Raw genomic sequence first — 144,179 nt, forward strand, 5'->3', positions numbered from 1 at the left:
TTACTGCCCTGAATGTCTCTGCTGATCCTACAGCTATTGTATGTAATAATCATATGCTTATGAACCAGAGTTGTACTATTAGCACTGAGGCGGTGTGCCCTAGCAGGAAGTCCACTGTGTGCAGCTCACCCTGCACTAACATAAATAAGCAGAGCATGTCTACCTCGGCTAAGCTTCCCAGTAAAGCAAGAAAAATAATCAAGCATCCGAAGAAAGTGTTAAAAATACGTTAACATACAGTTGAAGTCGGAAGTTTACATACGCTTAGGTTGGAGTATTTAAAACTCATTTTTCAACCACTCGACAAATTTCTTGTTCACAAACTATAGTTTTGGCAAGTGGGTTAAGATATCTACTTTGTGCCTGACACAAGTCATTTTTCCAACAATTGTTTACAGACAGATTATTTCACTTCTAATTCACTGTATCACAATTCCAGTGGGTCAGAAGTTTACATACACTAAGTTGACTGTGCCTTTAAACAGCTTGGAAAATTCCAGAAAATTATGTCATGGCTTTAGAAGCTTCTGATAGGCTAATTGACATCATTTGAGTCAATTGGAGGTGTACCTGTGGATGTATTTCAAGACCTACCTTCAAGCTCAGTGCCTCTTTGCTTGACATCATGGGAAAATCAAAAGAAATCAGCCAAGACCTCAGAAAGAAAATTGTAGACCTCCACAAGTCTGGTTCATCCTTGGGAGCAAGGAAGGTACCACGTTCATCTGTACAAACAATAGTACGCAAGTATAAACACCATGGGACCACGCAGCCGTCATACCGCTCAGGATGTAGACATGTTCTGTCTCCTAGAGATGAACGTACTTTGGTGCGAAAAGTGCAAATCAATCCCAGAACAACAGCAAAGGACCATGTGAAGATGCTGGAGGAAACAGGTACATAAGTATCTATATCCACAGTAAAACGAGCCCTATATCAACATAACCTGAAGGGCCGCTCAGCAAGGAAAAAGCCACTGCTCCAAAACCGCCATAAAAAGGCCAGACTACGGTTTGCAACTGCACATGGGGACAAAGATCATACTTTTTGGAGAAATGTCCTCTGGTCTGATGAAACAAAAATAGAACTGTTTGGCCATAATGACCACCGTTATGTTTGGAGGGAAAAGGGGGAGGCTTGCAAGCCGAAGAACACCATCCCAACCGTGAAGTATGGGGGTGGCAGCATCATGTTGTGGGGGTGTGCGTTGCTGCAGGAGGGACTGGTGCACTTCACAAAATAGATGGCATCATGAGGATGGAAAATTATGTGGATATATTGAAGCACCATCTCAAGACATCAGTCAGGAAGTTAAAGTTTGGTCGCAAATGGGTCTTCCAAATGGACAATGACCCCAAGCATACTTCCAAAGTTGTGGCAAAATGGCTTAAGGACAACAATGTCAAGGTATTGGAGTGGCCATCACAAAGCCCTGACCTCAAGCCTATAGAACATTTGTGGGCAGAACTGAAAAAGCATGTGCGAGCAAGGAGGCCTACAACCCTGACTCAGTTACACCAGCTCTGTCAGGAGGAATGGGCCAAAATTCACCCAACTTATTGTGGGAAGCTTGTGGAAGGCTACCTGAAACGTTTGACCCAAGTTAAACAATTTAACGGCAATGCTACCAAATACTAATTGAGTGTATATAAACTTCTGACCCACTGGGAATGTGATGAAAGAAATAAAAGCTGAAATAAATCATTCTCTCTACTATTATTCTGACATTTCACATTCTTAAAATAAAGTGGTGATCCTAACTGACCTAAGACAGGGAATTTTTATAGGATGAAATGTCAGGAATTGTGAAAAACTGAGTTTAAATGTATTTGGCTAAGGTGTATGTAAACTTCCGACTTCAACTGTATGTAGCTTAAGAAACAAGGTTCATGAAATCAATAATTTGCTAGTAACAGATGACATTCATGTTCTGACAATCTCTGAAACTCACTTAGATAATACCTTTGATGACACAGTGGTAGCAATACATGGTTATAAGATCTGCAGAAAATGCAGAAATGACAAATGTAGAGATGTGGCTGTTTATATTCAGAACCACATTTCTGTAAAGCTTAGAGAGGATCTCATGTTAAATACTGTTGAAGTAATATGGCTACAGATTCATCTGCCTCACCTAAAGCCCATTCTTGTGGGACGCTGCTATAGACCACCAAATGCTAACAGTCAGTACCTGGATAACATGTGTGAAATGCTTGATAATGTATGTGATATCAATAGAAAGGTATATTTTCTGGAAGATTTAAATATTGACTGGCTTTCATAATGAACACCCCCTGAGTTAATACTTGATGGAACCACCTTTTGCTTGAATTACAGCCATGAGTCTCTTTGAATACGTCTCTACTAACTTTGCACACCTAGACTGTGCAATACTTGCCCATTCTTCCTTGCTGAATTGTTCAAGCTCAGTCAAATTGCATGGTGACCGCTCATGGACTGCACTCAAGTCATTCCACAGATTCTCGATGGGATTTAGGTCGGGCTCTGACTAGGCCACTCAAGGACATTCACCTTCTTGCTTTCAGCTACTGTACGGTTGCTTTGGCATTGTGCTTTGGGTTGTAGGTTCTCCTCAAGAATCTGTCAGTATTTTGCACTGTCCATTTCCCCTTCTATCCTGACAAGTGCCCCAGTCCCTGCTGAAGAGAAACACCCCCACAACAGGATGCTGCCACCGCCGTGCTTTATTGTAGGCATGGTGTTCTTTGGGTGAAAAGATGTATTGGGTTTTTGCCAGACATATCGTTTTACATTCAGGCCAAAAAGTTCTCATCTGACGACAACACTCTTTGCCACTTGGCCTCGGAATCTACAATGTGCTTTTGGCAAAGCTCAAACGAGACTTGATGTGGCTTTTTTTGAGGAGTGGTGTTTTTCTTGCCACCCTCCCATAGAGGCCATATTTGTGGAGCGGTTGTGATATTGTGGCCACATGCACACATTGACAAGTCTTTGCCATAAAGGCCTTCCACTTCATAATAATGGTCTTAACTGTGGGATAAGCTTTGTCTATCCGAGGGATAGACAAAGCTTTTGAAATCGTTTTATATCCATCCCCTGACTTGTGCCTTTCCACAACTTTATTTCGTAGATCTTTTGAAAGTACCTTTCCTCCCATTGTGAATTCTTTGCTTTGAATTGCATTACTAAGCAGAGTCCTCTATGAACAACTGCTTTTATTCTAAACTAATCAAAGTCACTACAATTGATAACAGATGGAAGCTAATTAGCATGGTTTGTTATTTGGAAGGTGGTTGGTTATACCTCAGCAAGTTAGCAATTGCAATTCTAAGGGGGGGGGGGGGGTTATTGTTTTAGTTTTAATACACTACCGGTCAAAAGTTTTAGAATGAAAATGAAAATGAAAAATGAAAAAAATCATTAAAGTAGTTGGAAATATCAGAGGGTTTTGTGATGAATGATCAAATCAAATCAAATCAAATCAAATTTTATTAGTCACATACACATGGTTAGCAGATGTTAATGCGAGTGTAGCGAAATGCTTGTGCTTCTAGTTCCGACAATGCAGTAATAACAACAAGTAATCTAACCTAACAATTCCACAACTACTACCTTATACACACAAGTGTAAAGGGATAAAGAATATGTACATAAAGATATATGAATGAGTGATGGTACAGAACGGCATAGGCAAGATGCAGTAGATGGTATAGAGTACGGTATATACATATGAGATGAGTACTGTAGGGTATGTAAACATAAAGTGGCATAGTTTAAAGTGGCTAGTGGTACATGTATTACATAAAGATGGCAAGATGCAGTAGATGATATAGAGTACAGTATATACATATACATATGAGATGGGTAATGTAGGGTATGTAAACATTATATTAAGTGGCATTGTTTAAAGTGGCTAGTGGTACATTTTTACATAATTTCCATCAATTCCCATTTTTAAAGTGGCTGGAGTTGAGTCAGTATGTTGGCAGCGGCCGCTAAATGTTAGTGGTGGCTGTTTAACAGTCTGATGGCCTTGAGATAGAAGCTGTTTTTCAGTCTCTCGGTCCCTGCTTTGATGCACCTGTACTGACCTCGCCTTCTGGATGATAGCGGGGTGAACAGGCAGTGGCTTGGGTGGTTGTTGTCCTTGATGATCTTTATGGCCTTCCTGTGACATCGGGTGGTGTAGGTGTCCTGGAGGGCAGGTAGTTTGCCCCCGGTGATGCGTTCTGCAGACCTCACTACCCTCTGGAGAGCCTTACGGTTGTGGGCGGAGCAGTTGCCGTACCAGGCGGTGATACAGCCCGACAGGATGCTCTCGATTGTGCATCTGTAGAAGTTTGTGAGTGCTTTTGGTGACAAGCCGAATTTCTTCAGCCTCCTGAGGTTGAAGAGGCGCTGCTGCGCCTTCTTCACAACGCTGTCTGTGTGGGTGGACCAATTCAGTTTGTCCGTGATGTGTACACCGAGGAACTTAAAACTTTCCACCTTCTCCACTACTGACCCGTCGATGTGGATAGGGGGGTGCTCCCTCTGCTGTTTCCTGAAGTCCACAATCATCTCCTTTGTTTTGTTGACGTTGAGTGTGAGGTTATTTTCCTGACACCACACTCCGAGGGCCCTCACCTCCTCCCTGTAGGCCGTCTCGTCGTTGTTGGTAATCAAGCCTACCACTGTAGTGTCATCCGCAAACTTGATGATTGAGTTGGAGGCGTGCATGGCCACGCAGTCATGGGTGAACAGGGAGTACAGGAGAGGGCTCAGAACGCACCCTTGTGGGGCCCCAGTGTTGAGGATCAGCGGGGTGGAGATGTTGTTACCTACCCTCACCACCTGGGGGCGGCCCGTCAGGAAGTCCAGGACCCAGTTGCACAGGGCGGGGTCGAGACCCAGGGTCTCGAGCTTGATGACGAGTTTGGAGGGTACTATGGTGTTAAATGCTGAGCTGTAATCGATGAACAGCATTCTCACATAGGTATTCCTCTTGTCCAGATGGGTTAGGGCAGTGTGCAGTGTGGTTGCGATTGCGTCGTCTGTGGACCTATTGGGTCGGTAAGCAAATTGGAGTGGGTCTAGGGTGTCCGGTAGGGTGGAGGTGATATGGTCCTTGACTAGTCTCTCAAAGCACTTCATGATGACGGAAGTGAGTGCTACGGGGCGGTAGTCGTTTAGCTCAGTTACCTTAGCTTTCTTGGGAACAGGAACAATGGTGGCCCTCTTGAAGCATGTGGGAACAGCAGACTGGGATAAGGATTGATTGAATATGTCCGTAAACACACCAGCCAGCTGGTCTGCGCATGCTCTGAGGACGCGGCTGGGAATGCCGTCTGGGCCTGCAGCCTTGCGAGGGTTAACACGTTTAAATGTTTTACTCACCTCGGCTGCAGTGAAGGAGAGCCCGCAGGTTTTGGTAGCGGGCCGTGTCAGTGGCACTGTATTGTCCTCAAAGCGGGCAAAAAAGTTATTTAGCCTGTCTGGGAGCAAGACATCCTGGTCCGCGACGGGGCTGGTTTTCTTTTTGTAATCCGTGATAGACTGTAGACCCTGCCACATACCTCTTGTGTCTGAGCTGTTGAATTGCGACTCTATTTTGTCTCTGTACTGGGACTTAGCCTGTTTGATAGCCTTGCGGAGAGAATAGCTACACTGTTTGTATTCGGTCATGTTTCCGGTCACCTTGCCCTGGTTAAAAGCAGTGGTTCGCGCTTTCAGTTTCACGCGAATGCTGCCGTCAATCCACGGTTTCTGGTTTGGGAATGTTTTAATCGTTGCTGTGGGTACGACATCGTCAATGCACTTCCTAATGAACTCGCTCACCGAATCAGCATATTCGTCCATGTTGTTGTTGGACGCAATGCGGAACATATTCCAATCCGCGTGATCGAAGCAGTCTTGAAGCGTGGAATCAGATTGGTCGGACCAGCGTTGAACAGACCTGAGCGCCGGAGCTTGTTGTTTTAGTTTCTGTTTGTAGGCTGGAATCAACAAAATGGAGGTGTGGTCAGCTTTTCCGAAAGGAGGGCGGGGGAGGGCCTTATATGCGTCGCGGAAGTTAGTATAACAATGATCCAGGGTTTTACCAGCCCTGGTAGCACAATCGATATGCTGATAGAATTTAGGGAGTTTTGTTTTTAGATTAGCCTTGTTAAAATCCCCAGCTACGATGAATGCAGCCTCAGGGTGTGTGGTTTCCAGTTTACAAAGAGTCAGATAAAGTTCGTTCAGGGCCATCGATGTGTCTGCTTGGGGGGGAATATATACGGCTGTGATTATGATCGAGGAGAATTCCCTTGGTAGATAATGCGGTCGACATTTGATTGTGAGGAGTTCTAGATCAGGTGAACAGAATGACTTGAGTTCCTGTGTGTTGTTATGATGATCACACCACGTCTCGTTAATCATAAGGCATACCCCCCCGCCCCTCTTCTTACCAGAAAGATGTATGTTTCTGTCGGCGCGATGCGTGAAGAAACCAGCTGGCTGCACCGACTCCGTTAGCGTCTCTTGAGTTAGCCATGTTTCCGTGAAGCAGAGCACGTTGCAATCCCTGATGTCTCTCTGGAATGTTACCCGTGCTCGGATTTCATCAACCTTATTGTCAAGAGACTGGACATTGGCGAGTAGTATGCTAGGGAGTGGAGCGCGATGTGCCCGTCTCCGAAGCCTGACCAAGAGACCGCTACGTTTGCCCCTTTTACGACGTCGCATAGGGTCCCCGGCTGGGATCAGATCCATTGTATTGGGTGGAAGGCAAAACACTGGATCCGTTTCGGGAAAGTCATATTCCTGGTTATAACGATGGTGAGTTGACGTTAATCGTATATTCAGTAGTTCCTCCCGACTGTATGTAATGAAACCTAAGATTACCTGGGGTACCGATGTAAGAAATAACACATAAAAAAACAAAATACTGCATATTTTCCAAGGAACGCGAAGCGAGGCGGCCATCTCGGTCGGCGCCATCTTACATGCCATCTGATTCAATGAATGATGGAGCAGAGTTTTCCTTTTTGCCCAAAATTTCATTTAAGGTGCTCCAAAGCTTTTAACTATCATTCTTTATGTAATTTATCTTTGTTTCATGGTGTAGTTTCTTCTTCTTTTAATTCATGGTGTAGTTTCTTCTGCTTTTAATTCAGTTTAGTCACATGATTTCTCAATTTGCAGTATGTTAGCCAATCGGTTGTAAAGCCAGATCTATTTGCCATTTATTTTTAATTCAAAGGTTTTTCTTTATTTTTTACTATTTTCTACATTGTAGAATAATAGTGAAGACATCAAAACTATGAAATAACACATAAGGAATCATGTAGTAACCTAAAAAGTGTTTTAGATTTGAGATTCTTCAAATAGCGTGTATGAAGCCGGAAAAAGTCAAATTTGATGTGTTTTCATTTCAGACAGTAAGGCAACAAAAGGTGAACATTTTGAAAGGGGTGGTAACATTTTGTACCCACTGTATGTATTATGGGTTTACACTTCCTGCTATATTGTGGATAAAGAGTTACATGTCTAACAGAACACAGAGGGTGTTCTTTAATGGAAGCCTCTCCAACAAAAACCAGGTAGAATCAGGAATTCCCCAGGGCAGCTGTCTAGGCCCCTTTCTTTTTTCAATCTTTACTAACGACATGCCACTGGCTTTGAATAAAGGCAGTGTGTCTATGTATGCGGATGACTCAACACTATACACATCAGCTACCAAAACGACTGAAATGACTGCAACACTTAACAAAGAGCTGCAGTTAGTTTCAGAATGGGTGGCAAGGAATAAGTTAGTCTTAAATATTTCTAAAACTAAAAGCATTGTATTTGGGACAAATCATTCACTAAACCCTAAACCTCAACTAAATATTGAAATGAATAATGTGGTAATTGAGCAAGTTGAGGAGAGTAAACTGTTTGGAGTAACCCTGGATTGTAAACTGTCATGGTCAAAACATATTGATACAACAGTAGCTAGGATGGGGAGAAGTCATTCCATAATACAGTGCTGCTCTGCATTCTTAAAAGCACTATCAACAGGGAAGGTCCTACAGTCCCTAGTTTTGTCACACCTGGACTACTGTTCAGTCCTGTGGTCAGGTGCCACAAAGAAGGACTTAAGAAAATTGCAATTTTTTCAGAACAGAGCAGCAAGGCTGGCCCTTGAATGTACACAGAGAGCTAACATTAATAATATGCATGTCAATCTCTCCTCGCTCAAGGAGAGATTGAATTCATCACTACTTGTATTTGTGAGCGGTATTGACATGTTGAATGCACTGAGCTGTCTGTTTGGGCTACTGGGGCACAGCTCGGACACCCATGCATACCCCACAAGACATGCCACCAGAGGTCTATTCACCGTCCCCGAGTCCAGAACAGACTATGGGAGGTGCATAGTACTACATAGAGCCATGACTACATGTAAGATTAGATTTAAAAAACAGATAAAATACACACTGTGAAGCAGCAAACACACAATAACATACGCACTATACACACACGTACACATGGATTTTGTGTTGTAGATATGTGGTAGTAGAGTAGGGGCCTGAGGGCACACATTTAATATGTTGTGAAATCTGTTTCAAGTATATTGTAATGTTTAAAAAAAATTATAACTGCCTTAATTTTGCTGGACCCCAGGAAGAGAAGCTGCTACCTGATGCAGAAGTTAATGGGGATCCATAATAAATACAAATACAAATATAATTAGAAGTTTACCCTATTCATCTATGGTAAAGATACTGTACTAATCTGCTTCCCCTTTCATCTGTGTCTGGTGTTAGCTAGTTACTGGCTAGCTAGGTCTTCAGCCATCATAGAACAAAAGGGGAGGAAGGGTCGTTCCAAACTCCCACGCAGTTATCAAGTCAACACATCCATTGGTGTTGCTGTGAACTGCATCATAAGAGACATGCCAAATGGGAGATGTACACTACCGTTCAAAAGTTTGGGTCACTTAGAAATGTCCTTGTTTTTGAAAGAAAAGCAAATTTTTTGTCCATTAAAATAAAATAGATCAGAAGTACAGTGTAGACATTGTTAATGTTGTAAATGTCTATTGTAGCTGGAAATGGCAGATTTTTTATGGAATGCCTACACAGGCGTACAGAGGCTCATTGTCAGCAACCATCACTCCTGTGATCCAATGGCACGTTGTGTTTGCTAATCCAAGTTTATCATTTTAAAAGGCTAATTGATCATTAGAATATCCTTTTGCAATTATGTTAGCACAGCTGAAAACTGTTGTTCTGATTAAAGAAGCAATGACACTGGCCTTCTTTAGACTAGTTGAGTATCTGGAGCATCAGCATTTGTGGGTTCGATTACAGGCTCAAAATGGCCAGAAACAAAGAACTTTCTTCTGAAACTCGTCAGTCTATTCTTGTTCTGAGAAATTAAGGCTATTCCATGCGAGAAATTGCCAAGAAACTGAAGATCTCGTACAACGCTGTGCACCATACCCTTCACAGAACAGCACAAACTGGCTCTAACCAGAATAGAAAGAGGAGTGGGAGGACCCGGTGCACAACTGAGCAAGAGGACAAGTACATTAGAGTGTCTAGTTTGAGAAACAGATGCCTCACAAGTCCTCAACTGGCAGCTTCATTAAATAGCACCTGCAAAACACCAGTCTCAACGTCAACAGTGAAGAGGCGACTCAGGGATGCTGGCCTTCTAGGTAGAGATGCAAAGAAAAAGCCATATCTAAGACTGGCCAATAAAAACAAAAGATTAAGATGGGCAAAAGAATACAGACACTGGACAGAGGAACTCTGCCTAGAAGGCCAGCATCCCGGAGTCACTGAATATATATATTCATACCCCTTGACTTATTCCACAGTTTGTTGTGTTACAGCCTGAATTCTAAACGGATAACTTTTAAAAAAATCTAACCCATCTCCACACAATACCCCATAATGACAAAGTGAAAACATGTTTTTAGAAATATTTTGGGTATGTCTGTATCAGCTTTACCCATCTGGATTTGGGGATTTTCTCCCATTCTTCCTTGAAGATTTTCTCAAGCTCTGTGTGTGTTTTGTATGTGTGTGTGTGTGTGCATGCTTGCCGTCTCTCGTCTCTCTGCTCCGCTGCACCAGCTCTATTTCTCATCCTCAGCGTCTTGGACAGGGCCAGGCTAGAGGGAAGTTAGGAAGTCAGGATGAGGTCTCACTGTGCGAGGAGACAGCCGATGTCCTGAGACAACGAGAAGAGACGCTGGCTGTGTCTGAAATGACACCCTATCCCCTATATAGTGCACTACTTTTGACCAGAACCCTAAGGGCCTTAGTCTAAAGTAGTGCAGTATAGGGAATTTGGTTCCATTTATGATAATAACTTGCATTATAATTTGCAAAATTGTACATTTGCTTTATGAGCAGTGCGTGACCCTAGGGTTTGATTTAACCTTTATTTAACTAGGCAAGTCAGTTAAGAACAAATTCTTATTTACAATGAAGGCCTACACCAGCCAAACTCAGACGACGCTGGGCCAATTGTGCGACGCCCTATGGGACTCCCAATCACGGCCGGTTGTGATACAGTCTTGATTCGAACCAGGTTGTCTGTAGTGACGCCTCTTGCTGAGATGTAGTGCCTTAGACCACTGCGCCACTTGGGAGTGCGGCAACACAAACATTCTAAAGCCGGGTGGAGACTACACGACTAAAAGAATCCTAACATCGCTGAGCCTTTCACATTAAACAACGTCTTTCCTGTAGTTGTTTTGTGTGTTGCCATTGTAGTGGTGCGCACACGACACGATGTGACACACATGGTGGTCACACACTGAGGAGTCTTTGCCTTGATGACAGCATTGCGCACTCTTGGCATTCTCTCAACCAGCTTCACCTGGAATAATTTTCCAACAGTCTTGAAGGAGTTCCCACATATGCTGAGCACTTGTTGGCTGATTTTCCTTCACTCTGCAGTCCAACTCATCCCAAACCATCTCAATTGGGTTGAGGTTGGGTGATTGTGGAGGCCAGGTCATCTGATGCAGCACTCCATCACTCTCCTTCTTGGTCAAATAGCCCTTACACAGCCTGGAGGTGTGTTGGGTCATTGTCCTGTTGAAAAACAAATGATAGTCCCGATAAGCGCAAACCAGATGGGATGGCGTATCGCTGCAGAATGCTGTGGTAGCCATGCTGGTTAAGTGTGCCTTGAATTCTAAATAAATCACTGACAGTGTCACCAGCAAAGCACCCACACACCATCACACCTCCTCCTCCATGCTGTGCGATGGGAACCACACATGCAGAGATCATCCATTCACCTACTCTGCGTCTCAGAAAGACACAGCGATTGGAACCAAAAATCTCAAATTTGGACTCATCAGACCAAAGGACAGATTTCCACCAGTCTATTGTCCATTGCTCGTGTTTCTTTCCCAAGCAAGTCTCTTCTTATTATTGCTGTCCTTTGGTAGTAGTTTCTTTGCAGCAATTCAACCATGAAGGCCTGATTCACACAGTCTCTTCCGAACAGTTGATGTTGAGATGTGTCTGTTACTTGAACTCTGTGAAACATTTATTTGGGCTGCAATCTGAGGTGCAGTTAACTCTTTTACCAAATAGGGCTTTCTTCTGTATACCACCCCTACAACTGATTGGCTCAAACGCATTAAGAAGGAAAGAAATTCCACAAATTAACTTTTAAAAAGGCTACCTCATGAATCTGGTTGAGAGAATGCTAAGCGTGTGCAAAGCTGTCATCAAGATAAAGGGTGGCTACTTTGAAGAATCTCAAAAATAAAATATATGTTTATTTGTTTAACAGACTTTTGGTTTCTACATGATTCCATATGTGTTATTTCATAGTTTTTGATGTCTTCACTATTATTCTACAATGTAGAAAATAGTAATAATAAAGAAAAACCCTTGAATGAGTAAGTGTGTCCAAACCTTTGACTGGTATTGTATCTTTTTAAAATATATTGTCCTTCATTATTTTCCACTAACCCTACCCTAATTTGATTAAACTAATGGACAACAACACTTAGGCTTAGGCTTCTACTTCTAGTTTACGGACACAGTATATTTTACATTAGTTATCTTTAGTTTGTTTTTAGTCCTATCCTTCAGCTACCCTCAACCCCTCCCATCTATCTCTGAAGACCATCTAGTTTTGATTTCTATTTGTCATATATTTTTCAACTGTGCTGTGCTGTTTCACAAAAGTTCTGAACCTATATACATTTTACGGACACAGTATATGATGTGATTAGATTTAAAGTAGCTACTAGCTGTGGCTCAAAGCAGCCTCATCAACGTTCAGTTAGACATTCACACTTGCCATACAGAATTTAAATATCTAGCCAACATTTTGAATTTAATAACATTACCTTGTGAACTTAAGAGCTGTAACGACTTGACACTTTGACTTTGGATAAAGGTAAGTACAATCGCATACTAGTAGTAGTCATCGCTCCTGCTCGAGTCTACACATTCTGGGTGACGCAAACAACGTCATCATCTCACTGGCTTCTTCTCTGGCGAGCTCTCATTGGCTATTGCTGATCACGTTCTCAAAATGTGTTGTTGCACATCTCACACTACAAGAGCAGTACAGATTTTGTGGCGATAAAATCAAACATGTTTGAAAATATCGAGATGTATTGGACAGCTCAAAGAGGAGATCAGTAGCCCTCAGATTGCGTCTTTTGACCCGCTCACATTAAATGAGCATCAGTGATGACCACATCAGCCCCAAGTAAGCAACGACATGAGGATTTTGTCTCTGATCTCATAAACGTGTCTGGGACAGCTAAATTATGGCCAAAATCGTGTATTGTACACCCAGCTTAAGTGATTTCAATGAGTCTTTCTCCATTCTGATTGTTTTATACTGTTCAATTAAACCAAAAACAATTTTCAGCATTTTCATCCATTTCTGAATTTCAAACACTCATTTGAGATCATTTCCACACTGCCACGTATGTCTGCACTATATGGGCAAACAATCTAAGCCTTTTTTTTTTTTAAGTGTTGCAAATGCGATTTGATTTGCAATTTAGAGAAAAACGAGACACTTGGGTTAACTGTTGGAATCATGGAAATAGATTGATTCTTCTATTGCTATAGTTCGAATATAATAGTGGGCACTTTGAATACAGTGTTGTTTGACATGACATCGAATGAAAATGCCAGGGAGCAGTTATTGTGACCGTGTTTCCTAGGGGACCCTACAATCTTTGGCTAAATTGAATGTTTTACCTTAGCTACTTCATGTAGCTAACATATTCATGCTTCTTTGATTTAGAAGATACTGTTGCACAAACCACATGCTGATTTAGGTCTATACCCTCACTGGTATTATCAGTCTGTATAGCTAGTTACGTTTGCTTTGACTCAGTGCATTTATTAGCTAGCTAGCTATCAAGCTAACAAGCCATTATCATTAGTGGCTAACACGATTTAGGCCCAACTTGCTAAGAAAAGACAAACTAGCCATTTGCAGATGTAAGAAACAAATGAAGTGTAATTATTGAACGCTAGTGGATTTATACTAAGAAGCAAAGTAAAAACAGCATCGTTGTCCTCAACATTGTTGCCTGTGCTTCATTGACCATGCAGACTAAATGCAAGTGTCTCGTGGTCAAGCAACAACAAATGTGCTCCTTGAGTGACAGGTGGACGTCTAGGTCTGTGTGGAAAGCGACATGGAGAGAGAGAAAGAAAGAGAGAGAGAGTGGCAGGAGATTACTTATTACTATAGAAGGAAAAGTAAAAACCCAAACCGGTCCGCGGATCAATACCGGTGCGTCGTAAAATATGGTATACAGCCCAGCCCTAACTGTTCGGATGCTGGCTTCCTGTTATGCTGGTGAATGAGGACCCAAAAGCGACGTAATAGTAACAGAGTCTTTATTCCAGTATTAAACAAATAATGATTCTCCTGGATATTATCAATGGTAAATCCAAAACAGGAAACTGAAATCCTCTCGTCAATAGAGAGGAACGACTGGAGACGCGACCACAGACTGCAGGTCGCTTCAGGAAGGCACTGGCCGTAGCTGACATAGACACCTGCTCACACGCAGCATCTGAAGAAGGCAAAAAACACGACAGGGCGGAACAAGGACACAGGACAGCAAACATCAAACAAGAATCCGACAAGGACAGAAGCGGAAAACAGAGGGAGAAATAGGGACTCTAATCAGAGGGCAAAATAGGGGACAGGTGTGAAAGAGTAAATGAGGTCGTTAGGAGAATGAGAAACAGCTGGGAGCAGGAACGGAACGATAGAGAGAGAGAGCGGGAGAGGGAGAGAGGGAGGAGGAGAGAGAGAGAGAGAAAGAGGGAAAGAACCTAATAAGACCAGCAGAGGGAAGCACAGGGACAAGACATGATGATCAAAGACAAAACATGACAGTACCCCCCCACTCACCGAGCGCCTCCTGGCGCACTCGAGGAGGAACCCTGGCGGCAACGAAGGAAATCATCAATCAACGAACGGTCCAGCACGTCCCGAGATGGAACCCAACTCCTCTCCTCAGGACCGTAACCCTCCCAATCCACTAAGTACTGGTGACCACGTCCCCGAGAACGCATGTCCATGATCTTCCGTACCTTGTAAATAGGAGCGCCCTCGACAAGGACGGGGGGGGGGGAGGGAAGACGAACGGGGGCGCGAAGAAAAGGCTTGACACAAGAGACATGGAAGACAGGGTGGACGCGACGAAGATGTTGCGGAAGAAGCAGTCGCACAGCGACAGGATTGACGACCTGAGAGACACGGAACGGACCAATGAACCGCGGAGTCAACTTGCGAGAAGCTGTCGTAAGGGGAAGGTTACGAGTGGAAAGCCACACTCTCTGACCGCGACAATACCTAGGACTCTTAATCCTACGTTTATTGGCGGCTCTCACAGTCTGCGCCCTGTAACGGCAAAGTGCAGACCTGACCCTCCTCCAGGTGCGCTCACAACGTTGGACAAAAGCCTGAGCGGAGGGAACGCTGGACTCGGCGAGCTGGGACGAGAACAGAGGAGGCTGGTACCCAAGACTACTCTGAAACGGAGATAGACCGGTAGCAGACGAAGGAAGCGAGTTGTGAGCGTACTCAGCCCAGGGGAGCTGTTCTGCCCAAGACGCAGGGTTTCGAAACGAAAGGCTGCGTAATATGCGACCAATCGACTGATTGGCCCTTTCTGCTTGACCGTTAGACTGGGGATGAAACCCGGAAGAGAGACTGACGGAAGCACCAATCAAACGACAGAACTCCCTCCAAAACTGTGACGTGAATTGCGGACCTCTGTCTGAAACGGCGTCTAACGGGAGGCCATGAATTCTGAACACATTCTCAATGATGATTTGTGCCGTCTCCTTAGCGGAAGGAAGCTTAGCGAGGGGAATGAAATGTGCCGCCTTAGAGAACCTATCGATAACCGTAAGAATCACAGTCTTCCCCGCAGACGAAGGCAGACCGGTAATAAAGTCTAAGGCGATGTGAGACCATGGTCGAGAAGGAATGGGAAGCGGTCTGAGACGACCGGCAGGAGGAGAGTTACCTGACTTAGTCTGCGCGCAGTCCGAACAAGCAGCCACGAAACGACGCGTGTCCCGCTCCTGAGTAGGCCACCAAAACCGCTGGCGAATAGAAGCAAGCGTACCCCGAACGCCGGGGTGGCCAGCTAACTTGGCAGAGTGAGCCCACTGAAGAACAGCCAGACGAGTAGAGACAGGAACGAACAGAAGGTTACTAGGACAAGCGCGCGGCGACGCAGTGTGAGTGAGTGCTTGCTTTACCTGTCTCTCAATTCCCCAGACAGTCAACCCGACAACACGCCCTTCAGGGAGAATCCCCTCGGGGTCGGTAGAAGCCACAGAAGAACTAAAGAGACGGGATAAGGCATCAGGCTTGGTGTTCTTATTTCCCGGGCGATAGGAAATCACGAACTCGAAACGAGCGAAAAACAACGCCCAACGAGCTTGACGTGCATTAAGTCGTTTGGCAGAACGGATGTACTCAAGGTTCTTATGGTCAGTCCAAACGACAAAAGGGACGGTCGCCCCCTCCAACCACTGTCGCCATTCGCCTATGGCTAAGCGGATGGCGAGCAGTTCGCGGTTACCCACATCATAGTTGCGCTCCGATGGCGACAGGCGATGAGAAAAGTAAGCGCAAGGATGGACCTTATCGTCAGAATGGAAGCGCTGAGACAGAATGGCTCCCACGCCCACCTCTGAAGCGTCAACCTCGACAATGAATTGTTTAGTGATGTCAGGAGTAACAAGGATAGGGGCGGATGTAAAACGCTTCTTGAGGAGATCAAAAGCTCCCTGGGCGGAACCGGACCACTTAAAGCAAGTCTTGACAGAAGTCAGAGCTGTGAGAGGGACAGCCACTTGACCGAAATTACGAATGAAACGCCGATAGAAATTAGCGAAACCGAGAAAGCGCTGCAACTCGACACGTGACTTAGGGACGGGCCAATCGCTGACAGCCTGGACCTTAGCGGGATCCATCTGAATGCCTTCAGCGGAAATAACAGAACCGAGAAATGTGACAGAGGAGACATGAAAGGCGCACTTCTCAGCCTTCACGTAGAGACAATTCTCTAAAAGGCGCTGGAGTACACGTCGAACGTGCTGAACATGAATCTCGAGTGACGGTGAAAAAATCAGGATATCGTCAAGGTAAACGAAAACAAAAATGTTCAGCATGTCTCTCAGTACATCATTAACTAATGCCTGAAAGACAGCTGGAGCATTAGCGAGACCGAACGGCAGAACCCGGTATTCAAAATGCCCTAACGGAGTGTTAAACGCCGTTTTCCACTCGTCCCCCTCTCTGATGCGTACGAGATGGTAAGCGTTACGAAGGTCCAACTTAGTAAAGCACCTGGCTCCCTGCAAAATCTCGAAGGCTGACGACATAAGGGGAAGCGGATAACGATTCTTAACCGTTATGTCATTCAGCCCTCGATAATCCACGCAGGGGCGCAGAGTACCGTCCTTCTTCTTAACAAAGAAAAATCCCGCTCCGGCGGGAGAGGAAGAAGGCACCACGGTACCGGCGTCGAGAGAAACAGACAGATAATCCTCGAGAGCCTTACGTTCGGGAGCCGACAGAGAGTATAGTCTACCCCGAGGGGGAGTGGTCCCCGGAAGGAGATCAATACAACAATCATACGACCGGTGAGGAGGAAGGGAGCTGGCTCTGGACCGACTGAAGACCGTGCGCAGATCATGATATTCCTCCGGCACTCCTGTCAAATCACCAGGTTCCTCCTGAGTAGAGGGGACAGAAGACACAGGAGGGATAGCAGACATTAAACACTTCACATGACAAGAAACGTTCCAGGATAGGATAGAATTACTAGACCAATTAATAGAAGGATTATGACATACTAGCCAGGGATGACCCAAAACAACAGGTGTAAAAGGTGAACGAAAAATCAAAAAGGAAATGGTCTCACTGTGGTTACCAGATACTGTGAGGGTTAAAGGTAGTGTCTCACATCTGATACTGGGGAGAAGACTACCATCTAAGGCGAACATGGGCGTGGGCTTCCCTAACTGTCTGAGAGGAATGTCATGTTTCCGAGCCCATGCTTCGTCCATAAAACAACCCTCAGCCCCAGAGTCTATCAAGGCACTGCAGGAAGCAGCCGAACCGGTCCAGCGTAGATGGACCGACAAGGTAGTACAGGATCTTGATGGAGAGACCTGAGTAGTAGCGCTCACCAGTAGCCCTCCGCTTACTGATGAGCTCTGGCTTTTACTGGACATGACATGACAAAATGTCCAGCAGAACCGCAATAGAGGCAAAGGCGGTTGGTGATTCTCCGTTCCCTCTCCTTAGTCGAGATGCGAATACCTCCCAGCTGCATGGGCTCAGTCTCTGAGCCGGTGGGAGGAGATGGTTGAGATGCGGAGAGGGGAAACACCGTTAACGCGAGCTCTCTTCCACGAGCTCGGTGACGAAGATCTACCCGTCGTTCTATGCGGATGGCGAGTGCAATCAAAGAGTCCACGCTGGAAGGAACCTCCCGGGAGAGAATCTCATCCTTAACCTCAGCGTGGAGTCCCTCCAGAAAACGAGCGAGCAACGCCGGCTCGTTCCAGTCACTGGATGCAGCAAGAGTGCGAAACTCTATAGAGTAATCCGTTATGGATCGATCACCTTGACATAGGGAAGCCAGGGCCCTGGAAGCCTCCTTCCCAAAAACTGAACGATCAAAAACCCGTATCATCTCCTCTTTAAAGTTCTGATAATCGTTAGAACACTCAGCCCTTGCCTCCCAGATAGCTGTGCCCCACTCCCGAGCCCGACCAGTAAGGAGTGATATGACGTAAGCGATCCGAGCTCTCTCACTTGAGTACGTGTTGGGCTGGAGAGAGAACACAATATCACACTGGGTGAGAAAAGAGCGACACTCAGTGGGCTGCCCAGAGTAACATGGTGGGTTATTAACCCTAGGTTCCGGAGACTCGGAAGACCAGGAAGTAGCTGGTGGCACGAGACGAAGACTCTGAAACTGTCCAGAGAGATCGGAGACCTGAGCGGCCAGGGTCTCAACGGCATGACGAGCAGCAAACAATTCCTGCTCGTGTCTGCCGAGCATTGCTCCCTGGAACTCGACGGCAGTGTTGAGAGAATCCATAGTCGCTGGGTCCATCTTGGTCGGATTCTTCTGTTATGCTGGTGAATGAGGACCCAAAAGCGACGTAATAGTAACAGAGTCTTTATTCCAGTATTAAACAAATAATGATTCTCCTGGATATTATCAATGGTAAATCCAAAACAGGAAACTGAAATCCTCTCGTCAATAGAGAGGAACGACTGGAGACGCGACCACAGACTGCAGGTCGCTTCAGGAAGGCACTGGCCGTAGCTGACATAGACACCTGCTCACACGCAGCATCTGAAGAAGGCAAAAAACACGACAGGGCGGAACAAGGACACAGGACAGCAAACATCAAACAAGAATCCGACAAGGACAGAAGCGGAAAACAGAGGGAGAAATAGGGACTCTAATCAGAGGGCAAAATAGGGGACAGGTGTGAAAGAGTAAATGAGGTCGTTAGGAGAATGAGAAACAGCTGGGAGCAGGAACGGAACGATAGAGAGAGAGAGCGGGAGAGGGAGAGAGGGAGGAGGAGAGAGAGAGAGAGAAAGAGGGAAAGAACCTAATAAGACCAGCAGAGGGAAGCACAGGGACAAGACATGATGATCAAAGACAAAACATGACACTTCCCCTAAAGTAAATTGATGTTTGCCAAAATAATATAATTACTCCTGTCTAAATAAAATCATTCAAATCATAAAATCAACCATGACATAACCACAGAAAAGCATTACTTTAATAGACAAAAAATGTGCTTTTCTTTCAAAAACAAGGACATTCTTAAGTGATCTCAAACTTTTGAACGGTAGTGTATGTTAATGCATGTAAACTCAGCAAAAAAAGAAATGTCCTCTCACTGTCAACTGCGTTTATTTTCAGCAACCTTAACATGTGTAAATATTTGTATGAACATAACAAGATTCAACAACTGAGACATAAACTGAACAAGTTCCACAGACATGTGACTAACAGAAATGGAATAATGTGTCCCTGAACAAAGGGGGGGGGGGTCAAAACCAAAAGTAATAGTCAATATCTGGTGTGGCCACCAGCTGCATTAAGTACTGCAGTGCATCGCCTCCTCAAGGACTGCACCAGATTTGCCAGTTCTTGCTGTGAGATGTTACCCCACTCTTCCACCAAGGCACCTGCAAGTCCCCGGACATTTCTGGGGGGAATGGCCCTAGCCCTCACCCTCCAATCCAAAAGGTTCCAGACGTACTCAATGGGATTCAGATCCACACTCTTTGCTGGCCATGGTAGAACACTGACATTCCTGTCTTGCAGGAAATCACGCACAGAACGAGCAGTATGGCTGGTGGCATTGTCATGCTGGAGGGTCATGTCAGGATGAGCCTGCAGGAAGAGTACCACATGAGGGAGGAGGATGTCTTCCCTGTAACGCACAGCATTGAGATTGCCTGCAATGACAACAAGCTCAGTCCAATGATGCTGTGACACACTACCTCAGACCATGACGGACCCTCCACCTCCAAATCGATCCCGCTCCAGACTACAGACCTCGGTGTATCACTCATTCCTTCGACGATAGACGCGAATCCAGCCATCACCCCTGGTGAGACAAAACCGCGACTCGTCAGTGAAGAGCACTTTTTGCCAGTCCTGTCTGGTCCAGCGATGATGGTTTTGTGCCCATAGGTGACGTTGTTGCCGGTGATGTCTGGTGAGGACCTGCCTTACAACAGGCCTACAAGCCCTCAGTCCGGCCACTCTCAGCCTATTGCGGACAGTCTGAGCACTGATGGAGGGATTGTGCGTTCCTGGTGTATCTTGGGCTGTTGTTGTTGTTGCCATCCTGTACCTGACCCGCAGGTGTAATGTTTGGATGTACCAATCCTGTGCAGGTGTAGTCACTTGTGGTCTTCCACGGCGAGGACGATCAGCTGTCTGTCCCGTCTCCCTGTAGCGCTGTCTTAGGCATCTCACAGTACGGACATTGCAATTTATTGACATGGCAACATCAGCACGTTCACGCAGATGAGCAGGGACCCTGGGCATCTTTCTTTTGGTGTTTTTCAGAGTCAGTAGAAAGGCCTCTTTAGTGTCCTAAGTTTTCATAACTGTGACCTTAATTGCCTACCGTCGGTAAGCTGCTAGTGTCTTAACGACCCTTTACAATGAAGATCTGTGAAGTTATTTTTATTTTTACGAATTATCTTTGAAAGTTTATTAATTACAGTCATTTACCATTCACCTTCCTGGAGTGAAAAGTTGTTTAAAGAGTTTACAACCTGCTATATTTGTGAGAAACAAGTTTTGGTTTATTTCATAACCATCATTTATAAGTTTTGTCAATTGTTTCATTGTCTTTTGTTTGGAGTGCTTCATGTGAGCAATGTGTCTGGTTTCTCTGTCCCGAGGCAGTGCACGCGCCTGTGTACACATAGAAGTACCTGGCCTGCTGCTAGAAAATGTAGGAAAATGCCCATTTTGGAATGTCTGAGTTTTGATCATCTGAACTCACCACATCCACCATTAATAAGCTGAGCTTCTCAGTATTTTTTTTCACCTCACACAGTAAGTAAACATAATCTGTTTTTATAACATCCATTGCGAATGATAATAGTTCCTCATTTGAAAAAAAATTCCAGCACTCTCCCGGTCTCGATAATCACCAAGCCTTGGTGCGAAAGAGCAACATTTTATGATAATATTATTATCTGAGAATCCCATATATTCAGTGGAAACGTCATAAAATACCTGACATTCCTAAAAACAGCTGTCTGTCCCATGTTCACTGGTGCTGTAAACTCTAGACTGTTGATGTTGCAAGTTCGCTAGCGAAAGCTTCAGGCCGGACCCAGTTGATTGATTTGATACAATGTTGCACTTCACTAGCAATAGCTCAAGTAAAGACAGATAGAAAGGGAGGCAGACAGGTGGAGTAGAGAGATGTATGCGATTGAAAGAACCTGAATTTTCATCAGGATATTTTCTACTGTTTTTATTTGTCGGCTTTAGGCCTATGTATTTTACTTAGTTGACAAAGGAAGTTATAGGCCTACTGCTGCATTGGCCTATAGGCTATCTCTGAGTTCCATGCGCTCATTTCTTTAGCTGCCAATGGACCACGGTGTATCAATGTGTCTATATGGCAGAGGCTGCTGCGTGCACACAGGGAAGGTCCTGTGAAAAAAACGTTCCCCCCTATGGAAATCAAATGTCCGTCCAGCTGATTCGTTCTGGCACCGACCCTGGTTGGCTACATTGTTTGATTTCATTTTAAGTCTCTGGGTTTCAGGAATTGGCAGTTACAGGTTTTTCAAAAAAATGCTAAATGCTCCAACTTCCTGAGGGGGAAGTTGACTGACCCCCTCCGGATCTCCTCTCTACCCAACCTTAGGCCTACATCAGCACCACCGGCCTTGTCAGAAAATCCTAGGGAGATCCCTGATTGTACATTTAATAGTATTTCTAGTTAACTACTGAAGAGCAGCCAATTACTAAGTACCCATAACAGTCTATAGTCTACCATGCCTACTGAGGCAGTTTTCTGCCAACATCATCATTATTAGGCATTTGCTTATGATTTGAGCAGTATGGGTGTCGCACGTGTGTGGTCATGGTGTCCATGGGGCCGCCGCCGCTCTAAAGTGGTGCTCATAAAAATAATTTAAGGTTGGCAGGTCTGTGAATGACAAATGGCTTGTTTTCGAACATCAAATAATGTTTATGGAATGCTGTGATTTATCGGCAAATCGTATCATCAAATGCAGCTATCAGATGTTTTCATCATAAGCTGTTAAGCATTGTGTTCCGAGTCATTAAGGCTGTTATTTAAAACTAATAAAAGCAATGTTAAATTTGCCAAAGATTACAGCAGCAGTGCCTCTGAAGTTGAATTTACTGACATGAAATGAACCCTCCTCTCTTATGCCCCCTCTCTCTCGCTGCTAAGGAGCAACGCAACAGTGTCTCTTATATTAATTAGGCTAGGCTGACGGATCATAATGGACTTTGAAGGTGGTTAGTAGAAATGTAAAGGATATGATTATAATATTTGTCCACTGACTCCAAGTGAGGATACAGGATATGTTTACATTGTTGATGATTGATGTTTAGATCTTCACAAAACACCTTTTAAAGCCATCAGTGTCTTCCTCCTAGCTCTCTCTGTGACCCTCCACCACTGTCCTATTCTTCATGGATCAGTCTCATCTCTCATCACTCAGTGTTTGAGGACAGACAGCTCTGAGTCAGTTACACCATCCCCTGACCTTAGCTGTTTCTGCAGACTTTACCTCAGCAAGATCTGTTTGTGCGGTCTTGCCAATAGAAACAGATAATAACACAAACTGATCTGGGACCAGGCTTTGATCTTTCTGTATTGCTAGCTAGGCCAAACAATTCACCAGGGAGGGCAAGAGGGATTATTATAGCCCGGTCCAAGATCTGTTTGTGCTGTCTTGCCAGCTTCTATGGTCATTGTCATGCATTAGCAGCATAAACTTGTGGCAAGCCACACAAACTGATCTGAGACCAGGCTAGGATTCTTAGGCCCAGCAGGGTGTGATTCTCAGAATCCCCACAGGGTAGATAGATGAAGAGGACATGAACAGGGCTGTGTTGCTTCTTACCCACTGGAAGAAACACTTCTGTTCCCTTCCTGCTCGGCCCAAGCCATAGAGCCTAATGTGAGCAGACAGTAATTATTGGATCTGATGGGATTACACTAATTTGTTTGGCCAACCTCTAGCTAAATGAAGACTGTGCCCATATTAGGACACCCTTTGCATCAGTCGTGACTCTGAAGCTGTCCTAATATGGATATCTGTATGGATTAGGTGTAAAACTGGAATCCTTAGTTGATACATCAATGATATATACCCATTGATTCTTGAAGAATGTAACTTATAAATGCCTCATGAGTTTAGTTCAACTGTCGTACTCCATCAGAACCAAAATATAAGGTTGTTTTACTATAATGTTTATAAACAATGTAAATGTAAAGAAACAATGTACATCCTCAAAACATGGTTGCAACTGTAATTATTATATCAAGGATGGTCAGTCCTTTCATCCATAGCTCTATCTATGAATCTGAGAGTGCTTCCATTTCTCCAGGCCCATCCCTCAGCTTTTAACCAAAACATAGTCTGGGTGACGCTTTGTTAATGTTTTAATTAATGATTCTAGATTTAGGGCTCTATTGAATCAGATCCGTATTAGCCGACATCCGTATAGCGGTTGTTTTGACAGTGTCGTAGGTGGAACTGTGTTAGAGCTGTCAAATCCACAAGTGGGTCCTGGCAATATACCTAAAGCAGACATTGCCATTGGCTGCACGGAGTCACATTAAGACATATCACATGCAGCCTTATTTAAATGTTGGAACACTGGAACATGAGATGTAATCTACACCTCCATTAGGAACACTGGAACATGAGATGTAATCTACACCTCCATTAGGAACACTGGAACATGACATGTAATCTACACCTCCATTAGGAACACTGGAACGTGAGATGTAATCTACACCTCTATTAGGAACACGAGATGTAATCTATACCTCCATTAGGAACACTGGAACATGAGATGTAATCTACACCTCCATTAGGAACACTGGAATATGAGATGTAATCTACACCTCCATTAGGAACACTGGAATATGAGATGTAATCTACACCTCCATTAGGAACACTGGAACATGAGATGTAATCTACACCTCCATTAGGAACACTGGAACATGAGATGTAATCTATACCTCCATTAGGAACATTGGAACAAGAGATGTAATCTATACCTCCATTAGGAACATTGGAACATGACATGTAATCTACACCTCCATTAGGAACACTGGAACATGACATGTAATCTACACCTCCATTAGGAACACTGGAACGTGAGATGTAATCTACACCTCTATTAGGAACACTGGAACATGAGATGTAATCTACACCTCCATTAGGAACACTGGAACATGAGATGTAATCTACACCTCCATTAGGAACACTGGAACATGAGATGTAATCTATACCTCCATTAGGAACACTGGAACATGAGATGTAATCTATACCTCCATTAGGAACACTGGAACATGAGATGTAATCTACACCTCCATTAGGAACACTGGAACATGACATGTAATCTACACCTCCATTAGGGAACACTGGAACATGTGATGTAATCTACACCTCCATTAGGAATACTGGACCACGAGATGTAATCTATACCTCCGTTAGGAACACTGGAACATGAGATGTAATCTATACCTCCATTAGGAACACTGGAACATGAGATGTAATCTACACCTCCATTAGGAACACTGGAACATGAGATGTAATCTACACCTCCGTTAGGAACACTGGAACATGAGATGTAATCTACATCTCCGTTAGGAGCACTGGAACATGAGATGTAATCTACACCTCCGTTAGGAACACTGGAACATGAGATGTAATCTACATCTCCGTTAGGAGCACTGGAACATGAGAAGTAATCTACACCTCCATTAGGAACACTGGAACATGAGATGTAATCTACACCTCCGTTAGGAACACTGGAACATGAGATGTAATCTACACCTCCGTTAGGAGCACTGGAACATGAGATGTAATCTACACCTCCATTAGGAACACTGGAACATGAGATGTAATCTACATCTCCATTAGGAACACTGGAACGTGAGATGTAATCTACACCTCCATTAGGAACACTGGAACATGAGATGTAATCTACACCTCCATTAGGAACACTGGAACATGAGATGTAATCTATACCTCCATTAGGAACACTGGAACATGAGATGTAATCTATACCTCCATTAGGAACACTGGAAAATGAGATGTAATCTACACCTCCGTTAGGAGCACTGGAATATGAGATGTAATCTACACCTCCATTAGGAACACTGGAATATGAGATGTAATCTACACCTCCATTAGGAACACTGGAACATGAGATGTAATCTACACCTCCATTAGGAACACTGGAACATGAGATGTAATCTATACCTCCATTAGGAACATTGGAACAAGAGATGTAATCTATACCTCCATTAGGAACATTGGAACATGACATGTAATCTACACCTCCATTAGGAACACTGGAACATGACATGTAATCTACACCTCCATTAGGAACACTGGAACGTGAGATGTAATCTACACCTCCGTTAGGAGCACTGGAACATGAGATGTAATCTACACCTCCATTAGGAACACTGGAACATGAGATGTAATCTACACCTCCATTAGGAACACTGGAACATGAGATGTAATCTATACCTCCATTAGGAACACTGGAACATGAGATGTAATCTATACCTCCATTAGGAACACTGGAACATGAGATGTAATCTACACCTCCATTAGGAACACTGGAACATGAGATGTAATCTACATCTCCGTTAGGAGCACTGGAACATGAGATGTAATCTACACCTCCGTTAGGAACACTGGAACATGAGATGTAATCTACATCTCCGTTAGGAGCACTGGAACATGAGAAGTAATCTACACCTCCATTAGGAACACTGGAACATGAGATGTAATCTACACCTCCGTTAGGAACACTGGAACATGAGATGTAATCTACACCTCCGTTAGGAGCACTGGAACATGAGATGTAATCTACACCTCCATTAGGAACACTGGAACATGAGATGTAATCTACATCTCCATTAGGAACACTGGAACGTGAGATGTAATCTACACCTCCATTAGGAACACTGGAACATGAGATGTAATCTACACCTCCATTAGGAACACTGGAACATGAGATGTAATCTATACCTCCATTAGGAACACTGGAACATGAGATGTAATCTATACCTCCATTAGGAACACTGGAAAATGAGATGTAATCTACACCTCCGTTAGGAGCACTGGAACATGAGATGTAATCTACACCTCCGTTAGGAACACTGGAACATGAGATGTAATCTATACCTCCATTAGGAACATTGGAACAAGAGATGTAATCTATACCTCCATTAGGAACACTGGAACATGACATGTAATCTACACCTCCATTAGGAACACTGGAACATGACATGTAATCTACACCTCCATTAGGAACACTGGAACGTGAGATGTAATCTACACCTCTATTAGGAACACTGGAACATGAGATGTAATCTACACCTCCATTAGGAACACTGGAACATGAGATGTAATCTACACCTCCATTAGGAACACTGGAACATGAGATGTAATCTATACCTCCATTAGGAACACTGGAACATGAGATGTAATCTATACCTCCATTAGGAACACTGGAACATGAGATGTAATCTACACCTCCATTAGGAACACTGGAACATGACATGTAATCTACACCTCCATTAGGGAACACTGGAACATGTGATGTAATCTACACCTCCATTAGGAATACTGGACCACGAGATGTAATCTATACCTCCGTTAGGAACACTGGAACATGAGATGTAATCTATACCTCCATTAGGAACACTGGAACATGAGATGTAATCTACACCTCCATTAGGAACACTGGAACATGAGATGTAATCTACACCTCCGTTAGGAACACTGGAACATGAGATGTAATCTACATCTCCGTTAGGAGCACTGGAACATGAGATGTAATCTACACCTCCGTTAGGAACACTGGAACATGAGATGTAATCTACATCTCCGTTAGGAGCACTGGAACATGAGAAGTAATCTACACCTCCATTAGGAACACTGGAACATGAGATGTAATCTACACCTCCGTTAGGAACACTGGAACATGAGATGTAATCTACACCTCCGTTAGGAGCACTGGAACATGAGATGTAATCTACACCTCCATTAGGAACACTGGAACATGAGATGTAATCTACATCTCCATTAGGAACACTGGAACATGAGATGTAATCTACACCTCCATTAGGAACACTGGAACATGAGATGTAATCTACACCTCCATTAGGAACACTGGAACATGAGATGTAATCTATACCTCCATTAGGAACACTGGAACATGAGATGTAATCTATACCTCCATTAGGAACACTGGAAAATGAGATGTAATCTACACCTCCGTTAGGAGCACTGGAACATGAGATGTAATCTACACCTCCGTTAGGAACACTGGAACATGAGATGTAATCTACACCTCCGTTAGGAGCACTGGAACATGAGATGTAATCTACACCTCCGTTAGGAACACTGGAACATGAGATGTAATCTATACCTCCATTAGGAACACTGGAACATGAGATGTAATCTATACCTCCATTAGGAACACTGGAACATGAGATGTAATCTACACCTCCGTTAGGAACACTGGAACATGAGATGTAATCTACACCTCCATTAGGAACACTGGAACATGAGATGTAATCTACACCTCCGTTAGGAACACTGGAACATGAGATGTAATCTATACCTCCATTAGGAACACTGGAACATGAGATGTAATCTACACCTCCGTTAGGAACACTGGAACATGAGATGTAATCTATACCTCCATTAGGAACACTGGAACATGAGATGTAATCTACACCTCCATTAGGAACACTGGAACATGAGATGTAATCTATACCTCCATTAGGAACACTGGAACATGAGATGTAATCTATACCTCCATTAGGAACACTGGAACATGAGATGTAATCTACACCTCCATTAGGAACACTGGAACATGACATGTAATCTACACCTCCATTAGGGAACACTGGAACATGTGATGTAATCTACACCTCCATTAGGAATACTGGACCACGAGATGTAATCTATACCTCCGTTAGGAACACTGGAACATGAGATGTAATCTATACCTCCATTAGGAACACTGGAACATGAGATGTAATCTACACCTCCATTAGGAACACTGGAACATGAGATGTAATCTACACCTCCGTTAGGAACACTGGAACATGAGATGTAATCTACATCTCCGTTAGGAGCACTGGAACATGAGATGTAATCTACACCTCCGTTAGGAACACTGGAACATGAGAAGTAATCTACACCTCCATTAGGAACACTGGAACATGAGATGTAATCTACACCTCCGTTAGGAACACTGGAACATGAGATGTAATCTACACCTCCGTTAGGAGCACTGGAACATGAGATGTAATCTACACCTCCATTAGGAACACTGGAACATGAGATGTAATCTACATCTCCATTAGGAACACTGGAACGTGAGATGTAATCTACACCTCCATTAGGAACACTGGAACATGAGATGTAATCTACACCTCCATTAGGAACACTGGAACATGAGATGTAATCTATACCTCCATTAGGAACACTGGAACATGAGATGTAATCTACACCTCCATTAGGAACACTGGAAAATGAGATGTAATCTACACCTCCGTTAGGAGCACTGGAACATGAGATGTAATCTACACCTCCGTTAGGAACACTGGAACATGAGATGTAATCTATACCTCCATTAGGAACATTGGAACAAGAGATGTAATCTATACCTCCATTAGGAACACTGGAACATGACATGTAATCTACACCTCCATTAGGAACACTGGAACATGACATGTAATCTACACCTCCATTAGGAACACTGGAACGTGAGATGTAATCTATACCTCTATTAGGAACACTGGAACATGAGATGTAATCTACACCTCCATTAGGAACACTGGAACATGAGATGTAATCTACACCTCCATTAGGAACACTGGAACATGAGATGTAATCTATACCTCCATTAGGAACACTGGAACATGAGATGTAATCTATACCTCCATTAGGAACACTGGAACTTGAGATGTAATCTACACCTCCATTAGGAACACTGGAACATGACATGTAATCTACACCTCCATTAGGGAACACTGGAACATGTGATGTAATCTACACCTCCATTAGGAATACTGGACCACGAGATGTAATCTATACCTCCGTTAGGAACACTGGAACATGAGATGTAATCTATACCTCCATTAGGAACACTGGAACATGAGATGTAATCTACACCTCCATTAGGAACACTGGAACATGAGATGTAATCTACACCTCCGTTAGGAACACTGGAACATGAGATGTAATCTACATCTCCGTTAGGAGCACTGGAACATGAGATGTAATCTACATCTCCGTTAGGAGCACTGGAACATGAGAAGTAATCTACACCTCCATTAGGAACACTGGAACATGAGATGTAATCTACACCTCCGTTAGGAACACTGGAACATGAGATGTAATCTACACCTCCGTTAGGAGCACTGGAACATGAGATGTAATCTACACCTCCATTAGGAACACTGGAACATGAGATGTAATCTACATCTCCATTAGGAACACTGGAACATGAGATGTAATCTACACCTCCATTAGGAACACTGGAACATGAGATGTAATCTACACCTCCATTAGGAACACTGGAACATGAGATGTAATCTATACCTCCATTAGGAACACTGGAACATGAGATGTAATCTATACCTCCATTAGGAACACTGGAAAATGAGATGTAATCTACACCTCCGTTAGGAGCACTGGAACATGAGATGTAATCTACACCTCCGTTAGGAACACTGGAACATGAGATGTAATCTACACCTCCGTTAGGAGCACTGGAACATGAGATGTAATCTACACCTCCGTTAGGAACACTGGAACATGAGATGTAATCTATACCTCCATTAGGAATACTGGACCACGAGATGTAATCTATACCTCCGTTAGGAACACTGGAACATGAGATGTAATCTATACCTCCATTAGGAACACTGGAACATGAGATGTAATCTACACCTCCATTAGGAACACTGGAACATGAGATGTAATCTACACCTCCGTTAGGAACACTGGAACATGAGATGTAATCTACATCTCCGTTAGGAGCACTGGAACATGAGATGTAATCTACACCTCCGTTAGGAACACTGGAACATGAGATGTAATCTACATCTCCGTTAGGAGCACTGGAACATGAGAAGTAATCTACACCTCCATTAGGAACACTGGAACATGAGATGTAATCTACACCTCCGTTAGGAACACTGGAACATGAGATGTAATCTACACCTCCGTTAGGAGCACTGGAACATGAGATGTAATCTACACCTCCATTAGGAACACTGGAACATGAGATGTAATCTACATCTCCATTAGGAACACTGGAACATGAGATGTAATCTACACCTCCATTAGGAACACTGGAACATGAGATGTAATCTACACCTCCATTAGGAACACTGGAACATGAGATGTAATCTATACCTCCATTAGGAACACTGGAACATGAGATGTAATCTATACCTCCATTAGGAACACTGGAAAATGAGATGTAATCTACACCTCCGTTAGGAGCACTGGAACATGAGATGTAATCTACACCTCCGTTAGGAACACTGGAACATGAGATGTAATCTACACCTCCGTTAGGAGCACTGGAACATGAGATGTAATCTACACCTCCGTTAGGAACACTGGAACATGAGATGTAATCTATACCTCCATTAGGAACACTGGAACATGAGATGTAATCTATACCTCCATTAGGAACACTGGAACATGAGATGTAATCTACACCTCCGTTAGGAACACTGGAACATGAGATGTAATCTACACCTCCATTAGGAACACTGGAACATGAGATGTAATCTACACCTCCGTTAGGAACACTGGAACATGAGATGTAATCTATACCTCCATTAGGAACACTGGAAAATGAGATGTAATCTACACCTCCGTTAGGAGCACTGGAACATGAGATGTAATCTACACCTCCGTTAGGAACACTGGAACATGAGATGTAATCTACACCTCCGTTAGGAGCACTGGAACATGAGATGTAATCTACACCTCCGTTAGGAACACTGGAACATGAGATGTAATCTATACCTCCATTAGGAATACTGGACCACGAGATGTAATCTATACCTCCGTTAGGAACACTGGAACATGAGATGTAATCTATACCTCCATTAGGAACACTGGAACATGAGATGTAATCTACACCTCCATTAGGAACACTGGAACATGAGATGTAATCTACACCTCCGTTAGGAACACTGGAACATGAGATGTAATCTACATCTCCGTTAGGAGCACTGGAACATGAGATGTAATCTACACCTCCGTTAGGAACACTGGAACATGAGATGTAATCTACATCTCCGTTAGGAGCACTGGAACATGAGAAGTAATCTACACCTCCATTAGGAACACTGGAACATGAGATGTAATCTACACCTCCGTTAGGAACACTGGAACATGAGATGTAATCTACACCTCCGTTAGGAGCACTGGAACATGAGATGTAATCTACACCTCCATTAGGAACACTGGAACATGAGATGTAATCTACATCTCCATTAGGAACACTGGAACATGAGATGTAATCTACACCTCCATTAGGAACACTGGAACATGAGATGTAATCTACACCTCCATTAGGAACACTGGAACATGAGATGTAATCTATACCTCCATTAGGAACACTGGAACATGAGATGTAATCTATACCTCCATTAGGAACACTGGAAAATGAGATGTAATCTACACCTCCGTTAGGAGCACTGGAACATGAGATGTAATCTACACCTCCGTTAGGAACACTGGAACATGAGATGTAATCTACACCTCCGTTAGGAGCACTGGAACATGAGATGTAATCTACACCTCCGTTAGGAACACTGGAACATGAGATGTAATCTATACCTCCATTAGGAACACTGGAACATGAGATGTAATCTATACCTCCATTAGGAACACTGGAACATGAGATGTAATCTACACCTCCGTTAGGAACACTGGAACATGAGATGTAATCTACACCTCCATTAGGAACACTGGAACATGAGATGTAATCTACACCTCCGTTAGGAACACTGGAACATGAGATGTAATCTATACCTCCATTAGGAACACTGGAACATGAGATGTAATCTACACCTCCGTTAGGAACACTGGAACATGAGATGTAATCTATACCTCCATTAGGAACACTGGAACATGAGATGTAATCTACACCTCCATTAGGAACACTGGAACATGAGATGTAATCTATACCTCCATTAGGAACACTGGAACATGAGATGTAATCTATACCTCCATTAGGAACACTGGAACATGAGATGTAATCTACACCTCCATTAGGAACACTGGAACATGACATGTAATCTACACCTCCATTAGGGAACACTGGAACATGTGATGTAATCTACACCTCCATTAGGAATACTGGACCACGAGATGTAATCTATACCTCCGTTAGGAACACTGGAACATGAGATGTAATCTATACCTCCATTAGGAACACTGGAACATGAGATGTAATCTACACCTCCATTAGGAACACTGGAACATGAGATGTAATCTACACCTCCGTTAGGAACACTGGAACATGAGATGTAATCTACATCTCCGTTAGGAGCACTGGAACATGAGATGTAATCTACACCTCCGTTAGGAACACTGGAACATGAGAAGTAATCTACACCTCCATTAGGAACACTGGAACATGAGATGTAATCTACACCTCCGTTAGGAACACTGGAACATGAGATGTAATCTACACCTCCGTTAGGAGCACTGGAACATGAGATGTAATCTACACCTCCATTAGGAACACTGGAACATGAGATGTAATCTACATCTCCATTAGGAACACTGGAACGTGAGATGTAATCTACACCTCCATTAGGAACACTGGAACATGAGATGTAATCTACACCTCCATTAGGAACACTGGAACATGAGATGTAATCTATACCTCCATTAGGAACACTGGAACATGAGATGTAATCTACACCTCCGTTAGGAGCACTGGAACATGAGATGTAATCTACACCTCCGTTAGGAACACTGGAACATGAGATGTAATCTATACCTCCATTAGGAACATTGGAACAAGAGATGTAATCTATACCTCCATTAGGAACACTGGAACATGACATGTAATCTACACCTCCATTAGGAACACTGGAACATGACATGTAATCTACACCTCCATTAGGAACACTGGAACGTGAGATGTAATCTACACCTCTATTAGGAACACTGGAACATGAGATGTAATCTACACCTCCATTAGGAACACTGGAACATGAGATGTAATCTACACCTCCATTAGGAACACTGGAACATGAGATGTAATCTATACCTCCATTAGGAACACTGGAACATGACATGTAATCTACACCTCCATTAGGGAACACTGGAACATGTGATGTAATCTACACCTCCATTAGGAATACTGGAACATGACATGTAATCTACACCTCCATTAGGGAACACTGGAACATGTGATGTAATCTACACCTCCATTAGGAATACTGGACCACGAGATGTAATCTATACCTCCGTTAGGAACACTGGAACATGAGATGTAATCTATACCTCCATTAGGAACACTGGAACATGAGATGTAATCTACACCTCCATTAGGAACACTGGAACATGAGATGTAATCTACACCTCCGTTAGGAACACTGGAACATGAGATGTAATCTACATCTCCGTTAGGAGCACTGGAACATGAGATGTAATCTACACCTCCGTTAGGAACACTGGAACATGAGATGTAATCTACATCTCCGTTAGGAGCACTGGAACATGAGAAGTAATCTACACCTCCATTAGGAACACTGGAACATGAGATGTAATCTACACCTCCGTTAGGAACACTGGAACATGAGATGTAATCTACACCTCCGTTAGGAGCACTGGAACATGAGATGTAATCTACACCTCCATTAGGAACACTGGAACATGAGATGTAATCTACATCTCCATTAGGAACACTGGAACATGAGATGTAATCTACACCTCCATTAGGAACACTGGAACATGAGATGTAATCTACACCTCCATTAGGAACACTGGAACATGAGATGTAATCTATACCTCCATTAGGAACACTGGAACATGAGATGTAATCTATACCTCCATTAGGAACACTGGAAAATGAGATGTAATCTACACCTCCGTTAGGAGCACTGGAACATGAGATGTAATCTATACCTCCATTAGGAACACTGGAACATGAGATGTAATCTACACCTCCGTTAGGAACACTGGAACATGAGATGTAATCTACACCTCCATTAGGAACACTGGAACATGAGATGTAATCTACACCTCTGTTAGGAACACTGGAACATGAGATGTAATCTATACCTCCATTAGGAACACTGGAACATGAGATGTAATCTACACCTCCATTAGGAACACTGGAACATGAGATGTAATCTATACCTCCATTAGGAACACTGGAACATGAGATGTAATCTATACCTCCATTAGGAACACTGGAACTTGAGATGTAATCTAAACCTCCATTAGGAACACTGGAACATGACATGTAATCTACACCTCCATTAGGGAACACTGGAACATGTGATGTAATCTACACCTCCATTAGGAATACTGGACCACGAGATGTAATCTATACCTCCGTTAGGAACACTGGAACATGAGATGTAATCTATACCTCCATTAGGAACACTGGAACATGAGATGTAATCTACACCTCCATTAGGAACACTGGAACATGAGATGTAATCTACACCTCCGTTAGGAACACTGGAACATGAGATGTAATCTATACCTCCATTAGGAACACTGGAACATGAGATGTAATCTACACCTCCATTAGGAACACTGGAACATGAGATGTAATCTACATCTCCATTAGGAACACTGGAACATGAGATGTAATCTACACCTCCATTAGGAACACTGGAACATGAGATGTAATCTACACCTCCATTAGGAACACTGGAACATGAGATGTAATCTATACCTCCATTAGGAACACTGGAACATGAGATGTAATCTATACCTCCATTAGGAACACTGGAAAATGAGATGTAATCTACACCTCCGTTAGGAGCACTGGAACATGAGATGTAATCTACACCTCCGTTAGGAACACTGGAACATGAGATGTAATCTACACCTCCGTTAGGAGCACTGGAACATGAGATGTAATCTACACCTCCGTTAGGAACACTGGAACATGAGATGTAATCTATACCTCCATTAGGAACACTGGAACATGAGATGTAATCTATACCTCCATTAGGAACACTGGAACATGAGATGTAATCTACACCTCCGTTAGGAACACTGGAACATGAGATGTAATCTACACCTCCATTAGGAACACTGGAACATGAGATGTAATCTACACCTCCGTTAGGAACACTGGAACATGAGATGTAATCTATACCTCCATTAGGAACACTGGAACATGAGATGTAATCTACACCTCCGTTAGGAACACTGGAACATGAGATGTAATCTATACCTCCATTAGGAACACTGGAACATGAGATGTAATCTACACCTCCATTAGGAACACTGGAACATGAGATGTAATCTATACCTCCATTAGGAACACTGGAACATGAGATGTAATCTATACCTCCATTAGGAACACTGGAACATGAGATGTAATCTACACCTCCATTAGGAACACTGGAACATGACATGTAATCTACACCTCCATTAGGGAACACTGGAACATGTGATGTAATCTACACCTCCATTAGGAATACTGGACCACGAGATGTAATCTATACCTCCGTTAGGAACACTGGAACATGAGATGTAATCTATACCTCCATTAGGAACACTGGAACATGAGATGTAATCTACACCTCCATTAGGAACACTGGAACATGAGATGTAATCTACACCTCCGTTAGGAACACTGGAACATGAGATGTAATCTACATCTCCGTTAGGAGCACTGGAACATGAGATGTAATCTACACCTCCGTTAGGAACACTGGAACATGAGAAGTAATCTACACCTCCATTAGGAACACTGGAACATGAGATGTAATCTACACCTCCGTTAGGAACACTGGAACATGAGATGTAATCTACACCTCCGTTAGGAGCACTGGAACATGAGATGTAATCTACACCTCCATTAGGAACACTGGAACATGAGATGTAATCTACATCTCCATTAGGAACACTGGAACGTGAGATGTAATCTACACCTCCATTAGGAACACTGGAACATGAGATGTAATCTACACCTCCATTAGGAACACTGGAACATGAGATGTAATCTATACCTCCATTAGGAACACTGGAACATGAGATGTAATCTACACCTCCATTAGGAACACTGGAAAATGAGATGTAATCTACACCTCCGTTAGGAGCACTGGAACATGAGATGTAATCTACACCTCCGTTAGGAACACTGGAACATGAGATGTAATCTATACCTCCATTAGGAACATTGGAACAAGAGATGTAATCTATACCTCCATTAGGAACACTGGAACATGACATGTAATCTACACCTCCATTAGGAACACTGGAACATGACATGTAATCTACACCTCCATTAGGAACACTGGAACGTGAGATGTAATCTATACCTCTATTAGGAACACTGGAACATGAGATGTAATCTACACCTCCATTAGGAACACTGGAACATGAGATGTAATCTACACCTCCATTAGGAACACTGGAACATGAGATGTAATCTATACCTCCATTAGGAACACTGGAACATGAGATGTAATCTATACCTCCATTAGGAACACTGGAACTTGAGATGTAATCTACACCTCCATTAGGAACACTGGAACATGACATGTAATCTACACCTCCATTAGGGAACACTGGAACATGTGATGTAATCTACACCTCCATTAGGAATACTGGACCACGAGATGTAATCTATACCTCCGTTAGGAACACTGGAACATGAGATGTAATCTATACCTCCATTAGGAACACTGGAACATGAGATGTAATCTACACCTCCATTAGGAACACTGGAACATGAGATGTAATCTACACCTCCGTTAGGAACACTGGAACATGAGATGTAATCTACATCTCCGTTAGGAGCACTGGAACATGAGATGTAATCTACATCTCCGTTAGGAGCACTGGAACATGAGAAGTAATCTACACCTCCATTAGGAACACTGGAACATGAGATGTAATCTACACCTCCGTTAGGAACACTGGAACATGAGATGTAATCTACACCTCCGTTAGGAGCACTGGAACATGAGATGTAATCTACACCTCCATTAGGAACACTGGAACATGAGATGTAATCTACATCTCCATTAGGAACACTGGAACATGAGATGTAATCTACACCTCCGTTAGGAGCACTGGAACATGAGATGTAATCTACACCTCCATTAGGAACACTGGAACATGAGATGTAATCTACATCTCCATTAGGAACACTGGAACATGAGATGTAATCTACACCTCCATTAGGAACACTGGAACATGAGATGTAATCTACACCTCCATTAGGAACACTGGAACATGAGATGTAATCTATACCTCCATTAGGAACACTGGAACATGAGATGTAATCTATACCTCCATTAGGAACACTGGAAAATGAGATGTAATCTACACCTCCGTTAGGAGCACTGGAACATGAGATGTAATCTACACCTCCGTTAGGAACACTGGAACATGAGATGTAATCTACACCTCCGTTAGGAGCACTGGAACATGAGATGTAATCTACACCTCCGTTAGGAACACTGGAACATGAGATGTAATCTATACCTCCATTAGGAATACTGGACCACGAGATGTAATCTATACCTCCGTTAGGAACACTGGAACATGAGATGTAATCTATACCTCCATTAGGAACACTGGAACATGAGATGTAATCTACACCTCCATTAGGAACACTGGAACATGAGATGTAATCTACACCTCCGTTAGGAACACTGGAACATGAGATGTAATCTACATCTCCGTTAGGAGCACTGGAACATGAGATGTAATCTACACCTCCATTAGGAACATGAGATGTAATCTACACCTCCATTAGGAACACTGGAACATGACATGTAATCTACACCTCCATTAGGAACACTGGAACGTGAGATGTAATCTGTACCTCCATTAGGAACACTGGAACATGAGATGTAATCTACACCTCCATTAGGAACACTGGAACATGAGATGTAATCTACACCTCCATTAGGAACACTGGAACATGAGATGTAATCTACACCTCCATTAGGAACACTGGAACATGAGATGTAATCTACACCTCCATTAGGAACACTGGAACATGACATGTAATCTACACCTCCATTAGGAACACTGGAACATGATATGTAATCTACACCTCCATTAGGAACACTGGAACATGAGATGTAATCTACACCTCCATTAGGAACACTGGAATATGAGATGTAATCTACACCTCCATTAGGAACACTGGAACATGAGATGTAATCTACACCTCCATTAGGAACACTGGAACATGAGATGTAATCTATACTTCCATTAGGAACACTGGAACAAGAGATGTAATCTATACCTCCATTAGGAACACTGGAACATGACATGTAATCTACACCTCCATTAGGAACACTGGAACATGAGATGTAATCTACACCTCCATTAGGAACACTGGAGCATGAGATGTAATCTACACCTCTATTAGGAACACTGGAACATGATATGTAATCTACACCTCCATTAGGAACATGAGATGTAATCTACACCTCCATTAGGAACACTGGAACATGACATGTAATCTACACCTCCATTAGGAACACTGGAACGTGAGATGTAATCTGTACCTCCATTAGGAACACTGGAACATGAGATGTAATCTACACCTCCATTAGGAACACTGGAACATGAGATGTAATCTACACCTCCATTAGGAACACTGGAACATGAGATGTAATCTACACCTCCATTAGGAACACTGGAACATGAGATGTAATCTACACCTCCATTAGGAACACTGGAACATGACATGTAATCTACACCTCCATTAGGAACACTGGAACATGATATGTAATCTACACCTCCATTAGGAACACTGGAACATGAGATGTAATCTACACCTCCATTAGGAACACTGGAACATGAGATGTAATCTACACCTCCATTAGGAACACTGGAACATGAGATGTAATCTATACCTCCATTAGGAACACTGGAACATGAGATGTAATCTATACCTCCATTAGGAACACTGGAACATGAGATGTAATCTACACCTCCATTAGGAACACTGGAACATGAGATGTAATCTACACCTCCATTAGGAACACTGGAACATGAGATGTAATCTATACCTCCATTAGGAACACTGGAACATGAGATGTAATCTACACTTCCATTAGGAACACTGGAACATGAGATGTAATCTACACCTCCATTAGGAACACTGGAACACAAGATGTAATCTACACCTCCATTAGGAACACTGGAATATGACATGTAATCTACACCTCCATTAGGAACACTGGAACATGACATGTAATCTACACCTCCATTAGGAACACTGGAACATGAGATGTAATCTCCACCTCCATTAGGAACACTGGAACATGACATGTAATCTACACCTCCATTAGGAACACTGGAACGTGAGATGTAATCTACACCTCCATTAGGAATACTGGACCACGAGATCTAATCTATACCTCCGTTAGGAACACTGGAACATGAGATGTAATGTATACCTCCATTAGGAACACTGGAACATGACATGTATCTTACACCTCCATTAGGAACACTGGAACGTGAGATGCAATCTACACCTCTATTAGGAACACTGGAACATGAGATGTAATCTACACCTCCATTAGGAACACTGGAACGTGAGATGTAATCTACACCTCCATTAGGAACACTGGAACATGAGATGTAATCTACACCTCTATTAGGAACACTGGAACATGAGATGTAATCTACACCTCCATTAGGAACACTGGAACATGACATGTAATCTACACCTCCATTAGGAACACTGGAACGTGAGATGTAATCTACACCTCTATTAGGAACACTGGAACATGAGATGTAATCTACACCTCCATTAGGAACACTGGAACATGACATGTAATCTACACCTCCATTAGGAACACTGGAACATGATATGTAATCTACACCTCCATTAGGAACACTGGAACATGAGATGTAATCTACACCTCCATTAGGAACACTGGAACATGACATGTAATCTACACCTCCATTAGGAACACTGGAACATGACATGTAATCTACACCTCCATTAGGAACACTGGAACGTGAGATGTAATCTATACCTCCATTAGGAACACTGGAACATGAGATGTAATCTACACCTCCATTAGGAACACGAGATGTAATCTACACTTCCATTAGGAACACTGGAACATGAGATGTAATCTACACCTCCATTAGGAACACTGGAACATGACATGTAATCTACACCTCCAATGGGAACACTGGAACATGAGATGTAATCTACACCTCTATTAGGAACACGAGATGTAATCTACACCTCCATTAGGAACACTGGAATATGAGATGTAATCTACACCTCCATTAGGAACACTGGAATATGAGATGTAATCTACACCTCCATTAGGAACACTGGAACATGAGATGTAATCTACACCTCCATTAGGAACACTGGAACATGAGATGTAATCTATACTTCCATTAGGAACACTGGAACAAGAGATGTAATCTATACCTCCATTAGGAACACTGGAACATGACATGTAATCTACACCTCCATTAGGAACACTGGAACATGAGATGTAATCTACACCTCCATTAGGAACACTGGAGCATGAGATGTAATCTACACCTCTATTAGGAACACTGGAACATGATATGTAATCTACACCTCCATTAGGAACATGAGATGTAATCTACACCTCCATTAGGAACACTGGAACATGACATGTAATCTACACCTCCATTAGGAACACTGGAACGTGAGATGTAATCTGTACCTCCATTAGGAACACTGGAACATGAGATGTAATCTACACCTCCATTAGGAACACTGGAACATGAGATGTAATCTACACCTCCATTAGGAACACTGGAACATGAGATGTAATCTACACCTCCATTAGGAACACTGGAACATGAGATGTAATCTACACCTCCATTAGGAACACTGGAACATGACATGTAATCTACACCTCCATTAGGAACACTGGAACATGATATGTAATCTACACCTCCATTAGGAACACTGGAACATGAGATGTAATCTACACCTCCATTAGGAACACTGGAACATGACATGTAATCTACACCTCCATTAGGAACACTGGAACATGAGATGTAATCTACACCTCCATTAGGAACACTGGAACATGAGATGTAATCTACACCTCCATTAGGAACACTGGAACATGACATGTAATCTACATCTCCATTAGGAACACTGGAAAATGAGATGTAATCTACACCTCCGTTAGGAACACTGGAACATGAGATGTAATCTACACCTCCGTTAGGAACACTGGAACATGAGATGTAATCTACACCTCCGTTAGGAACACTGGAACATGAGATGTAATCTACACCTCCGTTAGGAACACTGGAACATGAGATGTAATCTACACCTCAATTAGGAACACTGGAACATGAGATGTAATCTATACCTCCATTAGGAACACTGGAACATGAGATGTAATCTATACCTCCATTAGGAACACTGGAACATGAGATGTAATCTACACCTCCATTAGGAACACTGGAACATGAGATGTAATCTACACCTCCATTAGGAACACTGGAACATGAGATGTAATCTATACCTCCATTAGGAACACTGGAACATGAGATGTAATCTACACTTCCATTAGGAACACTGGAACATGAGATGTAATCTACACCTCCATTAGGAACACTGGAACATGAGATGTAATCTACACCTCCATTAGGAACACTGGAACATGACATGTAATCTACACCTCCATTAGGAACACTGGAACATGACATGTAATCTACACCTCCATTAGGAACACTGGAACATGAGATGTAATCTACACCTCTATTAGGAACACTGGAACATGAGATGTAATCTACACCTCCATTAGGAACACTGGAACATGACATGTAATCTACACCTCCATTAGGAACACTGGAACATGACATGTAATCTACACCTCCATTAGGAACACTGGAACGTGAGATGTAATCTACACCTCTATTAGGAACACTGGAACATGAGATGTAATCTACACCTCCATTAGGAACACTGGAACATGACATGTAATCTACACCTCCATTAGGAACACTGGAACATGATATGTAATCTACACCTCCATTAGGAACACTGGAACATGAGATGTAATCTACACCTCCATTAGGAACACTGGAACATGACATGTAATCTACACCTCCATTAGGAACACTGGAACATGACATGTAATCTACACCTCCATTAGGAACACTGGAACGTGAGATGTAATCTATACCTCCATTAGGAACACTGGAACATGAGATGTAATCTACACCTCCATTAGGAACACGAGATGTAATCTACACCTCCATTAGGAACACTGGAACATGAGATGTAATCTACACCTCCATTAGGAACACTGGAACATGACATGTAATCTACACCTCCAATGGGAACACTGGAACATGAGATGTAATCTACACCTCTATTAGGAACACGAGATGTAATCTACACCTCCATTAGGAACACTGGAATATGAGATGTAATCTACACCTCCATTAGGAACACTGGAATATGAGATGTAATCTACACCTCCATTAGGAACACTGGAACATGAGATGTAATCTACACCTCCATTAGGAACACTGGAACATGAGATGTAATCTATACCTCCATTAGGAACACTGGAACAAGAGATGTAATCTATACCTCCATTAGGAACACTGGAACATGACATGCAATCTACACCTCCATTAGGAACACTGGAACATGACATGTAATCTACACCTCCATTAGGAACACTGGAACGTGAGATGTAATCTACACCTCTATTAGGAACACTGAAACATGAGATGTAATCTACACCTCCATTAGGAACACTGGAACATGAGATGTAATCTACACCTCCATTAGGAACACTGGAACATGAGATGTAATCTATACCTCCATTAGGAACACTGGAACATGAGATGTAATCTATACCTCCATTAGGAACACTGGAACATGAGATGTAATCTACACCTCCATTAGGAACACTGGAACATGACATGTAATCTACACCTCCATTAGGGAACACTGGAACATGTGATGTAATCTACACCTCCATTAGGAATACTGGACCACGAGATGTAATCTATACCTCCGTTAGGAACACTGGAACATGAGATGTAATCTACACCTCCATTAGGAACACTGGAACATGAGATGTAATCTACACCTCCGTTAGGAACACTGGAACATGAGATGTAATCTACATCTCCGTTAGGAGCACTGGAACATGAGATGTAATCTACACCTCCGTTAGGAACACTGGAACATGAGATGTAATCTACATCTCCGTTAGGAGCACTGGAACATGAGAAGTAATCTACACCTCCATTAGGAACACTGGAACATGAGATGTAATCTACACCTCCGTTAGGAACACTGGAACATGAGATGTAATCTACACCTCCATTTGGAACACTGGAACATGAGATGTAATCTACATCTCCATTAGGAACACTGGAACATGAGATGTAATCTACACCTCCATTAGGAACACTGGAACATGAGATGTAATCTACACCTCCATTAGGAACACTGGAACATGAGATGTAATCTATACCTCCATTTGGAACACTGGAACATGAGATGTAATCTACATCTCCATTAGGAACACTGGAACATGAGATGTAATCTACACCTCCATTAGGAACACTGGAACATGAGATGTAATCTACACCTCCATTAGGAACACTGGAACATGAGATGTAATCTATACCTCCATTAGGAACACTGGAACATGAGATGTAATCTATACCTCCATTAGGAACACTGGAAAATGAGATGTAATCTACACCTCCGTTAGGAGCACTGGAACATGAGATGTAATCTACACCTCCGTTAGGAACACTGGAACATGAGATGTAATCTACACCTCCGTTAGGAACACTGGAACATGAGATGTAATCTATACCTCCATTAGGAACACTGGAACATGAGATGTAATCTACACCTCCGTTAGGAACACTGGAACATGAGATGTAATCTATACCTCCATTAGGAACACTGGAACATGAGATGTAATCTATACCTCCGTTAGGAACACTGGAACATGAGATGTAATCTACACTTCCATTAGGAACACTGGAACATGAGATGTAATCTACACCTCCATTAGGAACACTGGAACATGAGATGTAATCTACACCTCCGTTAGGAACACTGGAACATGAGATGTAATCTACACCTCCATTAGGAACACTGGAGCATGAGATGTAATCTACACCTCTATTAGGAACACTGGAACATGATATGTAATCTACACCTCCATTAGGAACATGAGATGTAATCTACACCTCCATTAGGAACACTGGAACATGACATGTAATCTACACCTCCATTAGGAACACTGGAACGTGAGATGTAATCTGTACCTCCATTAGGAACACTGGAACATGAGATGTAATCTACACCTCCATTAGGAACACTGGAACATGAGATGTAATCTACACCTCCATTAGGAACACTGGAACATGAGATGTAATCTACACCTCCATTAGGAACACTGGAACATGACATGTAATCTACACCTCCATTAGGAACACTGGAACATGACATGTAATCTACACCTCCATTAGGAACACTGGAACATGATATGTAATCTACACCTCCATTAGGAACACTGGAACATGAGATGTAATCTACACCTCCATTAGGAACACTGGAACATGAGATGTAATCTACACCTCCATTAGGAACACTGGAACATGACATGTAATCTACACCTCCATTAGGAACACTGGAACATGAGATGTAATCTACACCTCCATTAGGAACACTGGAACATGAGATGTAATCTACACCTCCATTAGGAACACTGGAACATGACATGTAATCTACACCTCCATTAGGAACACTGGAAAATGAGATGTAATATACACCTCCGTTAGGAACACTGGAACATGAGATGTAATCTACACCTCCGTTAGGAACACTGGAACATGAGATGTAATCTACACCTCCGTTAGGAACACTGGAACATGAGATGTAATCTACACCTCCGTTAGGAACACTGGAACATGAGATGTAATCTACACCTCAATTAGGAACACTGGAACATGAGATGTAATCTATACCTCCATTAGGAACACTGGAACATGAGATGTAATCTATACCTCCATTAGGAACACTGGAACATGAGATGTAATCTACACCTCCATTAGGAACACTGGAACATGAGATGTAATCTACACCTCCATTAGGAACACTGGAACATGAGATGTAATCTATACCTCCATTAGGAACACTGGAACATGAGATGTAATCTACACTTCCATTAGGAACACTGGAACATGAGATGTAATCTACACCTCCATTAGGAACACTGGAACATGAGATGTAATCTACACCTCCATTAGGAACACTGGAACATGACATGTAATCTACACCTCCATTAGGAACACTGGAACATGAGATGTAATCTACACCTCCATTAGGAACACTGGAACATGACATGTAATCTACACCTCCATTAGGAACACTGGAACATGAGATGTAATCTACACCTCCATTAGGAACACTGGAACATGACATGTAATCTACACCTCCATTAGGAACACTGGAACATGATATGTAATCTACACCTCCATTAGGAACACTGGAACATGACATGTAATCTCCACCTCCATTAGGAACACTGGAACATGACATGTAATCTACACCTCCATTAGGAACACTGGAACGTGAGATGTAATCTACACCTCCATTAGGAATACTGGACCACGAGATGTAATCTATACCTCCGTTAGGAACACTGGAACATGAGATGTAATGTATACCTCCATTAGGAACACTGGAACATGACATGTAATCTACACCTCCATTAGGAACACTGGAACGTGAGATGTAATCTACACCTCTATTAGGAACACTGGAACATGAGATGTAATCTACACCTCCATTAGGAACACTGGAACGTGAGATGTAATCTACACCTCTATTAGGAACACTGGAACATGAGATGTAATCTACACCTCCATTAGGAACACTGGACCATGAGATGTAATCTACACCTCTATTAGGAACACTGGAACATGAGATGTAATCTACACCTCCATTAGGAACACTGGAACATGACATGTAATCTACACCTCCATTAGGAACACTGGAACGTGAGATGTAATCTACACCTCTATTAGGAACACTGGAACATGAGATGTAATCTACACCTCCATTAGGAACACTGGAACATGACATGTAATCTACACCTCCATTAGGAACACTGGAACATGATATGTAATCTACACCTCCATTAGGAACACTGGAACGTGAGATGTAATCTACACCTCCATTAGGAACACTGGAACATGACATGTAATCTACACCTCCATTAGGAACACTGGAACGTGAGATGTAATCTATACCTCCATTAGGAACACTGGAACATGAGATGTAATCTACACCTCCATTAGGAACACGAGATGTAATCTACACCTCCATTAGGAACACTGGAACATGAGATGTAATCTACACCTCCATTAGGAACACTGGAACATGACATGTAATCTACACCTCCATTGGGAACACTGGAACATGAGATGTAATCTACACCTCCATTAGGAACACTGGAACATGAGATGTAATCTACACCTCCGTTAGGATGATAGAAATCCTCATTATTTCCTTTAATAATTTTCTATTATGTAATTATTTCTATACAGCCTACACTTTCTCCTTCTGAACTTCTAATGCAAGTGGGGCGAGGGTGGCATCGTGACAATGATCAAGAGCAGCTGCTCACCGATTTGACAGCGCCAGCGCAGTTACACCTCCATGCCGCCAAAACATCAGCTATGTGGGTGTCGGCTATCGCCGGGTAACGCTTGATCTTATTGAATCTAGGCTTTAATCTGTGTCCAGACCACCGGCCCCTTATGTTGAAATTATACAGTAGGCTAGACACATCTTGGTCAACTTGTCATAGTTCAAAACAGTCATTTAAAGAGGTTCTCTACCACATTTACCAAGGTACAATTCAGTCAGTGGAAAATAACCCAGAGAGTATAGGTAGACTGCGTTGGTATGCCATACACACAATTCAATTAATTCAAAAAGGTTACCAAGGTTGGGAAATTGTCAGATCTCATGCATCTCAAACAAAGCTTTCTCAGATGCAAATCACTGAGCAGCTCCAGTATGACTAGCTCTGAATATGCGATCAGATCCACTGCCTCTCTTCATTGGGCTTCTACTACACGCACACACATGCACACATGCACACACACACACACACGCAAACACATGCACACACGCACACAATTTTCACAGAGGTCACAGTTAGCACCTTCTCGTCATGCATTCAGTTTAAATTGAAATGCTTCTCTTTCATACAGTAAACAGCAGCGCAGAAACACCTCTCCTGTCACGCCCTGGCCTTAGTATTCTTTGTTTTCTTTATTATTTTAGTTAGGTCAGGGTGTGACATGGGGTTAGGTTTGTGTTTTTGTATTGTCTTGGGTGGTTTGGAGTGTCTAGGGGGATTTGTTAGAGTGTATGGGTTTGTGTTGAGTGGATGTGTCTAGAATAGTCTATGGTTTAGTGTATGTGTCTAGTATAGTCTATGGTTGAGTGTAGGTGTTTAGAAAAGTCTATGGCTGCCTGGTTTGGTTCTCAATCAGAGACAGCTGGTCATAGTTGTCTCTGATTGGGAGCCATATTTAAGGGTGCCATAGGCTTTAGGTATTTGTGGGAAATTGTCTATGTAGAACGTTTGTAGCCTGTATGTATGTGCACAACGTTTGTAGCTTCACGGTCGTTTTGTTGTTTTGTTAGTTTGTATAGAGTTTTGTGTCGTGTTCATCTTCGTGGTGTTAATAAAAGGAAGATGGCTTATTTTCCACATGCTGCGTTTTGGTCCGTCTCTCAACCACACGATCGTGACAGAATTTCCCACCAAAGGACCAAGCAGCGTGTGAAACGGCAACAGGACCCACCTACACAGGATTTCTGGAGATGGGAGGACGAATTGGATGGAAAGGGACCTTGGGCTCAACCTGGAGAATATCGCCCGCCCAAAGCTGAGCTGGAGGCAGCGAAAGCAGAGAGGCGGCGATATGAGGAGGCAGCACGGAGGCAAGGCTGGAAGCCCGTGAGTACTACCCAAAAATTTCTTGGGGGGGGGGCTAGGAGGTCGTGGGCCAAGGGCAGGTAGGAGACCTGCGCCCACTTCCCAGGCTAACCGTGGAGAGCGGGAGTACGGGCAGACACCGTGTTACGCAGTAGAGCGCACGGTGTCTCCTGTACGTGTGCATAGCCCAGTGCGGGTTATTCCACCTCCCCGCACTGGTAGGGCTAGATTGAGCATTGAGCCAAGTGCCATGAAGCCGGCTCTACCTATCTGGCCACCAGTACATCTCCTCGGGCCGGCTTACATGGCACCAGCCTTACGCATGGTGTCCCCGGTTCGCCTACATAGCCCGGTGCGGGTTATTCCACCTTCCCGCACTGGTCGGGCGACGGGGAGCATTCAACCAGGTAAGGTTGGGCAGGCTCAATGCTCAAGGGAGCCATTACGCCTGCACGGTCCGGTATTTCCGGCGCCACCTCCCCGCCCCAGTCCTGTTCCACCAGTGCCAACACCACGCACCAGGCTTCCAGTGTGTCTCCAGAGCCCTGTTCCTCCTCCACGCACTCGTCCAATGGTGCGTGTCTCCAGCCCATTACCACCAGTGCCTACACCACGCACCAAGCCTCCTGTGTGTCCCCAGAGTCCTGTGCGTCCTGTTGCTGCTCCCCGCACTAGCCCTGAGATGCGTGTCCCCAGCCCGGTACAACCAGTTCCGGCACCACGCACTAGGCCTAATGTGCGTTTCCAGGGTCCAGTATGCCCTGTTCCTGCTCCCCGCACTAGCCCTGAGATGCGTGTCCCCAGCCCGGTACCACCAGTTCCGGCACCACGCACCAGGCCTACAGTGCGCCTCAGCCGGCTAGAGCCATCCGTCTCTCCAGCGCCATCTGAGCCATCCGTCTCTCCAGCGCCATCTGAGCCATCCGTCTCTCCAGCGCCATCTGAGCCATCCGTCTCTCCAGCGCCATCTGAGCCATCCGTCTCTCCAGCGCCATCTGAGCCATCCGTCTCCCCAGCGCCATCTGAGCCATCCGTCTCCCCAGCGCCATCTGAGCCATCCGTCTCCCCAGCGCCATCTGAGCCATCCGTCTCCCCAGCGCCATCTGAGCCATCTGTCTCCCCAGCGCCATCTGAGCCGCCCGTCTGTCCCGAGCCGTCAGAGCCGTTCGTCAGTCAGGAGCCGCTAGAGCCGTTCGTCAGTCAGGATCTGCCAGAGCCGCCAACCAGACAGGATCTGCCAGAGCCGCCAACCAGACAGGATCTGCCAGAGCCGCCAACCAGACAGGATCTGCCAGAGCCGCCAACCAGACAGGATCTGCCAGAGCCGCCAACCAGACAGGATCTGCCAGAGCCGCCAACCAGACAGGATCTGCCAGAGCCGCCAACCAGACAGGATCTGCCAGAGCCGCCAGCGAGCCATGAGCAGCCAGATCCGTCAGCCAGCCATGAGCAGCCAGATCCGTCAGCCAGCCATGAGCAGCCAGATCCGTCAGCCAGCCATGAGCAGCCAGATCCGTCAGCCAGCCATGAGCAGCCAGATCCGTCAGCCAGCCATGAGCAGCCAGATCCGTCAGCCAGCCATGAGCAGCCAGATCCGTCAGCCAGCCATGAGCAGCCAGAGCCGTCAGCCAGCCATGAGCCGTCCAGCCAGGATCCACCAGAGCCGTCCAGCCAGGATCCGCCAGAGCCGGCCAGCCAGGATCAGCCCTTCAGTCCGGAGCTGCCGTACCTCAGTCCGGAGCTGCCCCTTATCCTGGGGCTGTCCCTTATCCTGGTGCTGTCCCTTATCCTGGTGCTGCCCCTTAGTCCGGTACTGTCCCTTAGTCCGGTACTGTCCCTTATCCTGGTGCTGCCCTTTAGTCCGGTGCTGCCCCTTAGTCCGGTGCTGCCCCTTATTCCAGTGGGGCTAGGAAAGCGGGTAGTGACTATGGTGGGGTGGGGACCACGACCAGTGCCGGAGCCGCCGCCGTGGACGGAAGCCCACCCAGACCCTCCCCTAGACTATGTGCTGGTGCGCCCGGAGTTCGCACCTTAAGGGGGGGGTTATGTCACGCCCTGGCCTTAGTATTCTTTGTTTTCTTTATTATTTTAGTTAGGTCAGGGTGTGACATGGGGTTAGGTTTGTGTTTTTGTATTGTCTTGGGTGGTTTGGAGTGTCTAGGGGGATTTGTTAGAGTGTATGGGTTTGTGTTGAGTGGATGTGTCTAGAATAGTCTATGGTTTAGTGTATGTGTCTAGTATAGTCTATGGTTGAGTGTAGGTGTTTAGAAAAGTCTATGGCTGCCTGGTTTGGTTCTCAATCAGAGACAGCTGGTCATAGTTGTCTCTGATTGGGAGCCATATTTAAGGGTGCCATAGGCTTTAGGTATTTGTGGGAAATTGTCTATGTAGAACGTTTGTAGCCTGTATGTATGTGCACAACGTTTGTAGATTCACGGTCGTTTTGTTGTTTTGTTAGTTTGTATAGTGTTTTGTGTCGTGTTCATCTTCGTGGTGTTAATAAAAGAAGATGGCTTATTTTCCAAATGCTGCGTTTTGGTCCGTCTCTCAACCACACGATCGTGACATCTCCCTCCATTAGATCTCCAAGCCCCTGAGGAATAGTCTGCCCTGATAGAACCAACAGTCATATTCTGTATTACACCATTGATTTACTTTGCAGGGCTCACCTCTTGTATGCCTGTAGTCTATTCCTCTGTGACACATACACACACTCACTCACACACACAAGCATTTAAAGTCAAATCAAATTTTATTTGTCACATACACGTGTTTAGCAGATGTTATTACGGGTGTAGCGAAATGCTAGGCACACTCAGGCACACTCACACACATACACACACAGCTGTGTATCTAATGAAGCTGACCAGGTATAAGGTACCATGCTAGGACCAATAATAACACAGCTTTCCCCTCTCGCTGAAGTGCCCTGCCTCTGGTCCCCCGATTAGCATGGTGAATTCTCTCTGCAAGAATTGGAACGTGTCCCAAATGGCACCCTATTCCCTATTTAGTGTGAACCAAAATCAGATTTTTTAATTGAGGAAGGAGGATGGAATGAAGTGCATCTTTAAATTACAGCACTTCTATGAATTAACCATTAGAGCAGAGCACTGTGCCGTCTGTCAGGTTGGAGCTGGGCAATTCATCACCTCCACGAGGAGATCTGAACAGGCAATAGAGACCATGCTGAATAGCCCTATCATGTCTCTTGCTCTATCATGGGGTGGGAAATATGAAGATATGAAGAGATTAAAAAAACACAGTTTTACCTTCACTCTTCATATTCAAATGTTCAACAAATCAATCAAATGTTCAGCACTACACTTTTGGCCTTCTGGGAGACATACTGTATGAACATATGAGAGCAAGAGCAAGGAAGGATGGACGGATAGACAGAGACAGAGTGCTTGAACATAGTATGATTACTAGCCAGGTCCTCTAATGCCCCCATACACACTCAGCTAAATCAATTGGCTGGAACGGTGTTATTCATTAGTTCCATGACCTTTCAGCCTCTGTCTCCTCAACCAGAGACCAAGGAGGAACTGTCCTGCTGGTGCTTTTGTGTGTGTGTGTGTGTGCGTGTGTGTGTGTGCAGGCGTGGACATGTTTAACTATACTTATGGGGACCAGAAGTCTTCAGAAGGATAAAAAACAAGGACAATTTGAACAAGTAGGGACATTTTGCCGTTCCCCACAAGGAATATTGCTATTTTATGCTTAGGGGTTAGGTTTAAGGTTACAATTAGGATTAAGGTTAGGGTTCATGGTTAGTTTTAGGGTTTGTTTTGTGTGTGTGTGTGTGTGTGTGTGTGTGTGTGTATATATATAGCCTGATATATATAGCCTATATATAGCCTGATCCCCACATGATCATGAGCCAGAGGTTTATTTGGGTATTTACACTCAAGTGCTCTGCATGCTTCACTGAAGCCTACCGGTCGACAGAACACTTCACATGCAAATGTCTTGTTAGTCACTATATTTGCATCAGGAAATTATCCTTCCTTTAGATCAGGGGTGTCAAACTCATTCCACAGGGCCGAGTGTCTGCGGGTTTTCGTTTTTTCCTTTCAGTTCAGACCCAGGCAACAAGGTGAAGGCAGTTCCTTACTTATAAGTGACCTTAATTCATCAATCAAGTACAAGGGTGGAGCGAAAACCCGCAGACACTCGGCCCTCCATGGTTTGAGTTTCATACATTTGCTTTAGATTAATAAAGTAAAGATAGAGACATACTAGATAATTTGCTGAGCATACCTTGATCGACAGTAGTACACTATGATCGATACTAGTATGTTATCCATTGTCTGCTGGTCTCTTTATTACTCCCAGTCACAGAACATTGATTTTTCCTTTTCTCCACTGTGTATCATCATGGTAAATATTGACACAGAAGTGGATTATTAAATACACTGTAATGAAGCCATCAGATTCAGACTTTAAACACACAGTATGTTGTCTGAATAAGATCAAATGCGACATATGATGTCACCACTAAGTAATGTAGAATAAACCTGACAGCTATGAAATTTCAAATGACTGAGGACGTTTAGTCTTGATTTATGGCACAGAGATAATGTCATCGTTTCACTTTGACCAGTAGATGGCAGTGTTGTATCTTAAATGCCTCATGCTTACAGCTCAATGACTAAAATTATGGAAGGACAGGCTTAGTAAATTGTAGTGTATTACTGTGTATTACATTTTGTAAATCTAATTGCAAAAATATACTTAAGAATCAAAAGTAAAAGTCATTTGAAATGGCTTATAATAAGAAAATCAGATGGCACAATTCTTGTTTTTTAAATTTACGGTTAGCCAGGGGCACACTACAACACGCAGACATCATTTAGAAACAAAGCATGTGTGTTCAGTCAGTCCACCAGATCAGAGGCAGTAGGGATGACCAGGGATGTTCTCTGTTCAGTCAGTCCACCAGATCAGAGGCAGTAGGGATGACCAGGGATGTTCTCTGTTCAGTCAGTCCACCAGATCAGAGGCAGTAGGGATGACCAGGGATGTTCTCTGTTCAGTCAGTCCACCAGATCAGAGGCAGTAGGGATGACCAGGGATGTTCTCTGTTCAGTCAGTCCACCAGATCAGAGGCAGTAGGGATGACCAGGGATGTTCTCTGTTCAGTCAGTCCACCAGATCAGAGGCAGTAGGGATGACCAGGGATGTTCTCTGTTCAGTCAGTCCACCAGATCAGAGGCAGTAGGGATGACCAGGGATGTTCTCTGTTCAGTCAGTCCACCAGATCAGAGGCAGTAGGGATGACCAGGGATGTTCTCTGTTTAGTCAGTCCACCAGATCAGAGGCAGTAGGGATGACCAGGGATGTTCTCTGTTCAGTCAGTCCACCAGATCAGAGGCAGTAGGGATGACCAGGGATGTTCTCTGTTCAGTCAGTCCACCAGATCAGAGGCAGTAGGGATGACCAGGGATGTTCTCTGTTTAGTCAGTCCACCAGATCAGAGGCAGTAGGGATGACCAGGGATGTTCTCTGTTTAGTCAGTCCACCAGATCAGAGGCACTTTCCTGTCCTGCTAAGCATTGAAAATTTAACGAGTACTTTTGGGTGTCATGGAAAATGTATGGAGTAAAAAGTACATTATCTTCTTTAGGAATATAGTGAAGTAAAAGTAGTCAAAAATATAAATAGTAAAGTACAGATACCTAAGAGTACTTTTTTACTTTCTACTTAAGTAGTACATTAAAGTATTTTTATTTAAGTACTTTACACCACTGTCTAATCGGGAGTAGGGCCTATTGCCTACAATAGAACATCACACATTCAAGTGTTTGAACTTCTAACGCGGCTGCATGGGATTTGTCATATATAAAGTTGCTTGGTTTCGTTGCACCCAATGGCAGTGTAGGGCGATAAGGTAGCACAAGGAGCCGCTTGTGGATTTCACAGCTCTTAACGCAGTTCCACTGCCATAACAACCTCTATGCAGGTGTCGACCAAAGCTAATGCATGGACGTTGTTATATGTTTGGATCCTGTTGTGTCATTCACTCAGAATCAGTCAGTTGCCATACCCACTCATTACCTTGGGACCCTAGAGGAAGGCTGTATGTGTGCGTGTAATGTTTCACATTTGTCATTAACAAACATGTTTCTATATTTCAACCAATTCTTTGAATTACTTTTGAAAATATGTAGCTCTTAGAGTATGTAAATAGAATGATATTAGGTAGTCCACAAGAAACAGATAACTGATCATTTAGAACACTTCTTTCTATATGTTATGATTATGCTACCATAATTGTTCCATTAATAACTCAAGTGATCTTAAATTCACCAATGTGAAAAGTAACACTTTTGGAGACCATAGTGGTTGTTTAGAAATTTTATTTCTGGCCGAGTGGCCGAGACCGCTCTTCCCCACAGATAAAAAAACCCATTTGCATTGTTTTTCAACTTATCATAAAAAATTATAATTAATAAACACTTATAATGAAGAACCCTAAATTTTTCCCTTTTTCTTATTTTCCCAATTTTTTTCCAAAATGTGTTCTAAATGTTCTTCTCCCCCTTTCTTCAACTTCTTTCTCCCTTATTCCCCGCTTAACATACTAGGGGCCTGCTAAAAAAATGTCTTACTTATGGCCCTATATAGGGACTACTGTACTTGCACTACTTATGGGTCCTGGTCAAAAGTTTGCAAGCAGACTGATGGTAAAAGGACAAGAGGAGGGTAGGGTATAGTAGCTCATTGATGGGGCTCCCGAGTGGCTCAGCAGTCTCAGGCACTACATCTCAGTGTTATAGGCATCACTACAGACCCTGGTTCGATTCCAGTCTATATCACAACCGGCTGTGATTGGGAGTCCTATAGGGCGGTGCACAACTAGCCCAGCGTCGTCCGGGTTAGGATTTGGCGGGGTAGGCTGTCATTGTAAATAAGAATTTGTTCTTAACTGGCTTGCCTAGCTAAATAAATGTTAAATAAAAAAATGATATACACTACATGACCTAAAGTATGTTGACACCTGCTCATTAAACATCTCATTCCAAAATCATTGGCATTAATATGGAGTTGGTCCATATTAAAACTTTAAACTTTTAAACTTAATCTAGCATTGGCCTCATACCATCATATCGTTGCCTTGGTTCCAAGATACTGTATCTGCGTATTCAAACACCTCTGTGTAAGGGAAGACTGACGCCACAAACGTGTTGTCACTGAAAAATACTGTCGGCTGCAACTTTGTTAAAACTTGTTAAAACAGTCTAAGTGTATATTTTGCATTTGTGAAAATATTTTGATGTGATATGAAAGTAGAGGGCTTTACGTTTCTAAAACCATACCGCAATTGAAAATCGACTCACGTTTAGATTGGCTGTATTTGGCTGTTTTGGTTGCCAGAGCCAATTTACCTCTAAACAGAACATGTAAGGTCCTTGGAATATAAGGAGTAACGTTAGGCTCCTTTTGTCCGTTATTGGGCTAGAGTAGGGGTTAAGGTTAGGGCTGAAGGTAGGGACGTCTCAATGATCCCTGATAGCACTAACCGTTTGACCACACATCCCCAAACAATTTGCAAGACAGCATGTTTCTCAAATGGCTCTGAAAAAAATGACCTTCGCAGCAGCAACACAGCACGGTCTGTACACATACACACTTTCATGTACAAAACTTTGTTTTAATCTAAAGAAGAATAAGGGGGTGGTTTTATGTTAATACCATAGAGAATGATATAAGCCTCTAGTGGCCAAAATACCATTTATCCGATCAAATAACATTTTATTTGTCACATGCCCTGAATACAACAGGTGTAGACCATACCGTAAAATGCTTACTTTCAAACCCTTAACCAACAATGCAGTTTTAAGAAAATAGGGTTACATTTTTTTAAACATTTAAGCATGAGCCATTGAGGGCTTCCACCATGCTTTTGCCATTTTAAAGTAGTCAAAGTAGTCAACTAAGGGGGGATTCCTATGGGTTGTAGCCTCAATGGCATTGCCCATGCGGTCACAGACGCTATAATGGCATAGATATACATATGAGTCCTATTTCTATCTCTATGGTTTATACCTTTTACATCACTACTAATTAGGCTGCCCTGGGAAACATGGACAGAAACTATGGTTTATACTCTGTCACCTGCAGAATGTCTCCAATTAAGATCCAGTAATAACGTTTAGTATCTTCAAGCATCCTCATATCTAAGCTAATCATGCAGGGCACGCGTTACATTGTAATATGCGATGTACATACAGCAAAATACTTTGCTGTTTGATTTGTTGTCTTCCAAATAGCACCAGACCAGTGAGTCTCTGTGATTTAGCGTTTACGTGTATGTCCGCTCTTTTTGGGCCTTACTGCTATCCGTAGCAATACTTGCGGAAGAGGATAAGGGAGAAAATGGCTACAGAGACAATCGACAACGATTTAGCAGTGGAGCTAAGCCCTAATTCTAGAGAAGAGGTAGCTAAGACGTTTGTATACATATATAATAACTCAAACGACAAAATCCCATAAAGGAATACAACAGTATTAGTTAGTAGTTCTAAGGTTTAAAAACATTTGATATGCTACTTACAGCGGGCCTTTTTTACTGCCGGCTAGCCAGGCTAGTAAAGTTAGCTAGCTTGCTGCACTTCTCACATGGAAGAAAGCGGCACACATGGAGGAGAGCGCCTTTGCAGCTAACGCTATAGAGTAGAAACAAGGTGTTAACTGCCGTTTCGATGTATCTAGGTACGAGCTAGATAACTTCACTGACAAACGAACTTTGATGTGCGAATGTCGGATCAAATAAAATCGCTAGCATCAGCTATTTGGATAGCCAACGTCACGTCATATCAACGTTAGCTGACCAAGTTAGCTAGCTACGCCACATCAAACATGATAACAGAAAGTTGAGACGCTGGATTGCAACAGGCTAGCTAACAATATGTATTTTAGTCAATATCTTGCTAAACGTGGTCAGTGTTGATAGACAATGTGTATTCTGTACACATTGGCAGAGAAACATGGCAGTGCCTACCTCAAATCAAATTGTATTTGTCACATGCGCCGAATACACAGGTGTAGACTTTACAGTGAAATTACAAGCCCATAACCAACAATGCAGTTGTAAGAAAATACAAAAAAAGAGAAGAGTAACAAATAATTAAAGAGCAGCAGTAAATACAACCTATCTGCTGACTGGCGTCTCCTCCATGTAAAACGTTCATAGTCAGATTCCCAGCAGCTTGCTGAATATATTTAACCGTAGATCACAGTTTGTCCTGGAATCTTGGAGAATAAACAAAACGTGTAATTTCATGAAGCATTTCATTTTGCAGAGGAAGGCATACAGCAGCTAAGTGTAGCCTCGGGTTGTGGCTTTTAGAGCTACCCTTTTCTTAACCTCCCTACTGTATCCAGCACCCATGACCTCATAACTAACAACTGCAGCATAATTTGGCTTCCTTCAGATTTGTTATAACCTGTGCATGTGTTTATAGAACCTCTCCACTTCAGCCTCTGATTTCATTGTCCTTCCAGCAGTGGTAGCCAGTGGCCTACGACATGATCTCAGTAATCATATTGTCGCCTGCTCCTGTGTATTTAATGTCTCTGCGCTAGGAGGTGTTTGTTGTTCACGGAGCAGCTTGCATTATTTGTTTCCAGGCCCTTTGCTTTCACACACCATAACATCAAGCTTCAGTTCAGATAGCCATCCTTCCAAGTAGGCTAAACCAGCTATGTGTCCTTTGTTCATCCTCCAGCCTCCCAAGACCAGTGGCATGGATCAGCCCCGGAGGAGCAGGAGTAGGAGTGGCAGCAGGAGTCTGTCCGAGGAAGGAGGGAGAGAGAACAATGTGGCACAGCAGAAGAGCAATGGTGAGTGGAAATGACTATTTCCTCTCATAAAAAGTCTTTGCTACATGAAGATAATTTGCCCTGCTAGATCCACATCTGTAATGGACCTAGATGTTTAGAAAGTTACATTTGTTCTAAAATGTACACTATCGTTAAAAAGTTTGGGGGTCACTTGTGAGGACTTGTGAGGCATCTGTTTCTCAAACTAGACACTCTAATGCACTTGTCTTGTTGCTCAGTTGTGCGCCGGGGCCTCCCACTACTCTTTCTATTCTGATTAGAGCCAATTTGCGCTGTTCTATGAAGGGAGTAGTACACAGCGTTGTATGAGATCTTCAGTATCTTGGCAATTTCAATCATGGAATCGCCTTCAAATCTCAGAACAAGTTTCAGAAGAAAGTCCTTTGTTTCTGACCATTTTGAGCCTGTAATCGAACCCACAAATGCTGATGCTCCAGATACTCAACTAGTATAAAGAAGGTCGGTTTGATTGCTTCTTTAATCAGAACAACAGGTTTCAGCTGTGCTAACATAATTGCAAAAAAGGTTTTCTAATGCTCAATTAGCCTTTTAAAATGATAAACTTGGATTAGCTAACACAACGTGCCATTGGAACAGGAGTGATGATTGCTGATAATGGGCCTCTGTACGCCTATGTAGATATTCCATTAAAATTCAGCCGTTTCCAGCTACAATAGTCATTTACAACATTAACAATGTTTACACTGTATTTGTGATCAATTTGATGTTATTTTAATGGACAAAAAATGTGATTTTCTTTCAAAAACAAGGACATTTCTAAGTGACCCCAAACTTTTGAACGGTAGTGTATGTAATTATGTAGTAACCAAAAAAAGTGTGAAACAAATCAACATATATTTTATATTCTTCAAAGTAGCCACCCTTTGCCTTGATGACAGCTTTGAACACTCTTGGCATTCTCTCAACCAGCTTCACCTGGAATGCTTTTCCAACCGTCTTGAAGGAGTTCCCACATATGCTGAGCACTTGTTGGCTACTTTTCCTTCACCCTGTGGTTCAGCTCATCCCAAACCATCTCAATTGGGTTGAGGTCAGGTGATTGTGGAGGCCAGGTCATCTGATGCAGCACTCCATTACTCTCCTTCTTGGTCAAATAGCCCTTACACAGCCTGGAGGTGTGTTGGGTCTTATTGTCCTGTTGAAATGCAGAGATCATTCGTTAACCTACTCTGCGTCTCACAAAGCCACGGCGGGTTAGAACCAAAAATCTCATATTTGGACTCATCAGACCAAAGGACAGATTTCTACTGGTCTAATGTCCATCGCTCGTGTTTCTTGGCCCAAGCAAGTCTCTTCTTGTTATTTGTGTCCTTTAGTAGTGGTTTCTTTGCAGCAATTCGACCATGAAGGCCTGATTCACGCAGTCTGCTCTGAACAGTTGATGTTGAGATGTCTGTTTCTTGAAATCTGTGAAGCATTTATTTGGGCTGCAATTTCTGAGGCTTGTAACTCTAATGGCCTTATCATCTGCAGCAGAGGTAACTCTGGGTCTTCCTTTCCTGTGGTGGTCCTCATCAGAGCCAGTTTCATAGCGCTTGATGGTTTTTGCGACTGCACTTGAAGAAACGTTCAAAGTTCTTGAAATGTTTCGCATTGATTGACCTTCATGTCTTAACTTCTTATGGCTACAGGGGCAGTATTGAGTAGCTTGGATGAAAGGTGCACAGAGGTGCCCATAGTAAACTGCCTGCTCCTCAGTTCCAGTTGCTAATATATGCATATTATTATTCATATTGTATGGAAAACACTCTGAAGTTTCTATAACTGTTTGAATGATGTCTGTGAGTATAGCATAACTCATATGGCAGGCAAAAACCTGAGAAAAAATCCAAACAGAAAGTGGGAATTCTGGGGCTGGTCGATTTTCAACCAAGATCCTATTGAATTCACAGCGAGATATGGATGAGTTTGCAGCTTCCACTAGATGTCAACAGTCTGTAGAACCTTGTCTGATGCCTCTACTGTGAAGGGAATGAGAGGGGAATTAGTCAGGTCTGCCATGACCTGACCATCCGCGTTCACATGAGAGGGAGCTCTGTTCCATCGCTCATCTGAAGTCAATGTAATTCTCCGGTTGGAACGTTATTCAAGATTTATGTTTAAAAACATTCTATAGATTGATTCAATACATCGTTTGACATGTTTCAACTGACTGTTACGGAACTTTTGGACATTTCGTCAGCTTTTAGTGAACGTGCTTCCTGACGTTGGATTTGTTTACCAAACACGCTAACAAAAATAGCTACTTGGACATAAATGATGGACATTACCAAAACTAACATTTCTTGTGGAAGTGGGAGTCCTGGGAGTGCATTCCGACGAAGATCAGCAAAGGTAAGTGAAGATTTATAATGCTTTTTATGAGTTTTGTTGACTGCACAATTTGGCGGGTAACTGTATGGCTTGCTTTTGTGGCTGAACGCTGTTTTCAGATTATTGAATATTGTGTTTTGCCGTAAAGCTTTTTGAAATCTGACACAGCGGTTGCATTATGAACAAGTGTATCTTTAATTCTATGTAAAACATGTATCTTTCATCAAAGTTTATGATGAGTATTTATGTTATTTGACGTGGCTCTTTGCAATTTCTCCGAATATTTTGGAGGCATTTCTGAACATGGCGCCAGAGTAAACTGAGGTTTTTGGATATAAATATGAACTTAATCTTACAAAACATATATGTATTGTGTAACATGAAGTCCTATGAGTGTCATCTGATGAAGATCATCAAAGGTTAGTGATTCATTTTATCTATATTTCTGCTTTTTGTGACTCCTGTCTTTGGCTGGAAAAATGACTGTGTTTGTCTGTGATTTTGCGGTGACCTAACATAATCGTTTGTGGTGCTTTCGCTGAAAAGCCTATTTGAAATCGGACACTTTGGTGGGATTAACAACAAGATTACCTTTAAAATGGTATAAGATGTATGTTTGAGGAATTTTAATTATGAGATTTCTGTTGTTTGAATTTGGCGCCCTGCACTTTCACTGGCTGTTGTCATATCGATCCCGTTAACGGGATTGCAGCCATAAGAAGTTTTAAAGTAAGTATGGACTGTCGTTTCTATTTGCTTATTTGATCTGTTCTTGCCGTAATATGGACTTGGTATTTTACCAAATATCTTCTGTATACCACCCCTACCTTGTCACAACACAACTGATTGGCTCACACATTAAGAAGGAAAGAAAGAGCACAAATAAACTTTTAACAAGGCACACCTGTTATTTGAAATGCATTCCAAGTGACTACCTCATGAAGCTGGTTGAGAGAATGCAGAGAGTGCAAAGCTATCATCAAGGCAAAGTGAGGCTACTTTGAAGAATATAAAATATATTTTGATTTGTTAAACAGTTTTTGATTACTACATGATTCCATATGTGTTATTTCATAGTTTTGCTGTCTTCACTATTATTCTACAATGTAGAAAATAGTAAAAATAAAGAAAACTCTTGAATGAGTAGGTGTGTCCAAACTTTTGACTGGTACTGTATGTCTAGAAGAAATCTTATATTTTTCCCAAGCCGTGTTGGAACTTGGATTTGTCCCAATAACCTCCATTACCACTATCTCCCTTCCGTTGTTTACCTGGTTTCTCATCCTCATCACTGACAGACGGACAGTTCCAGCCTAGCAGCTCTCTGAGTCTGTGTTATTGTCCAGATAATGCTTTCAATCATCCCTTCTGCTGAGCTGTTGCAAATCCTTCCTCTGCTCCGAGAGAGAGGAAGAAAGATGGAGAGAAAGAGGATAGAGCGCAAGAGGATAGAGATGGAGAGTGAGGGAATGGGAATAGGAGGCAGAGAAAAAGGGAGACAGACGGAGAGGGCAACACAAGCCTCCCGACATCCACCCAAGGGTATTTGAAAAGTGCCAGAGCGCAGAATGTGCTGCCTGCTGCTGATAGTCCTTTAAGTAGATCCCCTGTAACACCCAGGGTCTTACTCTGGCTGCCTTGAGTTAGACTGTGTGCCAAATCGCACCCTTTTCCATATGTAGTGCATTACTTATGAACAGGTTACATAAGGCTCTGGTCAAAAGTGGTGCGCTATATAGGGAAGGGGGTGCCATTTGGGGCAGAACCTTAGAGCTGTTGTATTTCCCCCACAGCAGTCTAGGGAGGGAATTATGATGCTATTGTTGTTATTGCACTATGGAGACCGAATGTTCTCACTGTCTTGGTTGCAAATAGTGTCAGTGAATGTTGTTTACTGTTTATTTCTCAGTATCAACATAAGAACATTTTAATTGGTATTACACAAATCAGAAGTTGCGAAAGCCAATTTTCAACAATGCATCATATATCAGTGAGTGGTGGTGAGGCAGTGCTGTTACCATCTAGAAGTGGATATTGCTGTCAGAGGCCTTTTGACTCAGTTTTAGCACTGATTGCAGTTGCCCGAAAGGCACACCACGGCTTTGGGATTGCAGCTACTGTATGGATTTAATGGATGCTTCTCAGTCTTTCCCTCAAGCTATTTTGTAGGCTAATTGTTTCACTATAGGTAGTGTATCCAATCAAAACGCATCTTTTGACCAATGGGTAAAATAATATGTTAATTATGTCGATAATACTCTATCAAAAGTTTCAAACCTCATGTCTCTATCATAATCCGTTCAAAAGTGATTGGAGTTTTTACCCTTGTAGGATGGCCAGAATTAGAGTGACTAAATCAATGGAGGCCGGAGGATTTAAAAAAATTCTGGAAAATGACATTGTCAGCTAGGCTGCATTCTGTGCAAGAATTAAGGCTACTGACTACCTGACAGGTTCACTTTCCTGTTGAACTCGTCATCTTCTCGAATCCACAGGGGGGGGAAAATATATATATAGAGAGGTTAGATGGGCTCCTGAGTGGCGCAGTGGTCTAAGGAACTGCATCTTAGTGCTAGATGTGTCACTACAGACCCTGGTTCGATTCCAGGCTGTATCACAACCGGCCGTGATTGGTAGTCCCATAGGGCGGCGCGCAATTGGTCCAGCGTCGTCCGGGGTAGGCCGTCATTGTAAATAAGAATTTGTTCTTAACGGACTTACCTAGTTGAATAAATAAAAAATAAAGGTGGATATTGATTTTGAGATGTAGTATTTTCATATTTTTTCGTATAGGTTTCTCATATTAATACAACATTTCTGTTCTTTTAGATCTCTCATAAAAACAAGCGTATGTCTGTGAAATGTCAACGGAGCACTGACTAATGCCAAGCTTTTTATTTGATCAGATCTTGTCATTCTTATTTTGCTTTTTGAGACCAAACAACTTTGATGACGACGATCACACAATGTAAAATCCTCAACTTGTTACGAGTAACCTGCGCCGCTATGTCAACCGAGCTCGGGACTTATTATCGGATGTATTAGGTTAAGAAATCAGACTTTTTGGATATAGTCAATGTTAATGATATGTTAGAGAAAGACCCCACTAAACAATTCAGAACATGAGTGGTCATATTTATCTTTGTAAAATGTGAAATTTCATCACCAAAGTGCATTTCCACCCCTACTATACACATTAGACAGAACTTGAAGTAATGTTCGCAGTATTCAACTTTAAATTATTTAATTGTATTACTATTTAATTTCTGCACTATTGTTTCTTGAACAGGTTAACTGTAACAGCTGCATGATAAGTTAATATTGCCACAGTCTACTCAGCAATCTGCTTACAGTCAGAAATACGTGAACTGAGGACGAGTCACTGGTCCAATAAGGCATCCATCTCAGCAGGCCGCTACAGTGCACTTCATCAATTATTCCTGCTCTTAAGCCTTCAGCACAGTCAGGTCCCTCATATAGAGCATTAACTGAATGTCAATTGACATTTTTAAAGTTCACTCTCGCACCATTTCATTCTTGCTGGTTGCTTGTGGTCTGAATGTAGATGGTCTATATTTTAAAAGACTCAAGATGCATGTCCATAACCCACTTTCATTAACAGCACGTTCACTATTTTCAACAATAGGCAAGCGTGATGAAGCTAAGACTTGAGTTTGTCTCCAAGGAAAACCAATTTAATTTCAGACAAATAGACTTAGACTCATAATCATACAATGCCATGTGGAACTGAAAAGACACTTTAACCTAACTGTGTTTTGTCTTCAGTGGAAGCACCAGAGGGGGCAGATAGTCCTGCAGCCGGTCCCAGAGACGAAGGCCCCAGAGAGGCCAGCCCTGGATCGGAGGCCCCCATAGTTCTAGGCAGTCCCGGAGTAGCCAGCTCCAAAGCCACCAGGGGCAGTAGGGTCCCTTCCAATGCCAGTGTCAGCCAGGAGGGGGAGTCTAGTGGCTCTGACAATAAGAGCAGTGATGAAGACAGTGATGAGGGAGTGGCCCGCAGGATGAAGAGCAGTGTGGCACAGATCGTGGTGAGTGACTGACAGCCATATTCAGGGACCCATTTCATTGACACTTATTGGAAAGTCTGGTCCAGGACTAAGAAGCATTTTCAATAGAGATTTTCTATTGAGCATGCGTTCTAGTCCAGTACTAGGCTTCAGTTGTGTCTGAGAAGCCGGCCCTCTTAGCTGATATTTGCACTGTTAGGGTAATACAAATACAAAAGTATGCAGTGTAGTAATGTGTTTGCAGACACTGACCAGATAGGGGATTCTGACATGTTGTGTTTTGTGTTCCAGCATGGTCCAGATGACCAGAGTGTAAACAAAGGCAGGAGCCCCACCCCAGATGACAGGTGAGTCACTAACTCCATAGAGCTGCAGATAAAAGCTATGTCATCCTTCACTCTTCAGGCCTTCCAAATGTTCAACTTTCCCAATTCAAAAGTTCCATAGATTTAGCAAAAATCCCAGTTGGAGGATTCACCCCCTGCTTATTCCCTCCTGATTCCGGTAATCCTCAAACTGGGAAACAAATCATGAATTTTGCAACCCTCATTTTGTTTCTCATTGGTCCATCCAGGGATGATGATCGCCGTAGGTCCCGCTCCAGGTCCCGTTCCAGAAGTCAGGAGAGGGATCGGCGCTATGGTAGAGTAGGTTACAGCAGGTACGGAAACAACATGGCACAGTCTGGTTCCACTTGAGGTTTCTTTCTTCTGGGATAGCATTTCCTTGCCACTTCTGCTTGTTCTTTGGGGTCTAGACCGGGTTACTGTAAATCACTTTGTGACAACTGTTCATGTAAAAAGGGATTTCTAAATAAAATGTGATTCATCTATATTGTGTTTACAACTAATTTAGAGTAGACCACATTCAGACTTGCCGTAGCTTCATTCTTAAAAAGATCACTGCAGTATTGATATATTGAGATGCCTTTGCATCACCCACAGGTCAAGGGACGATGATCGAGACAGATATTACGAACGTTATGAGCGCCGGTCGAGTCGGGACAGAGGGGCTGAGTTCAGGAGGAGAGGCCGATCGCCCTCCCCAGCCCAGAAGGACCCTGCTGCAGAGGAACCACCAGTGAAGAAGAAGAAGGATGAACTGGACCCTATCCTGACCCGAACTGGTGGAGCCTACATCCCCCCGGCCAAGCTACGTATGATGCAGGCTCAGATCACTGACAAGAGCAGGTGAGTTCAGCTGATGTCTGCTAGACTGGAAATACTTTATAGCCTACTTCATGAAGGGATGGTGTAGTTGACACAAGAACTCGAAAAGGGGATGAAGCTGGACCATATTTATTTGAAAGAATGAAATATGACTATTTCAATAAAATGATGAAATGCAACCAGGCTCAAATGCCATATCGTTTGTTCCAAGCTGTCAAGGAAATCAATGGATGACGACAATAGATATTTATTTTTGGTCTGGCGGGAGCTAGGTTTCAGAGCCAGGCTCTAAAATCAGCAGCTGACTCTGAGAAAGGTGTGGATATCTGCCTGCGTCTGAAATGACACCCTACTCCCTACCTATTGCTATATAGGGAATCCCTGCAGAGGACTATATATAAGGAAAAGGATGCTATTTCGGACAGAGTCACTCAAGGTGTTTTCACACAGTCACCTACCTCTAATTTCATCTCCTGGAAAAGCATTTTGGCCCCTTGAGGCCGAGCGCCCTGAGACGAGGTTGTGCATCCCAAATGGCCCCCTATGTTGTGCACTTCTTTTGATCAGAGCCCTACAGGCCCCGGTCAAAAAAAGTGTAACACAAAGAGAATAGGGTGACGTTTGGGACACAGCCAAGGAGGTGACACGGATAATGAAGTAGAGATTGGTTCACTAAGATCATCTGGGACAGAGGAGGGCAATGAAGGGGATTGGAAGGATAGATGGGAGGACTGTCCCGTCCTCCCAGAGCCTAGATAGACACACACTGGATACACTTACACACACACACACACAATGACACACACACAACGCCACACACACACACTGAGTACATTTACGCACACCACACACACACTGAGTACACTTACGCACACCACACACACACTGAGTACACTTATGCACACCACACACACACTGAGTACACTTATGCACACCACACACACACTGAGTACACTTATGCACACCACACACACACTGAGTACACTTACGCACACCACACACACACTGAGTACACTTACGCACACCACACACACACTGAGTACACTTAAGCACACCACACACACACACACACTGAGTACACTTACACGCACACCACACACACACTGCGTACACTTACACACACCACACACACACTGAGTACACTTACTCACGCCACGCACACACTGAGTACACTTACGCACACACTGAGTACACTTGCGCACACCACACATGCACTGAGTACACTTACGCACACCACACACAGTGCCCCACTCTAGGGGCCTTGAATAAAGCAGCACCATCATCGCTATATCCCAGACCAGCTGATCTGAGGATGCAGGAGGAGTTTTAGTTATTTCAGGGAACGTTTCCAGTTACTAACCACATTTCCATCCACAGTTTCCATCCAAGTAAAGTCATACTGTATACATTTTTTTAAATCATGACAGCTGTGATGGGAAAAGGACGTTTCGGGAACAATTTCATAAATGCTGATAGATGATTTATTTGTTTGAGGGGGTGCGATCTTTTTGTGTCTGTAAAATTAATTATACAAGAAATGGCAGTGTAAACGCCTTTATGCGTAAATATTTATATAATAACTATCATATCGAAGTAAACTTTGAGTCGCGATGATATGGTATGTGGTCCTCCCACTACGACTCGGGAAACCATGCAGTTTATTAGGCTACAGATTAAATAAGTCATGATGAACGGTGAACTTGATGCTGCTTTCCAATAAATATCCAGGGTCGTCTTCTGGTGAAATGATGATTGATGCTTGTCTGCCGTTTTGATATATTCAAATATTTTTTCTATTATCCATAATAATCTCGTCATATAGAGTAGCCACATTGTATCTGAGCTGATGGCTAGAGCGCACATTTGCTATTTAATTTTTGTGACAAAATCAGTAGAGTTGAAAATGTGATGGAAACACATTGAACTTTCGATTTTTATTCGGTACATGAAAACATAAGTGAAAAAGTACATTTTGTGTGAACTATGTCGTCACGCACTGATTTCTATCCTCAACAAGTCAGTTTGGTAGAGAAACACCATTTTGAAAAAGGGCAGAGTTGTCAGGGAACATGTATTACAATAATTTTTTCTAATCAAAGGATACCCATCACACCAGTTTGTTCAGATACACAAAAAATACAGTAGGTCTTGCCAATTGTTTCAAAGGGCTTACTTATCCCCCCCCTCTTTCTAGTCTGGCTTACCAGCGTATGAGCTGGGAGGCTCTGAAGAAGTCCATCAATGGTCTGATAAACAAGGTGAACGTATCCAACATCGCCATGATCATCCAGGAACTGCTGCAGGAGAACATCGTCAGGGGCAGGTAATGGACCAAGGTTTTTAATGGATTTATTTCATATTTATTTATGTAGGCTATTCTGATTGAGATCAAATGTCTTCTACAAGCGGGACCTGTCCAAGATGTTTGCAGTCGGAAACATTTAAAGTTTCTTAGTGTGCTTTGAGACATAGATTAACTTCATACAAGTGCAGATCACGAATGTGTGTGTGTGTGTGTGTGTGTGTGTGTGTGTGTGTGTGTGTGTGTGTGTGTGTGTGTGTGTGTGTGTGTGTGTGTGTGTGTGTGTGTGTGTGTGTGTGTGTGTGTGTGTCTGCTCTCCAGAGGTCTCCTGGCCAGGTCCACCCTACAGGCCCAGAGTGCCTCGGCCACCTTCACCCACGTCTATGCTGCTGTGGTAGCCATCATCAACTCCAAGTTTCCTCAGATAGGAGAGCTCATCCTCAAGAGACTCATCCTTAACTTCCGCAAGGGCTACCGGAGGAACGACAAGGTGACCGGCTGGTTATGCACTAGATGTTTGAACTAAAACAACTTAAATGTTGATGCATATTGTGGAGAATAAGGAGTTGTAATGTATCTAAGTCACTTTGTAGTTGTTTAAATGTATAATAATAATAATATATGCCATTTAGCAGACGCTTTTATCCAAAGCGACTTTGTCATGTGTGCATATGTTTGATGTATGAGTGGTCTGGGGAATCAAACCCACTACCCTGGCCTTACAAGCACCATGCTCTACCAACTGAACTCCAAATTATTTTGTATCCTTGTTTTTCAGGCACAATGTCTCACGGCATCAAAGTTCGTTGCCCACCTGGTCAATCAGAATGTGGTAAGTCCTCTCTTCTATGCTGGATCACACACGCGCGCACAGGCACTTAGTGTTGTAACCCTATTTCCCTTGTTCCCCACCCAGGCCCATGAGGTGCTGTGTCTGGAGATGTTGACTCTGCTCCTGGAGAGACCTACAGATGACAGCGTGGAGGTGTCCATCAGCTTCCTCAAGGAGTGTGGCCTCAAACTCACTGAAGTCTCCCCTAGAGGCATCAATGGTACATAGCAATACACAACACTTCCGCTTCGCTCTTAGTTTGAACAGGCTTGGGTGATTGAAGCATCAATTCCATCATCACAGCTACAGAATCCTTTTAGCAGTCTATCACAGCTCATTCAGAAAAATCTAGTGATTTCTTTATTCATTTCTCTGGTGATCTTGTTTTTGGTGCTCTTATGTTGCGTTTTTATTGGTATTAAATTCAAACATTGTCTCTGTCTGTTTTCAGCCATCTTCGAGCGGCTGCGTAACATCCTTCACGAGTCGGAGATAGACAAGCGTGTGCAGTACATGATCGAGGTGATGTTCGCCATTAGGAAGGACGGGTTTAAGGACCACCCTATTGTCCCCGAGGGGCTGGACCTAGTGGAGGAGGACGATCAGTTCACACACATGCTGCCCCTAGAGGATGACTACAACCAGGAAGATATACTGAGTAAGATAATATAGAATAATATATACAATAGAATCAGTTCACACGTGTCACCCCAAGAGGACTACATCCAAGAAGATATACTGAATAGCCCCTAGCTAGCAGGCCTAATCGGTTAAAGATGCAGTCCGGTATCACTTACAAATTCGTGGCATATTGTGCGAATTTGAATTTTTTATATATAGTGTATGTGGACACCCCTTCAAATTAGTGTATTCAGCTATTTCAGCCACACCCGTTGCTGACAGGTGAATAAAATCAAGCACACAGCTATGCAATCTCCATAGACAAACATTGGCAGTAGAATGGCCTTACTGAAGAGCTCAGTGACTTTCAACGTGGCACAGTCATAAGATGCCACCTTTCCTACAAGTCACTTCGTCAAATTTCTGCACTGCTAGAGCTGCCCCGGTGAACTGTAAGCTCTGTTATAGTGAAGTGGAAATGTCTACGAGCAACAACGGCTCAGCTGCGAAGTGGTGGGCCACACAAGCTCACAGAACGGGACCGCTGAGTGCTGAAACACTTAGCGCGTGAAAATCGTCTGTCTTTGGTTGCAACACTCACTAACGAGTCAGCACAAGAACTGTTTGTTGGGAACGTCATGAAATGGGTTTCCATGGCCGAGCAGCTGCACACAAGCCTAAGATAACCATGTGCAATGCCAAGCATCAGCTGGAGTGGTGTAAAGCTTGCCACCATTGGCTCTGGAGCAGTGGAAACACGTTCTCTGGAGTGATGAATCACGCTTCACCATCTTGCAGTCTGACGGACCAATCTGGGTTTGGTGGATGCCAGGAGAACACTGCCTGCCCGAATGCATAGTGCCAACTGTAAAATTTGGTGGAGGAGGAATAATTGTCTGGGGCTGTTTTTCATGGTTCAGAGGTGTGGTACAGAATACAATGACATTCTAGACAATTCTGTGCTTCCAACTTTGTGGTAACAGTTTTGGGAAAGCCCTTTCCTGTTTCAGCATGACAATGCCCCCGTGCACAAAGCGAGGTCCATACTGAAATGGTTTCTCAAGATCGGTGTGGAAGAACTTGACTGGCCTGCGCAGAGCCCTGACCTCAACCCCATCGAACACCTTTGGGATGAATTGGAACGCCGACTGCGAGCCAGACCTAATCGCCCAACATCAGTGCAGTGCCCGTCCTCACTCTTGTGGCTGAAAGGAAAGCAAGTCCCCTCAGCAATGTTGCAACATCTAGTGGAAAAGCCTTCCCAGAAGAGTGGAGGCTGTTATATCAGCAAAAGGGGGACCAACTCCATATTAATGCCTATGATTTTGGAATTAGATGTTCGATGAGCAGGTGTCCACATACTTTGGTCATGTAGTGTATTATACAAATTGCACAAGAACAACAAATTTGGGGACCCATTTTGGCTCGTGAGCACTACTTTCAAATCTTCTATCTGAAATGATACAAAACCTTTGGAGCATCACTTGAATATTCTTGCTCTTTCTCCACTGTCTGAAAATCTGTCCTTGCCTGTACTGACCAGATAAAATCCACCCTATTGATGAGCATTGACCATGTCTTTTCAAATCAGTGCAAATGAATGCGAGGAGACAAGGAGATAACATATTTTTAAGCAACTGAGATTGAGCCTTAACTGTGATAATTTGAGTGTTCAGCATGATCGTTCATTGCCAGGGGAGAAAGAAAATTCACCTGCTGTCCTTTACAGTGAGGGAAAAAAGTATTTGATCCCCTGCTGATTTTGTACGTTTGCCCACTGACAAAGAAATTATCAGTCTATAATTTTAATGGTAGGTTTATTTGAACAGTGAGAGACAGAATAACAACAAAAATATCCAGAAAAATGCATGTCAAAAATGTTATAAATTGATTTGCATTTTAATGAGGGAAATAAGTATTTGACGCCTTCTCAATCAAAAAGATTTCTGGCTCCCAGGTGTCTTTCATACAGGTAACGAACGGAGATTAGGAGCACACTCTTAAAGGGAGTGCTCCTAATCTCAGTTTCTTACCTGTATAAAAGATACCTGTCCACAGAAGCAATCAATCAATCAGATTCCAAACTCTCCACCATGGCCAAGACCAAAGAGCTCTCCAAGGATGTCAGGGACAAGATTGTAGACCTACACAAGGCTGGAATGGGCTACAAGACCATCGCCAAGCAGCTTGGTGAGAAGGTGACAACAGTTTCTGTGATTATTCACAAATGGAAGAAAGACAAAAGAACTGTGAATCTCCCTCAGCCTGGGGCTCCATGCAAGATCTCACCTCGTGGAGTTGCAATGATCATGAGAACGGTGAGGAATCAGCCCAGAACTACACAGGAGGATCTTGTCAATGATCTCAAGGCAGCTGGGACCATAGTCATCAAGAAAACAATTGGTAACACACTATGCCGTGAAGAACTGAAATCCTGCAGCGCCCGCAAGGTCCCCCTGCTCAAGAAAGCACATATACATGCCCGTCTGAAGTTTGCCAATGAACATCTGAATGATTCAGAGGACAACTGGGTGAACGTGTTGTGGTCAGATGAGACCAAAATGGAGTTCTTTGGCATCAACCCAACTTGCCGTGTTTGGAGGAGGAGGAATGCTGCCTATGACCCCAAGAAACCATCCCCACCGTCAAACATGGAGGTGGAAACATTATGCTTTGGGGGTGTTTTTCTGCTAAAGGGACAGGACAACTTCACCGCATCAAAGGGACGATGGACGTGGCCATGTACCGTCAAATCTTGGGTGAAAACCTCCTTCCCTCAGCCAGGGTATTGAAAATGGGTCGTGGATGGGTATTCCAGCATGACAATGACCCAAAACACACGGCCAAGGCAACAAAGGAGTGGCTCAAGAAGAAGCACATTAAGGTCCTGGAGTGGCCTAGCCAGTCTCCAGACCTTAATCCCATAGAAAATCTGTGGAGGGAGCTGAAGGTTCGAGTTGCCAAACGTCAGCCTCAACCTTAATGACTTGAAGAAGATCTGCAAAGAGGAGTGGGACAAAATCCCTCCTGAGATGTGTGCAAACCTGGTGGCCAACTACAAGAAATGTCTGACCTCTGTGATTGCCAACAAGGGTTTTGCCACCAAGTACTAAGTCATGTTTTGCAGAGGGGTCAAATACTTATTTCCCTCATTAAAATGCAAATCAATTCATAACATTTTTGACATGCGTTTTTCTGGATTTTTTTGTTGATATTCTGTCTCTCACTGTTCAAATAAACCTACCATTAAAATTATAGACTGATCATTTCTTTGTCAGTGGGCAAACGTACAAAATCAGCAGGGGATCAAATACTTTTTTCCCTCACTGTAGGTCCCTAAGGGTTGGGGCTTATTATACAGATTTAGCTGGGGGTTTCCTCCCTTATCAGTCTCTCTGTAGATGTCCCAGTGTTGAATAATGTTCTCTTAGAAGAGAGAAATCACAGTCAGTCTCTATCTTTCTTGACCTCTCTCTCGAAGCTGGATATAGGCAGACTATCACATTCGACCATCTATCCTATTTAAAAAAGGACTGAAGACTGGTAAAGATCATTTGGTTCCATTTCAACATATTTATTAGTAAAACCAAAGTGCTATAACATAGATAAATTAAATCAAATAGCCTAGTACACACACCAAAACTTTCAAATGTTCAAATCATAAGACTATTGCACAGAAAAACTTGGATGGGTGCATCGCAAATTCAGAACTGCTGGACAGCAACAAAATAAATTAAAGCACTGATCATTGGGAAAGAGATCAGAATGACTGCTTAGGCTTGATTCATAAATTACATAGGTAGCCTTGACTACAATACTAAAACAATCCATATGTTAAAAGTCCTGATTAACATGACATCAATAACGCAGCCACATCCTGAGTCCCCTGTGCCGACACATTCACAAATCAAAAGGTGGTTTAATATTCAGTTTAAAAGCTCTGATGAAGGCCAAGAGAACAGGGCTTCGGACATCTTCCCAATTAAGAAGTCTAGTTTTGTTGGCTCCTTGAAGAGAACTAGGGCCTGTCACTCGCAGCCCACCTTTTCCAATGCATTGTTGAAAATTGTGCATTGAATTCTACTAGATGAAAAGCCAAAATGAGTATAACATCCTGGCATTTAAACCATACTCGATTTTAGAAATGTCACATACTATTATTAAACATTCTATTTTCGCATACTGAGAATGCGTGATTGCGTGGTTTCCCGCTATTCAATGATTTTGGTTGTGCATCCCAATATCTAATAGCTGAAATGACATCTGGGCATTTAAAGTATACTCTATTTTTTCCGCATACACAAACGGTCTACTGTTTAGGACTCATGTATGGATATTTGGACACAGTTTCTGTTTCGCTCGGTCGCTCTTTCAATATCCATCTCTGTCCATCTTTCTTTCTTGCTCTCTCTCTCAGCCTCTCTCTCTCCCTCGGTCTCATAATAGAGGGTTACATTTCCATACTGACATTAAAACTATGCCTCTGTTTCGCTATTTATTTATGTTTGTACAATTCAACAGAATAAGCATATTTTCTGTAGCTTCAGCACAGACAAACCTTTCCTAATTGAGAATCTATACAAGCATCCCTTCAGGGGGCAAAGCAATTGTCACATTAAGCCCTATAATGAATTGCATCTTAATACACAGTGCTTCTGTTTTTTATGGGTTATTACTTCTGATTGCGTCTCATTTGCAATAACTTTAATTGCTCTGAAATGTACTAATTGCGAACTAATGGTTGCTATTAAAAACAATGCTTCTGTCCATCTTGCAGATGTCTTTAAGATGGATCCAGACTTCTTGGAGAACGAGGAGAAGTACAAAGCAATTAAGAAGGGTGAGTTGATAGTTTGAGGGATCACACTGCCAATTAAATGCCTTAAGGTGAAGCAATAAGGCCATTCTTATTACAGTATACCGTTGAAATGAATGCTGTGTAAAGTGTAATGGATAAGTGGTTGTGGAGCCATGCTGCTACCTAGCTAGTGTTGCAGCTACCATAGAGTAGTCATTTTGTATTACCAAAACCAATTGAATTGCATTATACTGTCACAATGACATTGTTAACATATTGTGTTAACATATTGGGAGACATTTCAGTTCGTTGTTTTGTAAGAAAAATGTGGAAGGAAGTTATTGTTTTAAAGGTACAGTATACCATTTACCTGTCTTTTCCCCTCAGAGATCCTGGATGAGGGCAGCAGTGACTCTGGAGAAGACGTGGATGGAAGTGACGATGATGAAGATGATGGAGAAAAAGAGGGGGAAGAGGGCGGAGATGGTATATATGCATGTACTAGGGTCCATGTGACTCTTGATTGTGACAGTGACTGATTGATTGATGCCATTGATTACGCTTATTAGGCATATCCCTCATGAGCCAGTTCTTTCCACAGATCACAAGTCACATAGAATCGAAATAAGAAACAAACAACAGTAAACAGACAGACACCTGAACACACCTGAAAAGGTATAGATTAGGCTACATGTAACTTTTCACTGATGTTGCAGTAGGTATTCTGTGTCCTAACTGAGGGGGGGAGCACTTGGGGACAGTGTTGGTGGCCTCGGCCTTGGCTGTCCTCATTGGTCCCAGAGGTTATCTGTCCCAGAAATCTCATCCCCAGCGGCTCAGGACTGCAAAGGAAATGCACCACATACCAAGACCATTAGGAAGGAAGGAGTGGTCTGACTGCTCTGCTCCCCTTCTAGACAACCTGTCAGAACACTTCTGCACTACATCCATAAAGTACTCCTACTCTATAGACTTGTGTGACCCCACAGTTTCAATAAAATATGATATGCCACGTAGCAGACACTTATTCAAAGTGACTTCTACTACAGTGAGTGCAGTCTTTTTCAGTTTGTTTATTTGACCTTTATTTTCAAAGGGAGTCTCCATTGAGACCACGGTCTCTTTTACAAGGGAGCTCTGCATATACACAATTTACAATGTAAAATACAATATAATACACATTTTCAAGAAAAATATTCACATTTCGCTTCAAGGAGGTCCCCAATCAACATTTTGAACTACCCAAGAGCCATGTCTGTCATCTCTGTGGGCTAGTAGCACCATGCCACAGAACCACATTGTTCATTGCTAATCTGCTCAGCATTCTTCCTTCACTAACAATTTAAGAAGAGTTTAAATAACTCTCTGTAAAGAGTAAGTGAGACAGACTGACTGACCTCTGTTTGGAGACGGATATTATGACAAACTCGTGATGGTGCAACAATGAATACAACCCCTCCAACTATTGATTGTTTTCCTTTTATAGAAGCAGAGAAAGTCACCATCTTCGACCAGACGGAAGTCAACCTGGTCGCATTTCGCCGCACCATCTATCTCGCCATCCAGTCAAGGTGGGTACTATACTGTGTGTGTGTCCGCGCTGCCTGAATGCTGTTTTTCTGTCAAGAAAAGTAAACTAGAGCTGCTAATGCCAACAGAACGGGAACGTGCCCAAATTCAGGGATGTATTCAACAGAAATGGGGCAGTAGTAGACTTTTCCTCAGGGCTCAAATAAAACCCTAACCAGATGGCTGAACATCCCTCCATGTCCACTGCAGATAGAGAAGAGTGTAGAAGGATGCAGTTTATTTAAAGCTGTATTTTTATTAAGAACGCCCCCCCCCCCCCTAGTTTCATGAAAGTTTGATTTGCACACATTCATTGACATCAAATGTTTTAAATGGGTGAAAAAATGGGGAGGGGGGCATAATCTAGGTTTTATTGACTCTAGATAGAATAGAATTGCTGTTAAGGCTCGCGCAGAGCGCACCGAATGTGGATCTTGCATGCACTGTGTTTCAGGGACCACCCGCTGTAGACGTATGACTGCCGACATTTTTCATGCAATTCTACATGTAAAATTGGTGCACACGGTTTTTCGCAAATTACGTTCAGAGCTGCTAAGTACTCTGGGCCAGCAAACGCTATTTGTGTGTGAGCCCGTAGGGGGGCTGCAGCAGGTGGTGAAGTATTAATTAATGCACAGCAGCTGAGGTGAAGTCTACGATCAGAATGCACCATGCTTTAGTTTCATCATCATTTTGGGAGGTTTATCTCTAGTTGCGCTGGGTTCAGGCACGGCGCCAGGATGTTTTTGTCTCCCGGGGCTAAGGGCAAGCTTGATCAATACGTGGGGGGTGCTAAGAAAATGGTCGATTTTCATGACTTCAGAGTTATACGGAAGTTCTCGTTTTTTCAATAAAAGCAGATATGGCACACAGCACATTATATTTAAATGTAGTTTTTAATTGAATTTGGCCAAAGAATATTCAACAAAATCGCTATAAGCCTAATAGAAGTGACCACAAGGCAATGACAAAAACGTCTCACATGCTAAGACGTATTTTCCCCGGGTACACGCCCGGCACGAGCACGCAGCCAGGAATCAGATTGGGAACAGAATGGCTTGTTATTAACTTGTACATATTTCTTTGTTTAAAAATAAAAATAAATACTAAAATGCTTTAGGGGGCTTAACTGGGGATACGCAGATTTGTGACGGGGCTATATCCCTTCCTAGCCATGGTGTAGCGGCGTGCATGGCTGGGTTATTAGAGTACATCGTACAGGGATGCAAACTAGTCACCTTTCGTGGAGAAATTCGCCGTTTTGAATCCAAAATAGGTGACATGCGTGCTTCGTGTAGATCCGATGAGAAACGTTTCGGAAAGGAGGGGGCTTTGGATCACTACTGGCTGTAGTAAGCGAGTGATGCGCGTTTGGAGCAATACTGGCTGTATCCAAGGTTCAGCCAATCGTTCACATAACAACAGAATGCAGCGCAGCATATTCTGTTGAATGTTGAACGAGAGAAGAGAACCAATTTACTAGTTACAGCATCAGCGCGCGCTCTGGAAAGACCGGAAAGGCAGCTTGCCAGTTACAGCAGCGCGTCCCCTGAAAGATAACGAAGAGGTAACGTTAGGTGAGAAGCCTGACCACGGAGTTGGGGGTGAGAAGTTGATGAAGCATACTTCATGAGCTGTAACCGAAACAACTGGCATTTGGAAAGTTTGAGGTGAGGGAGAAAGTGTGGTGGAACAAGTATTGTTAGCATTGTTAAGAAGCTTGCTAATTGGATGGAATTCTCCGTTAGCTAGCCAGAGAAATATTGAGCAACATTAGCCAATTTATCTGATCAAATTATTGAGTTTATGAGAATTAGCTGGCTAATAATGTCACACAGCTAACGTAAACTCGTACATCGCCTTGGTCTGTACAATTTCCCTTATTTTAGCACCCCAAAAACGTAATACTTCCAGATCAATTGTAATGTCAATACCATTGTAAAGCACAATTTCTCCCCTTTCCAACATAATCAATTACATGACTTAAACGCTGCCAGTTTCTGCATAATTCAAGCAGGCAATGAGCCCCGTCGTCTCTTTTTAAAAATGGCGGGTGGGGAAGCGAAACTAATGCGTGATAGTGAGAAGTTGTAGGAAAATTGCTTTTTTCCCCCACTTGATCTGTCCAACTTATCACCTTATCGCCTCAAAAATGTAAATAAAACACTATAAAGAGTTTATATAATGTGTCATTACATACCTATTTGAAGGTTTGTGTCGAATTTAAATCCTGTTTTTAGGGCGGTGCTAAAGTGATCTTAGAAGTAAACAGCGGCTTTGAGAATGATGATCGCATGCAATGATGGCGCAAAAAATGACTAGGTATCCCCCCTTACCCCCGTCACTGTCCATTTCTTGTTTTTAAACGATGAGAGAAGTGCTACACCTGGTGGAGAGAGATTGTAAGACAGAAATAGTTGCTTTATGCGTCCTGTACATTACGACATGACACGTCACGATGTAACGGAGGGTCTGTTTTTTTTACTTTTCTCCAATACTATAGAGCCATTACCATGTCGATCAACACTTGAATAGAAACCTAGTTCACACCCCCGATTTTGAAGTCAACACAGTCGCTACAGTTCCATTAGTTTTCTTTGTAGTCTCATTTGAATGTTGTGGTTGCGCACATTTGTACGGAATGGGGTGAGTTTACGTTAACGTTACAACATCAGATGAGCTAACATTCATAACCTAACCAATTCGCAATAGTATTAACTACTCCTTGCGTTCCTCAAGTTATAACGTGTTAGTTGCTTCCCGGACCCTGGCAATCTGTGAAATGTTAACTATCTAACCACTATCTGTTAACTAATGTTTTCCTGGCAATCTGTGAAATGTTAACTATCTAACCACTATCTGTTAACTAATGTTTTCCCTCTACAGAATGTGGTTAATTTCCAGAATGAGAGAATTAGGTGAAAATGAGGCGTTGCTTGTTAAACAAGTGGATTCAGGGATCATGTGTACTCTAGCTGGAGCTGGGCCTGGCTTAAGCTGGATGCCACTATAGAGGTGAAAGGAACACCACACACTTTCCCTCTTTTTCACTTTTTAAATACAGTGGATGAAAATGAGTATGCTAGGTGTACTCTGCCTGAAAGAGATCAGTTATGCCAACAAACGGAATCATGCTCTGCTGGCACATTGTAGAACAGATGTCCACAGGCAGAAAGTGTACAATGTAGTACTGTGCAGTGTAGGCCAAAGATATTGCTTTTGTTGTGTTGAATTTGACAGTAACACTTGTGTGTGAGTGAGCGGGGATTATAAAATGTTTTACTCAGTCAATGTTTTTTTTGCACACATGTAGCCATGTGCACTTGATCGATGTCTACTACGGTGGCCACTATAATGGAGCAAAAATAGAATGCCTGTTTGTTTCATTCGATTTCTTCTTTTAAGATGTGTTTTTCCCAAGTGCAATATTTAGATGTGTGTGTGTGTGGTCACAAGCGCTCTATTATAAAGGCTGTCATGGCTAACTGCAATTTTAGTGTAATGTTTTTTCTCAAGAGTGTCATTTGCAGTAAAGTCTAGGCAGCAAATAACATTAGGTTCACATTAGGTTACATTAACAACTTTTTATTTTACACACAGAGACTGATCATATAGATCATTTTCTTTGTTTAATTAGTTAACCTGCATTTCCCCCTAGCAGGGATTTTTTTTCTTGCATGTTTCAGTGCAAAAAAAAGTGTCACCTTTTTTGGCCCTCACAAGTTTGCGTCCCTGATCGTAACAACATTGGTCCAGGTAGTCCTTCACAGTTGCTTCCATTTGCTGCCTAATGAATGAACCCTGGTCATAGAGTGCAAAGAGAACAGTAACCGTTGTGGGCTTTTCTGCCTACATTCTTCTTCTCTAAAGCTGAGCTGGTCTTTTTCCAGCTGGTGTAGGTTGTAGGAAGGAGAGCACAGAGCAGATAACCATTCACTTACTGTCAGATGAAGTAGGTAGGTGGAAGGAAGGTACTACAGAGCCATTCACTTGTCTATCAGACAGTCTGCCTCGCGGCCGTTCAGGGACCAGTCAGATGTTAATGATGCTGAAAGCTCTTCTCTTTTAAACCCTTTTAGATAAGCGGTTATGCATGTGTGCAGTCGATTTTGAATCTTGTTTCTGAAAGAATGTCTTCAGGCCACCAATAGTCATAGCCAGAGTATTTGTATGTATCTTATGTATGTACACAGTGTAGGCCTATTTGTATTACATGTTTGCATACTGCATAGCATTAGCATGTTTGCATAGCATTTTGACGTAAACATTTGGCGTATCTGTCAGTCCTTCTATTGAAGGTTAGTTGTTTGACTTAGCCTAGTTGTTTGTGTCACATTTCCCATTATTTTCCATTCTACTCAAGTTGTTTCCATTGACCGGCCTGTCTGTTTTATTGTGATAGTCTGTAATTAAAAGATTAGCAGGACCCCAGAGAGGAGACAGAAAACACCCAGACCGTACTCAATCTGAAAGGCTGTGGTAGAGATGTGGTCCGCCTCCTTAGCCTTTTCACATTATTGTGCTGACCTGAATCGAACTGGGCCGGCTTGGTTATTTTCCTTTCATATTGGCCTTTACAGCACGGTTCAAGCAACTATGGTGAATGTGTAGCAAGGCCAGCCCCTTACAACTGGGCTTGGATGAGCTGGGTTTGGGTCTGTAGTGGGGTTGGATAGGCTGTTGGTTGACCAAGATTTTTTTTAGTCGAGCAGTGCAAAATATATAATTTTTTATCATGGCACTCGAGACACCAGTCATTTGGGCCTGTCTCAGTGGAATAATCCATTGAGGAGGCCACGGAGTTGCCACTGTCCAAGAATATTGGGATTGTGGCTAAGATGCACAAGGCACGTCTCCAGAATGCGCACTCCCGCCATTTCGTGCGCATTCATTGTTTCATAACTTCATTGTGTGAATTGTTTGCCCTCTGATTGGTAGTCTATCAATTCCCCATTACATACAGTACCAGTCAAAAGTTTAAACACACCTTTTCTTTATTTTTACTATTTTCTACATTGTAGAATAATAGTGAAGACATCAAAACTATGACATAACACATACATATCTTTGGTTCCTACATGATTCTATAAAACAAATTAGAATAATATTTTAGATTCTTCAAAGTAGCCACCCTTTGCATTGATGACAGCTTTGCACACTCTTGGCATTCTCTCAATCAGCTTCACCTGGAATGCTTTTCCAACCGTCTTGAAGGAGTTCCCACATATGCTGAGAACTTGTTGGCTGCTTTTCCTTCAGTCTGCGGTCCAACTCATCCCAAGCCATCTCAATTGGGTTGAGGTCGGGTGATTGTGGAGGCCAGGTCATCTGATGCAGCACTCCATCACTCTCCTTCTTAATCAAATAGCCCTTACACAGCCTGGAAGTGTGTTGGGTCATTGTTCTGATGAAAAACAAATGATAGTCCCACTAAGCGCAAACCAGATGGGATGGTGTATCACTGCAGAATGCTGTTGGTTAAATGTGCCTTGAATAAATCACTGACAGTGTCATCAGCAAAGCACCCCCATACCATCACACGACCTCCATGCTTCACGGTGGGAACCACACATGCAGAGATCATCCGTTCACCTACTCTGCGTCTCACAAAGACACGGCGATTGGAACCAAAAATCTCATATTTGGACTCATCAGACCAAAGGACAGATTTCTACTGGTCTAATGTCCATTGCTTGTTTTGGCCCAAGCAAGTCTCTTCTTATTTGTGTCCTGTAGTAGTGGTTTCTTTGCAGCAATTTGACCATGAAGGCCTGATTCACGCCGTCTCCTCTGAACAGTTGATGTTGAGATGTGTCGGTTACTTGAACTCTGTGAAGCATTTATTTGGGCTGCAATCTGAGGTGCAGATAACTAATGAACTTATCCTCTGCAGCAGAGGTAACTCAGGGTCTTCCTTTCCTGTGGCAGTCCTCATGAGAGTCAGTTTCCGTCATAGCGCTTGATGGTTTTTGCGACTGCACTTGAAGAAACTTTCAAAGTTCTTGAAATGTTTCGCATTGACTGACCTTCATATCTTAAAGTATTGATTGACTGTCGTTTCTCTTTGCTTATTTGAGCTGTTCTTGCCATAATATGGACTTGGTCTTTTACCAAATAGGGTTATCTTCTGTATACCAACCCTACCTTGTCACAACACAACTGATTGTCTAAAATGCATTAAGAGGGAAAGAATTTCAACAAATTAACTTTTAACAAGGCACACCTGTTAACCTGTCTAGCGGAACCCCTCGCCAACAGCCAATGAAATTGCAGGGCGCCAAATACAAATCAACAGAAATATCATAAATCAAATTTCTCAAACATACAAGTATTAGGCACCATTTTAAAGATAGAATTCTCTTTAATCCAGCCACATTGTCTGATTTCAAAAATGCTTTACAGCGAAAGCTCCACAAACGATTATGTTAGGTCACCACCAAGTCACAGGAAAAACCCAGCCAGGATTGATATGATAACAGCCAGTGAAAGTGCAGGGTGCCAAATTCAAACAACAGAAATCTCATAATTAAAAATCCTCAAACATACATACCATTTTAAAGGTAATCTTGTTGTTAATCTCACCAAAGTGTCCGATTTCAAATAGGCTTTACAGCGAAAAAAACACAAACGATTATGTTAGGTCACCGCCAAGTCACAGAAAAATTCTGCCATTTTTCCAGCCATAGAGAGGAGTCACAAAAAGCACAAATAGAGATAAAATTAATCTTCATCAGATGACACTCATAGGACTTCATGTTACACAATACATATATGTTTTGTTCGATAAAGTGCATATTTATATTTTTAAAAACTCAGTATACATTGGCGCGTTAATTCACTAGTTCCAAAAACATCCGGTGATATTGCAGAGAGCCACATCATTTTACAGAAATACTCATTATAAATGTCGATGAAAATACAATTGTTAGAACATGGAAATATATACACACTTCTCCTTAATGCAACCGCTGTGTCAGATTAAAAAAAAACTTTACGGAAAAAGCAAACCATGCAATAATCTGAGTACAGCTTTCAGACAACAAAGCAGCCAAAAGATATCCGCCATATTGGGTAGTCAACAGAAGTCAGAAATAGCATTATAAATATTCACTTACCTTTGATGATCTTCATCAGAATGCACTCTCAGGAATCCCAGTTCCACATTAAATGTTTGATTTAGTTCGATAATGTCCATCATTTATGTCCAAAGAGCTACTTTTGTTAGCACGTTTGGTAAACAAATCCAAAGTCATGAAGTGCGTTCCCTAGTTGCAGACGAAATGTCAAAATGTTCCGTTACTGTCCGTAGAAACTTGTCAAACAAGTTTCTGAAGACGGTTGACATCTAGTGGAAGCCTTAGGAAGTGCAACATAACCCATATCCCACTGTGTATTCAATAGGGGCTGGGTTGAAAATCGACCAACCTCAGATTTCCCACTTCCTGTTTGGATTTCATCTCAGGTTTTTGCCTGCCATATGAGGTCTGTTATACTCACAGACATAATTCAAACAGTTTTAGAAACTTCAGAGTGTTTTCTATCCAATACTAATAATAATATGCATATATTAGCAACTGGGACTGAGGAGCAGGCCGTTTACTCTGGGCACCTCTGGGCACCTTTCATCCAAGCTACTCAATACTGCCCCTGCAGCCATAAGAAGTTAATGCAACCACTGTGTCAGATTTCAAAAACACTTTACGGAAAAAACATAATCTGAGAACGGCGCTCAGAGCCCAAACCAGCCAAAAGAAATATCCGCCATGTTGCGCAGTCAACATTAGTCATAATAGCATTCTAAATATTCACTTACCTTTGATCTTCATCAGAATGCACTCCCAGGAATCGCAGTTCCACAATAAATGTTTGTTTTGTTCGATAAATGGACATAAATGATGGACATTATGTCAAATAGCTTCTTTTGTTAGGGCGTTTGGTATACAAATCCAAAAGCGCGTTCAGGTCCAGTCGGACGAAAAGTTCAAAAAGTTATATTACAGGTCGAAGAAACTTGTCAAACTAAGTATAGAATCAATATTTAGGATGTTTTTATCATAAATGTTCAATAATGTTCCAACCGGAGAATTCCATTGTCTGTGGCAGACCCCTTAGTCAAACAGCTCCCATCCGGCCCCCTTCACATGAGAAGCCTGAAACAACGTTCTAAAGACAGTTGAGATCTAGTGGAAGCCTTAGGAAGTGCAACATAACCCATATCCCACTGTGAATTCGATAGGGACTGAGTTCAAAAACTACAAACCTCAGATTTCACATCATTCAAACAGTTTTAGAAACTTCAGAGTGTTTTCTATATTAGCATCTGGGACTGAGTAGGATGCAGTTCACTCTGGGCGCGCTATTAATCCAAAAGTGAAAATGCTGCCCCCTATCCCAAAGAAGTTAATTGAAATGCATTCTAGGTGACTACGTCATGAAGCTGGTTGAGAGAATGCGAAGAGTGTGCAAAGCTGTCATCAAGGCAAAGGGTGGCTACTTTGAAGAATCTAAAATATATTTTGGTTTGTTTAACCCTTTTTTGGTTTCTACATGATTCCATATCTGTTATTTCATAGTTTTGATGCCGTCACTATCATTCTAAAATGTAAAAATAAAGAAAAACCCTTGAATGAGTAGGTGTGTCAACTTTTGACTGGTGCTACAGTTGAAGTTTACATACACTTTAGCCAAATGCATTTTAACTCAGTTTTTCACAATTCCTGACATTTAATCCTAGTAAAAATTATCTGTCTTAGGTCAGTTAGGATCACCACTTTATTTAAGAATGTGAAATGTCAGAATAATAGTAGAGAGAAAGATTTATTTCAGCTTTTATTTCTTTCATCACATTCCCAGAGGGTCAGAAGTTTACATACACTCAATTAGTATTTGGTAGCATTTCCTTAAAAATGTTTACCTTGGGTCAAACGTTTTGGGTAGCTTCCCACAATAAGTTGGGTGAATTTTAGCCCATTCCTCCTGACAGAGCTGGTGTAACTGAGTCAGGTTTGTAGGCCTCCTTGCTCGCACATGCTTTTTCAGTTCTGCCCACAAATGTTCTATAGGATGGAGGTCAGGGTTTCGTGATGGCCACTCCAATACCTTGACTTTGTTGTCTTTAAGCCATTTTGCCACAACTTTGGAAGTATGCTTGGGGTCATTGTTCATTTGGAAGACCCATTTGCGACCAAGCTTTAACTTCCTGACTGATGTCTTGAATATATCGACATAGTTTTCCGTCCTAATGATGCCATCTATTTTGTGAAGTGCATCAGACCCTCCTGCAGCAAAGCACCCCCACAACATGATGCTGCCACCCCCATGCTTCACGGTTGGGATGGTGTTCTGTGAAAAAATGTATTTCTCAAGAGTATTTTATATTATATTGCTAGCACTAGTTTTGGGCTGACCCAGTTGATAGTTGATAAAAATATTATCAAGTTGGTTGTAGACTGGCTACGCATGGCCTATGTGATTTATAGGATATTTATTTTTATCAGGATAATTTCTACCTGCAAGCTGCAGTGTTTTTATTTATTTTTATTTAACCGTTATATTTTACAAGATAAGTTGACTGACAACACATTCTCATTTACAGCAATGGCCTGGGGAATAGTTACAAGGGACAGGAGGGGGGATGAATGAGCCAATTGTAAGCTTATTTGTTTGTGTAGTCTATTTTAACATGGTTGGCAATAAGCTACTTTTAGATTTGTATAATTTTCATTTAGATAGAATGTAGATTAACCACAGACAATGATTTTGAGAAGACTGTTAAAAATGAAATAAAACTGTTCCACGAAAACGTGCATATGAAAATCAAAAGTGGCCCGCAAATCATAGGAAATGGTAAGATAAATTGCCAATTACCGCAACTTCAGAAGCGTAACTGCAGAATCTGCAAAGGCCAGCAGGAGGAGGAGGATCGTAAAGTTCTTTTAATTTTTATTTTGGTTAGACCATCTCGATCTCTGGCTCACTCTTGAGTCAGTTTGTTTTAATTATTTAATCAAACATTGTGCTTAAAGCATCAGACAAACTCAGTACATGTAGTTAATTTTATTCAAACACATGTGTGTCTATATATGGAAAAATACACATTTTACAATTTTAACCAATCGATTGGTCAAAAAAAGACTACTTTCGGTCGAACAAGTAAAAACAAAAGTCTATAGTTTGAGAAGGTTATCTGCTCCGCTGCTAGAAAAGGCAAAAGCACCAACCTGGAGAAGTAAGGGGCTAAGCTTTAGAAACACTGATAAGTAACCACAGGAAATAACATTAGGCCTTGCGCGCTCCTCTTTTTCTTCTACAGAAACATGAATATAGCCTGTATGATGCATATCCTTCTGCATAATTTACACACGGATCAGTGTCGGCTTCCAAACGAGTTTCTACAAATCTTCCTTCGTAAATGGGATAGTCACATGTATTGAATAAGGATACATAACATTCACTGCCTGGGATTATCCAATCTCTGTTTTAACACCGCCCAATCAGAATTCCCCTGTCTAGTCATGGTAAAAAAAAAAACATTTACATTTGAGTCATTTAGCAGACACTTATCCAGTGACTGCATACATTTTCATTCGTTCTGGTCCCCCGTGGGAATCAAACCCACAACCCTGGCTTTGCAAGTGCCATGCTATACCATCTGAGCGACACGGTCAGGACAGTTTTTAGTGTTGTGTGAATTTTGGTCCAGACGTTGTGGATCAACACTGTTGGCTCAGCAGTGTGTCGGTCTGTGTCAGCAGTTTTGGCAGCTATAGAAGAGAAATGTCTGAATTAAATGAAGTCCGTGGTGTCCACCACAGTTTTACACCATGTCTGAATGAAATGAGAACTCCATGGTGTCCACCACAGTTTTACACCATGTCTGAATGAAATGAGAAGTCCATGGTGTCCACCACAGTTTTACACCATGTCTGAATGAAATGAGAAGTCCATGGTGTCCACCACAGTTTTACACCATATCTGAATGAAATGAGAAGTCCATGGTGTCCACCACAGTTTTACACCATGTCTGAATGAAATGAGAAGTCCATGGTGTCCACCACAGTTTTACACCATGTCTGAATGAAATGAGAAGTCCATGGTGTCCACCACAGTTTTACACCATGTCTGAATGAAATGAGAAGTCCATGGTGTCCACCACAGTTTTACACCATGTCTGAATGAAATGAGAAGTCCATGGTGTCCACCACAGTTTTACACCATGTCTGAATGAAATGAGAAGTCCATGGTGTCCACCACAGTTTTACACCATGTCTGAATGAAATGAGAACTCCATGGTGTTCACCACAGTTTTACACCATGTCTGAATGAAATGAGAACTCCATGGTGTTCACCACAGTTTTATACCATGTCTGCAGGATGCAGTCCTGCCTGCTTCCTAAATGGAGCTGTTGGGTGGAATTTTCCAAAGTGATCACACTCAAATAAGTAATCTGCCCCATGTTAGTTTATGGATATATAAACTCCACTAAATGGGTACTGAACGTACTTCTAAAATATACATGAGGACATATAGACTTATTTTTTTGTGTGATAATTTTGGAACATTTCATCACAGAGCAAGTTGTTACCTTGCCTCGTGCCCAGACACTATGTCCTCGTCCATATGACTTAATAAAGCTGTTTGACAGTTGATTATGCAAACTTATGCACTCATAGGATAATTATTATGAAGTGATGACGAATTATGAATAAATGTTTCTCTTCTTTCAACAGTTTGGATTTTGAGGAGTGTGCCCACAAGTTGATCAAGATGGACTTTCCTGACAGCCAAACAGTAGGTTACAATACTTATTCTCCCAGTACCCTTCCACCAGTGTACTTTTCCCTAGCTGCCAGCCTGCCATGTCATGCCCATCTAATCTAAAGAGCTTCCAAAGCCTTTTATCTGAACCCTGACCGTCATCTAAATATTTGTTTCTGGTCTCCTGGGTTGTTGGATTCTTCCAAGTCACTCGGGAAGCATTTGTCATCTTAATTTCCTTGTTTTGCAGCTTTACACAGCCCAAATAACGCCCTCATTTAGGAACTGGGTGTACTCCACAATGATTTAAATGATCAAATTGAAATAAACATTGTAATAAACAAGCGCTATATATTTTTCTGTAGAAATTCAGTAGTAGGCAGAGGAGGTTTATAGGCATCCTACACACTAAAGCACCTACACCTTTTATGTATGGAAGCATATCTTCTGAGTTCACCTTTTTAATGCACCTACAACTTTTATGTTTCAAAACCGGTGTTGAGATTTTTAACTGCCTATGCTTTACAATGCCTTCAGAAAGTATTCATACCCCTTGAATTATTCCACATTTTGTTGTGTTACAGCCTGAATTCAAAATTGATTAAATATATTTTTTTCTCACCTGTCTATACACAATACCCCATGACAATGTGAAAACATGTTTTTAGACATGTTGGCAAATTTGTTTAAAAAGAAATGCATAAATATCAAATTTTCATAAGTAATCACACCCCTTTGCTGTGACACCAAATAGGGCTGGGCGATATGGCCAACATGTCAGATCCCGATATAGCACATTTTCTGTAAATTCAATTAATAAATAGTTTATATAAAATGATTACATGTAAAGGCCTATTTCTTATTACATTTTGAATTATACTCAACAAATAAAAGGTACTTACTCATATTTGATTATTTATCCTTTTATTTAGAACCTTTGTGCAAATGTTCAATTAAGCATGTTATAAAATATGAATATATAAAATCTAAAAAGGTAAATAGAAAACACTTCAACTATAGTTGCATTCAAAATAAATATAGGCCTAAAATAAGTAAATGTATATATATTATGAAAAAATATTGTGTGTGTATATATACATACATATACACACACACACAGTTGAAGTCGGAAGTTTACATACACCTTAGCCAAATACATTTAATCTCAGTTTTTCACAATTCCTGACATTTAATCCTAGTAAAAACTCCCTATCTTAGGTCAGTTAGGATCACCACATTTTAAGAATGTGAAATGTCAGAATAATAGTAGAGAGAGTGATTTATTTCAGCTTTTATTTCTTTCATCACATTCCCAGTGGGTCAGACATTTACATAGTAGGATTGTAGGATTGCCTTCAAATTGTTTAACTTGGGTCAAATGTTTCGGGTAGCCTTCCAAAAGCTTCCCACAATAAGTTGGGTGAATTTTGGCCCATTCCTCCTGACAGAGCTGGTGTAACTGAGTCAGGATTGTAGGCCTCCTTGCTCGCACACACTTTTTCAGTTCTGCACACACATTTTCTATGGGCTTGAGGTCAGGGCTTTGTGATGGCCACTCCAATACCTTGACTTTGTTGTCCTTAAGCCATTTTGCCACAACTTTGGAAGTATGCTTGGGGTCATTGTTCATTTGGAAGACCCATTTGCGAACAAGCTTTAACTTCCTGACTGATGTCTTGATGTTGCTTCAATATATCCATATAATTTTCTACCTCATGAAGCCATCTATTTTGTGAAGTGCACCAGGCCCTCCTGCAGCAAATCACCCCCACAACATGATGCTGCCACCCCCGTGCTTCACGGTTGGGATGGAGTTCTTCGACTTGCAAGCCTCCCCCTTTTTCCTCCAAACATAACGATGGTTATTATGGCCAAACAGTTCTGTTTTTGTTTCATCAGACGAGAGGACATTTCTCCAAAAAGTATGATCTGTGTCCCCATGTGCAGTTGCAAACCGTAGTCTGGCCAAACTTAGCAACCGGCCATGAAGGACGGTCAGGGAGGTGTCCAAGAACACAATGACCACTCTGACAAAACTACAGCGTTCCTTGGCTGAGATGGGAGAACTCTCAGAAGGACAACAGTCTCGATAGCACCAATCAGGGCTTTATTGGAGAGTGGCCAGATGGAAGCCACTCCTGAGAAAAAGGCACATGACAGCCTGTCTGTCTGTTGTTTACAAATAGGCATGTGAAAGATTCTGAGCGCGTAAGGTGAAAGATTCTGTGGTCTGATGAGACAAAAATCGAACTCTTTGGCCAAAGCACTATGTCTAGAGAAAACCAAGCACAGCTCATCACATGTAACACCATCCCTACCATGAAGCATGGTGGTGCTTCAGAGTGCAAACGACCTTAGACTGGGGGCGAAGATTCACATTCCAACAGGACAATGATCCCAAGCATACAGCCAAAGCAATGCTGGAATGGCTTCAGAACAATAATGTGAAAGTCCTTGAGTGGCCCAGCCAAAGCCCGGACTTGAATCCCATTGAAAATCTGTGGAAAGACTTGAAGATTGCTGACATCTAACTTAACAGAGCTTGAAAAAATCTCCAAGGAAGAATGGGAGAAAAGCTGGTAGACATACCCAGAACGACTCAAAGCTGTAATCGCTGCCAAAGGTGTGGATACTTACGTAAATGAGATTTCTGTATTACATTTTCAATAAATGTTAGCACTTTCATTATTGGAATTGTGTGTAGAAAAAATATATATTTAATACATCATGCTGTAATACAACAACATGTGCAATTAAGTCAAGGAGTATGAATACTCTCTGAAGGCGCACTGTATGTTACCTTTAATAGCTGTACGATAGGTCGTGTTTCTTCTAGTAGCCTGCCAACATTACATACGTTTGTGGGTAGAAATAATATTATGTGATCACTCATTTACCTGTACTCTGCAATACATTGGTGTCTTATGCAATTCCATAAGAAATGGATTGAAAATACAGCTATGATGTGTAAGTAAATAGTGTAGCTAAGACAATATACCCAGCCATCTTTGATATATGTCTTTTCCCTGCTGTATTAAGGAATCGCTTAGGCTTAGATCACGTGTACATTGTGTCATATAGCCACGGGGTCAGCAGTTGTATAACACATCAAATTGCTGCTTTTGTGAGCGTGCTACTAAGTAGGTCACTTTTAACATTTAAAAAAATCAGTGTGCCCATCGTCTAGTTTTTTTTGTGGCAGGAGAGCGTCTGACAGAGCTTAATCTGGTAGTGGCTGTATTATATAGCTATATGGCTATTCTTGGGCGTGGCATTTCTTGAGCTCATGCAGATGATTGACATACTAGACTATTTGGTTCACGGTATTTGAATTAACATGTTCTCTGAACCTATAGCTGTGTTTTGTTCATGGCTTCTACATCATGACCTTATAATTGATTCCAAAATACATGCCGAGGTGTTCCAAAACACATCATTGTGAGATGAGCACAGAGTAAGGAACTGTCAGTTTCCTCACAGCTGTCATCCAGACCTTAATTGTAACTGTTTACTGGCCACTTGGTCCAGCTCAGACTGTACAGCCACAGTCATTACCTGGATAATTAAGATAATAGGCTACTATACTGTAACATTTGTAGAGACAATTAGAGACAATTTACTCTTCCCTTTCCTGTCCCACTCCTCCTTCCTTACATATTTATCTTGCTCACTCTTTCGTGCTCACTTTATCTCTTTTTCACGCTCACCTACTATCCTTCCCCCTAGCTCTCTGTTACCATATCAGTCACAGATAATTAGAGATGGAAGAAGATTGAGAAAGGTCTTTGTTAAAGTGAGGAGTGACTGTAATGAGTACTGATGGACTATGATTAAACAACCAGGTCCTGTCTGTCTGAAATACAAGGTCATTAGAGGGGGGGGGGGCAGAGCTTTGGCCGCTCTATATCCTGGATTCAGATTAAGCCTACTCCTGGGAAAGAAGCCCTTTAAATTAGGATTTTCCACTGAGCATGCTTTTTAGTCCAGGACTATGCTTAATCTGGGTCCACTGAATTACTTTTACTCCTCTGTCAATGTTAAGTATACTGTCATGGCTGGGGTGAGTTTATAAGTGACCGACCGGCTCGATTCGGTCTTATTTAGGAACATTTGAAATTGTGTTTTTTACATTGGATAAAAGTAGAGACTCATAGCTAGAAATTGTATATCATACACTACAGTTGAGGAACAATAGAAAAGTAATTCTGCTTTGAAAGTTGATAAACTTGTAACCTCACTTTTGAGAAAATGGCATTTGAATGTTTTGGTACACCTACTGGAGAGCTCTTCTTTGTCTACACCATTCAGCATCGTTCACACCCTCTCTTAACTTCTCTGGGGCAGGTGGGACGCAAACGTCCCACCGGCCAATAGCCAGGGAAAATACAGCGCGCCATATTCAAATAACATGATATAAAAATCAAACTTTCATTAAATCACACATGTAAGATACCAAATTAAAGCTACACTCATTGTGAATCCAGCCAACATGTCAGATTTCAAAAAAGCTTTTCGGCGAAAGCATAAGATGCTATTATCTGATGATAGCACAAAAGTAAACAAAGAGAGAAGCATATTTCATCACTGCAAGCACGACACAAAACGCAGAAATAAAATATAAATCATGCCTTACCTTTGACGAAATTCTTTTGTTGGCACTCCAATATGTCCCATAAACACACACATGGTCCTTTGTTCGATTAATTCCGTCGATATATATCCAAAATGTCAATTTATTTGGACCGTTTCATCCAGAAAAACAGCTTCCAACTTTCGCCAAGTCACTACAAAATATATCAAAAGTTACATGTAAACTTTACCAAAACATTTCAAACTACTTTGGTAATACAGCGTTAGGTATTTTTAAACGTTAATAATCGATCAATTTGAAGACGGGATGATCTGTGTTCAATACAAAAAGAAAACAATCTGACGAAACTTTTTTCGTAACGTGACTCTCTCAAAATATTTACTTCATGTGACCCTCATTTACGATAGCCCTACTTCTTCACTACACAAAGGAATAACCTCAACCGATTTCCAAGGACTGGTGACATCCAGTGGAAGCGGTAGGATCTGCAAGCAAGTCCATTAGAAATCTGGTGTCTCTAAAAAAACTCATTGAAAAGACAGTGACATCAAAAAAATACAAATTCTGAATGGTTTGTCCTCAGGGTTTTGCCTGCTACATAAGTTCTGTTATTCTCACAGACATGATTCAAACAGTTTTAGAGACTTCAGAGTGTTTTCTATCCAAATCTACTAATAATATGCATATCTTATATTCTGGGGATGAGTAGCAAGCAGTTGAATTTTGGCATGCTATTTTTCCCGAAAGTGAAAATGCTGCCCCCTGCCCTCAAGCATTTAAGGTTTAGCCCCACATATCTCTTTAAGGATTTGCGTGGGAGGCCGAAGAGTAGGGTTGATCTGAACGTTCTGTCCTAACAACACCAGTCAAACACCCAAGCTAACTGACTAACGTTGGCTAGCTTGCTAGCTCCTTCCAGACACAAATGAGAGAACAGCTCACTCTGACCATTTTACACACCCATGCAGAGCTGGTTAGCTTCTTATGGCTGCAATCCCGGTAACCGGATCGATATGACAAAAACAAACAAAAAAGTGCAGGGCGCCAAATTCAAAAAAATATATAAAAAGAAATCTCAATTAAAATTCCTCAGACATTCATGTGTTTTATATCATTTTAAAGGTAATCTTGTTGTTAATCCCACCAAAGGGTCTGATTTCAAATAGGCTTTTCAGCGAAAGCACTACAAACGATTGTTAGGTCACCACACAACCACAACAAGCACAGCCATTTTTTCCAGCGAAAGATAGCTTTCACAAAAACCAGAAATGGAGATAAAATGAATCACTAACCTTTGATTATTTTCATCAGATGACACTCATAGGACTTCATGTTACACAATACATGCATGTTTTGTTTGATTAAGTTCATATTTATATAAAAAAATCAGAGTTTACATTGACGCGTTAGATTCACTAGTTGCAAAAACATCAAGTGACTGCATAGCCACATCGTTTCAACAGAAATACTCATCATAAATATAGATGATAATACAAGTTATACACATGGAATTATAGATATACCTCTCCTTAATGCAACCGCTGTGTCAGATTTTAAAAAAACTTTACGGAAAAATAAACCATGCAATAATCTGAGACGGAGCTCAGAACAATAGCCAAATTAGCCGCCATGTTGGACTCAACAGAAACCAGAAAATACATGATAAATGTTTCCTTACCTTTGATGAATTCATCAGAATGCAGTCCTAGGAATCCCAGGTCCGTTAATGTCCGTTATTTATGTCAAATTAGCTACTTTGGACATGTTTACCAAACGCCAAACCCAAAGCGCATCCACTATAACGTGACGAAATGTCCAAAAGTTCCATTACAGTCAGTAGAAACATGTCAAACGATGTACTGAATCAATCTTTAGAATGTTGTTAACATACATCTTGAATAACGTTCCAACCGGAGAATTTCATCGACTTCAGTTGACCGATGGAACGGAGCTGACTCTCACGTGAACGCGCGTGTTCAATGCGTGATCACCTCCTGCCAGAGCTCACTAATTCCTGTCTCCTTCGGCCCCCCTTCACATTAGATTCTTCAGACAAAGTTCTATTGACATCTAGTGGAAGCCGTAGGAAGTGACAACTCATCAATATCTCTCTGTGATTTCAATGAGAGCTTGTTTGAAAATTATCACCCCCAGAAAAAATACAAACAGGAAGTGGAACTTCTCAGGTTTTTGCCTGCCATGTGAGTTCTGTTATACTCACAGACATAATTCAAACAGTTTTAGAAACTTCAGAGTGTTTTCTATCCAATATGAATAATAATATGCATATATTAGCAACTGGGAATGGGGAGCAGGCCGTTTAATATGGGCACCTCTGTGCACCTTTCATCCAAGCTACTCAATACTGCCCCTGCAGCCATAAGAAGTTAAGACATGTAGCAAGCTAAACCACGAACCATAATCCCAACTCATAATGTTACTACCCTGCATGAATCTGCAGGTAGCAAACCAACCAGGTTCAATGTTAGCTAGCTAACATTAGGCTATAACTAGCAAAGCAAATGGCTCTGAGATACGAATAATATTACTACACAGATCATACACGTAATGTTAGGTAGCGATCGAGCCAGCCATAGCTAGCTAACAGTACACTTTAACTTCAAATGAAAACGACTTTCTGACAGAATTAGAAACGTGTAATATTTGAAAATGTAGCTATATCCCTCTCTCACAGATGCCATGGTTGCCCTTAGTTTGAAGATGTAATCCTGAGACAGGTGTTTTCTCCATCTCCTTAGCTATCATACTCTAATTCCACCAGGCCTTCCACTGACTTCAAAACTCCTCCAGAAAGTGGAGAGCAACACTTAAGCAGTTCTACTAAGTGATATATATTTTTTTTTAAAGCCGCATTAGAAAGGATTACCTAGACATACTGACAAGCTCAAATAGACAGAAGCATGCTACATGGCAGACCAATCCAAACTCATCTCTCGGCATGTCCAGCCAATCCATTATCTCAGCCAATCATGGCTAGCGGGACGGATGCTTTCTTTTTCCATGACTAAACCAACTAGGCTGGTAATTTAACAATTGTATTCATATTTACAGATGGCATACAAGTTTAAGGCACATGTTCCAGAAGGCATTTCTGCCTAAACGTTTATTTGTATTTTTTAGTTTACGTTCAAATGCCTTTCCTGTGAAGCATCCTCCCATAACTAGATATTAGCCTACATTACTGCACAGGCCATTGGCCGTTTAACTACACTTTAATCTACACAGCATCTATCTATAGTGTATTCAGAAACCCACACCTCTTGACCTTTTCCACATTTTGTTGTGTTACAGCCTGAATTTCAAATGGATTAAATTTAGATGTTGTGTCACTGATCTACACACAGTACCCCATAATGTCAGTGGCTTTCTTTTTAGGAATGTTTACAAATTAATTCAATTTAAAGCTGACATGTCTTGAGTCAAGTTTTATCCTGTTTGCAATAAAGTAATACTGCAAAAAAAATGTGACAAAGAAATAGGATAAAAAATAAAAGGATAAAAAAATAGGATAGAAAATTAAAGGAATAGAGCTAAGCAAAGGGCAAAAATCTAGAGGGAAAACTTGGTTGTGTGCTTTCCAACAGTCACCGGGAGACAAATTCACCTTTCAGCAGGACAATTACCTAAAACAAAAGGCTGAATATACACTAGAGTTGCTTACCAAGACGGCAACTACACAGAACTTGAGTTATTGTTTTAAAGAATGGGCAAATAATGTACAGTCAAGGTGTGCAAAGCTCTTAGCCTTACCCAGAAAGCTGTAATCGCTGCCAAAGGTGATTTTAACATGAATTGACTCAAGGTGTTAAATACTTATCTAATCAAGTACTGTATTAGTGTTTTATATTCAATAATTTTGTGTAGATTGTTAACTAAAAATGACAAATCAATTTTCATCCCACTTTGTAACACAACAACATTTGGATAAGTCAATGTGTGTGAATACTTTTTGAAGGCACTGTATCTATTTTACCCAATGGATTTCTGTTAAGATAATTAGTCTCCTCTGAGGCAAGAAACATTAATAGGAGTTTAGATTTGTCTGATTTCGTATAATATATTAATAGTGTGGATAATGTGAACATATTAGGATTATGACACATTCACACAGTTTTATTCATTTATATAAGGTGTGATATCCCAAATTTGACACCCTAGGCTACATCTTGGGGCTGGATTGGCCTATATGACGCAGTCACACAGCCTATTATTCATAAATTTCTATGAGGTGTGATTGTGTGAACTGTAAAGTAGACTTAATAAAGAAGATGGGCTGTGTGGACGGCTAGCAGCGCTACCATCACTGTCTACTAGTCTGGCAATGTGATTATTGTCCTTGTCAGCAGTGAGAGAGAGAGAACACATCACTGTAAGGGGAGTGAGAGTGAAGAATGAATCAGTCGGTTCCACTCTCGTTATTCACAGCACATCTGCTTGCCTCTCCATGACTCACCATGCTAGTTTGGTTTGCTAGAAAAATTAAAGATTGATAAAGCAGGACAGATAAATCTCAGCCAATATTTCAGTGATCTTTAATATTAGATATTTTTTTTTTTAAGTTACATTTTACTGGTTCATACCCGTATGGAATGCTTAGCTACTACCCATAGTAGTAGCTAAGCACACCAATGTTGTTAGTTTACAGTCTTTCAGCTGCAGAGCCTCTGAGATTGTCTAGGGATGGTGTTATAAATTATATGCTGTTGTATTTAAGAGTGTAGGAGTTGTTTCATCTTTAGAATCCAGGACATATGAAGGAATGTACTTTCATTTACCGAACCCTATGTGGATTGAAATATTTATTTCCTATTTTTCAAAGTCATTTCTTGACTCAATATGGGTTAATTCTTTGACAAACCTTTTACTGGAAGTTGTCTCTCTCCTTGGAATTATTTGTTAAGTATTCAGCCTCCTGTAATGCAGCCGCATGGAGTGAGACCCTTCTGGCAGAGGGAAGCCCATAGAAATATAATTATAAGAACAGGAATGTCTGTCCCATGGTGGCGGGAGATGCATTAGCACAGCAGCGGTCCTTTGGGGAAGGGGGAAGATGGATGGAAGGAGGAAAGGAGAGGGGGAGATAGAAGGGCTTCGTCTGCCCGTGAAGCTATCTATCCAGTGCTAAGAGCATTCAGAGGACAGCCTGTTTGTTTGCCTGCTTTCAGGTTTTCACACTAAGTAATGTGACTGTCTATGACACCATATGTGTTGAAGTGGCCCTGGGTGTTCAAGCTAGTCAAGGCAAAGCAAGACTCATATTCGAGACGGCTCTGAAATTATTCTTGTTGAATGCTTTTTATTATTCCATATGGAATTCCAGCTGCTGATGGGTAGCGAGCTAGTAGTTCTGTCAGTGTCAATCACATTCCCTGTGCTCCTCAACCTAGGCTAGGTCTCCTCAGCCTGCAGCTTCTTGTCCCTGAGCCAAAGGTTAGTGTTGGGCTCCTCTCTCTCACACACACCAGATGGGAAAGGACAGTACATGCTGTAAGGGAAGAGAATGTCACCCATCCTGCCTGTATAGCCCCAGCCTGCCTATATAGCCCCAGCCTGCATCCCCCTCCTGAGACTATAGGCCCTGACGACCACAGAGAGATGGCATGACATTATGTCCTGTGAAGGCTGCTACACTGCACCCACACAGCCACAGATACCCCAGGTGCTGCCGGAGGAATGGTGTAGGGTGTGGGCCTAATGCTGCTGGGAAACATGTAAACCCCACGCTTCCTTTACGGCCCAGCCCAAAGTAATACCATTGTCATACCAGGGTACTATACCCATTCAGCTCGCAGGTATTGATGTCTTTCCCTGCCCTTAGACTGCTTTCATGGTAAGGAAAAAGCATGTAATCATAGAACTACACTACATGACCAAAAGTATGTGGACACCGGCTCGTCGAACATCTCATTCCAAAATCAAGGGAATTAATATGGAGTTGGTCCCCCTTTGCTGCTATAGCAGCCTCCACTTGTCTGGGAAGGTTTTGCACTAGATGTTGCTGCGGGGACTTGCTGCCATTCAGTCATGAGCATTAGTGAGGTTGGGCACTGATGTTGTGCGATTAACTCTGGCTCTCAGTCGGCATTCCAATTCATCCCAAAAGTGTCCGATGGGGTTGAGGTCAGGGCTCTGTGCAGGCCAGTCAAGTTCTTCCACACTAATCTCGACAAACCATTTCTGTATGGACCTCGCTTTGGTCACGGGGGCATTGTCATGCTGAAACAGGAAAGGGCCTTCCCCAAACTGTTCCCAGAAAGTTGGAAGCACAAAATTGTCTAGAATGTCATTGTATGCTTTAGCGTTAAGATTTCCCTTCACTGGAAATAAGGGGCCTAGCCCGAACCATGAAAAACAGCCCCAGACCATTATTCTTCCTCCACCAAACTTTACAGTTGGCACTATGCATTTGGGCAGGTAGCGTTCTCCTGGCATCCGCCAAATCCAGATTCGTACGTCGGACTGCCAGATGGGGAAGTGGGATTCATCACTCCAGAGAATGCGTTTCCACTGCTCCAGAGTCCAATGGTGGCAAGCTTTACACCACTCCAGCCGACGCTTGGCATTGCGCGTGGTGATCTTAGGCTTGTGTGCGGCTGCTCGGCCATGGAAACCCATTTCATGAAGCTCCCAGCAAACGATTCTTGTGCTTACGTTGCTTCCAGAGGCAGTTTGGAACTCGGGAGGTAGTGTTGCAACCGAGGACAGACAATTTTTACGTGCTTCAGCACTTTGTGGCTAAGCCATTGTTGCTCCTAGACGTTTCCACTTCACAATAACAGCACTTACAGTTGACCGGGGGAAACTTTAGCAGGGCAGTCATTATTCAGACAGAGTTGTTGGAAAGGTGGCATCCTATGACGGTGCATCTTTGAAAGTCACCTGAGCTCTTCAGTAAGGCCATTCTTCTGCCAATGTTTGACTATGGAGATTGCATGTCTGTGCTCGATTGTTATACATCTGTCAGCAACAGGTGTGGCTGAAATAGCCTAATCCACTCATTTGAAGTGGTGTCCACATAGTTTTGAATATATATAGTGTATTTCTATATGGTTCTATGTCTATGCATGTAATCCTCACACTTCCTATGGAGCCTAGAGTAGCATAATAATACCAGAGTAATACTCACCCAGATGCACGGACTCAGGGAGTGTCAGCGACGTGGGTTTCTGCACCCACAGCCAGGTGGACAGGGGTACACACAGAGATCCTATAATTCACATATATTCTATAGGCTATGTAATTCTATGAGAACACAGGCATTTAGAGATTTCCATGGACTGACAGCCAAGTGGATAGGATAAGAACTGAGACCTGGAGATTTCCTTCCCTGTCTGCTAGGATCCTGAGGAACAGGCTCTCCTCTAGAGCTCATGGTCTGCTCAATATTCCAGCTGTGATGGATAGACACATTAGGAAAGCTAATGACTGAATCAGTAACAGTCGCCCGATTCTTCACAACCACTGCACAGCAGACCACAACCCTGTTCTTTTCTCAGAACTCACTGGACACACACAGGAACACTGCCTATGTTTATACATGAGATCAAATGAAAAGGGCTCTATTAAAACAGGAAGGGAAATGATTATCTTCTGAGCGGCCTGTCTCTCTGTCTCAAATCTATCCCCTTGGTCTTTACCTGAACCTTAATTTACAGTTGAAGTCGGAAGTTTACATACACTTACGTTGGAGTCATTAAAACTCGTTTTTCAACCACTCCACACATTTCTTGTTAACAAACTATGGTTTTGGCAAGTCAGTTAGGACATCTACTTTGTGCATGACACAAGTAATTTTTCCAACAATTGTTTACAGACAGATTATTTCACTTAAAATTCACTGTATCACAATTCCAGTGGGTCAGAAGTTTAAATACACTAAGTTGACTGCCTTTCAACAGCTTGGAAAATTATGTCATGGCTTTAGAAGCTTCTGAGTCAATTGGAGGTGTACCTGTGGATGCATTTCAAGGCCTAGCTTCAAACTCAGTGCCTCTTTACTTGACATCATGGGAAAATCAAAAGAAACCAGCAAAGACCTCCACTTGTAGACCTCCACAAGTCTGGTTCATCCTTGGGAGCAATTTCCAAACGCCTGAAGGTACCACGTTCATCTGTACAAAAAATAGTACGCAAGTATAAACACCATGGAACCACGCAGCCGTCATACCGCTCAGGAAGGAGACGCGTTCTGTCATCTAGAGATGAACGTACTTTGGTGCGAAAAGTGCAAATCAATCCCAAAACAACAACAAAGGACCTTGTGAAGATTCTGGAGGGAATGGGTACAAACGTAAATATATCCACAGTAAAAATGAGTCCTATATTGACATAACCTGAAAGGCTGCTCAGCAAGGAAGAAGCCAGACTACGGTTTGCAACTACACATGGCGACAAAGATCGTACTTTTTGGAGAAATGTGCCCTGGCCTGATGAATCAAAAATAGTACTGTTAGCCATAATGACCACCAATATGTTTGGAGGATAAAGGGGGAGGCTTGCAAGCCGAAGAACACCATCCCAACCGTGAAGCACGAGGGTGGCAGCATCATGTTGTGGGGGTGCTTTGCTGCAGGAGGGACTGGTGCACTTCACAAAATAGATGACATCATGAGGACGGAAAATGATGTGGATGTATTGAAGCAACATCTCGACATCAGTCAGGAAGTTAAAGCTTGGTCGCAAATGGGTCTTCCAAATGGACAATGACCCCAAGCATACTTCCAAAGTTGTGGCAAAATGGCTTAAGGACAACAAAGTCAAGGTATTGGAGAGGCCATCACAAAGCCCTGACCTCCATCCTATAGAACATTTGTGGGCAGAACTGTTAAAGCGTGTGCGAGCAAGGAGGCCTACAAACCTGACTCAGTTACACCAGCTGTCAGGAGGAATGGGCCATAATTCACCCAACTTATTGTGGGAAGCTTGTGGAAACGTTTGACCCAAGTTAAACAATTTAAAGGCAATGCTACCAAATACTAATTGAGTGTATGCAAACTTCTGACCCACTGGGAATGTGATGAAAGAAATAAAAGCTGAAATATATCATTCTCTCTACTATTATTCTGACATTTCACATTCTTAAAATAAAGTGGTGATCCTAACTGACCTAAGACAGGGAATGTTTACTAGGATTAAATGTAAGGAATTGTGAAAAACTGAGTTAAAATGTATTTGGCTAAGGTGTATGTAATCTTCCAACTTCAACTGTACCTGAACCACTAGTTTTAAAGTGTTGGTAGTAGAGGTCGACCGATTAATCGGAATGGCCGATTAATTAGGGCCGATTTCAAGTTTTCATAACAATCGGTAATCTGTATTTTTGGACACCGATTTGCATATTTTTTTATTTACACCTTTATTTAACTAGGCAAGTCAGTTAACCTCTAACGAGCCTCTACCCCGGGTCCGGGATCACCCCCCATCCCCCCACACACTGATTAGCATAGCTAGCATAGCTTCACAAGTAGATAGTAGCATCTAAATATCATTAAATCACAAGTCCAAGACACCAGATGAAAGATACAGATCTTGTGAATAAAGCCACCATTTCAGATTTTTAAAATGTTTTACAGGGAAGACAAAATATGTAAATCTATTAGCTAAACACGTTAGCAAAATACACAATTTCTTTGTCCACCATTTTTTCTCTCCACCAGTAGCTATCACCAATTCGGCTAAACTAAGATATTGATAGCCAATAACCTATAAAAAACCTCATCAGATGACAGTCTGATAACATATTTATGGTATAGGATAGGTTTTGTTAGAAAAAAGTGCATATTTCAGGTAGAAATCACAGTTTACAATTGCACCGACCATCACAAGACGACTAGAATTACTATAGAGAGCAACGTGTATGACCAATTTACTCTTAATAAAACATTTCATAAGAATAGACAAAGCATAGCAATGGAAAGACCCAGATCTTGTGATTCCAGACAATATTTCAGATTTTCTAAGCGTTTTACAGCGAAAACACAATAAATCGATAAGTTAGCATACCACATGTGAAAACGTTACCAGAGCATCGATTCCAGCCAAAGAGCGCTATAACGTAATCACCGCCAAAATATATTAATTTTTTCACTAACCTTCTCAGAATTCTTCCGATGACACTCCTGTAACATCATTTTACAACATACATATACAGTTTGTTCGAAAAGGTGCATATTTAGCCATACAAAACCGTGGTTACACAATGAAAATACTAGGAAATCAAGCCTCAAAATGTCTGACGTCATCTTTCAGAGTGATCTAGTTTAATTGAAAGCTAATCATATACTTGACAAAAAAATACAGGGTTGACAGGAATCGAAAGACAAATTAGTTCTTAATGCAACCGCTGACTTACATTTTTAAAATTATCCTTACTTTTCAATACAGGGTTCGCCAAGTGACGCGATAACAAACAAAATGGCGAAATATGCGTTTAAAATATTTCGACAGAACAACGATTTATCATATTAAATATTGCTTACTTTGAGCTGTTCTTCCATCAGATTCTTGGGCAATGTATCCTTTCTATGTTGTAATCTTCTTTTGGTCGATAGATGTCCTCTGTCCTTCGAAATGTCCACTAACAACGACCGAGACCCCGAAACGTTCCCAAAGCTAGAAAGTGCACGACAAATAAATTCCTCAGAATCGCACTAAACGGATATAAATTGCTATAAAACGGTTCAAATTAACTACATTATGATGTTTTTAACAACTATAACGAGTAAAAACATGACCAGAGAAATATTGCTGGTTAGACAACGATTTGGAATGAGGCAAGTCCGATGTCCTTCACGCTTCAGGCGCGCGACGAGAAAGGGAGGTACCTCTACGTTTTGTTCTTTTATAGTGGCTGTGATTGTGCAATCGATTCCATTCAAAACGTGATGACATACAGACACCCAGAGGAAGACGTAGGCAGTGTCGGTTTCTTCATAGCATTCACTGTCACCTTAAAAACAGACTCCAGATCAGGGGTAAAAATTTCTGAAATCTGACCCCTGTCATGAAAAGTGCTGTAGATATAGTTCTGTACCACTCAGAGACAAAATTCCAACGGCTATAGAAACTAGAAAGTGTTTTCTATCCAATAATAACAATAATATGCATATTGTACGATCAAGAATTTAGCACGAGGCAGTTTAATTTGGAGACCAAAATATGCTAATGCGGAACAGCACCCCCTATAGTTCCAAGAAGTTAAGAACACATTCTTATTTTCAATGACGGCCTAGGAACGGTGGGTTAACTGCCTTGTTCAGGGTCAGAACGACAGATTTTTACCTTGCCAGCTCGGGGATTCGTTTTTGTAATCTTCCGGTTACTAGTCCTAACAATCTGCCTTTCATTGCACTCCACGGGGAACCTGCGTGTTAGGCTGACTACCTGTTACGCGAGGGCAGCAAGAAGCCAAGGTAAGTTGCTAGCTAGCATTAAACTTATCTTACAAAAAACAATCAATCTTAACATAATCACTAGTTAACCTTTCTAGCGCAGGTGTTCCGCTTGCGGAACACCTCGACAACATTCCGCTGAAAAGGCAGCGCGGGAAATTCAAAAATATTTTTTTGAAATATGTAACTTTCACACATTAACCTGTCGTGTCCGATTTCAAAAAGGCTTTACAGCGAAAGTACAACATATGATTATGTTAGTTCAGAGCCAAGTCAAAAAAACACCCAGCCATTTTCCAGCCAAAGATAGGAGTCACAAAAAGCAGAAATATAGATAAAATGAATCACTAACCTTTGATGATCTTCATCAGATGACACTCATAGGACATCGTGTTACACAAGACATGTATGTTTTGTTCGATAATGTGCATATTTATATCCAAAAATCTCAGTTTACATTGGCGCGTTACGTGCAGTAATGTTTTGATTCCAAAACATCCGATGATCTTGCAGATAGCCACAGAAATACTCATAATAAACATCGATAAAAGATACAAGTGTTATTCACAGAATTAAAGATAGACTTCTCCTTTAAACCTCTCTGGGATAGGCGGGACGCTTGCGTCCCACTTGGCCAATAGCCAAGGAAAATGCAGAGCGCCAAATAAAATTTTAAAAAATTATATAAAATCAAACTTTCATTAAATCACTTATGTAAGATACCAAATTAAAGCTACACTCGTTGTGAAGCCAACATGTCAGATTTTAAAAAGGCTTTTCGGCGAAAACGTAAGATGCTATTATCTGATGATAGCACAACAGTAAACAAACAGAGTGTAGCATATTTCAACCCTGCAGGCGCAACACAAAACGCAGAAATAAAATATAAATCATGCCTTACCTTTGACGAGCTTCTTTTGTTGGCACTCCAATATGTCCCATAAACATCACAAATGGTCCTTTTTGTTCGATTAATACCGTCCATATATATCCAAAATGTCCATTTATTTGGCGAGTTTGATCCAGAAAAAAAAACAGCTTCCAATTTGCGCAACGTCACTACAAAATATCTCAAAAATGACCTCTAAACTTTGCCAAAACATTTCAAACCACTTTTGTAATACAACTTTAGGTATTTTTAAACGTTAACAATCGATCAAATTGAAGACGGGTTTATCTGTTTTCAATACAGGAGGACAACAAACTAACGCTACTTTTCTAGTCTTGCGCAACTCTCAAACAGTACACATAACGTTACACTGATTCCAGATGGCCGTACTTCTTCATTGCACAAAGGAATAACCTCAACCAATTTCCAAAGACTGGTGACATCCAGTGGAAGCGGTAGGAACTGCAAACAGGTTGATTAGAAATCTAGTATCCCAATGAAAACTTATTGAACAGACAGTGACCTCAAAAAAAAAAAATCTGAATGGTTAGTCCTCGGGGTTTTGCCTGCTACATAAGTTCTGTTATACTCACAGACATGATTCAAACAGTTTTGGGGACTTCAGTGTTTTCTATCCAAATCTACTAATAATATGCATATCTTATATTCTGGGGATGAGTAGAAGGAAGTTGAAATTGGGCACGCTATTTATCCAAAAGTGAAAATGCTGCCCCCTATCCTAGAGAAGTTAATGCAACCGCTGTGTCAGATTATTATTTTTTTTAAATAATAATTGGAAAAAGCATCATCTGAGTACCGCGCTCAGAGCCCAATCGAACCAAAGAAATTTCCGCCATGTTGGCGTCAACAGAAGTTAGAAATAACATGATAAATATTCACTTACCTTTGATGATCTTCAACAGAATGAACTCCCAGGAATCCCAGTTCGACAATAAATGACTGATTTGTTCCATAAAGTCCATCATTTATGTCCAAATAGCCACTAGTTATTATTGTGTTCAGCCCAGTAATCCATCTTCATGAGCACTAGGTCCAGACAAAAACTCAAAGTTCCGTTACAGGTCGTAGAAACATATCAAACGATGTATGGAATTAATCTTTAGGATGTTTTTAACATAAATCATCAATAATGTTCCAACCGGAGAATTCCATCATCTGTAGCAAAGCATTGGAACGAGAGCTAACTCTGTCGGGAGCGCGCATTTTATCCAATACTACTAATAATATGCATATATTCGCATCTGGGACAGAGTAGCAGGCAGTTTACTCTGGGCACGCATTTCATGCAAAAGTGAAAATGCTGCCCCCTATCCAAACAGGTTAACTACACATGGTTGATGATATTACTAGTTTATCTAGCGTGTCCTGCTTTGCATATAATCGATGCGCCTACTTCGACAAACGGTGATGATTTAACAAGCTCATTTGCGAAAAAAGCACTGTCGTTGCACCAATGTACCTAACCATAAACATCAATGCCTTTCTTTAAAATCAATACACAAGTATATATTTTTAAACCTGCATATTTAGTTAATATTGCCTGCTAACATGTATTTCTTATAATTAGGGAAGTTGTGTCACTTCTCTTGCGTTCGGTGCAAGCAGTCAGGGTATATGCAGCAGTTTGTGCCGCCTGGCTCATTGCGAACTGTGTGAAGTCCATTTATTCCTAACAAAGGCCGTAATTAATTGTACATAATTATGACAACATTGAAGGTTGTACAATGTAACAGCAATATTTAGACTTAGGGATGCCATCCGTTAGATAAAATACGGAACGTTTCCGTATTTCACTGAAAGAATAAATGTTTTGTTTTTTCGAAATGATAGTTTCCGGATTCTACCATTTTAATGACCAAAGGCTCGTATTTCTGTGTCTTATTAAGTTATAATTAAGTTTATGATTTGATAGAGAAGTCTGACTGAGAGATGGTAGGCAGCAGCAGGCTCGTAAGCATTCATTCAAACAGCACTTTCGTGCGTTTGCCAGCAGCTATTGCGCTGTTTATGACTTCAAGCCTATCAACTCCCGAGATTAGGCTGGTGTAACCGATTTGAAATGGCTAGCTAGTTAGCGGGGTGCGCGCTAATAGCGTTTCAAACGTCACTCGTTCTGAGACTTGGAGTAGTTGTTCCCCTTGCTCTGCTTGGGTAACGCTGCTTCGAGGGTGACTGTTGTCGATGTGTTCCTGGTTCGAGCCCAGGTAGGAGCGAGGAGAGGGACGGAAGCTATACTGTTACACTGGCAATACTAAAGTGCCTATAAGAACATCCAATAGTCAAAGGTATATGAAATACAAATCGTATAGAGAGAAATAGTCCTATAATTCCTATAATAACTACAACCTAAAACTTCTTACCTGGGAATATTGAAGACTCATGTTAAAAGGAACCACCAGCTTTCATATGTTCTCATGTTCTGAGCAAGGAACTTAAATGTTAGCTTTTTTACATGGCACATATTGCACTTTTACTTTCTTCTCCAACACTTTGTTTTTGCATTATTTAAACCAAATTGAACATGTTTCCTTATTTATTTAAGGCTAAATTGATTTTATTGATGTATTATATTAAGTTAAAATAAAAGTGTTCATTCAGTATTGTTGTAATTGTCGTTATTACAAATAAATATTAAAAAATCGGCCGATTAATATTGGCTTTTTTTGGTCCTCCAATAATCTGTATCTGTATCGGTATCGGCGTTGAAAAATCATAATCGGTCGACCTCTAGTTGGTAGAGTTGTATTGCTGCTGTGTTCCATGATGTCTACCAGCTGACATTAGTGCACTATATAGGGAATAGTGTGCCATTTCAGACACAGCCAGAGTGTTGATGTTGTGATTGGATATTTCAGTAGAAGATTGTCACTGTTCCAGTTGGTCATTTCTATGCATTGACTTTGCTGGCCCTGTATGGGCCCTGGCTGATACACTATATATATTCAAAAGTATGTGAACGCCCCTTGAAATTTAGTGGATTCGGCTATTTCAGCCACACCCGTTGCTGAGAGATGTATAAAATCGAGCACACAGCCATGCAATCTCCATAGACAAACATTGGCAGTAGAATAGCATTACTGAAGACCTCAGTGACTTTCAACATGGCACCGTCATAGATTGCCACCTTTCCAACAAGTCAGTATGTCAAATTTCTGCACTGCTAGAGCTGCCCCGGTCAAGTGCGGTTATTGTGAAGTGGAAACGTCTAGGAGCAACAACGGCTCAGCCGCGAAGTGGTAGGCCACACAAGCTCACAGAACAGGACCGCTGAAGCATGTAGCGCGTAAAAATTGTCTGTCCTCGGTTGCATTACTCACTACTGAGTTCCAAACTGCCTCTGGAAGCAATGTCAGCCCAATAACTGTTCGTCGGGAGCTTCATGAAATGGGTTTCCATGGCTGAGCAGCTGCACACAAGCCTAGCAGTGGAAACTGTTTTCTGGAGTCATGAATCACACGTCACCATCTGGGTTTGGTGGATCTGGGTTTGGTGGATGCCAGGAGAACGCTACCTGCCCGACTGCATAGTGCCAAATGTCACCGTTTGGGCTAGGCCCCTTAGTTAGGACATCTTAGTTAGGATATCTTAACCTCTCTGAGGATATGTGGGACGGTAGCGTCCCAACTGGCCAACATCCAGTGAAAATGTGTCAAATTCAAATATATTAGTATAAAAATTTTACTTTCATGAAATCACACATTCAATATACCAAATTAAAGCTACACTTGTTGTGTATCCAGCCAACGTGTCAGATTTCAAAAATGCTTTACGGCGGAAGCATACAATGCTATTATCTGAGGATAGCATCCAAGCAAACAATCACAGACCATAATATTTCAACCCTCCAGGCGCGACACAAAACGCAGAAATAAAGATATAATTCATGCCTTACCTTTGACGAGCTTCTTCTGTTGGCACTCCAATATGTCCCATAAACATCACAAATGGTCCTTTTGTTCGATTAATTCCGTCGATAAATGTCCATTTATTTGGCGCGTATGATCCAGAAAAACACCGGTTCCAACTCGCTCAACATGACTACAAAAGTTACCTGTAAGCTTTGTCCAAAAATTTCAAAATACTTTTGTAATACAACTTTAGGTATTTTGTAACGTAAACAATCAATAAAATTGAAGACGGGATGATCTGTGTTCAATACCGGAGGAAAACAATGTGTAGCATGCTTTCAGGTCACTCGCCTCTAACAAACCGTACACTTCACTCGAGCCTCATTCTGAACATGGCTACTTCTTCATTTCTCAAAGGAAAAACCTCAACCAATTTCTAAAGACTGTTGACATCCAGTGGAAGTGATAGGAACTGCAAGAAGGTCCCTTAGAAATCTGGATTCCCAATGAAAACCCATTGAAAAGAGTGACCTCAAAACAAATTCTGAATGGTTTGTCCTCTGGGTTTCGCCTGCCAAATAAGTTCTGTTATAGTCACAGACATGATTCAAACAGTTTTAGAGACTTCAGAGTGGTTTCTATCCAAATCTACTAATAATATGCATATATTAGCAACTGGGCCTGGGTAGCAGGCAGTTTACTCTGGGCACGCTTTTCATCCAAACGTGAAAATGCTGCCCCCTATCCCAAAGAAGTTAACGTTACAGCATAAAATGATATTCTAGACGATTCTGTGCTTCCAAGATTGTGGCAACAGTTTGGGAAAGGCCCTTTCCTGTTGAAATGATAACCGCAAGACGCATACAATGACAATGCCCCCGTGCACAAACAAGGTCCATATAGAAATGGTTTGTCGAGATTGGTGTGGAACAATTTGACTGGCCTGCACAGAGCCCTGACCTCAACCCCATCAAACACCTTTGGGATTAATTGGGACGCCGACTGCGAGCCATGCTCTTCTGACTGAACATCTAGTGTTCCAACATCTAGTGGAAAGCTTTCCCAGATGAGTGGAGACTGTTATAGCAGCAAAGGGGCGACCAACTCCATATTCATGCCTATGATTTTGGAATGGGCGACGAGCATGGGGGACATGCTTTTGGTAGATGCATCCCAAATGGCACCCTATTCCTTATAGAGAGCACTACTTGTGTCTCTGGTCAAAGTAGTGCGCTATTAGGGAATAGGGTGCCATTTGGGAGGTACCCTGAGTGTCCTCAGGATGGAAGGGGTTCTGAGATGAGATGGGGGACAGACAGCAGTCTCATTGCATTCCCATCGTGTTGCCATGCCAGGCAGAGAATCAGGCACACTGTGTGAACATCACACTTTCCAATCTCAGTATCACACAACATAACACAGCCTCCTGCTGCTGTCTGCTGCCAGGGCTTTTTCGTCTGTGGCAGAGAGACCCGTTACCAGACAGACGTGCCTCTCAATAACAAACCATACAGCTTCTAGCCTCAGTCATAACCATCATTATTTTCATAACTGTGCAGAGATGTTAAATGAGTTGTTCAGTCTGTCAGCTAGCTAGGCTACATGCTGAGAAGTTTCTCTCACACCTTTACTTTCTCAATGAATTTAAATGTGTTCACACATGAATCATTCATGTTTTAGCCCACATGATAAGTTAAATGCTAGGAAGCATGAGTTTTTCCTCACCAATGTAACTCAGTGTAGTCAAAGATTTAGTAATTGTAGTCTCAATCTGGTTACCTATAAGTATAATATTTTATGTTTCAAGGTTATTACATATTTATTAACTTAATTCCGGAATACTTCTAAACTCCCCACAATGCACTATTTGTCAGCGTCATGAAGGATCTACTCTACTCTGGCTACCAAGTTCGTTAATTGTAGTCTCAATCTGGTTACCTATAAGTACAATATTTTATGTTTCAAGGTTATTACATATTTATTAACTTAATTCCGGAATACTTCTAAACTCCCCACAATGCACTATTTGTCAGCGTCATGAAGGATCTACTCTACTCTGGCTGCCAAGTTCGTATGCTAGCTCGGTAGCTAGTTCAAGCTGGTTTACGATAGCTACACCTCATGCTATTCACATATTTTGTGTTCTCTAGTGGGAACCCTTTAGTACGGCAGGCTCTGGTGCTTTTGGGGAGTTTTGTAACTTTTTCTACCTTGGCTTAGTGCTACCTCGCTAGCTGACTGACATCTGTAAACTATCAAATTTGGATTTCAGCCCGGTGAAGCGCCTGCCTCCCCCTCGCTTTGGTAGCTAACTCAGCCTGGACTCATTTAAAAGTGTGTTACCTTTGGCTGGGCCCCAGCCGTCCGTCTGTAAGTCTCTGCTCTCTCTTTTCTTTTAATCTGCGGTTATGTTTTAGTTGTGTTCTAGCTGGTCTCCAGTAGTTGGGCTTTAGCTTGCCGACCTACACCGTGGTGGTTGGCTAGGCTAATAGCTAGTTGGCTAAAGAGCTAATGTGAGCTGGCTGGCTAACTTGCTGGCTAAGATAACTGCATATACCTAACATTTTTTGATAACTGGTTAGATTGTGTTATATATTTCCACAACTTTGATTTACTTTGATGTAGCTGTAAGATAGGCATTCATAGCAACTGGCTGACTCGGTGCTAACGTAACATTAGCAGGCTGGTAGGGCTAATGTTAGCAGGCTAGTTGGCTAGCAACCTTGCAAGTTGATTTGTAACAATAAATTCATAAAGTATTTGCTTGTAACTTACCTGAACATTTTATTGAAACCAGCAGTCATGAGTGCAAACGATTTACTTTAATTTGAAGTTATACATGGAAGTTATATCTGTTGAAATTTACATTATAAGGAATAGGCTGGCTTGCCGGGTCTTCCATATTACATCACACCCTGGAAAAACATTTTCTGACATGACTTCGGCATTCTTTGGTATGAGTCCAAGGAATCATTCAGATTTTACATGATGAGCAAATAGTCCAATTTGTATCGATTTTTCCTCCCTCCATATCACAAACATGATTCTCCTATCTCTCCTCACCACCAGTGTAATTTGGTGCCAGCCCCTGCCAGGTCATGGCCTGTCCAGGACGTTCATTTCAAGATTGATCACACCACAGCCCATGGTTGCCCAAGGCTGGCCTCCTCAATGAAAATATAGTATTTTTAAATCAATAATCTGCTTGGCTGGGATATTGGTTGGAGGATGAGAGGACACAGAATGGTTATGTCCAAAATGGCACCCTGTTCCCTATGTAGTGCACTACTTTTCACCTGGGCCACGTCAAAGTAGTATACTATGTAGAGAATAGGGTCCCATTTAGGACCGGCTTCTCGCTGGCTGCAGGAGGATGTAACAGATGGGTCTTTTTATATCCCCCATAGGTGCAGTCCTTCCTGGTTTGGCCAAGTCTCAGCATCCCCTCTGTGTCCATGTTCCAGTGATTAAAGCTATTTTTGTATCTGCCTTTTCCCAACAGAAAGAGCTGTGCAACATGATTCTAGACTGCTGTGCCCAACAGAGGACCTACGAGAAGTTCTTTGGTCTTCTAGCAGGGGTAAGAAGACCAAATAATATATATTTATATATTCTTTAATTTAAATATAACCAAAATATATATTTCATCATTTTCCTGAGACAATTTTCATTAACTTGGTCTGTTATGTTGCATGCTGTAAGTTGGAATTTCATCACCCTTGAAATTACATTTGTTGATAAGCCTTGTAGTTTACTACAGTGGAGTTCATTCATTTGGCTTTTTACAGGAATTTGTCTCACATTCAAGAGCACTGCGTTAAGATCAACTATATTCTACTCTCAACTAACATTGTGAACTCTGTTAATTTCTCAGAGGTTTTGTCTGCTGAAGAAGGACTATATGGAGAGTTTTGAGGCCATCTTCATGGAGCAGTATGAAACCATCCATCGCCTAGAGACCAATAAACTGAGAAACGTTGCCAGGATGTTTGCTCATCTCCTGTACACTGACTCTGTCCCGTGGAGTGTATGTATTGTAGCTCTCTAGGGTTGAGTCTCAATTGGCACCCTATTCTCTATATAGTGCACTTCTTTTGACTGTGCCCTATGGGCCCTGGTTGAAATTAGTGCACTACATGGGAATTAGGGTGCCATTTTGTCTACAGTAACTCAACATCTCTAACCTAAAACCTTGTGCTGACTCTGCCGTTACTACGCACATGGGTTCGTGACATAATGTATTACAGCATCAATATGGCTTTAAATCTTATTGATCGATTCATCTAACGCTGGGCATTAAGGCAACGTAGTTGGTGATTTGAGTGCCCTTCAACAGCTACTAATCTAGTTACACTGCGTGTTTGTGTATTTCTCTCTCAGGTGCTGGAATGTATTAAAGTCAGTGAGGACACCACCACGTCATCCAGTCGAATCTTCGTCAAGATCTTGTTCCAGGAGCTCTGTGCCTACATGGGTCTGCCCAGGCTCAATGAACGACTCAAGGATATGTACGTCAATCTAATCTTCTCCCCCTCCACTGTCAACTAATATGTCACTTGAGGATGTTGATACTTGTAATCTGGCTCTGCTATTCTCTTGAGGGGATAAATTAAATTGAATTTAAATACATTTAATTGTCACGTTTTGATGCATGGGATTGTCTCATCCAATCTTTTTTGTATCTTCCAGGACGTTGCAGCCCTTCTTCGAGGGTCTCTTCCCTCGTGACAACCCCAGGAACACCCGATTCGCCATCAATTTCTTCACCTCCATTGGCCTGGGTGGACTTACGTTAGTGTCTACATTCTAATAATATAATCATAATACGTGCCACTTTCATCCAAAGCAACAGCACAATGAGATTGCATATACGTTTTATGTATGTGTTTGTGATTTGTTAACCCACAACCTTCGCATTGCTGCTGCCTTTACCTGCAGAGACACACAGGAACACATTGTAATATAACAGGTTGGGGTATTCCGTCACCATCCTGCTGTGATCTCCTGCCAAATCAAACTTTATTTGTCACATGTGCCGAATACATCAAGTATAGACGTGAAATGCTTACTTACAAGCCCTTAACCAACAGTGCAGTTCAAGAAGAAGAAAATATTTACCAAGTAGACTAAAAAAAAAGGTCCAAATAAAAGTAACACAATAACAAGGCTATATACAGGGGGTGTGTCATAATTTATTCTTTCTCCATCTCTCTCTCTCTTGCTCTCTTTCCCCTTCTCATTCTCTCTCCTTCTCCCTCGCTCTACCCACTCTCCCTCCCTCCCATAGGGATGAGCTCCGTGAGCATCTGAAGAACGCCCCCAAGATAATCATGACCCAGAACCAGGACGTGGAGTCGTCAGACTCCGACTCGTCCTCTTCCTCCTCTGACTCGTCCTCCTCAGACAGTGACAGTGACAGCTCTGACTCTTCCACTGACTCTGACTCGTCCAGCAACAGCTCAGGTACAGAGTAGCTTTACCACCCTGATAGTCCCTTATTATAGCCTGGTCCCAGATCTGTTTGTTATTTCTACTTTGGTCATTGGTGGCACAAACAGCACTTTAAACAATCTGGGACCAGGCCACCCTCACTTTAATTTTTTTATTGTTACACTTAGACTTAGGTAGTTGAAAGGACATCATTGCAATCAACTTTCAACCCAGCTCTCTTTTAACCAGCAGTCTGAATATTTTCTTAGACGAATTAAAAGTGCTAGTCCTTTAACTGTCTGTCCTCAACCTTCACCTAATTCTAATGCCTGTGTTGTGTCCGGAGAGGTGGTGGTGCCTGTAAAATTAGTAATTCTGTTTCTATGGTTGTACCCTTCTTTCCTTGTCCCTACTGTGAGGGTGGCCAACTCTGCTCTGTGTGTGTTTGTGTCTCTGTGTGTGTCTCTGTGTGTGTCTCTGTGTGTCAGCCTGCGTCATGAGTCATTGCATGCCTCACCTTGAGGAATGTCAGTGTTGTACTTAGCCCTCTAACTCAGCATGCTAATTATTTTAATTGGCCAGCTCTATTGACATGAAACTTGTCTGTTTTGAATCACATCACTATTTCCCTAGAAAAGGCCTGTCCCTCATGTCACATTATATGGTAATAATATTTGCCATTTAGTGTTGGTTTTTATCCAAAGCAACTTATGGGAGTGTTTAGGCTACATCGTGTTAATCGTGGCATCAGGGACATTAAGATGGCTTTTTGTGTCAGTCCCATGCTGATGAAATGCAACTACTGCCAACCAAGGACCAGTCTGTATTCACTTTTTCAATTTAAGAAAACATGTATATTTCAGGGATCAATTTTAAATATCCTATTTAACAAGAGAGCAGTGATTGTCCTGGTGAAACAGATGTCCTCTACATAATCACTGCTTTCAAATCAATAGCGACAAAATGACCTCTGTTCACTGAAATGTCCAATACCTCTGAGCTTCAGTTGGTTCTCAGTAAATTGTCCTGAACATCAAGCCTGTGTGAGGTCTTAGAGGTGTTTCTCGGCTGTGATGTTGATGTGGCTATTTACCATTCAGCCTGTGTGTATATGTATACAAATCTCTATGTAACACATGCACGCAAAGACAGTCCGTCAGTCCCGGCAGTGGTACACGTACACACACACACACACACACACACACACACACACACACACACACACACACACACAGTTTTGTACTCTGGCGGTCTAGTGACTGTTTGACTAGTGTGGTGTTGGGTGCCCCTGGCCTGCTCTCTGTAGGGCAGAGTGACATGTTAACATGCACTGGCCAAAAGCACAGTCTGTCATCACCACACATCATCTGCACACAGGCTGCATCCCAAATGGCACCCTATTCCCTAGAAGGCTCTGGTCAAAAGTAGTGCACTATATAGGAAATAGGGTGCCATTTAGGACACACCTAAGCCCCCCTCAAACTCCCATCACATGGCATAGCTCAGACCACTCGTATGGAATGGCAAAACTGACAGATTTTTTTATTTATTTATACACAGCATAGAGAATGTGCCCCTCTATGGGCTGGCAAACTGGCATGTTGTGTGCATGCTTCTGGATGTATTTAGGCTCTTTACTCATGTTTAATAGATTTTGATTCAAAGTCTGGATATATTTAGTTTCTAAGACAAATGTACTGTTTGGCAGATTCCGATTCGAGGCGTAAAAAGAGCAAAGGCCAGAGCAAAAAGAAGAAGAGCGACAAAGACAAGAAGACCAAGGACAAGGCTTCTTCCAAAAAGAAGAAGTCACCTCTGGAGGAACGGCCCAATAGGAGTCTGAGACACGAAAACCGTCGCCGTGATGACAGCAGTAGCGATGAAGAGGAGGCGGAGCGCGGCGGGGGGAGACCCGGGCCTGAGGACCGCCACAAAGCCTCTCGCCACCGGGATCGAGTAGAAGATGCTCCGCCACCCACACATGAGAGACCCGACCGTGCTGACCGTGGAGGGCACAAAGACAAGGAGCTGCCTCGTGGCAGGCCTGGCAGAGACCGAGACTATGAGGACGGGGACAGACAGCCAGAGGCCCGCAGGCACAACAAGGACGATGGAGAGGGAAACGATGGGAAACACCAAGCCCCCCAGGCCGACCGTGACCGAGTCAGACACCGTAGCCCTGAGAAAGAGAAGGAACCAGTGAGCAGTGGAGGCAGGGACAGAGAAAAAGAGAGGTCAAAGTCACGGGAGAGGAGCAGCCGCAAGGAGAAGGACATGGATTCCTCCAGGGACTCGAACAGGAACGGGGTGGAGCGGCAGGCGGAGAGGGCAGAGCGGGCGGACAAGGAGAACAGGGAGAACCGCCATCACTCTGACAGATACAGAGAACCCAGGCGAAACGAGGAACGGAGCAGGAATAGCTCCCCGCGCAGACGGAGATAGCCGGACCAATGAGACAAGTAGTAGGCTTACTTTCCAATGTCCATACTTACATAATTTGAAGTTGTGTGCTACTGCAGACATTGAAACAGAGCCATAGTAGTTATGATAGTCATGCTGTTCATATGCCAGCTTGAACTCATCCATCTCATTCTCTGTCATTGTCTGTCTCTCTCAATGTATGCGTCTTATGCATAGCCTTTACAATTTTATATTGCCAAATGAAATCTTTCTTAGGAATGGTTCAGCGGTTGTATAGGAACAATAACAGTGCAGAGATCTGCTTGCAAAAGTAGTGTTTCTATGATTGTTTCTTTCTCTGGGTGTTATCAATGTAAGACTGGTAAAGTCAAGAAAGCTTGTGAATTTGTATTTGATGCATCAACCTATTTTGTATTAGTGGCAACCTATTTTTGTGTTGATAAAAAATAAGACAAAACATTAAAAAATCATTCAACTGTTCAATTGTACTTGATTTATTACTGAATATTATATAGTATATTGAACATGTTTGCCCTAGGCAACACCAGAGCAACGGATGGTAGAGTGTACTTAAAATCAGCGGGTGCTGTCTAAGCCTAATCTTATTGCCTCTGACTACAGAACATCGGCCGCCAACTTCAGTTCATTAAATTGTTGAATCGCCACCATTTTTGGACAACCAGCAGGTGATTGCTAACACACATCAACCCACAAAGGATCAGTTCTGAGCAATTCCAACATTGTTTATGTTAAACACTCTTGTAAGAATGCTTTCAATAACCGGTCATCACAGTTACAGTACATACAACATGCATACAGTATGAATACATGCTTCTTACATAATTTACATAGATCTTCACATTGTGATCTCCAAATGGGATCCAACCTTATTTGACCTTCAACATTTTCCCCAAGAGCATACATACCAAAATGCATTACACAGGGTTCCAGGAAAACTGGGTCAATATTGGGATGGAAGACGTAACATAGTAAATGTAAATCGGGGACACTCCAAATAGTATGTTACATTTCGTATAGTATGTATTTATTTCTGGATGTCCATCCATTTTGTATGATATGTTAGGAATTTAGAAAAACGCATGAATTGTTATGAATTCCAATTTGTTATTGATAACGTTAGCTAGGTTAGGGGTTATGGGAAGGGTTAGCTAACATGCTGAGTAGTTGCAAAGTAGCTTAGAAAGTAGTAAGTTGTTGCAAATTCGCTAAAATTGTTCGTGATGAGTTTTGAACACGCAAACTTTCGGTTAATAGAGGTTCCCGTTATACACCTACCCATCCACCTCGACCAACCACCCTACTTTCATTTTTTCTTAAAGTACACCTGTCTTATGTAACCACACCAAATGTGACATATGATGCTAGTTTTGAGTGTCCCAATTTTATGTTTACTATGTTACATCTAGTCTAGGAGACCAGGTTGGGAACTCTGGCAAATCGCGGTGTATTCATTACGCCGGTTCTGTTGCAAAACATTTAGTAAATGGAAGCCGGCCTCCCGAGTGGCGAAGTGGTCTAAGGCACTGCCACGCAGTGCGAGCTGTGCCACTAGAGTTCCTGGTTAGAGTCCAGGCTCTCGCTGCCGGCTGTGACCGGGAGAACCATGGGGCGCCGCACAATTGGCCCAGGGTCGTCCGGGTTAGGGGAGGGTTTAGCTGGTAGGGATGTTCTTGTCCCATCGCGCACTAGTGACTCCTGTGACGGGCCGGGTGCAATGCACGCTGACACGGTCGCCAAGTGCACAGTGTTTCCTCCGATACATTGGTGCGGTTGGCTTCCGGGTTAAGCGGGCATTGTGTCAAGAAGCAGTGTGGCATGGCTGGGTTGTGTTTCGGAGGACGCACGGCTCTCGACCTTCGCCTCTCCCATATGGGAGTTGAAGCAATGGGACAAGACTGTAACTACCAATCCTATACCACGAAATTGGGTAGAAAAGAGGTTAAAAGAAAAGGAAGCCAATGAAGCGGGCGGGACCGAACTGAATTTGTCCAATGGCAATTCTGGTTTTGCTCAGTTTGCTTCCATTTGGTTTATAAAAGGTAACGGTTTCCGTATTGAATGTCTGTCAGAATCTTGCCCTAGTGGGGTGGGGGAGGGGAGTAGGGGAGCTGATTCAAGCATTGCTTTATGATGCAACTGAAAATTTGAAGCACAATAGAAATAATAAAATCAGCATACAGAGCATTCGGAAAGTATTCAGACCCCTTGACTTTTTCCAAATTTTGTTACGTTACAGCCTTATTCTAAAATGGACGAGGCACAGATCTGGGGAAGGGTACCAAAAATGTCTGCAGCATTGAAGGTCGCCAAGAACACAATGGCCTCCATCGTTCTTAAATGGAAGAAGTTTGGAACCACCAAGATTCTTCCTATAGCTGGCAGCCCGGCCAAACTATGCAATCGGGGGAGAAGGGCCTTGGTCAGGGAGGTGACCAAGAACCCGATGGTCATTCTGACAGAGCTCCAGAGTTCCTCTGTGGAGATAGTTGTCCTTCTGGAAGGTTCTCCCATCTCTGCAGCACTCCACCAATCAGGCCAGACGGAAGCCACTCCTCAGTAAAAGGCACATGACATCCCACTTTGAGTTTCCCAAAAGGTACCTTAAAAACTTCTTATGGCTGCAATCCCGCTAACGGGATCGATATGACAACAGCCAGTGAAAGTGCAGGGCGCCAAATTCAAACAACAGAAATCTCATAATTAAAATTCCTCAAACATACATGTGTCTTATATCATTTTAAAGGTAATCTTGTTGTTAATCCCACCAAAGTGTCCGATTTCAAATATGCTTTTCAGCGAAAACCAAACCACAATAAGCACAGCCATTTTTCCAGTGAAAGATAGCAGTCAGAAAAAGCAGAAATAGAGATAAAATGAATCACTAACCTTTGATGATCTTCATCAGATGACACTCATAGGACTTCATGTTACACAATAATGTATGTTTTGTTTGATAAAGTTTATATTTATATAAAAGAAAGTAGCCACATCGTTTCAACAGAAATACTCATCATAAATGTAGATGATAATACAAGTTATACACATGGAATTATAGATATACCTCTCCTTAATGCAACCGCTGTGTCAGATTTCAAAAAAACTTTACGGTAAAAGCAAACCATGCAATAATCTGAGACGGCGCTCAGAACAATAGCCAAATTAGCCGCCATGTTGGAGTCAAAAGAAACCAGAAAATACATTATAAATGTTCCCTTACATTTGATGAACTTCATCAGAATGCAGTCTTATGAATCCCAGGTCCACAGTAAATGCTTGATTTGTTCGATAATGTCCGTTATTTATGTCCAATTAGCTACTTTGGTTAGCGCGTTTGGTAAACAATTGCAAAGTCACAAAGCGCGTCCACTATAACGTGACGAAATGTCCAAAAGTTCCGTAACAGTCAGTAGAAACATGTCAAACGATGTACTGAATCAATCTTTAGAATGTTGTTAACATACATCTTGAATAACGTTCCAACCGGAGAATTACATTGACTTCAGTTGAGCGATGGAACGGAGCTCCCTCTCACGTTGAACGCGCGTGTTCAATGCGTGGTTAGCTCAGGGCAGTGATTACTCATTCCTGTCTCCTTCGGCCCCCCTTCACATTAGAGTCATCAGACAAAGTTCTATTGACTGTTGACATCTAGTGGAAGCCGTAGGAAGTGAAAACTCATCCATATCTCGCTGTAATTTTATTGGGAGCTTGGTTGAAAATCTAGCAGCCTCAGAAAAAATCCAAACAGGAAGGTTTGAGTTCTGTTATACTCACATACATAATTCAAACAGTTTTAGAAACTTCAGAGTGTTTTCTATCCAATACTAATAATAATATGCATATATTAGCAACTATGACTGAGGAGCAGGCCGTTTACTCTGGGCACCTATGTGCACCTTTCATCCAAGCTACTCAATACTGCCCCTGCAGCCATAAGAAGTTAAGGACTCAGACCATGAGAAACAAGATTCTCTGGTCTGATGAAACCAAGATTGAACTCTTTGGCCTGAATGACAAGTGTTTGTCTGGAGGAAACCTGGCACCATCTGTTTATTTAGTGGCAGGGATTGGTAGACTAGTCAGGATCGAGGGAAAGATGAACGGAGCAGAGAGCTCCTTGATGAAACCTGCTCCAGACCACTCAGGACCTCAGACTAGGGCAAAGGTTCACCTTCCAACAGGACAACGACCCTAAGCACACAGCCAGGATAAGGTAGGAATGGGTTTGGGATATGTCTCTGAATGTCCTTGAGTGGCCCAGCCATAGCCCAGACTTGAACCCGATCAAACATCTCTGGAGAGACCTGAAAATAGCTGTGGTGCTCCCCATCCAACCTACAGAGAAGAATGGTAGAAACTCCCCAAATACAGGTGTGGCACGCTTGTAGCGTCATAGCCAAAAAGACTCAAAGCTGTAATCGCTGCCAAAGATGCTTCAACAAAGTACTGAGTTTAGGGTTTGCATACTTACATAGATGTGATATTTCAGGGGGGTTTTGTAATTTTTCCTGCTCAGTGTTTTCCTTTTCAACTATTGGATTCCAAGAGAAGAGTACTGGTTCATTTCAACTGTCATACAAATGGTTGAGAATTCTTAGAGAACAATGAAGGGAGGAACATAATGCCTGGTAGATTCTCAATGGGATATCTAGAAGGAGTCCTTGGCACTTTCTCAGTTAATCTTTCCTCGATTTCCTTGCATCCATCCTCCTCGCTGCCTCAGAATGCATTGGATAAGGTCTGATGGGAGAGACCTTCTCCTCCAGTAAGGTTTTGAAGGGAGCAAGGAGATGGGAGTCAGGAATGGTGGAAATACCAATTGAGGTAGAGCCAAGCTTTTCCATTACCAGTTTCACTGGGATGAGACTGCTCAACTCAGAGAAACAGAACAGTCTCTTAACCCTTCAGAATATGTAAGTATTTACAGTGTGTCCTAAAGGATATATGTGATAACCTATATGCAATAGTTATATGATATATAACCTTTACTGCCAGTCTCACAGCACAGAGAGTAGATATATAGTGAATCGGAGTGCAGCTGTAAATTGGTAATGAACTTATTCAGAAGGGGGTACATAGAGAGAGAGGCACAGAGGTAGCGTGCCATTTGGGACACATCCCTTGACTCGTGGGACTCTTCTCTGTGGGGCTCCACAGATCACCCTTCCACTCCAGGCGGTAGCAGCCAGTTAGCAGACAGCCAGGAATCAGGTAGCAGGTAGCAAGAAGCCATGTAGCAGGAAGCAGGCAGCCAGGTTGCAGATATAATGCAGCCATGAAGCAGGCAGCCAGGTTGCAGGTATAATGCAGCCATGAAGCAGGCAGCCCGGTTGCAGGTATAATGCAGCCATGAAGCAGGCAGCCAGGTTGCAGGTATACAGCCATGAAGCAGGCAGGCAGCCATTACACTGATAATGAGACTATACATCAAGCATACCATTAGTGTGATGATTGCTCCTGGGCCATACATAGGACAGATTTTACATTCCCTGCCTCTCCTGTGCTAAAAAGGTGCCTGACTGAAGAATGCCTCTACTGTAGGCTACAGTAGGTAGGACTAGGGATGTGTGGATGAATGTAGCCCAATTAACTATTTTACTGGAGCAGTGTGCAATTTCATGTACATTTGCTGGTGTCGCGCTGAAGAATGTTTCTCTCTGTACTGTAGGTAGGGAAGGGATCGATTTGAGGATGGATGCATGCAACTATCATACTAGAACAGTTAGTAAGCGTGCAATTTCATGTGCTTTTAGTCTTGAATATTTTTTTTCATCCTTAAACACGATGAGTAGGTGGTGTTCCATTGAATGATGTCTCTAATCTATATTGTAGGTAGTCTACTAGGGATGCATTTGTGGATGTAAGTGCTGTATTTTACCGGAACAGTTACTAAGTGTGCATTTTCATGTGGCTTTACTCATGAATGCTTTTTAATCCCGAGAAAGAAGGGGTGTATAATCTCCCTAGCCAACTGACCACAGGAAGTTTAGGAGAGGAGAGGAGGAGGACCTCTGTGTGTGGGTGGTGTTCTGAACCCTGCATTTAACTTCTAAAATAGTAGGTTTACAGGATGACCAACGCTATAGCATACAATTAAGTCTCATCTCCCAAGAGATTGTTTATGTTGATTTTATCCTCTGAGTATTAAAATATAGTTTAGCCTACAACTGTGCATTTACACATGTTTATTATAGTAAGACCCAGCGGGTAATGTCGAACTTTATTCATTTTCTAAATAAAAAGCAGCGAGACTCAAGCAGCAAGAATCATGGAAGACTTTGAGAGCAGCGTAATGTAGGGCATAGCCTTGTGCACAGGCTCAGGTAGTGCTGCTATTGCCCATAAAGGCCCAGGGATGAGCATGCATGGATGTTTTCTGGGCTGCAGAGCTAGAACACTGAAGTGTATTACAGTTCTCCTAGCAGCAGTATATTATGTTGGCAGCATGATAGAGGATCTTTTCTTTTTTTAAGAGTACCCCTGAAAAGACATGCTACATTTTGGGAATATCAAAAATGTTTAACTACTAGTGCAGTACAACTGCTTTTCACAGAATTGTAAACACATAAATGGATAATTTCACATATTTTATATTTGTATTATTTATACCAGCATTTATTTTGAATGTTTACACAAATACTGATATGTTGAAAGCTATTGTGCGTAGGCTATATTACAAAAACAGACGGTTATACTGCATTTACCTGTTAGTCATTTAGCAGACACTCTTATCCAAGTGCTCCCGAGTGGCGCAGCGGTCTAAGGCACTGCATCTCAGTGCTGAAGGCGTCACTACAGTCTCTGGTTCGAATCTAGGCTGTATCACATCCGTCCGTGATTGGGAGTCCCATAGGGCGGTGCACAATTGGCCCAGTGTCGTCTGGGTTTGGCCGGAGTAGGACATCATTGTAAATAAGAATTTGTTCTTAATGGACTTGCCTAGTTAAATAAAGGTTCAATCCATTGCAACTTACAGTGCATACTTTTTTTTCATAAGTAAAATGTATACTTAAAGAAATACATTTGCAATAAAATACAAATATATGTTATGGGGGAATTACTCAGAGTCTGCAAAAAGTTAATGGGTCTCTTGTGCTGGGCAAAGGGTTTAATACAGAGTACTAGTGACTCCATACTTCACCCACTCCTTTCACTGCAGTGCAATACACTGTACATGGGATACTTATTGGCTTGTAGAGAACTTTTTTACTTCTCTCAGCTAAAGTGGAGTGGGAAATACTCAGTAGGGTCTCTACTAACCAAATATGTGTAGTTTTGGAGGGGGAGTGTTCTCACGATCGCTATATGGTGGAAGAGAGGAGGACCAAGGCGCAGCGTGATAACAATACATTCTTCCTTTTAATGAAACGAAGAACACTTGACAAACTAACAAAACAACAAACGAACGAACGTGACGCTATAAACAAATAGTGCTGACACAAACACGACACATAGACATAGACAATAACCCACGAACTACCCAATGAATATGGCTGCCTAAATATGGTTCCCAATCAGAGACAACGATAGACAGCTGTCTCTAATTGAGAACCAATCTAGGCAACCATAGACATACATCACACCTACACTAGCAAACACCCATAGACTTACAAAAACCCATAGACAATAACAAAAACACCTGCATCCCCCATGTCACACCCTGACCTAACTAAAATAATAAAGAGAACAAAGATAACTAAGGCCAGGGCGTGACAAGTGTGTAGTACACATCCATCAACACAGCTTTAAATGACCTGGTACTATCCATGTTCCTGAAATCAATACACACTCAACAACAATAAAAACTCAACACAAAAGCCAAACTTTTTTATTCAAATGAAAACAAATGTATTCACAAGTTAAATGTAATTAATATTAGCCAGGATTTAAGATTAACAAGATTATTTACCAGCTATATTGTCATGATTATCAATCAAGGTCAGCAATGGTACTTTCTGTAGAGTTTAAAATGTATTACAAGAGACTACAAGGCTAACAGTACACAGTTTATCAAGCTTTTAGAACAACACTGGAGAACATTATTTACAAGTTGTAGTCCCCTATGTGTTGCTTTTCTGTCAAGGTTACCAGTACATGTTAAAGGTCTATTAACCATGTTTTCAAACCCAAAAACAGAGCCAAGATTGTAAGATAATACATAATACATAGAGGTGTTGATGATCTATCAAGGTCAGCAAAGGCATTTTCTGTTGAGTTTATCTATTACATAATAATTCTCTCTGATAACTGATATAAAACATACTCTTGCATGCCATTGTGACAAAGCGTATTCACATTGCCCTCTAATAACACTGCTTTAGAGAATAAGTACACAAACAACACAACTACTACCGTCTGACTGTTTTCTAAAATGGGAGCACCGATGAAAGAATGCATAGTTGGGTGTCAAATCCACCACAAATCCATGCATTACCAGATACTGTAGTGTATCCTTTAATTATTTTTCATACTGGCTTAAGGAATCCATAATTTTTAGATTTAATGTAATGCAATTACTGCTACTAACTATAAGTTGCACATCTATGGCTATAACTGTCCAATGTGACTTTAAGTTCACAGGCACTATCACATGCTGAAAACGCCACAAATTGTGCACCGTTTCAGGCACATTTGGCATAACTTGTTTGCTTTCACAAAAACAGACTCTGTCATTTCTGACTCGCAAAAGACGCAGGGGACATTAACAGAAATTGTTCCTTCAGATTGAACTTCAAAAGATAATTGTACTCGTCAATTATTCGGTCATTGAACCACTTGTTGACATTGTTTAATATTTTATAATCATCTTTAGTACATTTGTTGGAATTAGAAGTTTAGACACAGAAGTGTCATTCTTTGTCAGAATACAGATTACTTTTATCTTTCTGAAGAAAATGTTGTACTTTTTCAATGTGTTTCTTTTCATATGATACCAAATAGAACACAGCCTGCTTCAGGAATTCTTGGACCTACTCTAACTTGATACTTGAGTGCAGTCAATATACCAGAGCTTGCCATGTAGTGTGTACCATTTCACAAATGAGTAATTATCTGAAAATGTTATAATACTAGATTATTCAAAGAGGTGTATGATATAACCTACCGTTCAAAATGTTGGGGTCACTTAGAAATGTCCTTGTTTTTGAAAGACATTTTTTGTCCATCAAAGTAACATCAAATTGATCAGAAATACAGTGTTGACATTGTTAATGTTATAAATGACTATTGTAGCTGGAAATGTCTGATTTTTTATGGAATGTCTACATAGGCGTACAGAGGCCCATTATCAGCAACCATCACCTCCTGTGTTCCAATGGCACGTTGTGTTAGCTAATCCAAGTTTATCATTTTAAAAGGCTAATTGATCATTAGAAAATCCTTTTGCAATTATGTTAGCACAGCTGAAAACTGTTGTTCTGATTAAAGAAGCAATGACACTGGCCTTCTTTAGACTAGTTGAGTATCTGGAGCATCAGCATTTGTGGGTTCGATTACAGGCTCAAAATGGCCAGAAACAAAGAACTTTCTTCAGAAATTTGTCAGTCTATTCTTGTTCTGAGAAATGAAGGCTATTCCATGTGAGAAATTACCAAGAAACTGAAGATCTCATACAACGCTGTGTACTACTCCCTTCACAGAACAGCACAAACTGGCTCTAACCAGAATAGAAAGAGGAGTGTGAGGACCCGATGCACAACTGAGCAAGAGGACAAGTATATTAGAGTGTCTAGTTTGAGACACAGACGCCTCACAAGCCCTCAACTGGCAGCTTCATTAAATAGTACCCGCAAAACACCAGTCTCAACGTCAACAGTGAAGAGGCGACTCTGGGATGCTGGCCCCTTGGGAACACAGGAGTGATGGTTGCTGGTAGATTGCTGGTAACGGGCCTCTGTGCGCTTATGTAGATATTACATAAAAATCTGTCATTTCCAGCTACAATAGTCATTTACAACATTAACAATATCTACACTGCAATTATGATACATTTTATGTTATTTTAATGGACAAAAAATGTGCTTTTCTTTCAAAAACAAGGACATTTCTAAGTGACCCCAAACTTTTGAACGGTAGTGTATATGCAGAATAGATTCAAGCTCTAACCAGTTCTCTGCTGACCTGCTTACATTCACAAATAATGTATTTGGAGCAGGATGACATTAAAGCTTGACCACTGAAATTTATTAGCAGTATTACATGTTTTACAAATCTTGTTTTCTTGGGATGCTTGCAGTGAAAGTAATTCCTTGATGCCTCTTTCTGAAATATGACTTGGTTCAACTCGTCTTTTTTTACCCTGGCTATACATGGTTTTCTTGAACTGACTGCAATTTTGAGAGCATAAATGTGGAAGAGGAGATCATTGGCTAAGAAAGTTGAAGTTAGCATTTCCTTCACAAAATATTATTTAATGTCACACATATCGCTGTTATGAAGCCTCTGTTGAAGCAATGGTCGTGTAGTCTGTCCTGTTTTCACTGCATCCAACTGTGAAATGAAGTTACTGAATTGCTGATTTGGACTGTTTGCTTTAAGTAATCTTTTGTGACATTCTTTGAAAGTGGATGTTTTCTTCAGAAATGTCAAAACAGGAAAGGCTTTACCCTCAAGATGATTAGGTAAATAGTTACATGTTGGAATAACATCAATACCTGAATCTGACTTACAGGACTGTACTTGCTTCGCGTTCCTAGGAAACTATGCAGTATTTAGTTTTTTTATGTGTTATTTCTTACATTGGTACCCCAGGTAATCTTAGGTTTTATTACATACAGTCAGGAGGAACTACTGGATATAAGAGCAACGTCAACTCACCATCATTACGACCAGGAATACGACTTTCCCTAAACGGATCCTCTTTTTTGCCCACCACCCAGGACAATGGATCGGATCCCAGCTGGCGAACCAAAACAACGATGCCGTAAAAGGGGCAGACGAAGTGGTCTTCTGGTCAGGCTCCGGAGACGGGCACATCGCTCACCGCTCCCTGCTCGCCAATGTCCAGTCTCTTGACATCAAGGTAGATGAAATCCGAGCAAGGGTAGCATTCCAGAGAGACAAAAGAGACTGTAACGTTCTTTGCTTCACGGAAACATGGCTCACTCGAGACACGCTATCGGAGTCGGTACAGCCAGCTGGTTTCTTCACTCATCGCGCCGACAGAAACAAGCATCTACCAAGAGAATTCTTTTCGATTATAATCACAGTCGTGCATATTCCCCCCCAAGCAGACACATCGATGGCCCTGAACGAACTTCATTTGACTCTATGTAAACTGGAAACCACATATCCTGAGGCTGCATTCATTGTAGCTGGGGATTTTAACAAGGCTAATCTGAAAACAAGACTCCCTAAATTCTATCAGCATATCGATTGTGCTACCAGGGCTGGTAAAACCCTGGATCATTGTTATTCTATCTTCCGCGACGCATATAAGGCCCTCCCCCGCCCTCCTTTCGGAAAATCTGACCACGACTCCATTTTGTTGCTCCCTGCCTATAGACAGAGACTAAAACAGGAAGCTCCCGCGCTCAGGTCTGTTCAACGCTGGTCCGACCAATCTGATTCCACGCTTCAAGATTGCTTCGATCACGTGGACTGGGATATGTACCGCATTGCGTCAAACAACAACATTAACGAATACGCTGATTCGGTGAGCGAGTTTATTAGCAAGTGCATCGGCGATGTCGCACCCACAGCAAATATTAAAACATTCCCCAACCAGAAACTGTGGATTGATGGCAGCATTCGCGCGAAACTGAAAGCGCGAACCACTGCTTTTAATCAGGGCAAGGTGACCGGAAACATGACCGAATACAAACAGTGTAGCTATTCCCTCCGCAAGGCAATCAAACAAGCTAAGCGTCAGTATAGAGACAAAGTAGAGTCGCAATCCAACGGCTCAGACACAAGAGGTACAGTGGGGAGAACAAGTATTTGATACACTGCCGATTTTGCAGATTTTCCTACTTACAAAGCATGTAGAGGTCTGTAATTTTTATCATAGGTACACTTCAACTGTGAGAGACGGAATCTAAAACAAAAATCCCGAAAATCACATTGTATGATTTTTAAGTAATTAATTAGCATTTTATTGCATGACATAAGTATTTGATACATCAGAAAAGCAGAACTTAATATTTGGTACAGAATCCTTTGTTTGCAATTACAGAGATCATACATTTCCTGTAGTTCTTGACCAGGTTTGCACACACTGCAGCAGGGATTTTGGCCCACTCCTCCATACAGACCTTCTCCAGATCCTTCAGGTTTCGGGGCTGTCGCTGGGCAATACGGACTTTCAGCTCCCTCCAAAGATTTTCTATTGGGTTCAGGTCTGGAGACTGGCTAGGCCACTCCAGGACCTTGAGATACTTCTTACGGAGCCACTCCTTAGTTGCCCTGGCTATGTGTTTCGGGTCGTTGTCATGCTGGAAGACCCAGCCACGACCCATCATCAATGCTCTTACTGAGGGAAGGAGGTTGTTGGCTAAGATCTCGCAATACATGGCCCCATCCATCCTCCCCTCAATACGGTGCAGTCGTCCTGTCCCCTTTGCAGAAAAGCATCCCCAAAGAATGATGTTTCCACCTCCATGCTTCACGGTTGGGATGGTGTTCTTGGGGTTGTACTCATCCTTCTTCTTCCTCCAAACACGACGAGTGGAGTTTAGACCAAAAAGCTCTATTTTTGAATCATCAGACCACATGACCTTCTCCCATTCCTCCTCTGGATCATCCAGATGGTCATTGGCAAACTTCAGACGGGCCTGGACATGCGCCTGCTTGAGCAGGGGGACCTTGTGTGCGCTGCAGGATTTTAATCCATGACGGCGTAGTGTGTTACTAATGGTTTTCTTTGAGACTGTGGTCCCAGCTCTCTTCAGGTCATTGACCAGGTCCTGCCGTGTAGTTCTGGGCTGATCCCTCACCTTCCTCATGATCATTGATGCCCCACGAGGTGAGATCTTGCATGGAGCCCCAGACCGAGGGTGATTGACCATCATCTTGAACTTCTTCTATTTTCTTCTATTTTCTAATAATTGCACCAACAGTTGTTGCCTTCTCACCAAGCTGCTTGCCTATTGTCCTGTAGCCCATCCCAGCCTTGTGCAGGTCTACAATTTTATCCCTGATGTCCTTACACAGCTCTCTGGTCTTGGCCATTGTGGAGAGGTTGGAGTCTGTTTGATTGAGTGTGTGGACAGGTGTCTTTTATACAGGTAACGAGTTCAAACAGGTGCAGTTAATACAGGTAATGAGTGGAGAACAGGAGGGCTTCTTAAAGAAAAACTAACAGGTCTGTGAGAGCCGGAATTCTTACTGGTTGGTAGGTGATCAAATACTTATGTCATGCAATAAAATGCAAATGAATTACTTAAAAATCATACAATGTGATTTTCTGGATTTTTGTTTTAGATTCCGTCTCTCACAGTTGAAGTGTACCTATGATAAAAATTACAGACCTCTACATGCTTTGTAAGTAGGAAAACCTGCAAAATCGGCAGTGTATCAAATACTTGTTCTCCCCACTGTATGTGGCAGGGTCTACAGTCAATCACGGATTACAAAAAGAAAACCAGCCCCGTCGCGGACCAGGATGTCTTGCTCCCAGACAGACTAAACTTCTTTGCTCACTTTGAGGACAATACAGTGCCACTGACACAGCCCACTACCAAAACCTGCGGACTCTCCTTCACTGCAGCCGACGTGAGTAAAACATTTAAACGTGTTAACCCTCGCAAGGCTGCAGGCCCAGACGGCATCCCCAGCCGCGTCCTCAGAGCATGCGCAGAACAGCTGGCTGGTGTGTTTACGGACATATTCAATCAATCCTTATCCCAGTCTGCTGTTCCCACATGCTTCAAGAGGGTCACCATTGCTCCTGTTCCCAAGAAAGCTAAGGTACCTGAGCTAAACGACTACCGCCCCGTAGCACTCACTTCCGTCATCATGAAGTGCTTTGAGAGACTAGTCAAGGACCATATCACCTCCACCCTACCTGACACCCTAGACCCACTTAAATTTGTTTACCACCCCAATAGGTCCACAGACGACGCAATCGCAACCACACTGCCCTAACCCATCTGGACAAGAGGAATACCTATGTGAGAATGCTGTTCATCAACTACAGCTCAGTATTTAACACCATAGTAACCTCCAAACTTGTCATCAAGCTCGAGACCCTGGGTCTCGACCCCGCCCTGTGCAACTGGGTACTAGACTTCATGACGGGCCGCCCCCAGGTGGTGAGGGTAGGTAACAACATCTCCACCCCGCTGATCCTCACCACTGGGGCCCCACAAGGGTGCGTTCTGAGCCCTCTCCTGTACTCCCTGTTCACCCACGACTGCGTGGCCATGCACGCCACCAACTCAATCATCAAGTTTGCAGACGACACTACAGTGGTAGGCTTCATTACCAACAACGACGAGACGGCCTACAGGGAGGAGGTGAGGGCCCTCGGAGTGTGGTGTCAGGAAAATAACCTCACACTCAACGTCAACAAAACAAAGGAGATGATTGTGGACTGCAGGAAACAGCAGAGGGAGCACCCCCCTATCCACATCGACGGGACAGTAGTGGAGAGGGTAGCAAGTTTTAAGTTCCTCGGCGTACACATCACGGACAAACTGAATTGGTCCACCCACACAGACAGCGTGGTGAAGAAGGCGCAGTAGCGCCTCTTCAACCTCAGGAGGCTGAAGAAATTTGGCTTGTCACCAAAAACACTCACAAACTTTTACAGATGCACAATTGAGAGCATCCTCTCGGGCTGTATCACCGCCTGATACGGCAACTGCTCCACACACAACTGTAAGGCTCTCCAGAGGGTAGTGAGGTCTGCACAACGCATCACCGGAGGCAAACTACCTGCCCTCCAGGACACTTACACCACCCGATGTCACAGGAAGGCCATAAAGATCATCAAGGACAACAACCACCCGAGCCACTGCCTGTTTACCCCGCTATCATCCAGAAGGCGAGGTCAGTACAGGTGCATCAAAGCGTGGACCAAGAGACTGAAAAACAGCTTCTATCTCAAGGGCATCAGACTGTTAAACAGCCACCACTAACATTGAGTGGCTGCTGCCAACATACTGACTCAACGCCAGCCACTTTAATAATGGAAAAATGTATGTAAAAAATGTATCACTAGCCACTTTAAACAATGCCACTTAATATAATGTTTACATACCCTGCATTACTCATCTCATATGTATATACTGTACTCTATACCATCCTACTGCATCTTGCCATCTTTATGTAATACATGTATCACTAGCCACTTTAAACAATGCCACTTTTATATGTTTACATACCCTACATTACTCATCTCATATGTATATACTGTACTCGATACCATCTACTGCATCTTGCCTATGCAGTTCTGTACCATCACTCATTCATACATTTTTATGTACATATTCTTCATCCCTTTACACTTGTGTGTATAAGGTAGTTGTTGTGAAATTGTTAGGTTAGATTACTCGTTGGTTATTACTGCATTGTCGGAACTATAAGCACAAGCATTTCGCTACACTCGCATTAACATCTACTAACCATGTGTATGTGACAAATACAATTTGATTTGATTTGCTCACTGATACACTATGTATATAAAAGTATGTGGACACCACTTAAAATTAAAGGATTTGACTATTTCAGCCACTCCTGTTGCTGACAGGTGTATAAAATCGAGCACAAAACCATGCAATCTCCATAGACAAACATGTGCAGTAGAATGGCCTTACTGAAGAGCTTAGTGACTTTAAACGTGGCATCGTCATAAGATGCCACCTTTCCAACAAGTCAGTCTGTCAAATCTTTGCCCTGCTAGAGCTGCGGTGGTCAACAGTAAGTGGTCTTACTGTAAAGTGGAAACGTCTAGGAGCAACAACGACTCAGCTGCGAAGTGGTAGGCCACACAAGCTCACAGAATGGGACTGTCCTTGGTTACAACACTCACTACCGATTTCCATACTGCCTCTGGAAGCAACGTCAGCACAATAACTGTTCGTCGGGAGCTTCATGAAATGGGTTTCCATGGCCGAGCAGCCTCACACAAGCCTAAAATCACCATGTGTAATGCCAAGCGTCGGCTGGAGTGGTGTAAAGCTTGCTGCCATTGGACTATGGAGCAGTGGAAACGCGTTCACTGGAGTGATGAATCACGCTTCACCATCTGGCAGTCCGACGGACAAATCTGGGTTTGGAGGATGCCAGAAGAACGCTACCTGCCCCAATGCATAGTGCCAACTGTAAAGTTTGGTGGAAAATGAATAATGATCTGGTGCTGTTTTTCATGGTTCGGGCTAGGCCCGTTAGTTCCAGTGAAGGGACATCTTAACTCTACAGCATAGAGTTACATTCTAGACGATTCTGTGCTTCCAACTTTGTCAACAGTTTGGAGAAGACCCTTTCCTGTTTCAGCATGACATGCCCCCATGCACAAAGCAAGGTCCATTATACAGAAATGGTTTGTCGAGATCTGTGTGAAAGAACTTGACTGGCCTGCACAGAGCCCTGACCTCAACTCCAAGTAACACCTTTGGGATGAATTGGAACGCCGACTGCGAGCCAGAGCTAATCGCACAACATCAGTGCCCGACCTCACTAAAGCTCTTGTGGCTGAATGGAGTCCCCGCAGCAATGTTCCAACATCTAGTGAAAAGCCTTCCCAGAAGAGTGGAGGCTGTTATAGCAGCAAAGGGGGCACAAACTCCATATTAATGACCATAATTTTAGAATTAAATGTTCATCAAGCAGTTATATCAGAGATTCTGTAAAGGCCCTCATTACATAATTCATAAAAATATATAGCTGTTGCTGTGTCCTCAATGTTTATAGATTCTATAGAGATAATCTCCATATAGATAATCTTAAAAGAGTCAAATTTCAACTGTGCCCAGTAGTGTTCTTTTTTGGTGGTTATCCCTGAATGACAGATTACTGAGATTACTGATTACTCAATCTGTAGGTCAACTTCTCTTTGCCAAGTGCTGGAAGATCAATAAAGTGAGATGGGGATACAGGGTTTCGTATTACAGTGGTGACCTTACATGAGAATCATAAAGTATAAGAATATCTGTAGTGTTGGTCCGAATTCTTTGTCTACTAAGTACTGCTGATTCTACAACTGCTTTGCTTGCTGTTTGGGGGTTTAGGCTGGGTTTCTGTATAAGCACTGTGTAACGGCGTTCCTCCTCCTCTTCATCCGAAGAGGAGGAGCAGGGATTGAACCAAACTGCAGCGTTGTATTTAGACATAATGAATTTATTTAAGTGTAAACGAAAAACACGAACTTCACTTGAATACTTACAAAATAACAAAACGAATGTAGACAAACCTGAACATCGAACTTACATGTAACACGAAGAACGCACGAACAGGAAAAATGACTACATAAAACGAACAAACAAACAAAACCGAAAACAGTCCCGTGTGGCGTAACATACACAGACACTGACACAGGAGACAACCACCCACAAACAAACAATGTGACCCCACCTACCTTCATATGATTCTCAATCAGAGGAGATGAAAACCACCTGCCTCTAATTGAGAACCATATTAGGTACCCATTAACCAACATAGAAACAGAAAACATAGACTGCCCACACAAACTCACGTCCTGACCAGCTAACACATACAAAAACTAACAGAAAACAGGTCAGGAACGTGACACACTGTGACATCTGCTGATGTAAAAAGGGCTTTATAAATAAATGTGATTGATTGATTGCTGCACATTTACTGCATGTGTGTGGTGCTAATCCCTTTGTAATATTTGCTTGAAAAGAATGTCAAGAGTGCCTTTTATGTGTGGAAGTTGAATGCTAAACATTGAAGTTTCTAATAATCACTTGTATTTTCTCACAAATTACAATTTGGAGAGATGGGCTATGATCCATGAATCAGTCCAAAACCCAAGTTCAGGGGGCCAACCTTTGGATTTATTGCGTCCAAGGTGGGTTTAGGAAAATTGTTGGAAGGCTATGCATAATTAGGGTGATATAAACCTATAGCAACATGATTTTACTAGGATGCTATCTCAAATATATTATATTTGTCTGGCAAAGTGATTGACCGGATTTTTTGGCACATGTCAAGGCTGTCCTTGGGCTGATTTAAATGTGTAATGGTGCACCCATTACCATTAGGTTAATAGTCTTTAACAGGTATGCCATTCCATCATCGTTTACATTGTGTCTGTCTTTGTTTACATTTTATTTCACACTGGAAGCAAACAACTCATATTCAACACAACAACAGTACATGAATGTATTGTTTTGGAATTAATATAAAATGCAGGACTAAATACATATATCTATAACACAGTCCCCCTCCAAAACTAACCATATTTGGTTAGTAGAGACCCTATTGAGTATTTCCCACCCCACTGAGACAGGTAGAACATTTTTCTCTCTGCATGCCCATTAGCATCCCATGTACAGTCTATTACAGTGTATCTCATTGGAGGCTATGGAAGGGGTGGAGAACTAAGTGCTGCTGGGTATGTACGATACAGTGCCCCTCCAAAACTAAATATATTTGGTTAGTAGAGACCCTACTGAGTATTTTCCACCCACTTTAGCTGATACAAGTACAAATGTTATCTCTATAGCCCAATATACCAGTACATACCTTGTATTTGTTCATTATTGGTCTTAATTTGTTTTAAACCATATTTTGATTTGTTTTCATAAATGTGTTATTGTATTTTCTTGTTGGCATAATAAAAGTGGCTATAGAGTCAAATTCAATATCATTTGAATGAGTATCCATATTGCAATGTTTTGAAATGCAGGCTTTTATTTTGAAAGTTTCCTTATTACCATATTAAAGTAACGTCATTGTTTGTGCTGCTGGCAGAATACTACTCAGCTCCTCGCTGTCAAATATTTGGAGCGCGAGTCAGTGGAGAAGGCATTTGGAATAACCGGCCGGCAAGCAGCAAGAACAGAACGGAGACCGTTTTACTTTCCTGACACCCAAGCCTAACCACAGGTAAGTCAATAAACTGCAAGACGTGATTGATTATGAAATGCATTCGATCGGATTTCCTTGTATTTTACAGCGAAAATGTGCAAGGTAAGTAGATGGAGTCAATGGGAAGTTTCATATTTCTATTTCCACTAATACGGCAGCCAGTCCATTTTATTTCTTCACTTTTCACTAAAAGAATATACAAGGGGCATTTTGCTTTAATTTACGCTAAGATTAGTCTAGTTTTGGAAGGTATTTTCTTAGATAAAAGTTATCTGGAAGTTTTAGATTGCAATAAAATCGTGTCTTTATTCTTTGTCATTAGAATTTGAAAGCGCGCTTGTCGGCTCTGTGATATTGCGACCAAGTTATGTCAACTGAGCATCGTAGTGCATAGTTGATATTCTGCGGACCTGTAATGCACGTGTTATTAATACATCACTAGAGGTTATTTCTCATTGCTCGGCTCTTGCACACATGCCACCTGTTAGGAAATACATCGATGGCTTCGTGTCAAGTATATACTTTCCTTGGTGGCTAAATAGGACATGCATTTATTCAAAAAAAGAAGGAAATAAAAATAAATCTCTCCATCTAATTATTAGGTTTTAGGTTCTACAGATACAGTGATCGTTTCCACCTTGATTGTAGGCAAAGCGTTTCGGTTTCGCTTTGTGTAGCATAGTGATAATGCTGTCAATCAATGGGCTACATTATACACATCCATTATTCCGACGTAAGGTCATGTGTTATGCTGTCTGTTAGGCTATGTGTTTTGTTTCAATGGAAGAACTGTTGGAATGGAAGAACTGCACTGCCTACAGTGCCCAGAATGCTGTTTGAAATTGTTAGAATTATGTGGATGAGACTGCAGCAACCACCAATAGCTGCATTCACTTTTTTTTTAACCTTGTTTGACATTGACAGATAATTTTCTATACACGATTTATTGCAGGATAGAATGAAAAAAAAGTGATTTAGTTCTGTCCTTGAGCTGTTCTTGTCTATTCATGTTCTGTATTATGTCATGTTTCATGTTTTGTGTGGACCCCAGGAAGAGTAGCTGCTGCTTTTGCAACAGCTAATAAAATACCAAAATACGAAGTCACAACCATTTTTTATATACGTTTTATGGAGTATCTGTGGGTGCGTGTATGTGTGTGTTTTTATGTGTATGTGTGCGTGTGCATGCCTGTGTGTGTGGTGTGTATTTTGCATTGACAGACTGATTAGGGCCTGATCTATCTGTGGCCTGGTGACCTGGCATGTTCTGAGCGTGTTGTTCTGCCACCTGCCTGCCCGGCTGCAAACCATCACTCTTGGCAGGCAGGTTGAGGAGGAGCACATTGTTTTGTCATGGTTGCTTATTGACGACACTAATGGAGTACAAAGAGATTTTATTGAGTGGGTGGGGCAATGAAAGGTGTGTGTGTGTGTGCCTGCCTGCGTGCGTGTGTGTGTGTGTGTGGGGAGACAGAGAGAGACAGAGAGAGGGAATGGTTGTATTCATTGTAACAAAATGGACTGGCTTTATTCAGTTGCAAACTATCATGCCAATCTCATGGAGTGAAACTCCTTGTATCTATAACTCCTATTATCCCCAGCACCATTCCTTAATTCCAAATCAAGTGGTGCGGGGCTGTCGTTGGGCTGAAACACAAACTCAGGATTGGGGCTTTAATCGCCATCTATAATGAAGTCAACAGCTATTATTACTGCACACTTTGCTACTGTGCAAACTCTTAGGATAGGATAGGCATATGTGATCCCTGTCCCTGTCCCTGTCCCTGTTGTTTGACTGCTGCGGCTGTGCAGTGAGATGAGATGGCTTTGACTGGCAGACCTGGGTGAAAATTATATTTGAAATCTTTCAAATGCTTTTTAGCGTTTGCTTTTAGTGCACTGTATAGGGAATAAGGTGCAGACTGTAATTAGTCCCATTCTGTCTGGTATGATTTATAGAGCCTCCATCTCAGTGTGAAGGTGATCTATAGGATACTGAAAAACAGTCTGGATCCCAAATGGAACCCTATTCCCTATATCAGGCCTGGGCAATTCCAGTCCTCGGGGGTAACACTTTTCTCCCATCCCTAGCAAACACATCTGATTTAAACTAATTGCAATTTTAACTGAAGAACATGATTAGTTGATTGTTGGAGTCAGGTGTGTTAGCTGGGGCTGGGGCAAAAGTGTGACACCAATCAGGCCCCGAGGACTGGAGTTGCCCAGGCCTGCCCTATATAGTGCACTACTTTTTACCAGAGCCTTATGGGACACAGCACTGTAAATCCTCCTCAGCCCTCCACCTGTTCTCTCCTGTAGCTGTGGTTGTAATCATTCTCAGTGTATTGGAAGCAATGAGATTGACACTGTTGACAATGATATGATGAGCCTTGTCTAGGAGCACAACACTACTGTTTCACACCCACTTTCTAGGTATGATATGTATGAGTGATGCTGACTGTAATCAACTTTTCAATGCATTTGGTACATTACAAACTAGAGGTCGACCGATTAATCTGAATGAACGATTAATTAGGGCCGATTTCAAGTTTTCATAACAATCGGAAATCGGTATTTTTGGGCGCCTATTTCTTTATTTTAAATATTTTTTATACCTTTATTTAACTAGGCAAGTCAGTTAAGAACACATTCTTATTTTCAAGGACGGTCTAGGAACGGTGGGTTAACTGCCTCGTTCAGGGGCAGAACGACAGATTTTCACCTTGTCAGCTCGGTGGATCTAATCTTGCAACCTTACAGTTAATTAACTAGTCCAACGCAATAACGACCTGCCTCTCTCTCGTTGCACTCCACAAGGAGCCTGTTACGCGAATTCAGTAAACCAATGTTAGTTGCTAGCTAGCATTAAACTTATCTTATAAAAACAATCAATCATAATCACTAGTTAACTTTAACTACACATGGTTGATGATATTACTAGATATTATCTAGCGTGTCCTGCGTTGCATATAATCTGACTGAGCATACAAGCATACAAGTATCTAAGTATCTGACTGAGCGGTGGTAGGCAGAAGGAGGCGCGTAAACATTCATTCAAACAGCACTTTCGTGCGTTTTGCCAGCAGCTCTTCATTGTGCGTCAAGCATTGCGCTGTTTATGACTTCAAGCCTATCAACTCCCGAGATGAGGCTGGTGTAACCGAAGTGAAATGGCTAGCTAGTTAGCGCGCGCTAATAGCGTTTCAAACGTCACTCGCTCTGATCCTTCTAGTAGTTGTTCCCCTTGCTCTGCATGGGTAACGCTGCTTCGGTGGTGGCTGTTGTTGTTGTGTTGCTGGTTCGAGCCCAGGGAGGAGCGAGGAGAGGGACGGAAGCTATACTGTTACACTTGCAATACTAAAGTGCCTATAAGAACATCCAATAGTCAAAGGTTAGTGAAATACAAATGGTATAGAGGGAAATAGTCCTATACTTCCTATAATAACTACAACCTAAAACTTCTTACCTGGGAATATTGAAGACTCATGTTAAAAGGAACCACCAGCTTTCATATGTTCTCATGTTCTGAGCAAGGAACTGAAACGTTAGCTTTCTTACATAGCACATATTGCACTTTTACTTTCTTCTCCAACACTTTGTTTTTGCATTATTTAAACCAAATTGAACATGTTTCATTATTTACTTGAGGCTAAATTGATTTTATTTATGTATTATATCAAGTTAAAATAAGTGTTCATTCAGTATTGTTGTAATTGTCATTATTACAAATACATTTTTAAAAACCGGCCGATTTAATCGGTATCAGCTTTTTTGGTCCTCCAATAATTGGTATCGGTATCGGCTTTGAAAAATCATAATCGGTCGACCTCTATTACAAACAGTACATTACTTCCATGAGCTAACTGTAAGATGGTTTCTGGTCAAGGTTACATCATTATACAAACTGTTAACGAAGTGGAATGAATTGTTGGTTGCTTTGAATATAAAATATGTTTACACACACACCTCTCTCTCTATCTCTCTCGCTCTCTTTTTTCTTTCTATCTGTGAATGCAGCAAATGTATTCACATTTCATATTTAGGCCTATTTTTACTCCTGGTGAAGCTGAGCCCAGGGGCTGCCTCTCGTAAAGTGGTCAGGAATGGGGCAGAAACTAATACATTGCCACCACGTCTCTACGGAGATTAACAAATGATAACCAGGAGACTGTGTCTGCATCCGAAATGGCACCCCATTCCCTATCTAATATATACCTATATAGTGAATAGGGTGCCAATTGGGATATAGCCTGGGATGGAGGGAAGGCCCTTTCTTTTAAGGTATCTGTAACTAACAGATGCATATCTGTATTCCCAGTCATGTGAACTCCATAGATTAGGGCCTAATTATGTGACTTCAATTGACTGATTTCCTCATATAAACTGTAACACAGTTAAAATCTTTGAAATTGTTGCATGTTGCATTTATATTTTTGTTCAGTATGGCAGGATGGAGGGAAGGACAAGGCTGGAAGGTAGAGGAAAAGAAGAGAAAGAAAGAAGTAGAGTCTTCTTCTTTCTTTCTAAAGGGGTAATGAATCATACAGTGTCGTTCCTGACAGGACTAGGGCGTTAGGTCCTATTTCAGGAGAAACAGAAAGTGAAAAGGAACACTGAGTGCCTGAGAACATCCAATAGAAATTTGATGTGTGAAATCTGTGCTACATACTTTGATATGCCATTTAGCTGATGCTGTTATCCAAAGAAACTTACAGTACCACGAGTGCATATACAGTGGGGAGAACAAGTATTTGATACACTGACGATTTTGCAGGTTTTCCTACTTACAAAGCATGTAGAGGTCTGTAATTTTTATCATAGGTACACTTCAACTGTGAGAGAAGGAATCTAAAACAAAAATCCAGAAAATCACATTGTATGATTTTTAAGTAATTAATTAGCATTTTATTGCATGACATAAGTATTTGATACATCAGAAAAGCAGAACTTAATATTTGGTACAGAAACCTTTGTTTGCAATTACAGAGATCATACGTTTCCTGTAGTTCTTGACGAGGTTTGCACACACTGCAGCAGGGATTTTGGCCCACTCCTCCCTACAGATCTTCTCCAGATCCTTCAGGTTTCGGGGCTGTCGCTGGGCAATACGGACTTTCAGCTCCCTCCAAAGATTTTCTATTGGGTTCAGGTCTGGAGACTGGCTAGGCCACTCCAGGACCTTGAGATGCTTCTTACGGAGCCACTCCTTAGTTGCCATGGCTGTGTGTTTCGTGTCGTTGTCATGCTGGAAGACCCAGCCACGACCCATCTTCAATGCTCTTACTGAGGGAAGGAGGTTGTTGGCCAAGATCTCGCGATACATGGCCCCATCCATCCTCCCCTCAATACGGTGCAGTCGTCCTGTCCCCTTTGCAGAAAAGCATCCCCAAAGAATGATGTTTCCACCTCCATGCTTCACGGTTGGGATGGTGTTCTTGGGGTTGTACTCATACTTCTTCTTCCTCCAAACACGGCGAGTGGAGTTAGACCAAAAAGCTCTATTTTTGTCTCATCAGACCACATGACCTTCTCCCATTCCTCCTCTGGATCATCCAGATGGTCATTGGCAAACTTCAGACAGGCCTGGACATGCACTGGCTTAAGCAGGGGGACCTTGCGTGCGCTGCAGGATTTTAATCCATGACGGCGTAGTCTGTTACTAATGGTTTTCTTTGAGACTGTGGTCCCAGCTCTCTTCAGGTCATTGACCAGGTCCTGCCGTGTAGTTCTGGGCTGATCCCTCACCTTCCTCATGATCATTGATGCCCCACGAGGTGAAATCTTGCATGGAGCCCCAGACCGAGGGTGATTGACCGTCATCTTGAACTTCTTCCATTTTCTAATAATTGCGCCAACAGTTGTTTCCTTCTCACCAAGCTGCTTGCCTATTGTCCTGTAGCCCATCCCAGCCTTGTGCAGGTCTACAATTTTATCCCTGATGTCCTTACACAGCTCTCTGGTCTTGGCCATTGTGGAGAGGTTGGAATCTGTTTGATTGAGTGTGTGGACAGGTGTCTTTTATACAGGTAACGAGTTCAAACAGGTGCAGTTAATACAGGTAATGAGTGGAGAACAGGAGGGCTTCTTAAAGAAAAACTAACAGGTCTGTGAGAGCCGGAATTCTTACTGGTTGGTAGGTGATCAAATACTTATGTCATGCAATAAAATGCAAATTAATTATTTAAAAATCATACAATGTGATTTTCTGGATTTTTGTTTTAGATTCCGTCTCTCACAGTTGAAGTGTACCTATGATAAAAATTACAGACCTCTACATGCTTTGTAAGTAGGAAAACCTAGAAAATCGGCAGTGTATCAAATACTTGTTCTCCCCACTGTATGTTTTATATGTGACCCCAGAGGGAATTGAACCCATAACCCTGGCGTTGCTAGGACCTTGCTCTTATTAACTGAACCGCACAGAATTACACATTACTTTTTATTTTCTTCTTGCATGTTTGTTTTAGTTACTACTTCCATTTCACCTCTGACTTAAACAGCTTATTTCACCCTATGGTTCTTTCTTTCAAGTGGCCTTTTAATTGCTCCCCTGCCTCTGGTCTTGTCAGGTTGTCTCATTGGCCACAATACTGTGTGGTTCACTGTCATGACATCCCCTAACTAAGCTCTCTTTATGCATGTCTTATTTCTCTGTTGTTTGTTTGTCTCTTTATCAAAATGCTAATGCTAACCCCTGACCCAGCATGACACAGCTAGTACACTGCCACGGGCTGGCAGGATATATGCTAATTTGGACATTTTCTTCTTGTCAGGAATTAAAGTTCATATTCCACAGCTTCTAATCTAAAACATTAAGATGTGTACTCATTGCAAAGGCAATACAGATCGTCAGGGGATGTAACTTTGCGTTTCAGTACATGATGTCTAATTTATGTGTCATGAGTTTCTTGACTCTACACTATTATGGAACGATATGCAATACCTCAAATATGGTCACGCTACCAGTAGAATGAACACATAGTAAAAACAGCAAAGAAGGCAGCAGAAAAGATGAGGGCCTGTCTCAGAGTATGAGTGTTGATGTACAGTATAGAATCAGGTCCCCACTCTTATTCATTATGATTTAAAAGACAAAACTGATCCTAGATTAGCACCCCCTACTCTGAGACTCATTGTGAATACGGGTCTAGGAGGCAAGGTCGTAACATAACAAGCATCTACTGAGACATGCCAGAACCACTAACTGGACATACAGTGCATTCGGAAAGCATTCAGACCCCTTCACATTTTCCACATTTTGTTACGTTACAGCCTTATTCTAAAATGTATGTTTTTTTCCATCATCAATCTACACACAATACCCCATAATGACAAAGCAAAAACAGGTTTTTGAAATGTTGGCACATTTATAAAAAAAAAAAAAACTGAAATATCACATTGACATAAGTATTCAGACCCTTAATCAGTAATTTGTTGAAGCACATGGCAGCGATTACAGCCTCGAGTCTTCTTGGGTATGACGCTACCAGCTTGGCACACCTGTATTTGGGGAGTTTCTCCCATTTTTCTCTGCAGATCCTCTCAAGCTCTGTCAGGTTGGATGGGGAGCATCGCTGCACAGATATTTTCAGGTCTCTCCAGAGATGTTCAATCGGGTTCAAGTCCGGGCTCTGGCTGGGCCACTCAAGGACATTCATAGACTTGTCCAGAAGCCACTCCTGCATTGTCTTGGCTGTGTGCTTCGGGTCGTTGTCCTGTTGGAAGGTGAACCTTCACCTCAGGTCCTGAGCGCTCTGGAGCAGGTTTTCATCAAGGATCTATCTGTACTTTGCTCCATTCATCTTTCTCCTGACTAAAAGTGCAAATCCCACCCACCTGGCACTCTAGGCAGGCCAAGCAGCAGCTCAGTACCAGAACCTTCATTAAACCACAGGTTAAGAAAAAGCCTGTCAACTACACACACAGCCAGAGCTGGATACTGATCCAATCAGGAGTGTGTTTCTAACTTCCAAATGCAACAGCTGATACATTTTCAGTTTTACATGTATTTATTTATCACAGGAGTTTTAGTATGCAAAGGTCAAGAGCCATGCATCCTCTGAAACACAACCCTGCCAAGCCGCACTGCTTCTTGACACACGGCTTGCTTAACCCGGAAGCCAGCCACACCAATGTGTCGGAGGAAGCACTGTACAACTGACGACCGGAGTCAGCTTGCATGCACCCGGCCCGTCACAGGAGTCGCTAGAGCGCGATGGGACAAAGACATCCCGGCCAGCCAAACCGTCCCCTAACCCAGACAGCGCTGGACCAATTGTGCGCCGCCTCATGGGTCTCCCGGTCAAAATGTACATCAAAACTAGACGTTAAACTGATGTTTGTGCCCAGTGGGCTATAACCTCAGTTGAATCTTTGTATTATGTGATTAACTTTACCACCTTTTCCTCTGTTGATATCTTTTTCTGGCCCTTTTACTATCTCCGCGGTTTTAGACGAAAGACTGACAGGGAAAAACAGCTTTTCTTGTGGGTTCTGAGTTGAGTGAATCTTTTAGTGTTTTAGCTTACTCATGCAGGAGTGAACCTGGTTAAATATATATGTGTTTTAATTATTCAGGGAATTCTTGACATCAGAGTTTCAGTGAGATGATCTGTTGAATCTTAGTTACCATTGACAATGATGCGCTTGTATTTTTTTAACATTTGATTTTTGAATTTCAGAAGCTACTTAATCACTTTTCATCTCAATTAAAATTGCCCACAGACAGTTGTGACTGTCACCTTGATTCAAGGCAAGCTGCCTGACACTGACTGAGAAAATAATGCCT

The 144,179-nt window shown here is 42.2% G+C and overlaps 2 protein-coding genes across 2 annotated transcripts in view; both read left to right on the forward strand.

Annotated features, from left to right (window-relative positions):
- The first annotated feature begins 56,827 nt into the window (after nucleotides 1-56,827).
- On the forward strand, nucleotides 56,828-116,855 carry LOC139538882 (pre-mRNA-splicing factor CWC22 homolog). The gene is made up of 21 exons (XM_071341403.1): nucleotides 56,828-56,951; nucleotides 58,241-58,355; nucleotides 64,476-64,738; nucleotides 65,009-65,064; nucleotides 65,292-65,378; nucleotides 65,662-65,907; nucleotides 68,081-68,209; nucleotides 68,510-68,678; nucleotides 68,967-69,020; nucleotides 69,105-69,240; nucleotides 69,472-69,678; nucleotides 74,419-74,481; nucleotides 74,827-74,925; nucleotides 75,926-76,010; nucleotides 87,739-87,799; nucleotides 112,029-112,106; nucleotides 112,401-112,553; nucleotides 112,907-113,034; nucleotides 113,216-113,317; nucleotides 113,814-113,989; nucleotides 115,665-116,855. The coding sequence occupies exons 1-21, from the start codon at nucleotides 56,889-56,891 to the stop codon at nucleotides 116,396-116,398; spliced, it is 3,204 nt and encodes a 1,067-aa protein (XP_071197504.1). The 5' UTR covers nucleotides 56,828-56,888; the 3' UTR covers nucleotides 116,399-116,855.
- Nucleotides 116,856-135,284: 18,429 nt separating this feature from the next.
- LOC139538883 (zinc finger protein 385B-like) overlaps nucleotides 135,285-144,179 on the forward strand; it is a 174,897-nt gene continuing 166,002 nt past the window's right edge. Inside the window, exon 1 of the mRNA XM_071341404.1 lies at nucleotides 135,285-135,409. The gene's annotated coding sequence lies outside the window, so the exon portion shown is untranslated. The remainder of the gene's footprint in view (nucleotides 135,410-144,179) is intronic.

This window comes from Salvelinus alpinus, chromosome 14, assembly GCF_045679555.1.
Source record: "Salvelinus alpinus chromosome 14, SLU_Salpinus.1, whole genome shotgun sequence".
Classification (NCBI taxonomy): domain Eukaryota; kingdom Metazoa; phylum Chordata; class Actinopteri; order Salmoniformes; family Salmonidae; genus Salvelinus; species Salvelinus alpinus.

What these genes read in the sequence shown, in the direction of transcription:
- LOC139538882 (XM_071341403.1), top strand. Translation starts at nt 56,889, where the DNA reads ATGGCTACAGAGACAATCGACAACGATTTAGCAGTGGAGCTAAGCCCT. An exon ending in AATGAACGACTCAAGGATAT is followed by an intron (nt 113,035 to 113,215) that starts GTACGTCAATCT and finishes TGTATCTTCCAG; the next exon opens with GACGTTGCAGCCCTTCTTCG. An exon ending in ATTGGCCTGGGTGGACTTAC is followed by an intron (nt 113,318 to 113,813) that starts GTTAGTGTCTAC and finishes TCCCTCCCATAG; the next exon opens with GGATGAGCTCCGTGAGCATC.